Raw genomic sequence first — 144,179 nt, forward strand, 5'->3', positions numbered from 1 at the left:
ATGAAAACTTACCTAATTAAACAAATTTATATTCAACTTATGTATTTTATTAGATCACTTATACAAATTCATAAAAATTTATATAATTTTGTATATAATTACATACAATAATATACATGGTATACCGAAATTTTTTTCATATATTATATTTACATATAGTGGGTGGGGTGTGAGTAAGGAAGGGAGGTGGGCCTTATTTTTCATTGTAGACCGAAAGAATATCCTTTGAAAGGATCTTTTTTGGCATATTATTTTATGCTGACCTTTCGGTGGACCTTAGGGTACACATAAAGTACATGTGTTTTTTTTTTTTTTTTTTTAAATTGAATTTTTGAATAATAAAACGAATAAAAATTTGAAAACATCTTAAGTGATATAGTGGAAATAAAAAAAATCTTAGATGACATAGTTAATAGTTGGAAATTAAGATTAAATAAATTTAATAGTTAATAAAGTATTTAAGGACAAAGATAATTTTGACTAGTTAATATACAAATCAAATTTATATAATGTGATAAAGTTATGAGTCTATTATTTTAAAATAAAAAATCCATCAAAATATTTTAAATATTAAAATTGTATAAATCATTCTAATAAATGATCTGTATTGAGAATATCATTTTTCTCTTTGTACAGTAGCTACCTGCTATTAAAGCAGTACAAATGCCTTCATTTGAGTTTTTTAGTAAGGTTAAAGAAACTGAAATTAATATAAATGATGCGAAAATATAAAAATAAATAACGTAAAGTATATATATTTTCGTATAAAATATATGATAATATCATTTTTACATATATATAACTAACAAATTATTGATAAAAATGAGATTAAATGATATATAAATTAAAATTAGGATCTATCTAAAAAAAAATTAAAATTAGGAAAATTACAACAAATAAAAAAAAATCTCTAAGGTTTGATCTTTATAATAAAATAAATCTTCAGTTTTTAATTTTGTCAATTTAAATCATAAATTTTTGATTTGTTTTCAATCTAAATTATTTGTCTATTTTTATTAAGTAAAATCGATAGAAAAATAAGTATTTTGTCCCGGTAATGCATCTTATCATTCTATGATCTGGGTCGCAATTTTAAAAAAATGACGTCGGTGATGGTTTGATTTTTCAAAAAAAAAATCAGAAATAATTTTGAAAGAATAAAACTAATTTGATAAAAATAAGCATAAAAAAAATTAATTTAAAAAATTATTTCTGACCTCCAAAAAAATAAAATTATATAAAAATAATAATTATTTTTGATTTTTTTCACTTAATTAGCTTTTAATTTTTTTAAAAAAAAAATTATGAAAACCAAAATAAATATGACCCACATTATGCATATTTTGCGAAAAGAAACTTTTTAAATAAAAATGATGAAAAGTGTGCTGATGGGAGTCACTTTAACATAAAAGGATTTTAAGAATTAAATTTTTTTGTTGATAAAATTAAAATTGTTGTTGTAGACAATCATGAGAATCATCGTTAAAAAGCCGCCTTGAAAAGTAAAAAAAAAATATATTTAACGATAATAAATGTACTTTTAGATATAAAATAATTTTATGCAGAAAATTTTCATTTTTTTAGACAAAAAATGTAGCCTAAAAAATATACTAACTCATCATTAATTGTATAATTTTGTTACTGAAATTATAACAATTATATTTTTTGGTAATTAAAATATTTTATTCTTAAAAAGTGATTTCATCCTAAACTTAAGGGGTTTGGCTTAGTAAAAAAAGAGGCAAATAAAATACACGTAAAGTTTTATATTCAAAGTCTTAAGTCGTTGTAGTGAGTATTTTAATCATTCTTAATGCCAGTTTAGTTAGGAACACGAAAAGACACCAAATTTACATGAATCAACATTCTTTTTATGTTTAATCATAAAAATTTTGTATTCCTAAAAAAATATATTCATTTACGTGAATTTTTTTTATACTTTTAATTTATCTTTGTTCTTAGAGTTTCATGTTTAGCTGATGAGTTTTTAAATTTTAAATTTTATTTTTTGTTTTTCTTTAAAAAAACTAAAAACATTCATATTTTTATATGATTTTATCTTATTTTTGAGAGAATTTATTTATTTAAAAAAATATTATTTTCATCAAACAAATTTCTATTTAAAAAAATAAAAACAAATAACAACTTATGGGAACTTAACAAAACCATGTTGATTGCTTTTTAACTTGGAAAAATTGTAAAAAAATACTAAAATATGTACAAATGTAACAATCCCGACCCATGATTAATGTTAATCCATGCTTAATTATGCCTAATAAGTAATTAAAATGAAATTTTGCATCATATGTTGCCTTATGTGTGTTTATATCTGCTTAATGTAGAAAGATTTGTTCATGTTTTCGCTTCGGTTTGTGAATTGAAGGCCTTATCGTCATCCGATTCAGAAATTGACTTGATTTATGTGATAATTGGAATTTTTAAAATTTTATGTTAGGTTTAATTAAAATCCGATTCGGAACAAATTAACTAGATTAATTAATGCCTACTAGATTAGTTTTAATTAACTACCACTAAGTGAGCCTATATAAGACTCCCTACATGCTCCACTCATCCTTTTGTTCATATCAACACATCCTTGAGCCTATACATACAAACCAAACGTGAGAAAGAGATTGAAAAGAGAACTTTGACCTCAACTAAGGGGATTGCTTGGAGAAAGGAGAGAATTGGACTTAGAGACTCAATAAATAATCCTCTAGCTCTCATTTTGGAAAGTCTAGGTAAGAATTCAACCTTTAAGTTCTTTGATTGTGGCATTAAGAACATGAATTCAAAAGATTAAAAGTATGTGAACTTGAGATTTGAACTAGAAAGGAAGAAATTTGACTCATACCTTGCATGCATGCATAATTTCCAACATTTGAAGTTATTTTCCAAGAATTTCATCATGCATGTTGCTAATTCACTTTACCTTTGAGAATGCATCAAGTTTCAAGTCATTTTGTGGTATTAGATAATGTTTTGGAAGTTTTGAAGTCAAGACAATTCATGCATGTCATGTTTACATCACATTCTCCAATTTTTTAAGTTGAGTTTTGTACATTGGCATGCTTTTGGGCTTTGGTTTTGCGAAATGGTTTTGAGTTCTTCATGATTTCCAAGTTCACATGTGATTCCTCAAGTTTTTGGCCCAATAAACCATAATTTGCAACTTTGAGGTTGAATTTGAAGCTTGGAAGCAATTCTAAAAATTCCAAAATTCTGCTTCTATGCTCAAGCGAAGGAATCCACGCTTGAGCGACCACTCTGAGTGCGTGCACTTTCGCTCGAGCGACCAGAAGTCCGCTCGAGCGTGAAATGCATGCTCCCAGAAGTTTTTATAGTTTACAGGCCGCTCGAGTAACAAAAGTTGTGCTCGAGCGAGGGTATGTTTCTCACGCTCGAGCGAGCGTCGAGCAAGTATCAAGCGGAAAAATCAAGCAACCATCACCTTTGCAAAAGTTTACAAATCTCTCGAGCAAGCTGTGACACCCACCTCCTTAATTAAGCGATTAATTAAATTAATTATATGCTTATTGTTAATTATGTGATTATGTGCCTTATGATATATATACTTGCATTGATTGGTATGGTAATGTTATTTTGGACAGATATGTAAAGGAATGGATTAAACCTTTCTGATTCGCTAATTGTAACGAGTTGGAATTAAATAATAAGATAGGGAATTAGAGCCTGATACACCTTAGTATAATTTAATTTGGTGTAATTAAAGACCATAAAATGGTGAGATTAATTCAATTAATGTCAAATTGATTTTAATTAATTGGATTAACCTTAGGTGATATACTTAATTTATTAGTCTAATTTAATCAACTTAAGCCCAAGGTTTTTATTCATACTCACCAAGTCAATTAAATGGAATAAGTTAAGAGAAGAGGTGTAGTGGGCCTTGGTAACTCTGGTGCATACACGTAGAGAGAGGAGGGAAAGAGTTTGAAGGAGAGAGTTCAGCAAGAAACAAGAAAGAAAAGAGAAGAAAATGGGGTCAAGAAGAAGAAATTAAAGAACCCATTGTAATTTTCCTCTACTCTTCATAATTCACTCATATTAGGTAAGAATTCTCCTCTTTAACTTCATGAATTTGAAGAATCTTGCTCAAAACTTATGAACCTCAAGATTAACAAGAAAAATACAAGTTTAATTGAAAGTTAGTTAATGTGTTTAGAGTTGACTACATGCATGGCTTCTTAAGAAGGGTTAATGGATTATTTGTTTTTAATTCCATCATGCATGACATTTTCGTGAACATTTGAGTTCATTCATTTAGTTTTTTTCATAATCTCCATAAGTTTTAAAGAACTTTCTCATAATTCATACAACTTGAAGCTTTGAAGTGCTTGATTATGTATTTTTTATTTTATTATAAATTTCAAGAGCTTGGGTTTTATTTTCTTGGATTTGAGCTTCCAGTTGAGCCATAAATCTTGCTTAGAGTTTAGCATGTGCATTTTAATGGGCTCTTGTATGTTTTTGGGACTTGAGTTATTTGAAATAAGGACTGATTTTCCTTGGCAAGGTGTATCAAAATAGAGCAGATTTTCGAGCACCATTCAACCCAGACCGCTCGAGCGGATTGGGTCCCCGCACGAGTGGCCCACCTTCATTGACCCAAGAATGTACACTGTTTTCTGCCACTCGTGCAGCTAAACCCACCGCACGTGCGACCAAGCCACCGCACGTGCGGCCAACATAGCAGTTTCAGTTTTGTCTTTCGCTTCACTTTTTCCTTTTTTGGGCCTCCATTTGCATAGGTTTTAAATGTTTTTGTAATCATTTACATCTCATTGAATACAGTAGAGTGCATAAATGAAATTAGAATCAAATGAGGGAGCAATGAATAGAAATTAACGGAATAATAACCAAGCGAATAAAAATTGAAGTGTTTGAAACCGGGCTAGGTGTAATTGAACTGTTGTGCTTAATTTTGTTTGTTAGGTCAGACGCCATAGCTTAGTGCCGTATCGTTTGCATATCGAGGAGCCCACTATGAGTAACAATGTTGTAAAGATATGTTCAATCGTATTCATTTTCAGATTGATAAATTATATTGCTTTCTTGAATGATGCTTTTATCAATTGAATGACGATCCTATTTTGAACTGTATTCGTGGCATCCATAGTGTATTGTGATTATTATTGTCATTGACATTGCTATTGTTGCAGAGATCTCTGTCAGTTCCAAATCTTGGAACTATTGATATTGTATGATGGCCATCAATTGATTGTTCGGTCTTTTAAGACCTAGTGTATTGTTGCTTGGATGTACCACGTGTGACCTATATGAATATGATAGATCGAAATGATTGAATTAAATGATTGATTGACGAATGATATTGATTGAAAATGTTCTAAATGCTAATTGATTGTTTCAGAAATTGAAGGACATCATTCTTAACCTCTTTACACATCTGTTATTCACTGGGCTATAGCTCACGGTTTATTAAATATATATAGGTGGCCAAGCACCAGACCAAAGTTAGAGGCGCCGACCCAAGCTCCCGTTTTGTCAAGCCAGCCATAGTGCCTCATAACGAGGTTCCGAACCAGCATGAGTCAAGGCTTTTTGAGTGATACTATCTACCCTTTTGCTATGTATAAAGGACGTCCAAGACTTTTGACTGTACAGTTTATGATGATGGGATCATGTCCCTATCTTGTATTTGCATTTTGTTATAAGTGGTTATGAATATGGCTATGTGCATGAAAGTTTATTTCCATTCAGGTCTTCACAGCTCATTGGACGATGTAGATTATTATCGATTGGTTTCCGCCAGCCCCGCTATATTGTATTATTGTCTGTATTGTTAAACAGGCATTCGGTAATCACGAATTACTGGCCGGTTACGATGCTAAACCTATAGGGGCGGGTTTGGGTCGTGACACGACCACTCACATTTTGTATGTCTGCTCGAGCGTAGGAAGTTACGCTCGAGCGAGGACCCTGTTTTCAACAAGTTTTGTTAAGTGTTTTCAACAAGTTTTGTTAAGTGTTTTCAGCAAGTTTTGTTAAGTGTTTTCGAGTGCATTTTTATATCCTTATTCCATCCTAGGCATTCTTAGGCTACGTTTAAGACACCATAATAAGGAAAAAGGAGTAGAAACATACCAAGACAAGAAATGACTAAGTTGATGATTCCGAGGGTGTAATTCAGTATGTATTCATTCTGTATCTGTGTAGGTCGCACGCCATAAAATCTCTGAATTGCCTACTCTGTCTGTTCACTTAGAGCCATCTGTTATCTGTGAGTAATAACTTAGTAAAGTTATGTTCAACTTTATTTACTTTCTGTATGATAAAATAAGACCTGTTTTCTAAAATGCTACGTTCTGTACAATGAATGATTGTCAAATTTCTGACAATGTATTCGTGGCATTCTTAGCATTATGTGATATCTGTTAGTTGTTACTTGGTATCAGAGGTTCCCATGGAACTTATTATGTCTGCACTCTGTTACCCGTACCGGAGGCTCCATTATGATGCTCAGCATATCTGTTATCTGTTACCTAGATCCGGAGGTTCCCTTATGGTACTGGTTACTGATAACCACCATCTGTTCTGTATCTGTTTTGTTAGCGCTAATGGATGTACCACGTATGATTATGTATAAACTTTGATTTCTGTATATGACTTGAACAAGAACAAGAATATGTATATGAATCTGAAATTCTGATTTTTTGAATCTGAAGTGGATATTGTAGACGCGTCATTGGGCTTCATGCTACAGTTCGGACTCAATGTCGCGGTTTTTAATCTGATCTCACAATGTGCAATGTGAGATTGATAAATCATCAAAGAGTCCAAATCCGGCAAATCGTTTTGAAAAACTGATTTTTGTAAAGAAGTGTCAAACATGGACTGCTTTGCCAGATACAGATTTGCCACCTAAATATTTATTTTGAGAGAATTTAGGAAACCCTGACTCGTGCCTAAGGCCACGTGTCCGTCATCGCCAAAGTTGCCTGAGCTCGGGAACTTGGGTACGATTGGGGAGGGTCATGCAATGAGCACCCCCGTTCGTCCGATCAAAGATCGGCCTATACTAAGCATAATATCTTGTTTTTGAAAACACATGCGTTCTTATTCTGGTTATTAGCTAGTATTACTAAGTGATGCGCACAACACACAAGTATAGACTAGATCGCCTAATTTGGAACAAAGCATTGCATATCTGTTTGTTTGGAAATGGTTTGAAGTTTGCTACTCACAAGTAGGCTAAAACACGGATTTTAATGAATCGTTCCAATTCAAGTAATCCAACCTTCACCCATAGGCATTCAAGCAGTTACATCACATAAACAATTAGCCTCTTGGCAAGCATGCTAACATGGCAACATTAACACACATGCAGTATGCTAAAGCATAAACACTCACAGTGTACTCCGAGCCAAAACAAAAAACTGGTTAGTAATCATGTATGATCCTAGCTCGTGTTAAGATGGCTAATGCAACACATGCAAAATGCAACTAGAAATAGGCTCGGCTAATCTAAAATGGCATGTGAAATGCGACAATTGATACATGTATTCAACTTTGGAATTGAAATGCAATGTCATTAGTATGATGCGTCGAGCCCGGTGCATGCAATACAGGTGAATGATGCAAACATGCATAGCATAAGGATGCTAATTGAAATATGCCCTAAGACTAACCACCGTAAGCGGTTAAGTAAAAGGGAGAAAGAAATGGAGGTTGGAAGACATGTATCACACACACGCACGCTTATTACAACAATTGGCCCTCTCGACGGAGGGTCCGAAAGAATAATACAAATCAACAAATTAACTAACTTACAAGCCAACTAATTATTACACAACTCTTAACTAATTAAACAAATTAATTAAGCTATGAAAACAGTAAAACAGCCTCAGGAAGAAGGACGAATGCATGCTCGGTCGACTTCGCTCGGAAATCCGTTGCCATGCCTCATGTTGCCTCTGTTTGCACTATTTTGCACCTCTAAAAACTGTGAAAAGTCCTATGATGCTCTAGAACCACTTCATGGATATGTTGAGAGTCCATCGGCCAAATGGAAAGGCCATCGGCCAAGAGATGAAGGTCATGGACCAAAAATAAGGCTCTCGACCAGACATTGTTAGCCGATCGGCACTGAATGTGGTCGATCGACTATTTGTTCCTGTTGATTGCTCCTTTTGCTGCAACAGAGGACAAACAGAGCATGACAATGCATTTGTAAGAAAATGTTTGCAATCACACCCCTTATTATGTTTAAGACTCAAACGAGTGTAGTTCTCGACCCTCGGGCCACCAATCACGTATTTTAATGCATGATGGCCAAAGGAGCCAAGTGTGCAATTCAATATCAAATGAAATGCACAAAAAAACACATAAGGGGGCCCCAACCTCTATCATGTTTAATCAAGAGGCAAGGGAATACACACACAATGCAATGCAACCTAAGCATGCAAGCAAGCTAATGCAACATGAGCATGCAAGTAAGCTAATGCAACATGAGCATGCAAGCAAGCGATATGCAACCTAAGCATGCAAACATGTATGCATAAAATGTAATAGGCATGCAACAACAATACCAATAACAAACATGCAACAACATGTAATCTAACAAGTATGCAAGATAGATGAGCATGCAACAACATGTCAATTAGCAAGCATGCAACAAGCATGTAAGCATAATGTAATAGGACTAGCATGCCACAACATGCAAGGGAACTAATATGCAACAACATATAATGTACCAAGTATGCAATAAGCATGCAACAACATGCGAAGTAAACATGCAACAACATGCGACGGGATGGACTTAAACTAAAGTGGACAGCTCTTAAACATGCCCAAATCAGTGGCCGAAATGCTATGGAAATGAAGACAAAGGTACATACAAACATGCTTGCCAATTGGCCTATCACCTAAGCATAGGAGAGCAACTTTCAAGAACACTTAAAAGGAGAAAAATATAGACATGTGACATACATTGTAAGCTCTAAAATCATGTTAGGAAATGTGCCAAACCAACCAAACAAAGCAAGCAAGTCATGCAAAAAGGCTTAAAGCTTGAAACTAGCCAAGGGGCTTAAACCAAGGCTATGCAAAAGCTGAAGCAAATGACAGGTATAATCCAAAACAGTCCTAGATCATGCCAAAATGAGCCTAAAACATGCAAGGACCAAAGCCAAAATAAGCTAGAACAAAGGGCCGAAAGCATGAGGCATGCAAGGCCACAAAAGAGGTGTTACACTACACCTATCAAAACCAAACATGGCATGACTTAAGTAATGAAAAATAGAGTTATGGCATGGTAAAACAAGACCAAAAACCCACTTAGATGGCATCCCAAAGACCTAAACATGATGGCACACACAATGACTCATTCATGAGGCATAAAACATCAACTCTTTAAAGCATTAAAGGAGTGACAAATGCAAGTGTTTGAGCATGAAACATGGACTGAAATAGTATAACAAATGATGCCAAATCATTGAAATGGTCTAAGTAAAGCATGCTAGTGACTTAAACACTTAAGACTAACAAGCTAGAATGCCTTATGGCTATACAAAGCATGGCATATATGGTCAAAACAACTCAAATCAGGGCTTAAGCATGTTGCAACAAGGCTAAAAGCTTCATGGAGTAAAGCCAAAATCATGTTAGAAACATGGCTTAAAGCATGATGCATGTTAAGGCAAATGAAAGGATTGCAAGGTAAGTACATGAAGCATACATGTCCAAACCAAGTCAAAACAGTGTTATATCATGGCAAAACAAAGCCTAATACATACTGAAATGAAGCTACAACAAGCCAAGCAAACATGCTACCAATATAAGCCATTTATACTAGCATCCAAGACAATAAGGAGAGGGGATGACCCTCTCCTATTTAGGACTCCAAAACCACCTTCTTACCATTGAAAATCCTCTGGATTTCAGCGGTAGAAAGGTCATGCAAAGCCAAGAACAAGGGTCAAAAGGGATGGCCTAAAACAAGGCCTAACAAGGCCTAAGAGAGGGGAACAACCTCAAACCAAAAAGTGATCTTAAACAAAGATCTAAAGCATCAAAAATCAGAACTTATTGTAGTTTAGAGTTAAGCTTAAAATAATAAGCAAGAAGGTCTAAAAGCTTAAGCAAGAAAGGGGTATTAAAAGCAAGAATACTCACTCTTGAAGAACACTTTTAAGAACAAAGCTTCAGCAGGTTTTCCAAGCTCAAACCAACCCAAGAACTATGAAATCAACCTCAAGGGACCTCAGCTCCAAGAGGATGGTGTTCTAGTGTGTGTTTGTGTACAATAGTAAGACAATACTACACTTTTGAGTACAAAACAAGGCTAAACAAAGAAGAATAGATACAAAAGTATATCTATCCCTTAAGAATCAATTTTCTGAACCCTTGAGGAGGGAGGAGATGGTTCTCTCTTATAGAGAACCAAAAGCAAAGCTTCTTGAAGAAGCTAAGCAAAGGGGCAAATCCCTCCATACACGTGTATGGAGGGGGTGAATTATGCATGCCAGCTGTGACAGCTGGCATAAAATATCTGCATAAAGCAGATGAACAGGGTTCGGCCAGAAAACATAGCCGATCGACCAACATAAGTGCCGATCGACCAAAAAGAGTGCCGATCGGCCAACACTTTTGGCCGATGGCAAGAAAACAAGGCCGATGGCTTCATGCCTTGGCCGGTGGGTTGAGGGAATGGCCAACAAGCCACCCTCTTCACTCAGAAATAAAAACACAAGTACTTGGTCCACAACCAAGCACAAAACAGTCAAGTTGAGAGATCTTGAGGCAAGGCGTGCTGCCGAGACCTCCGAGAACTCAAAACGAACACGAGCATAGATGATCATCGAGTGTTCAAATGATGACGTCCAAGTCTTGAGGACGGTCAAAAATGGGGTATCTACAGATATCATTCATCAAATTCTTTACTCTGTTATTATTCAATGGGCTCCCGCTCACTATTTATATTATGTATGTAGGTGATCAGGCACATGACCAGGCCCAAAGTTGATGGCCTAGGATTCTGTTTTGTCAGCCAAACACCATGCCTCTCGAGAAGGTTCCTTTTGAGAAGACCATGTCAAGACTTTATCTTTTTTTTTTTTGTTTTGTTTATCTGTACTTAGGCTAAGTTTCCCTTCGATCTTATATATGTAAATGCATGACGTGAGGCCAATGTGTTTATGACGTTACATGTATATATATATAAGTTGTTTTGAAAATTTTGTCTCATATATGTCAACACAGTTCAATGGACTATGTATGTTTTATATATTGCTTCTGTAGCCCCTAATTATATGCCATTATGTTAAGAGGTCTTTGGTAATCTAATGATTACTAACCAGTTACGACGCTAAACCTAGAGGGGCAGGTTTGGGTCGTGACAGAGTGGTATCAGAGCACATGATTATACCACACACACGAGTCCATATAAGCTATAACGTGTCCTAGTAAGCATTAGGGGCATCTTATCTGCATGTGTGAGTGTGTATATTAATGTTTGTTAATGTGGAAACTGAATCTGTCTAACCATGAATACATGAAATAGAAATGAATGGACCGTGATTGAATGTTAAACATAGTGAAAAAAATTATTGACCTATGACTATTATTGCCTTGTTTACTTGTAGTAACATGGAGAATGCAAGGGAAAATGATACAAGTGAGTATTCTGAGGCTCGAATGAACATAATGGAATAGATGCTTATAGCATTGACCGAAGCAATGACATAACAACAGGGACAACAACCTTTGCCTCATCCGTCTCTGCCGGTACAAGTTGAACCCGACAATAACGACATCATCAACCTAACTCAGAAATTTATGAAGATGAAACCACCAACTTTCTTGGGTGGTATTGAACCGTTAAAAGCAGAGACATGGTTACTTGAAATGGAGAAGTTGTTTGAAGTTTTTCCCTGTACCGAGACTCAAAAGGTTTTACTAGCCACCTATACTCTCAAAGACGAAGCTCAAAAATTGTGGTTACTAATTCAGAATACTAATGGAAACATGACATGGGCTCGATTCAATGAAATCTTTTATGATAAGTACTTCCCTTAGTGTTTTTGGGACCGAAAAATGTCTGAATTCCAAGAGCTTTAGCAAGGCGGAATGTTCGTAGCTGAGTACAAAGCTAAGTGCTCAAGCAAGGCGAAATGTCCGTAGCTGAGTACAGGACTGAAAAATAATTGTAGTATATATGGTAACTTAAAACTTAATTACAAAAACATGGTTAAAATTATATTTTTGCCCTTCTTGTACCATATTTCTCCTTTATATCTTATTCTTTCTCTATTTCATACAATCTCCATCCATTAGTGACCTTTGCCTCACCATTCTTAGTTGCCAACGACCCCACTGCACTGCATTCTTATCTTTTCTTACCTTCCTCATCCCCAGCCCCTTCCTGAATCATCATCAGCCCATTTCTCTCTCTATTACTCCAAATATCATGATCATAGATAGAGAAATCACGATGATAGAGAAACAGAGAGATAAAACAAATTTAGAGCATCCGCATAAACCTCTCTACAATGGCTTTAAAGCTATTGTAGAGAGCGAAAGCTGCAAATATCAGCTTCATCAGCCTCTCTATAGCCTTCATTCATTTCGTGAAATGCTACAGTGCCTCAACTGATTTGTTGAGGCATTGTTCATACGACAATATGTTTTTTTATTATATTTTATGGAGCAAAATTGGGCAAAAAAGCCATGGGTGGTCGTCCACCCGGATGTCCCATGAATGCCCTGTAATAAAGTGCCCAAAATTGGCCTGACCAGTCGACTGCCCAATCGACCTCCTTATGTGATTGTGTTGTTGTTGTTTGCTTGTTGCTTGTTGCTCTTCTGGGATTAAGGAGGTTGAGCAGTGAGTACTCTAACCATGAAGTCATGGGAGCAGTAGTAGAAGCATATTTACATACAGACATATATATGCATAGATTTTATAGTGTTTGTTGAGAATATGGGGTTTTGAGCCTTGGATAAAAGCTTTGCATGTTTTGTTGATTTTACAGTGTTTTATAGTTATGTCTTTGCCTTTTATGTTGTTTTTTTATCTGGGTCTGCATTGCTTTAAAGGGTTTCCATTTCAGGGATGAGTTTTATTTATTTATTTTTGTGAAATTCTACCTGTGGAAAACAGTTCTCTATTGATCTCCAAGTGTTTTTATTTTTATTTTTTTGTTTTTTGTTTTTGTTTTGTTTTGTTTGGGGAGGGGGGGGGGGTTCTAAAACTCAATATGATGTTAAGAATAGTTTGTGGGTTTATGCTCAATTTGATTATTAGTAATTTATAGTTGATGGGTTTTTATTTTTATACAGGGATATTTCTATTTATTCTTTCTTTCTTTCTTTCTTCTTCTTCTTCTCCTTCTTCTTCTTTTTTAAATAGAGAATTTTCCACCTCCCGAAAACTGTTTTTTTGCCGATCCTCAACTGTTTTTGTATTCTTTATTGGTGTTTATTTTTTAGATTAAAAAAAAAACCTTAATATGTAGTTAAGGATGGTTTGTGGGTTAATTATTTTTATTTTATTTATTTATTTTTGTTTCTTTTCTCTTCTCTTGTCATAAAGGAATATCCCTACTGATTCAGCTGGCACTCTCGTTTGATTGTTCAATTATAAAGCCATGGAAGCAACATTCAGCAGTGATAAGAATAAAAATTTGTTGAAATAAGAATAAGAATAAGCATTCAGCAGTGAAAGAATAAAAAATAATATTTTAATGAAATAGAATTTTAAAATAAAGAGTTTGATGGAGTGTGTACATAAAAAAGAAGTTAGCTAAAATACAAAAGTAAATTTTAGGTTATAATTTGATTGAAAATTTGCTGAGTCTAATGCGAATACTCTTAGAATTCCAAAATGGGAAGGAGATAGTTCCAACTATGGTAATGGAGAAATGAATGAGAGGAGGAATTTAATATAGAGGGTTCTTTAGGTGTCAAGACAATAATGAGAATGAATGGAGTGTGTCAAGGGCAAGAATGTAATTTCACTATATTTTTAAAACTAATTTTTAATCTTCATATTACAATTATTTTTTATTTTCTCATACTTTTACAATTATTTACAAGCTTATATTTTTGTTCGATTTTCCCTTTCCAACTTCAAGAATATCAAAAATAATTTAAAAACCTATCTAACATTTCTCTTTTTTTTTTTTTCTTTCTTTTTTTGATAAATTACTAATAGGTCTTACTTTTAGAATTTATTACCTATTAAATTCTAGTGATAAATTTATCAGTCTCTCTTAATTTTTATGAATAAATTTACAGTGATAAATTTATCAATTAGAACTTGTAGGTAAATAAGTCTAGTTAATAGTATTGATTAGTAAATGCCTCTTTTCTTGATTGTGAAAAAATAAGAGTAAATTACAAATACACCTCTTGAGGTTTGATTAAAATATAAATTAGAGAGACTTATTTATAAGTCTTTTTTCAGACACTTATGGTAGGCTAAGTCCTGTGTAATTTCTTATAGAGTCTCAAGTTCTATTTAGATAAGAATGTATTCCACAAGATCCTACATAAACGTAACGTGACATGACGCTTACATAAACGTAACGTAACGTGACACCTACATAAACGTAACGTAACGTGTCACGTTACGTTTCGCAAACTTAATAAGTTTTTATTTTTTTAAATTGAATGTGAAAATGGTGCTGGTAACGTTACGTTTCGCAAACTTAATGAGTTTTTATTTTTTTAAATTGAATGTGTAAATGTTGCTGGTTTATGTTGATGTCACGTTATGTTTCATATAAATATGATCTATGACAACATTCAATTTAGGTGTCACGTTACGTTTACGTAGGTGTCACGTTACGTTACGTTTATGTAGATATGATAGGAAATTGAATGTTGCCATAGATCATAGGTGTCACGTTACGTTTTGTAGGTGTCATGTTACGTTACATTTATGTAGATATGATTTATGGTAACATACAATTTTCTATATAGGAAATTGCATATTACTATAGATCATAGGTGTTACGTTACGTTTATGTAGGTGTCACGTTACGTATAGGTGTCACGTTACGTATAGGTGTCACGTTACGTTACGTTTATATAGATATGATCTATGGTAACATTCAATTTTCTTTATATGGTTTTACTATTATATATGATATTAACAACTAATATTGAAGGTAAATGTGTCAACAAACTTCCCACAGGACTTATGAGAACATAATTTTTTTAGTAGGACCATATGTAGCATAAGTCTCCCTAATATGACTTATAAATAATTTTCCCTATAAATTATCTCATGTGATTTAAAAAATTACAAATCTTCTTTATCATAATTTTTTATTTAATAGAATTAATAGAAAAAAAAATCCATAACTACTCTCTTATATAATAATAAAATTACTTAAATTATTAATAGTTGAAATAAAATTTTAATATCATTAAAATTATTAATTAACTTAATTATTTATTAATAAAAAGAACTAATTGTTATGAAAATAGAAATATCAAGAGACAAGATGAAATTTACATAATCATAAGAGGTAATTTATTTTTTAAATAAATTTAAAGTTTGTTTTTATAACTTCCCAGAAAAAGAAAAAGAAACTGTTACAGAGACTATTCAATAGTATTGTGGTTGACTAGTCTTGAAAAAAACACAAGAAGATAAAAGTATATGCATTGAATGGCTGTGATTTGTTGACCACGTGACCCCAACCTAGGAGGAAGGACTTCTCTGATGATCAAAATTAACAAGTGGGACCCACACAGTGAGAGATTAATAAAGCGTTCTCATGGCGTGAAGAAGGTGGGAGTGTGAGACGTTTTTAGATTTCAAGAGAGAGAGAGAAACAAACCTTTCGTTCGGTTAAAAAAAATTTACTCTCTCCGTCCCATAATATTAGTCTCTTATTCCATTTTTCATTGTCCCAAAATATTAGTCCCTCTTCAAAAATCAAGTACAAAAATAATATAAATTTCCCATTTGGCCCTTCTTTTAAATTCATAAATAATATAAAAAGTACAATTATGACATTGATATTCTCAAAAAAGTGTATTATCAAAGGGTAATTTTGGAAAACCAACTTTTTAAAAGTACAATAATTGTACTATCAAAAAAAGTTAAATTCCCCAAAAGAGACCATTATTTTGGGACGGAGGGAGTATTTGAAATGAATTTTTAGGCCAAGTTTAGTAATTTTAAAATAATTTTTTTTATTATATTATTTTTTTAATTTTTTGTATATTTTTTTATAAAAAGATAAAAAGTATATTTATTTAGGTCATTCTAAATAATTTTTTAATTTTTTTTATTAATTTTATGAGAAAAAATAAAATAATTATAATTGAAATATAATATTTTATTTTATTATTTTTTCAATTTATTTTTTCTGAGCTAATTTAATTCAATCATTTTGCCAAACGGGGCCCAAGAAGAAAAAAAAAAAAAAAAAAAAGAAGAGAGAGAAAGAGAAAGTGAGAGAGAGAAAGAGAAGAGAGAGACTCGCACACAATTCGCAATACATATACATATATATATGTACTATCTTCAACACCACATGGAAGAAGAGGCAACCCCTGCCCCCTCCACCGTAACGCCCTCCCTCAAATAGGTCTTCTTTCTCTCTCTGTAGCCGCCCATTGTTGCTCCTTCAGCTTCTCTCTCTAGAATTTGAAGTGGGTTGTTGTGGATCTTTTAGGTGGGTGTTGGGTTTCAAATTACCTGATCTGGGTAGGGTTTGTGGAGAAGCTTGAGAGAATAGATGATGGAGGAGAGTATTTTGTGTCAGTGGAGCGTGATTCGATCCATTCTCGCCATTCTTCAATGGTGGGGCTTCAACGTTACCGTAATCATCATGAACAAATGGATCTTTCAGGTCTTCCCAGCTCCATCTCTCCCGATATTTCTTCCATTTTGTTTTTTTATCTTCGATCTTCATGTTTGCTAATTGTTTGTTGCTGATTTCGGATTTTTTTTTTTTGTTGTGTTTTTGTTTCTACGTGTAAAAAGACGAGAATTTTGATTGTGCTTGTGATGGATCACGAGTGATGTGTCAGAAAATGGTCATTTTTGTGTTTTTCCTCTTTTCCTGCTTTACTGGAATTCTAATGCCCATGTGGGTAGTGATTGAATTCAATAAATTTACATCTTTTTGAACTGTAGTGTAGTGCACATCCAATGATGGGATCTTATACGAAAGAAATGCCAATTAGTCTTTCTAGGGAAACAAACACACATATTGAGCTGGCTGGCTCATGATGTGTCTGTATCACTTTCCTTTTTCAACATAATTTCTAATTGAGAACCATAGCCCCTTTCGAATCTGCTCGTGGATGTTTTGGTGGAAAGATTGAGAGTCGTCCCATTCGCAGTTGTTTTTGTTTTAACAGATCGTAAGATTTTGTACTGGACATATGCCTGCTAACCTTTGTCGAGAGATGCTCAAGTTAAGTTCCATGAGTTATACTAAAATCAATGTGGCTGTAAGTGTCGTGACAAATAGAGAATCAGTAGCATGTGAGAGAGAGAGAGAGGGAGGGAGAGAGCAGTTCCTTGTGAAAGGTGTGATGACATGGTAAAGGACTGAGGAGGTCTAGTTTTGATGAATTGAAAGGGAGGTTAGTTGAATTCAATATGTTTTGGGGTCCAATATTTCATTTTATTTTATGTCCCTTTTGTTGTTCAACCCAAAATTTTAACAGGCTTTACCAAGACTTGCCTCGAGATTAAACTAAGGCAGAATGCATCAAAACTTTGATTTTTAGGTTATACGCCACAAAGGTTAGCGCATAAGCATACGAGGGGAATGCTCCTTAAGTGCGCCTTGTACCCTTTTTATGCGTAAATATATGAGTACGAGCCATGCGCCTTAATTTTAGTTTGTGGTAATGTACAAGAAGTAGTTTTGATTGATGCTAGATGGGGTGAAGTTACATATATTTCAAAGTTTCAAACAAATTCTTTCTGGCAACAATTTGCTGTGCCTGTTAACTATGGCAACAATTTAGCTCTGCAAGACTGTACTTGTTATTTTAATTTATAATTGTATATTTTGGAGATATGGAGCATTGGAATTGGATTCTCTTTGTAATGTATAATTGTGTGATATTTGTTACAACTTATGGTGGCTAAAACTCTCTCTCTCTCCACCTCTTTTCCACAGAAACTGGATTTCAAGTTTCCTTTGTCAGTATCATGTATACACTTCATATGTTCAGCTATTGGTGCCTACCTGGTAATCAAGGTGCTAAAGCTTAAGCCACTCATAACGGTTGAACCTGAAGATCGATGGAGGAGGATCTTTCCCATGTCTTTTGTTTTTTGTATTAACATAGTATTGGGGAATGTAAGCTTGCGTTACATTCCTGTTTCTTTTATGCAAACCATAAAGTCGTTTACCCCTGCAACAACAGGTTAAGTTCAGATAAATCACTTAAATATTTTCTTTCTTCATATGTTATTGTGTTGTAACTATGCCTGATTTGAATGCATGTGAAACAGTTATTTTGCAGTGGCTAGTTTGGAGGAAACACTTTGATTCGCGAATATGGGCTTCACTGGTGCCCATTGTAGGAGGAATTCTTCTGACTTCTATTACTGAGCTTAGCTTCAATATGTTTGGATTTTGTGCTGCCTTATTCGGTTGTCTTGCTACTTCTACGAAGACTATCCTTGCTGAGTCTCTGCTGCATGGCTACAAGTTTGACAGGTACTTTCTTCTCTCTCTCTCTCTCTCAATAAATAAGTGTTAAATGAACGCATAAAATAAATAAAGGGAAAGTGATTCTCCTGATTATTAAAGATTTTCAACTTGACATTGAAGGGCATAATATTTGTGGAAGCTTATGATCAGCTGAGCTGCTTTGTTTTCTCTACTTGTTGCAAGAAAAAAAATGACATTGATTTCTAGGTTTTTGGTCCTACGATATGCTTAAATTGGTTATTGAATGCTCTAGCCTAATACCGTGTTTGGTTGGGGGGATCTGGGAAGGGATTTGAAAAGGGAAAAGAAAAAAGTAAGTAAAATGTGAATAAAATATATTTACATTTTACTTTGTTTCACAAATCTTTTGCCTTTCCCTTTCTAAATCCCTCTCCAAATCCCCTAACTAAACATAGGCTAAGTGTCATTGGTACTCTTCTTATTATTTTTCCCCCTAAAATTGAATGGTATTTAGAAGTAGCAATCATTCATCTTATATGGGAATATTTTGCGTGACCAAGGTGCCTTTGTTTGTGATTTATTCAATCAACAAGTTGAGTGGGTGGTTTGATTATAAAAATTTGTATCTAGGCTTTTTTGACAAAGTAAAGTATGACTAGAGTGAGATTAGAGTGTTGGTCTTAGTAAAAGCTATTCCAAGAGGGTAGGATTTGTGTGAAATTTTTTATATGGGAATATCAATAGTTAGAGTGATGGAATTGGTAGATAAAATGACTTGGAGTAGTCGAAAGAAACTTTAAGTGGTCAAGAGGACATTATGGAGAAGGATAACTTGAATTTTTTCAGTAACTTTATGGATATTAGTTTGTTTGAATTGACCTAGTGAAATGAAAGAATGAAAGAGAAGTCTGAAGTGAGTTCTTTCCATTGCAAGTAATGTGCAGAATCTATTGTGGGAAAGTGCATGGTGGAGCAATATTGGAGTTACTTGACTTATAATGTGGTGAAAGAATAGAAAGATTGGGGTGGAGGGAGGAAGCACACATGCTAGTGGTCTATAATTTTAGAATTTATACATGCATATCATTTCATACTATAGTTGGTTTTTCGTGTTCCTTAGAGGGGCTTAGTCTCCTTGGGTACGATAGCCCTACAGTTCAGACTCCTGTGGTTTTGAATCTGGTTTCACAAGGACAATGTGAAACAGAAAAATAAATGAGAGTCCAAATCTAACAAATCTTTAGAAAATCCACTTATCATCAGAGATGTCAAAAATGGACTGCATTGTCAGATTTCAGAGTCGCCACCTAAATATTTTTGAAAAATTTTAAAAACCCGTGGCTCGTGCTAAAGGCCACTTGTCCGTCATAACCAAAGTGTTTTGGCTTGGGAACTTAGGTATGAGAAAGGAAGGTCATTAATTGAGTACTCCACTCACTTGATCAAAGACGGCTTCTACTACTCATGATGTGATTTTTATGTACATTATATGCTCTTGTTCTAATTGTTAATGCTAACTTTACTATGTGAGGCACACACAAATATAGACCACGTCACCCACTTTGGAATGTTTTGATTTTATGTTTGTTTGAAAAGAGTTTTGAATACGTGCTACTTAAAAAGCAAGCTCGTATGTACATTTATCAAAGTCGTACCAACTTAAACGAAATAGCCTTCATTCACAGGCATTCAAAGAGGTATTTCAAATAAGCACGTAGCCTCATGATAGTATGCTTGATATGGCAACACAAACACACATATAATAGGCTAAATCAAAAAATGCTTACCTAGTACTTAACTGAGGCAAGCTAAAGAAAAAGAAAATAGTTAGAAAAATGCATGCTCCTAATATACAAAGTGACTAATGCAACACATATGAAAATGCAACTACTAATGCGGTAACGCACGTATTCAAGTAAGTAGGGAATGACAATGGTATTCGAGAATGATGAACCGAACTTAATGCTTGCAAGAAATGGATGCAAAACATGGTAATGGTATGAAACAAAAATATGATACAATATGCAACCACGGTAAGCATATAAATAAAAGGGAGAAAGAAATGGGGGTTGGAAGATATACAAATATTACAAGTTTGCCCTCGCATAATAAGGTCCGAATGAATGTCCTACTTAACTATTTATTACAATACATTTGAATGAACTAAACTAATTAATTAACTATTACAAATTCGAATGAAAGCAAAGCAACTAATTAATTACATATATGAATATTCAAGCTCCTAATCTATTGGATTCGAACGAGAGGCGAGGAACCACATGCGCACTACCGATAACACCCTCTGGAAACCTCTCTGTTTGCTGCCAGAACCTACTCTATTCACAGTCAGAAAATTGTTCTGTTTTGACCTCAAGATCTGCTCTATTCTATTGTAAAAATGTCACTGCCTGTACAAAAATTGGTGGCCGGCCGGCCTAAGAGAGTGGTCAGCCGTACAGAATGATGGCCGGCTGGTCATTGCTTCTGAAGAACACTCAGCTAAAATAGAGCAAGACAAAGTGTTTTCTGGAAATGTTTATCCTTTCTGTCCTTCCCTATCATGAAGATGATTAAGGGAGTAGACTCGGTTCTCAAATCATCAATCATCGCAAATTTGTTGCGTGATGATCTTAGAAACGATAGGACAAGAGCTCAATAAATGAAACAAAAGATAGACAATACCCCCTCCCTATCATGGAGTTACCTTAAGGGAAGGAGTGGACTTGCATCATGAATCATTGAACATCGCTGAAGTAGTATGTGATGACTCAAGACACAATAGGTTCAGTATAATGTCTGACCGAACCTAACCAAATTTTATTATCTTTTTACCCCTTTTTACTCCAATTTTATTAGCCTTTTTACTTTACCTTTTCATTTTCTTATCTTTTCTTCTTTTTTGTCCAAAGGTGATGATTACGTCTAGTAATTCCAAAGCAATAAAGAATAGCAAGCATGACTTGATCCGAGAAATGAGCTTTTAATCCCTTTTCTACGGGGGAAGAATCAAACCCATTTATAAGTGATAATGAATTCGAAGTCAAACTCGAAATGAGTGATAATGACTCCAAATCCAAACTCGATAATGAGCTATAATGACTCTTTTTTTTATGATTTTCAAGGGTCTAATTAGAAAATTAGACCCTTAGAAATAAATGTACCGGCGATAAAGGGAGGTATCAAACAAGAGATTGTGCTTAGCATAAGCGAGATGTAATGCCCTAGTAATGAACCTCCGAAGAAATTAAACCATTTAACATGAAAGGTCTCTTTCTTATGCCTTGAGTGGCAATCTTTTGTTTGATACAACTCTTGATCAAAAGAAATAAGGAAATGAGGGAGATTGCTGAGTGCTAATGAAAATGTGAATGGTTACAATGGTGTGGATATGTACATGAAAGTTATAAAAAATGAAAGAAAAGACTATCAACTCAAATATATTGAAAGCTATGGTCTATACACCAAATCCATGAGGACTTACAACAACACAAGTATAATATTCAAAGCATAATTTAACACATTAAAAAGCATTGAAACAACACAAAAGCAGTGCTGAAAAACAAGTTTTAGAGGTGGAAAAAGTGAGCAAAAATGGAATAAAACGAAGGGGTTTCAACCAACCAACAAGCCTAAAGAAGGGTGGTTAACCCCTCTTTTTTTTTTTTGTGACTTTAAATCACATATTATAGTCCTTAAAACACTCTGAAAATAGCAAGTAAACACAAGGAAAAGAGGGAGAGAAAAGATGGTGAAAGAGCTCAAAGATTACCCCTTGAAAGATAGGAAGAGCTTCCTAGTTCAAAAACCACAAGTTGAGCACTCTTAAGGAGCTAAAATTATCTTCAAGAACCTCAACAAAAGCGTCAAGTCTAAGCTGAGAAGGTGTATGTATAGTGTATGTATGTTGCAAGAGAAGAGGGAAGTATGTTGGACAAGTTATTGATAAATTTAGAGAATACAAAGATTAGGGTATGATTAGAATATCATCCCCTATTTATATTAATGAAGATTAATAATTACAAGGAAGCCCAAAGGCATAAAATAATTACAAAATAATAACCCAAATAATCATATATTATTCTAACACTCTCCCTCAAGCTGGTGCGAAGATATCTCTCACGTCCAGCTTGCCTAAGATGTCATGAAATGGTTTACTCCTAACTCCCTTGGTAAAGATGTCAGCAAGTTGTTCACCAGACTGCACAAAGAAAGTACATATTGTGCCACTAGTGAGTTTCTCCTCAATGAAGTGGTGATCAACCTCAATATGTTCTGTCCTGTTATGTTGAACCGGATTGTGAGCGATGTTGATAGCGGCCTTATTATCACAGTATAACCGCATAGAGTCCGTCTGATCAATACCTAGATCACTCAATAATAACTTGATCCATAAGAGCTCACAAACCCCTTGTGCCAAAATTCTAAACTCAGCTTCTGCATTTGACCTGGTAATCACATTTTGTTTCTTACTCATCTAAGAAACTAGGTTGCCTCCAACAAAAGTGTAATATCCTGAAGTCGATCTCCTATTAGTCACTAATCCGGCTTAGTCAGCATCTGTATAAGCTTCCATACGAAGATGATCATACCTTGAAAGATAAAGACCCTTACCAAAAGCGGACTTCAAGTACCTCAAAATTCTCATGATAGCCTCGAAGTGAATTTGATGAGGAGCATGCATAAATTGGCTAACCACACTGACAGCAACATCAATAGCAATATCAAGACGAGAGTGGGATAGGTAAATGAGTTTACTCACTAATCGCTGATAGCTCCCCCTGTCAATAGCTGCTGCTCCTTCATCAACCCCCAGTCTCTGAGTAGGTTCTAGTGGAGTGTCTCACAAGCCTTGCAGCGAAGCATTCCAGTTTCCTTCAACAGATCAAGCACATACTTTCTTTGTGAGATAAATATCCCATCCTTGGAGCAAGCAACTTCAATTCCCAAAAAATATTTCAAGCTTCCTAAGTCTTTGATTTCAAACTAACTGGCTAAATATTTATTCAACAAAGAAATTTTCTCACTATCATCACCTGTAAGAACTATGTCATTGTCATCTACATAAACAATGAGTGTTGTAGTCTTAGCAAGTGAGGAATGTTTCATAAACAAGGTGTGATCTACCTGACTCTGTTTGTAGCCATATTTAAGCATAACCTGAGTGAATCTCTCAAATCAAGCTCTCGGAGACTGCTTGAGACTGTATAATGACTTTCGAAGTTTACATACTTTGCCTTTTATCTGATGATTCTCAAAACCAGGAGGAATGTCCATATGTACGTACCTCTTCTTCGAGGTCACCATGGAGAAAGGCATTTTTTACATCAAATTGATGAAGTAGCCAATCTAGATTAGCTGCTAAATAGAGAAACACTCTGATTGAATTCATCTTAGCCACGGGTGCAAAGGTTTCTTGATAATCAACGCTATACGTTTGAGTGAACTCTTTTGTCACAAGTCTAGCCTTGTAACGCTCAATAGAACCGTCCGCTTTGTGTTTCACAGTATACACCAATTTGCATCTCACAGGTCGTTTGTCCTTTGGTAACTCAGTCAATTCTCAAGTACCATTCTTCCTAAGTGTTTTTATTTCCTCAATCATGGCAAGTTTCCACTCAGAGGTAACAAGAGCATCCTGAAAATGGTTAGGAATGCTAACAGAGGAAATATTAGACACAAACGCTTTATATAAGGACGACAAATGAGAGTAGGACACAAAATTTGAGATAGGATGTTGAATACAAGACCTCACACCCTTTCTCTAGGCAATGGGAACATCAAGATCAATGGACTCAAGAGATTCAAAGTTACCTGCACTCTCATCATAAGCAGGAGATAACAGTGGAGGAGCAGAAGTGGTCTCTTGTATCTAGTTAACTTTTTGTCTGTTTTTGTCCCTGACATAAACTTGCCCTTCCCTATCCTTGGTGACATTGGGTTCTACAGTCTTAGTAGGAGGTGGTGGTGCAAGAACAACTGGTTCCATCATAGGAATCACTTCACACCAAGACTCTTCCTGAAGGGAGGACAGTGACACCGGAGAGGATAAGAAATAGGATTGAGACAATGTGACATCCATAGACACAAACCATTTACGAGAATGAGGATGGTAACACTTATATCCCTTTTGAGTAGGAGAATATCCAAGGAAAACACATTTAAGGGAGCGAGGGTCCAATTTACCACAAGTAGGAAAGTAATTGTGGAGAAAATAGACACAACCAAATATTTTGGGAGGAATAGAAAACAAGGACTTGGAACCTAGAAGGACTTGAAGGGGAGCTTGTTTTTGTAAGACCTGAGTAGGAAGACGATCAATAAGATGGGCAACGGTGAGAACAACATCGCCCCAGTAGGACCGAGGCATACTCGTAGAAAAACACATGCATTGAGCCATGTCAAGAAGATGATGATTCTTGCGTTCTGCCACCCCATTTTGTTGAGGGGTATTGGTGCAAGAGGTCTGATGAATAATACCATGAGCAGAAAAATATTGCCCTAACCTAGAGTCTATATATTCCTCCTCATTGTCAAAACGAAAGATTTTGACAGTGGCCCCAAATTGAGTACAAATCATCTTATGAAAAATTGCGGAACACAGAGATAACCTCACTCTTGTCTTGCATGAGATACACCTAAGTAGTACAAGAAAAATCATCAATAAAAGTAAAAAAACCATCGATGACCTTTCATAGACAGAACACAAGATGGACCCCAGACATCAGAATGTATTAATGAAAAAGGAACTAAACTTTTATTTAAACTGGGAGCAAAAGAAGCTCTATGTTGTGTTCCAAGTTAACAAGACTCACAAAGAAACTCAAGACACATTATTGGTTGCAAAACCAGATGGAAATAAATGCTTAAATAAAAAAAAAAAAAAGGATACCCAAGACGTCGATGCCATAGCCATAAATCATCTTGGGTAGTAGGACTTGTGGTGGAAGAATGAGCAAGCTTGTCTGGTTGATCTAAGAAGTAGAGACCATTTTCTACACTACCACTACCAATGCCAATCGTCCTCCTCGTAACAAGGCCCTGAAACAGGCAATGATTAGGAAAAAAACGTCACACTATAATTCAAATCCTGTGTAATACGACTCAAGAATAATAGGCTAATAGAAAAATTGGGAACATGGAGAACAGAAGATACAGGTATGGTAAGAGTGACATGGACTAAACTTTTTTCAGAAATGGAAGAATCAGTACTATCTACAATCCTGACTTTGTCTTGACCTGAAGAGGGCTTATAGGCAGAGAAAAGGTCAGAAGAGCCAGGCATATGATCTGAGGCACCTGAATCAATAATCTTCTGAATCAATAATCCAGGGCGAAGACTTATGAGACAGGAAAACGCAAGGAGAAGATGCTAAGTTACTTGAGCGGGCAAACGACGAGAAAGATGTATTGAGAGCAGTAGAAAACCGGCGGTCCAACAAGTGACGCAGAACATCCTCAAGCTCAATAGTAGTCATGCCAGAGAGACCATCAAAAGGCTAGCCAACGGAAGCGTAAGTAGATTCAAGCGTATCAACTGCACTAGATCGATGAGCCCGTAAATGAGAGCCACGTCCTCTAGACTGGCTTGACCGACCTCCTCTAGAACCAGACCAATCACCACGACCCCCAAATGGAGGCCCATGAAGCTTCCAACACGTCTCATGAGTATGCCGTAGCTTGCGACAGCAATCACAGAATATAGACTCCTTGGCGGTAGACAGAGGGATGAGAGTCAAGCTGAGGCCATCTCTAGAGGTAGACAGTAATGCGGAGCGGTCAGTAGAGACAGGGGACATCATAGCAGACCGTCGACTCTTCTCATATTGTACATAGGCGAATGCCTCCTGAAGTGAAGGAAAAGTGTCCATACCCAGAATCCAACTCCAAACCGGATCATATTCCACATTAAGACCGGCCAAAAACTTGAAGACCCTTTCCTGTGCAATAAACTTCCTGTACCCGACTGAATCAGCAGTGCAAATAGGCTTATAGTCCTGCAGGTGATCAAGGCATTTCCAGCCGTTGGTGAGGAAGGTGAAGTACTGAAGAACAATCTGCTCCCCCTGAACAGAGCTCTCAATAGAGCGGCGCGACTCAAATGCCTGTGAGAAATTCCCTTTGCAGGAATAAGTAGTAGCCACTGCCTCCCAAATTTTCTATGCAGTGTCCATAGATAGATAGTCCTCTCCAATCTCTGGGACCATAGAATGTCTCAACCAACCCATAATTAGGGAGTTGGTGATCTCCCATTGATCATAACTCTGGTCCGTGGTGCTAGGTGCCTGTATCCCGCCATCAACATATCTCATTTTCCCTCTGCTCTTCAAAAACATAGTCAAACTCTACGACCATACTAGATAGTTCTGACCATTGAATGGAGAGGTGTTGATTTTAATATTAGGGTTGGGGTTATCAGTCATAGTAGTAGGTATAATAGAACTCTCACTCTTAGGTGTCGACACACAAGTGGAATCTTCCATGGATACTATACTACCTAACTCTCAACAAAATTAGTGCTAATCACAAACCTGAAAGATAGTGGAGGAATAGTAAGCACGATGACCACTAAGAATATTAAAGAATTAAACACTAATCAACTTTACTCTTTTTTTTTTTATAAAAAAGCCAAAAAAAAAAAAAAAAAAAAATGCAAATAGAGGTCAAACAAAGGTCACTACCTCATCACACACCCAATGACAAAAGTAGGAGTCAAACAAATAGGAATACGACTTAGCCAAGAGAGACGACACTCACAAAGACCACGACAACAGTTAAAGTTCAAGGAAGCCAGAGAATGCCTCGGTCCTGTCGGCAGACTTCCAGTTGCAGTCGGCAAGGCAAAACGACCCTGCCTCACTGGTCGTCTCAGACCAAAAGGTCTGTCGGCAGGACCAACAAGTGTATGGGCACATGCGACAGTGATCAAATGGGGCAGGGCTATTCTTTGGTAGGTTCAGCAGCTAGCGTCTGGGCCAAGAAGCCTTCGGTTGTAAGCGACGGGGCTTGAAAGGTACGGTGCCTGTGTGGTGTATGGATTTAGGTTTTAGGGTTTGGCACTGATACTATGATAAATTTAGAGAATATAAAGATTAGGGTATGATTAGGATATCATCCCCCATTTATATTAATGGAGATTAATAATTACAAGGAAGCCCTAAGGTATAAAATAATTACAAAATAATAACTCAAATAATCATATATTATTCTAACAGTTATGGCTCTTGGCAAAATTTTCTAACCCCAAACCATGACGTCTTGTATTTATAGACAAAAGACTTCTCACGTCGGAAATATCTGTAAAGAGACAGCTACAGCTGTCAAAATATTTGCTCTCGGTAAACATAGCCAGCCGGCCAATTTACGGCCTGTTCATAAATTGGTAGGCCAGCCAACTATTTTGGCCCTACTGTTCACTGAGTGATCAGGCTAAAAAGGGTTTTGATCCAAATGTGGTGGAAGGCTTGGGTTTGAAGCTCGAAATCGAATTCTTTTGTTGAAGATTTGAACAATTTGTATAATGTTACTTTCATCATCAAATATTCAGATTGAAGCGCCCCAGTCTTGAGGGCGGTCAAAATGGGGTGTCTATACATATCTTCGGTATAAATGATAAACAATATAGAATTAAAAAAAATAATGCTTTTGTTAGAACTATTTGTTTGTTTTCCTTGTTATACAAAACAATTCGTTGAATATATACATGAAAAAATACAGAAGCATCCAAGTAGTTTTGACAATACCACCCACTACTCTTTAAATTGAAAGGTTCACATATAAGTGTACACATGATACATGGTACTTTTTTACCAACTAGGCCTAGACTAGTTGGCCACCATGACTCTCCTAAGGACTTAGTCCTAAGGAGGAGGTCATGGGTTCAAATCTCCCCAAGGAGAGAGTTGAATTAGGTGGCAAGCACTTAGTGCTTTGCAAGGGTGGGGAGGCTAACTCCCTTAGGTGTTAATTTAACAACTAACAATTGACTTTTGCCAATCCAAAAAAAAAAAAAATGGTACATGGTACATTTTCCCCCGCCATGCTCCAGCCCCGCATCCCCCACCCTGCCACGATGAGAAAGTGTGGGGACGGGTTTTGCTCTGCCTGCCGCGTTTTATTTATCCCTCTGCTCCGTTGCTATCGCTAGTTACCAATGTGCCTTTTGTACTGTTGGTTCAGGCAAGTTGTATAAAGAATTTTTGTAATGCCATTTGCAATAGCTGGGTTAGATTGGAAAGCTTGATGCTTGTATTGAAGTTATGTAACCAGGCCTAGTCCAATTCCACTTTGGAATGCAACCATGATTGTGTTGACATTGGAAAGCGTGATACCTGTTAACAGTTAAAGATGAAGTTTGATAATTGATATCCAGGAAGCTAGCAATTTGATAGTTGATTATTATAATTCTTCAAAAGTTAGGAATTTATTTTGGTGAGTGGTTGTATTCTGAATCTCCTTCCAGAAAGTGAATGGTGAAGCATTACTGAAGTTGATAAGAGTAAAATGTGATGAAGCAATATTCACATCAATGTGGCACTCCTTGTGTTGTTGGTAATATGAAGAGTTAGAATACTTATGCATCTTTAACTATCAAATAACATAAAAATTAAAATAAAAAAACAAGTAATTGCCAATGTGGAGTGGAGAGAGAGTTATTCGTACTGCCATATTATGCAGACATGCATTGCAGTCAATCCACTGTTTATCGTGTATGTGTATAAGATAGTCTGATACATACAAGGTTTTGAAAAGCGGTTGCGGTTGCTGTAACGGTGGCGGTGCCGCGGTTGCGGTTGCGGGGTGTAAAGGCCGTAGCGTAACGGTTGCGGTAACCGGAACCGTGAATTTTTTTATTTTTCGCACAATTTGAAAAAAACTTACCGATACGCATATTTTTTTTCCATAATCATATTTATTGGGTTTTAAAATAAATATTGATCAATTTTTATAAATTTTTAAGTATGATTCAATATATTTCATATTTTTAAATCATTATAAACTGAGTTTTTTACATTTTATTTTACTAATTAATGACTTTATATGTCATAAATCCATATTACACGTGTGGTAAAAAAAAAATTATTGGAGTTAGATGTATAAATTTATTTTTTAATTATTATACTTGTAGAAGCATATGCAAATTTTAACTTGAATAGTTTTTAAAAAATAAATTAGACATGCTAATATAATCATATAAAAATTAAAAAATAAATTATAAAGAATTTTTTTTGGGGGGGTTTGGATCAGTTGAATATTCATTCTCTTTTTAGATAACCTGTAAATAAAAATAAAATAAACTAATAAAAATTGACATGTGTAAAATATCTATTAATATATAATTATAGGTGTTATGTTTTCTAGATATTTTATAAAAAAATCAATCACTAATTATTATATATAAGATAAACCAAGACAAAAGAGAATAAATAAGAGTCTAAATATATATATATATATATTTTAATCAAGCCAAATCGATAATGATCACATTATTATTATGATTTTCAAATAATATATAGATAGATACATACAAACAAACAAAATGGTTGACTGATAGTAGCTGAATAGAATATCATAGGTCTTACAGCTTCAACAATTCAATAACATATTATTCATCTTCCCTCTTCTCTCTCTCTATCACCTTTTCCCTATTTTCAGTTTTTTTTTTTATGTTTTTTTTTAAAGAAGCAGTTCGGAACCGTTACGTAACGGTACGTAACAGGCCGTTACGGCACCGTTACGACCGCTATAGCGGCCGCTACGGCCAACACACCTGTGAATCTCAATCACACTGCAAAAGCGGCCGTAACGGGTGGCGGTAACCACCAAAACCGTTATGTAACGGCGTTACGTAACGGTTGCGGCCGCTTTTTAAAACCTTGGATACATAGCATCACAAGTTAACAAATGTCAACATTGGGTGATGGGGCATAAAAGTCCATTGAAAAAAGGCAATGAATTAATATCATAGACATTTTGCAATGGTTCTGGACTGATGCTTTATTTGATTGTCTGAATTTGTAAGGCTAATATGATAACTAAAAAACATACAGCAGTTAATCTAATTCCAGATGTCACAGGATTAAACTGTCATTTTCTTCCAGAGTCTTCTTATGTGACTACACCCGCAATAATTACTTCAATACATATCTACCTATAAGTAGACAAATATTTTGGAGGCAATCTGGATTTAATACTACATCTGATTGCTGAGTAGCCGTGGGACTAGAAAGATACGTTTGATATTTGCAACTTCTAATTCAGTCTGAGCATGGTGATTCCAAATTTCCGTTTGTTTTGGCAATCTTTCTGACGACGAGAATTTGAAAGTTTGACTTTTTAGTTTACTGCTTCAACACTCGCCAGTAAAGCACTTATTCTGTATGAACTTAGCACTTTAGGCACATCTTGAAGACAATCATTTTTTTTTTGATAAATACATCTTGAAGACAATCATGTCTTTCTTTGCTGCTGTTTGATTACATTTTTTCTTATTCAACTTAGTAAAGGGGGGTACTGAAATTTTAATTACCATAAAACATTTCATTTTTTGCTCATCCAATCCATTATTCTATGGTTAGTGCTGATCTCTTGTTTATTTTTTTATGTGCTCTTTAGCATAAACACAGTGTACTACATGGCACCTTATGCGACTATGATCTTGGCAGTGCCAGCACTATTGCTTGAAGGAGCTGGGATTATGTTATGGTTTCAAACACACACGTCTCTTCTTTCACCCCTCATTATTATTTTTGGCTCTGGAGTGTTGGCTTTCTGCCTGAATTTCTCAATCTTTTATGTGATTCATTCTACAACTGCTGTCACGTTTAATGTTGCTGGAAATCTCAAGGTGAGTTGGATCCCTTCAAATATGAATTGCTGTTTGTATCACCATCATCACCATCATTGTCTTAAAGTGATCCTATATATTCTCCTAATTTCTTGTCTTGTAAGCTAGGAAGTATGGACACCTCTCTGGAGGTTATTTACTGGTGTCCAACAGGAACACTCTCCAGACATGTGTCAGACACAATGGATGAATCAGACACATTGGGGACACGCGGTGTCCGATTTTTAAAATTCTCCTTCTCCACTGAGTAGCATACAGAACTTGATGAGAATAAAATATTTGACATAGAATAAATATATAAGATACAAAAATATGACATAATAAATTAATAAAAATATATGTTTTGCCCATGTCCCCACTATGTCATATCCTGCATTTTTTCTGAACTTTTGTGTGCCCGTGTCAGTGCTTAAAATTTTATGTTGTAAGCATATATTCAGTTGTCATCACGTGTAATCCTATCTTTCTTTAACAACTCATGATCGCCCCGAATTTTGCAATCAGTTCCTCTGGTACTGGTAATAAACGACGATTGTATGAATGCTTGAACTCAAGGTTTTAAAAGCGAACGCAACCGTTATGTAACGGTTGTGGTGGTTACCGCCACCCGTTACGGCCGCTTTTGCAATGTGATTGAGATTCACAGGTGTGTCGGCCGTAGCGGCTGCCATAGTGGTCGTAACGGTGTCCTAACGGCCTGTTACACACCGTTATATAACGGTTCCAAATTTCTTCTTTCGAAAAAACACACAAAAAAAAAGCTAAAAATGAGAGAAGAGGGAAGATGAAGAGGGATGATGGAGGAGCAAAAGATAGAGAGAGAGAAGAGGGAAGATGAAGAACATGCTATTAATTTGTTGAAGCTGTAAGACTTATGCTATTCTATTCAGTTGCTATCACTCAATCGTTTTGTTTCTGTGTCTATCTATATATTGTTTGAAAATAATAATAATAAGTGTGGTCATTATCTATTTGGCTTGATTAAAAAATATATAGATATATATATTTAAGCTCTTATTTATTCTCTTACTTTTATCATTGTTTATCTTATATATAATAGTTAGTGATTAATTTTTTGTATAATATAAAGTCATTAATTATTAAAATAAAATGTAAAAAACTCAGTTTATAATGATTTTAAAATATGAAATATATTAGATCATACTTAAAAATTTATAAAAATTGATCAATATTTATTTTAAAACCCAATAAATATGATCATGGAAAAAAATATGCGTATCGGTAAGTTTTTGTCAAATTGTGCGAAAAATAAAAAAATTCATAGTTCCGGTTACTGCAACCGTTACGTTACGACCTTTACACTACATAACCACAACCACGCTACCACCACCGTTACGGTGACCGCAACCGCTTTTCAGAACCTTGCTTGAACTTGTATGCTTCATCTTTAATATCAAACACTTCTTGTTTGCTCAAATTTGTGCACTATTTTTGGAAGTGTATAATCTGTTGAAAAACATGTGTTGTCTACATCCGTTTCATTGTCATCCCATTTAAGAACTCTTGTTTTCATGTTTCTTGCACACTACACAGGTTGCAGTTGCAGTTACATGTTCATGGTTGATATTCAGAAACCCAATCTCGGCTTTGAATGCATTTGGATGTGCAGTGACACTTTTGGGATGCACGTTTTATGGGTATGTGAGGCACAAGCTATCCCAACAGGCACCAGGAACTCCTCGTACGCCCCGGACTCCCCGGAACCTGAAGGAGCTGATTCCTCTTGTAAACGATAAGTTAGATGATAAGATTTGATTCAGTAGTCATATTTATTATACATGGGGTTCCCTTGCAATTCGAGAGATGGGTTGTAGGACAAACATATAAGAAACATTCCACCTCTTTGCTATGTGAACTTCTATTAGATCAATCAAAAAATTATAATATTCTCTCTCTCTCTCTCTCTATATATATATATATATATCTCATTTTTTAGTTATTTTTTTATATAATATTTTAAATAGGAGTCAAGTTTGATGGTTGCATAATTGTTTGCCTGCGAGATTATTGCTGGTGCACACTAGGGTTGTTGGATGCTAAGTTTATAAGTAGCCAAGACAGTGATCAATGCAGGTTGAACTTTCATTTTATTCTGAAAAAAAAAATTTGCGTAGACCTAGTTTTTTCTTGCACCAACACACACAGCATGCAACTACGGGATATTGGGTGGGGATCGCGAGTGGGTTTGGTGGGTTGGGGTGGCTAGTGAGAAGGGGGTTCTGGGGTAGGGAGGGGCTGGGGAGCAACGGTGAGGATGGAATTTAACTTTGTTTGGTGCAGGTAGAAATGTGTGGTGTAATTGTGAAGATTTTGCACTGGACAAGTTTTTGACTTGCAACCCCACCCACCCCACCCTCCCTGTCCTACTGAAAACTCCTGCCAGCATCATTCCCCGCCACCTTTGATAGGCCCCATTCTCTCTTTCTTGTGCACCACTCTCTTTCTTTCTTTCTTTCTTTCTTTTTTTTTTTTTTTTTTTTTTTTTGGTGTCAATCTTAATCTCTCTCCCTCTTTCTAATGTTCTCTCTCTCTCTCTCTCTCCCTCTCTCACTGTTGATCTCCCTTTCCCTCTTCCTCTCTTTGTTGCTCTCTCTGCTTTTCTCCCTTTATCTCTGTCTGTCTCTTGCTGTGTGTATTGAACAACTACGAGTGTAGGGGTAGGCTTTGTGAGGAGGGATGAGCAGGAGGAGGGGCTGGGGAGTGTAGGGCGGGGTTGCAATGTGAGATGAGTCTTGGGAGGGAGAAGAGAAAAAGAGGGGGGGTCGTTGGTGGTGGCAGGAAGGGTGGCTGGAGGGGTATGAACTTTCCTCTATATTTTCATCTCTCCATGTCTCCATGCCCCTCTTATAGGTCCTGATTTGAATCCGTATCAATGATTCAAATCGTCTATTTTTGTAATAAAGGTCATTCATACAAAAAATAAATTTCATCGAATAATTATAAATTCAAGAACAAAAAATATTTAATTTTATAAAATGAATGATTGAAGTTTACAATTATATTTGTCGTTCATTTAATAAAACAAAATGCGATTTCTTTTAAAATTTATGATTGCGTTTGGTAAAGTTTTAGAATTATAATTTGATAATAGAATTGTATTTTGAGTTTGTGAGTTTTGAAATTATGATTTGAGTGTGAAAATTTTGTTTGGTTAAGAGTTTTGAAAAAAGTTTTAAATTGAGTTTGAATTGAGTGATGTGTTATAGGATATTTGATTCAAAAATTTACAACTCATAACAAAACACACAATTCAAAATTCTATTCAAAACTTTTAAACAAAATTTAAAAAAATTCTCAAAATATTTTTTATTTAAAATATAAAAATAACAGGTGTCAAAAAAAAAATACTATTCTGGTCAATCGGCCGAACATTCGGGGAGAATGACAGAGTATACGTGTTTTGAAAAGTGGGTGTGGAATCAATTTTTTAAAACTATGAATAAACACCCATACTAAAACCAAATGATGGAATCACACTTTAAAAGTTTAACCAAACACAACCTATAAGGCTTTTGATAAAACTTTTATTTTTTGCGTAGATGACTTCTATTGCAAAATTTATAAAATAAATGATTTAAATTATCGGTATGGATCTAAATTGAAAAAAGATGAAGTGTAGAGAAGAGTTTATTCCCACTGCAGGCGGGAGGCTGCGAGAGGAAAGGGTTGTAGGGGTGGGGGGTTAAAAAAAAAAAAACTTTTTTTCTACATGAGTAATAATTTCAAATTCGGTTAGATGTCTTTTTCATTCGTGTATATCTTGCCTTGTATAATGTTTTGAATATGCATACATTAAATCTCTCAAGTTTTCAACCTAAAAGACCTCACTGATATTCAAAAAAATAATTATGACTCCTTTATTGTATGAATAAAAAAAACTCTGCATTAATAATTACAATTCATTAAATTCATACAATTGATAACATATGATGCGAAATTTTTTTTTAACATATGTAAATGTGATTTTTATAAATATCACAAAAATTGATAAAATTCATTCGATGGCATATTATTTTATTTTTGTGCATCTTATATCTTATGTGTACTCAAATAACAACAAATTTATCTATTGCAAAGACCTTCAAACATCTTCAGTGTCACTTTGAAGTTTATGTTGATAATTATTCAATCTTAACTTACTAATTTTGTATTTGATTCATGCAATATAAATGGGTTATTGTATAAAAAAATATTTTCATTTCTAGAACCTAAGAATTAAACCTTCGTTTAGAATGTGAGTTGACTTTTTAACTTTTTAATTTTTTGACTATTTTAACTTGGAATTAAAAAGTCTCATTTAGGATATGTTTTTTTGATTTTTTTGACTTTTATAGAAGAAAAGATGAAATGATTATGGTTTGAATGTAATATTTTATTTTATTAATTTTTTAGCCTATTTTATCTTTTTATGACTAAAATAACCTCAAAATACTATGCCAAAGCCCTGTTTGGTTATTATTTTGGGACTAAAAAAGCACAAAATGACAAAATAGACTAAACAAATTAGTAAGACAAAAATATCACATCTAACCTATAATTATTACATTTTTTTTTCGCACAAAAGTAAAAAAATTCAAACCAAACAAGGCTAAAAAAACCAATCTAAAAAAGTTTCAATACAAAAAAATTGACTATATTAACCAATGCCAGACAAAGAAGTGGGTTGACTTTTTGAATTTTTTGACTATTTTAGCCTGAGGCTAAAAAGCCTGGTTTGGGAAGGACTTTTTTACTTTTTTGACTTTTTGGTGAGGTGTCCACATGTTAAATGACTGAACTGCCCCTGGTAATACCTTTTCCACTCCTAGCTGGCTCCTTCCTCCACCTCAGTGTCATTGTACTTTTTTTTTTTTTTTGGATGAGGAGTATTAAATTGAAATTTTTTTTTAATTAATGTTTTTGTCATTTTTATTTTTGTATTTGTATACATTAATTTGTTTTTATTTTTCAAAAATATTTTTTCATGTGTTTTATTTATTTTTAAATTACGTGGCAAATGCTAATTTCTATTTTTAATTTTTTTTTTGGATGAGACGTATTTTTGTGGTTCTTTTTTTTTTAATTTACGTTTTTGTCATTTTTATTTTTATTTGTATACATTAATTTGTTTTTATTTTTTAAAAATGTTTTTCATGTGTTTTATTTATTTTTAAATTATTTTTTTTGTTGGATGAGACGTATTTTTGTGGTTCTTTTTTTTTTAATTTACGTTTTTGTCATTTTTATTTTTATTTATATACATTAATTTGTTTTTATTTTTCAAAAATGATTTTTTCATGTGTTTTATTTCTTTTTAAATTACAAGGCAGCTGCTAATTTCTGTTTTTAATTTTTTTTTCTTTTTGGGAAAAGGTTTTTTTTGGAAAAAAAGTTTTGTTTTTTTTACTTTGTGTGTGGTGAGGCGACACCCATGTGGGGGTAGTTTGGTAAATTTATCAAAGCATGGGTTGTTGCCAAGCACTGACAAGCTTTTGTCTTCATTTAGCTAATTTAGTCTTTTTTGTCCTGCAATGGCTAAAATAACCCACACTTCTCTTGCCAAACGGAGGCAGAGTTTAAGTTTGGATTCTTAAAAAAGGCCAACCTAATTTCGATTTCAAGAACAAGAGATCAACAATTCTCCCTTGCACTGACTCGAAAAAATCTGAATAATGAAGAGTTGAATTCAGATCTTTGTTATTGCGTAGAAAGATGATGTTTTTAAAATTAGTAATAAGTGATTCAAGATAAAAAAAAAAAAAAATTAGATTTAATTTTTAAGTATAGTATTATGATAATCAATTAGGAAAGAAAAACTTTAGAGAATCGAACTATTTTAAAATATTTGGGATCTCTAGCATTACTCGATAGGATATTAAAAGTAACGATCTTTTTCATATATTCTCTAATTATCAATCAATCATATAATTTACACATCATTGAATGTAAAAAATGGGTGTAGAATTGGGTGTAAAAAGTGGACTTGTATATCATTTTTCATTAAATATTATAAAACATCTATATTAGCATATTTTTATTTTAAATTTTGAAAGAAAGAAAACTTTGAATTTTAAATTAAATTAATAATTATATATCATTAGTTTTAATTTTTAATAATATGTTTATAGGGTCCGTTTGGGAAGAACTAAAGTAGGCTTTTTTGGCTATTTTAGCCACAAAAGACAAAATAGACTATTTTAGCTACAAAAAACAAAACATCACATCTAATCCATAATCACTACACTCTTCTCTCACAAAAAAAGTTAAAAAATCCAAAAAGCCAAAAAGCCCTTCCCAAACTAAGCTTTTTAGCCTAGGCTAAAATAGTCAAAAAAGTCAAAAAGCCAAAAAGCCAACTCACTTCCCAAACAGAGACTAATTTTATTTTAATCACTCTAAAAAAAAGTTATTTAAAAAAGGTAACAAATAAATTAACATTACTAATTTTTTTTAGGAGATTGGACCGTCTACAGTTTGATTGGACCATTCAGTCTGACTTAGTGGTCACATTTTTTAATTTTATTTTGATAATTTAAACCGTTCACATTTTAAGATTTGTTAAGTATATCATCGCTGTAAAAAATCAAGTTGATCGGATAATAAAAATCACGTGTTCAGAACAATTTTGAACGAACTATTTATTTTTTCACCGTCTATTTTTTTTTTTTAATACAAACTGATCTAAACACATAGTTGTCATTATTCAATCGACTTAATTTTTTATAAAAATGATATACTAAATAAATTTTAAATGTAAACAGTTTGAATTATTGAAACGAAGGTTAAAAGTAGGTCCACAAGACTCAATAACACCTCTCCAGTCTAATGGAAGATTGTAGAGAAGCATAGGCCCTGTTTGATTTAGTTTTTGAAAATTAATTTTGAAAGATAATTTTTAAAAAGAGTTTGCAAAATTTGAATCTTGTTTGCTTATATATTTTGAAAATAATTTTAAAATGATTTGCATTTTTTTTAATTGAATAAATTGTGTAAGAGAAAATTAGTTGGTTAACGTGTAGAATTTAAGAGAATGAAGAGAAGAGAGGAAAAAAATAATAATAATTGATATGTAACAAAAAAAAGAAAAAAAATTAATTTTTTTTAAACTAAACATATTTTTAGATTTTTTAATTTAAAAATTAATTTAAATAGCAAACCGAGCGCTGTCATAGTTTTTTTTTTAAGCCTTCGTTTGAGTGGTGGTTGATTTTTTAGTTTTTTAACTATATTAATTTAGGGTTAAAAAGTCTCGTTTAAGATAAGTTATTTTGTTTTTTTTAATTTTTATGAAAGAAAAAAATAAAAAAATTACAGATTAAATGTGACATCTTATTCTATTTAACTGAAATAGTTAATTTTATCTTGTATAGTTAAAGAAAAATATTCAAGACCCTCTTTCCTCCACCCTTTTGACCCCTTCTCTTTCATGATTGATTAATTTTTTTATTTTTTATTTTTTTTTTTCAATTATCACCCGCTACGTGAGGGTGGTGGGGGTTGATGATTGAGAGGTGTCAATCACAGCCCATAGTTAAATTAGGCCATGCAATCAGGCCAAACGCAGCCTTACTTAACTCCCAAATCCAGCTGAAAAAGGAAATCATTTGAAATATTTGTGTGGGTGTGGGTTACACCAAAATATGCTCAGCATCGATGTTGCAAGTTTTAAATTACCAAACTACCCCGGATTCTTCGACAAACAGATCAACAATCTGATGAAGCGTGTTTTGGTTCAAACGTCGTCGTTTAAATTAGTTTTTCCACTACATAAGTCTGAAACTGAAGAGGATAAATTAGTCAAAAAAGCAAAAGTGTGTGTCCGAGACCGAGAAATCTGACTATTGTCTGATGACACACTCACACTCTCTCACACACACACACACACACACACACACACACACACGGACACAGCTCAGCTCCTCTCTCTCTCTCTGCTCTGCACTGTCTCCTTCCCAATGGCTCCATTCCCTCTCTGTTCTCACTTTCTTTTTCCCCTGTTAGCCCAACCATCCTCCTCCTCTCTCTAAATCCCACACTCTTCCTCTCTCTCTCTCTCTCTCTCTCTCTCTGCTATGCTATGCACTGTCTCCTTTCCCAATAGCTCCATTCTCTTTCTGATCTCTCTTCTCCCCTGTTAGCTCAACCCAACCATCCTCTCTTTCTCTCTCTAAAAATGCCATCTTCCTCTCTCTAAAACCCACACTCTTCCTTTCTCTGTCTCTCTAAAAGGCCCATCTTTCTTTTAACACATTCTCTCTCCCTCTTCTGTGTGGAAGGAGCATCTAGATTACCAACATTAAACCATTGAAACCCAGTTCAATTCCAGAAATTAAAAATAAAAACAAAAACAAAAACCCATTTGATTTTTCTGTATCACCCACTCCACTTGACACTCTCTCAAACTCTCTAAAAAAACCATCTTTCTCTCTCTAAAATTCTCTCTCTCTCTCTGATACACTTCCTAGATGCCGAATCAAAGACCCATCACACTCCCCTTCTTCACCACCCTATTATTGTTCATCTCTCTTCTATCCAATGTACTCTCAAAATCAACAATCGAACCCTGTTCCAACTCCGACACCTGCAACGCCCTCCTCGGCTACACCCTCTACACCGACCTCAAAGTCTCCGAAGTCTCCTCTCTCTTCCAAATCGACCCCATTTCACTCCTCACCGCCAACTCCATCGACATCTCATACCCAGACGTCGAAAACCACATCCTCCCCTCCGACCTCTTCCTCAAAATCCCCATTTTCTGTTCCTGCGTCGACGGTATCCGAAAATCGGTCTTCACCCATTACAAGACTCGCCCTTCCGACACTCTCTCTACAATCGCCGACTCAATTTACGGCGGCCTCGTGTCGGCGGACCAGATTAAGGAAGCCAATTCGATTTCGGACCCTTCCGCGCTCGATGTTGGTCAATCTCTTCTTGTTCCTTTGCCTTGTACTTGTTTCAATGGGACTGATAATTCTTTGCCTGCAATTTACATGTCTTATGTTGTGCAACCTGTGGATACTTTGGCTGGGATTGCGGGGTTGTATTCGACTACGGTTACTGATCTTATGACTGTCAATGCTTTGGGGAGTAGTGCTATTAAGCCTGGTGATATTCTTGCTATACCATTGTCTGGTAATTTACTACTCCTGAAAATTTATTTGCTTTTAGTAGCAGAATTGTTTATAGAAGCCTTGCTTTGTGAAATTGGTGTTTGAAAGCAGAATTTGTTAAAAGCCATTGTTTTCAATTGCTTTTGTTGAAGGACTAATTTCACGTGTATGTATTCCCTAAATTATTCCCATTTTTTGTGTTTCATATAATTTGTTTGTTCTGTTAGTCTTTAGAGTTTCTGATTTCATCTCATGCGGTCCAATTGGAGTTGGTTGATGGATAAAAATGTCATTTTAGATTTTGAACAACTTTAGTGAGGGCAGCGAAATTGGGAAGAAGATAGATGCTTGGTTGTAAGGTCTAAGTTGTTTAATATAGTGTGTGTAAGAGGATGAGTTTTTAGTTCTATGATATTAGTTGTTCAAATTATAAATTTTGCCCATTAGGTTAGGCTTTCAAGGTTATAGATTGGGGCAGGCGTGTCTAATTGAATTATCTGAATTGAAATAAAAAAATTCTTGGAACTAAATAGATGAAAGTGATAGTTTAGGGGATAAAAGTGAAATTAACCCCTTTAGGAATTTCGTGTAATTTTATTTGCTTTCCTATGGTTCAAGAAAACACCCACTAGACATAATATTTGTTTTGTAGAAATTAACATTCAAATAGTAGTGTTTCTTAATTTTGGATTGTTTTGTTTTGTTGATTCATGGTATTGGTATGTTTATTGGTGAGTAATAGTGTTTCTTCTGTATTTTCCTTGCATTACAGCTTGTGCATCCAATTTTCCAAGATATTCCTGGGATTTTGGTCTGATTGTGCCAAATGAAAGTTATGCTATTACTGCGAGTCACTGTGTGCAATGCAGTTGTGCAACAGGAAGTCGCAAGTAATTAACTGTCTTCGAGTTATATTCTCTGAGATACATTTGGTTCTATGTTTATTTATTTATTTATTTTTATTTTATGATAATCGACTATTGTGGTGGTTGTACAGTTTATACTGCATGCCAGCTTCATTGGCAGTATCTTGTTCAAGCATGCAATGCAGAAACAGTAATCTCATGATTGGGAATGTTACATGGCAACAAAGTGCTGCTGGCTGCAATGTTACTTCTTGTAGTTATGGTGGCTACGTCAATGGAACCATTATCACTACGTAAGCATGCTGTTCATCTCTTCAAATTCTCTCAGAATATAATTTATGGAGTTCTAATGATTGAATTCCATTTTTTCTTTGCTTGCTTTGCAGGTTGTCAACATCTCTTCAACCTCGATGCCCTGGTCAGAATCTTGATGAAATCTTATTTATCTGTTAGGCATTTGAAAGCACATGTAAAAGTGGAAGAATTCACATTTGAAGTGCTTAGATTTTCACTGCAAATTGAAGTAGTCTATTTGCTTAAAGTTAAAGCATAGAAACTCTCAAGTTTTTCATTAAAAATTCGATATTTGACCTCCCATAGCAGTAGACTAATACACCAGTATTTGTAATACAATCAAGTGAAAAATATAACAAAGGTCAAATCTAATCAAATCAGTATGTAATCTAAAATTTTCATCTAATTTGTAAAGATCCTTTATTCAAATTAAATCCCCTTCAATCATTCTATTCAATCAATTCTTTAAATTTCCTAATATGATTATAAACTCTAAAAAAAAACCATCGAAAATGACAGAAATCCATGTGCTAGAAAGTTGGCCATGATGTCATTGTTCTTCGACAGTAAAAATTATTCAGCTATGACTTCTTTCAGCAGTAATGCGAAATACTAAATTGTCCTGTTTGCAAATCTCTTATTCCAGCCTTCTAGAACTTGATTGCATACACATCCCTGAAAACTTAACTATATGAATAGCTACTGCCGCAAGAAATAGCCATAAATAATATGGTGACTTCTTCAAGCAGCAATGCAAAATACTAACATTGTCCTGTTTGCAAATCTCTAGCTCCAATCTTCTAGAACTTGATTGCATACACATCCCTGAAAACTTAGTGCCACAAGAAATAGCCATAAACAATATGGGGTAGTGATGGGGCTGTTTTGATTGTTATGGGGTTTAAATATAACTATAAATCATTTCAATTTTTCATGAACAGGTTCATAATGCATTTATTTATTTATTGAGCATTAACTTGATATTGTATTGGATTACTAAAATGGATGCAGGTCCACAGCAATTTCCTCCACTTATAGCCCCACCTTCTTCAGTAAGCAAGGGTTTGATCTTTTCTCCAGCACCTGCACCTTCCGAGTCAGGTGGTACACCAACAACCACTCCAAAGTCTTCCACTGTGCCTTCATCTGGCTCAGTTGTGGGACTTCCTCCCACAAATGCTCCCAATGGAGGTCTCTCTAGTGCTGCTAGCTCCTCGGTGCATCCATTATCCATTTTTCCCGTTGCAATTGTTTTAGGTTTGTTTTTTGATTTTCATTGTAGTTTTGCTCCTTTACTGCATGCTTAGCTTGTGGGTTTTTGTTTATTTATGTTATTGGACTGATTTATGGATGCAGCCTGCTGGTTTTTTTTTTTTTTAAATAATCTTTTCTTTTTTCTTTTTCTTTTTCTTCAATTGGTCTAGCATTTTGTTTCATTCTGTTGCCTTACCTTGTATGGTGAACCAAGGCAGTTTGCCCTTTCTGTAATTTATTGTGATTATTATTTGAGCTTTTGAAACATTTGGCTAAAGTGACTGACTGCATTAATTTTCAACACTCTAGGACCGGCAAGTATTGAACCTATATAATCTTTCATCCCATGTCATCTTTTGTTCTGTATCTTGTGAATTGTCCCTTTTAAAGGTCCTCTTGGTCACTTAGAAATCACCTAGCATATTAATTCTTTTCTTGTTTCAATTTTAGCAAAATGGATGCGTTGTCTGACTTCTTGTATGATAGTCTTAAGTTATTGGGAAGGTATCATGAACCCTTAAATCTGTATATTTTGGAACTTGCATTTTCTTTATGAGTTTCTTTTGAATAATAGTTTGTTTGGTTTTTTTTTTTTTTTTGGTGTGTGTGTGTCATTTGGTTTAAAGCTAGAAGTTTCAGTGGACTCAAGCTTGAGCTTGAGCCCACTATAGACAAAATATTCTTTACTTGCATGAGCTCAAAGTGACAAAATAGTTGTGCACCTAGTTGGTTTGCACGCCAGCATATAGGCCATGTCTTGTTTTGCCGGACTCTTTAAATGCCATTTTTGGGTTTTCCTTGTAAAATATACTTTTCCTGGAGATGACTTTATTCTAGTTATTTAGACCCACTGCCAATTTCACTTGGTCTCATATTCTTCTCTTTTTTTTTCTTTCACCAAACAGAAACTTTATGGGTTTTAACTTTTTTGCCTGCTCTCTCTCTTATAAGAGCTGTGGTCTTGTGCATCTTGTTTGCCACTGAAATTTTCACACTTTCTGAGAATGCATCATTGGAATATGTTAAGCTTGACATATAATAAGAACATGTGAACTATGACTCCCAGATCATTTGGTGTTGAATATCTTGACATACATTGTTGGGTCTATTTCTTGACAGTTAGTAATTGGTGATCTACCTTGGTATTAAAGCTCAGGTTAGGGTAGTTCTTGGGTTGAAGTGTTTCCATTTGAATTATTTCTTCTCTCGTTTGCTTTATTTTTTTTTTCTTTTTCTTCTTTCCATGTATGAATATTTGAATCTTTACGTGCAAAATGGTATTGCAGTCAGAAAGACTGTTGAATAGCTTGATATCTCAAACATTTTTCAAACCTAGATGATGCTAGGTTCAAGTTAAGTTTCCTTTTTCTTTGGATCCCTTTCTTTCTAATTCTAGATTGGAGAGCCTTTTTATTATAATACCACACTGAAAAAGTTGAAGGGAACAACTTTTTGAGTTGGGGAATCTAATGGTGGACCTATGTAAGCCTAGGTTTTGCAGGAAGGATTTTTACTTGTGGGGTAATGGATTGTGCTTTGAATGTCGTCACTGAAAAACTTGAGGGCTCCAAGTGAGTGGGTTCTGCTTCAAGAACTAGTTTTTGTGACCTAGACATTTGTAATTGTTACTTACAGTTCCTAAGTAAATGCAAATTGTTTGGTAGATCCTATAACTTGGTGCAATCCAGGCCACACTTCAATATCAGTATTAGTCTTTTATTTTCAAAACATTGAAGGAGACAAGTCTCTTTCTCTCTCCTTCATAGATCACATACTAGTATAACATCCAACAACTTATTACAACTGGTCACATTGAGTGGGAACAAAGGACAATCTCTCCTTCTCAAGATCATAAAGAACCCACAAATTCTGCTGCTGATAATTCCCAAATATTGATATCCCAGTCTCACTTGATGCTGCCATTGCCAAGCACAACACTCCAGTACTTGGATCCGGGAACATATAATTCTCCACTGGTAGGTCCAAATCCAATCCCCCTTCAAAATGAAGCTTCAACCTTGGAATTGCGATCTCTGACACATTTGTAGTCGGTAAGTCAAAGCACAGGTCGAGCCCAATTGAGTCTGAGTTCTGGGAAACTCTAAGCTTCATTTGTGCCTTGAACTCTTTCTTTAGTGAGTGAAAAGCATCATCGGGTAGGTATGTTAGTGTGGTTCCTGAGTCGATGACCATGCCCCCACTCCCGTCTTCTTTCGGCCTAAGTGCTTGTTTTGATATTGGTACTAGGGTTTCGCCAACTGTGATCCCCTCTAAAGACACATAATAAAAAGTGGGTAGTAAAGGGTTTTGTATTAACGGGGTACTATGAGTTTCACCATGAGTACTAAAGTTCAAATATGCTAGTGATCCAAACAAAACATTACTCGTTTTGTTGTCGCCCATGGAGGTTAGACAATATGAGAATTTATGTAAACCTATTTGTGTCACAAGTGACAATGGCCCGCGCCCAAGCCCCACTAGACCAGCACCTTGTTCGAACCCTATTCCCTGGTTGTTGACTCCACACCCAAACCCTATGTTAGGTATCGGCACAGGTTTATCTCCCGAGTCAACAAAAGTCAAAGTGTCCGTTGCCATGAACCCTTGTGTGGCAGACTCATCCCCATAGGTGTACATGTACGAACAACCATTGTCACACTTGAACACATTCATGTCCGCGCATAAATCGCTTGTACATGACAAATTAGAGAACGTTGACGACTTCGCCGGATCAAAAACTGGCGTAGGTTGGTCGAAACACTTCCTGCATGGCTTGCATTGTGTCCATATCAAGTCACTGCCAGTGTCCATGACGGCTGAGTAGGGCACCGGTGGAGTTCCAATCGACATTTTCATGAGGAACTCGCCGTTGCCTACGTGGAGCGGGGCTTGAATACCAGGCGGAGAAGTTGCCATTGCATTGAACCTCTCTAGCCGGAGTTTTCCGCGGTGGATTGATCGCTGGACGAGTTGTAGTTTCGTGAAGTTATGGCCATGATCGATGTGGGTTAGGCCGATTCGAAACCCGGTTTGGATTGGGGAAAGATTGAGGGATTGGTGTGAAGTTGTGGAAGATGTAGGTATGGTGAGAAGTGATGTTAGAATAAGAAGAAATAGGAGAGAAGGTGAGGAGTGAAGTGAAGCCATGAGTCTAGAGTAGTGATATATTATGCATATATTTGTGGAATGTAATTAGAGATGTATATAAGCTAAATGTTTTGTAGCTCAAAGGTTTCATTCTCTTTGGTTATCCTGTAATAATGCCTCATTGGCAGCTTCTCAAAGGTTTCATTCTCTCCACCTCCCAAATCTCTCAACCGTTTCTCTCTCCTCCACTCCAAAAATAAAAATAAAAATAAAAATAAAAATAAAAATAAAAATAATAATCTTAATTGCTTTGGTTGTAAATTTCATAACACACACGAGATCTTTTTAATTGTACACCTTAGTGCCTTCTAGTGTATTAGATAAATACACGCAACTCACTTGGCTGAGTATGTTTGAATTTCGCTATAACTAACCAAATTTTTATTTCTATATTTTTATTTTTTCACTATATTTTTATTTTTATTTCGCTATAACTAGTGTATTATATTTTTATTTCTATATTCATTTTTTAAAATGGTCAATTACAATTGCATATACACCATGTATGCTCAACTTCTAATATACATTATGTGTGTTTAATTTATCTTTCTCTAGAGTATCATTCTATATCGTCTCCTCACCTCTCTCTCTCTCTCTCTCTCTCTCTCTCTCTCTTAAATTTAACCCACTCTTTAATCTCTCAGTCTCTCTCTATCTCTCTTCTAATCCCCCATAATGGTTTCTATTATAGCCTAGGCTTTCTAGTTATCTCAGTAACTGTTAACCAAAATTGAAGCTGCAACCAAGGATAATGAAAAACAAACTAACATCGTGAATGGGGGCTTCAATTCAATGCAAAGGTAGTGTGCTGAGAGTTTTTAGCCCATGCAAGGGACGTGAACAATTTTAATAATAATTCATAAAAAAAAAATTAAAAAAAGTTACTCCATTTGGTTTAAAAAATTTTAAAACAGTTTTTTGAATTTTCAATCCGTATTATCTTAATTTTTTAATTATTTTTTTAACATTTTTAGATTTATTTAATTTAGATATACTTAAAAAGTAAAATATTTTTTATTTTTTAAAAATAAATAAATAAATACAAAAAAAAATGAAAAATGCACTAATTTTTTGTATTCAATGAATTTTTAAAGATTTTTTTTTCTTTTACAAATTTTTACTTTTTGAGTGTAATTAGATCAAGTGGATCTTTAAAAAGTTAATTAAAATATTTTACAAAGTTCACTAGAAACAAAAAAATACAGATTAAAAATTCAATTTTTTTAATTTTTTATTTTAAAAAACTCCAAATCAAACAGAGTTGCCAAAATTCTTACACCTTACAAGGGTTTGACCATCCGCACCAAAAAAATGTTCATAAAATTGCATAACTATATATATATATATATAAAAGAATTATGGCATTACACTCCTTGTGAGATGCTTGAAAAACAAAGATAGATTCAAAGTGACGGTTGAAAAATGAAACTATATTCAAACTACAATTTTGTGCATCCCAATGATTGGTTAATATGAAGAGAAAAAAAAAATGAGAATATATTAGCTAATCAGTGAGATTTTAAAAAATAAAATAATATATACACTTGGAATTGGGGAAAAAAAAAATAACAAAGACAATCTCTCAAAATTTCTGCCCCTCTCTCTCTCTCAATTTGTCCGAAACCCTAGCCACTGCCTACTCTCTTCCTTGTATTTTTTTTCTTGATGTGGTGAGTTTAATGATATTTTAAAAAATAAACGGTGATAATACGATTTCAAAAGAATTTAGATAGTGTTATTGAAATTTACCTTTTATTTTTTTACATGTGTTTGTTTAAGATGAATTTTTTATAAGAAAATTGTAAAAAAGAAATAAAATAATAATTGACAATTTTTGCGAGAATTATATATATATATATATATATATATATATTTGGAAGAAAGTGAAAGCAACATATTATACAAAAAATTTCATTTTCTTGTATTTTTTGTGACTTTTATGTTTAACAAATATGGAGAAAAATTATTTTTTTTTTAAAAAAAATTCTTAAAACTTCACCATTTTTCAAGTTAATCACACATTTTTTCTTTAATTATTGTTATGTATCACTATGTCTTCTCAATTTTAAATTTTTATAGGCTCCTTGAGTTTGGCAACATAGCAAATAAGCAATTTATTCCTTACAAGGTGTGACATCACCTCTCTATTTTTTTTATATATCTTTTCATAAAAAAATTAAAATATTACTAAATAAGTTTAAAATTGCATCACTTTCTTCATTCTTCTAGAAAAAGTATTTCTATTTTTTTTTTAAATTTATAATTAAGGGTTCTAAGTATAGAATTATTAAAAATAGAAAAAGATAAAGTGGTCTTTATACTAAATGGGGATATTTACAAAATGAGTAATGTTAGAAATGCCAGCTTGTTTGGTTTGAGTTTTCTGAATTCACTTTTCAAAAAATTGAAACTTTTTGTTTTCCGTATTTTTTTATTTTCACTGAATTTTTTTAATTTTGATATACACCTAACATAAATACACTTTAAAAGTATAATATTTGTGAAAAAATCTGTAAAAAAATTCACTAAATACCAAAATATAAAAAAAGAAGAAAAATTCAGGGTGTGTTTGGTTTGATTTTGGGAGATAAATTTTCAAAAAAATATTTGGAGAGAGTTTAGAAATATTTTTTGTTTGTTTGGTTATATATCTAGAAATAGTTTTAGAGTATGAGAGTTTATGGTGATTTGATATTTTGTTGTAGTTGAGTAAATGTGTGTGAGAGAAAATATGATTAAAAATGAGAGAGAAGAGAGAAAAAGTGATTGATTGATGTATGGAAGAGAAAATGAAAAATTAGTCTAGGGTCCCTCTCCCACTTTTCGTAATGGAAGAGATCCACAAAATTTTTTTTTGATGTCTAAGGTCCCTAAACATATATTAGAGAAATTTGACTGGGTTTGATCCTCTTCCTCAAAACCTCATTGCCCCATTTCAATCATCAGTTTTGCCGCAATCCCACTATAATCCTCCATATTCGGCGCCAACGTGGTCCAGTGTGCAGCACACTGCTCCCTCATCAGCTGCTTCTTCTTCTCTGACTCCAAATCCTCTGGTGCAATCTCTTTTACAATCGTTACAACTAACACCTTCGATTTCTTCACCTTCTCTGACACCTTTTGTACCGAAAAGCTATTGTAATGCTCCAAAACTTCATCAAACTCTTTCAACAAACCTTTTTGCCCCTTGGACGCAATCGTCAGCTCGTAATTCAACAAATTATCCGGATCAATCACCGATCCCTTTTTTCCAATGGCTTGCCGTTACGAAATAAAGGTGAACGTTGTCTGCATAGGTTCCAATGAAGAAGGAAAATGGTCAAACAATCATGATTCCTCTCTTCCAAAGTCAAGAAAAACATTGCTGGAAATGTATTTCAACGAGTAGTACAGCTGTGATTGTTGATTACATTTATTCTCACTGCTAAATTTAGATACTAGCTTAAAAAATATTAGTTTGACAATCTAAATACTTTGAATTTATGTGTGTGTATATATATATTAATGATGGTGTCATTTAATATTTCTCTTTCTTCTTCTTATTTTTCTTGGTACTTAAGGAGAGAGAAACAATATATATATATATATATAGAGAGAGAGAGAGAGGGGTGGTGGTGAAGCAAAGGAAAGTTGAAGGTTAGAGTGGTGAGCGATGTGGATATATCCCCAGAGAAATTCTCTGGGTTTGAAGTAAAATTTCTTTGGGTCGATCCAGAGAAATTTCAAAATTTATCTGGAGAGGTAATGTTGTGAAAATGCAGAGAAATTTCTGTGGAGAGTGAGAAGTATATAGAAGGCAGAGAAATTTGAAATTTCTCCGGAGAGTGCATGAAAGGCCAGGGAGGCCAAAGAAATTTGAAATTTCTTTGGAAAGATAATTTTGTGGGAAGGCTAGTAAAATCAGAAAAATTTTCAAATTTTCTCTGGATCAACTTGAGGGACCTTAGACATTATGAAAATATTAGATGTCATTTATGCTATAAAATCTTAATACGAGGGACCTTAAAAAAAAAAAACCCAAGAGAAAAAGTGATTTTGAAATTTTTTTTTCAAAATCAATAAACCAAACAAAATTTTAAAAAAATTTCTCCAAAATTACTCTCTTAAAAGCAAACCAAACAAGGCTTCATTTTTTTTTTTTTTGTATTTATTGATTTTTTATAAATATTTTACTTTTTAAATACATCTAAGTAAGGTGTATTTAAAAAAATAAAAAAATTACTTAAAATTTAAAAAATATTCACTAAAAATATAAAAATATAAAAAATAAAATACTCAATTTTCAAAAAAATTAAATCCGAATACAATAAGACATTTAGTAGAAATCAACACATGTGAACTCCACACTCATTTGAGATATTCGATCAAATATTTAGTAGAAATGTTGAGACTTATAATATTTTTCATACTTAATAACTGTGTAGAGTGAGGGTTAGGTTTAGAAAATTAATTTTTTAAATAATTTTTTGACATTTTATAAGATGATGCCTAGATAAATAGAGAGAATAAAGTGAATTTTGATAAAAGTTTGGGATAGTTACGTGTAGCTCATAATAGGTGACTATATTATCTAGTAGGTCATATTATAATTAATGACGATTTTCATCAAATATTATTAAAAAAACGTTACTAATTATTAATTTTTAACAATAATTTGAAAAATTTGTCATAAAAAATGTCAGTAATTATAAGTTTTAGCGACAATTTAAAAAAATTATTAAAAAGAAATCACTAATTTTTAACTTTCATAAATTTGAAAAATTCGTCATAAAAAAATCACTAATTACAAGTTTTAGTGACAATTTATAAAAATCATTACAAAATAAAATCACTAATTACCAAATTTTACCAATATATGTAAAAAAAATCATAAAAAATTATTTTTGATAACGATTTATTAAAACTCATTTTCAATAAAATTTGATAAAAGTTAAATCCAGAACCTATTTAAAAAAGTTTTTGGGCTTGTTTGGTTTGTATTTGAGAAACATGTTTTGAGATAAAAAGTACGAAAATTTGTTTGGTTTGATTTTTTTTCAAAAGATGTTTTGAGAGAGAGTTTTGGAAGAAGTGATTGATTTGATGTGTATGAGAGAGATTTGTTTGGAAAACTTGTAAACCAAACAAGTTTTGGAAAAAAATTTTAAAAAAATTTGTTTGGTTTGACTACTTTTGAAAACTTATTTGTAGAGAATTTTTCTCAAAATTTTTTGAGAAACACAAACCAAACAAGGCTTTATCTTTTCAAAGGAGCTTAATTAATTAATTAATTTTTTTTTTTTTAATCCTAACCAAACTCAGCCTAAGGCTTGGTGCGAGTTCAGATCCTCTGCAGTGGTTGCGTGGAGTGCACTACCCAATCGAGGTCGAAGTTGGAGAGCGAACGGCGAACAAAGACGACGGGCGGGAACGGTTCGTTGAGAAACCAGAACTCAATCAATTATGACACCAGTTACACAGAAGCTCTACACAGGTCTCTCTCTCTCTCTCTCTCTCTCTCTCTCTCTCTCTATATATATATATATATATGTATATATTCATTATTCATATTTTTGTTATATGTATGTATGTATGTATGTATGTATGTATAATGCAATTGATTGTTCATGTTGGTCTGTCTCTGTAATTGCACAGATGATGTTAGTCTTCTCATGGTCTTACTCGACACAAACCCTTTCTTCTGGTCCACCTCCAAATCCACCTCTCTCTCTTTCTCCAATTTTCTCTCTCATGTAAAATCTCTAAAACCCTCTCTCTCTCTCTCTCTGTAAAACTAACTAACCCCCAATTTCCCCCCAATTCATCAATCTTCATTGTTCTCTACAGGTCCTCGCATTCTTAAACTCTGTTCTCCTGTTGAACCAATTCAACCATGTAGTGGTGATTGCCACTGGCTTCAACACCTGCGATTACGTCTATGATTCATCGTCCTCGCCGACCAATCAGAGGGCCGAGACTTTGTTGAGGAAATTTGAGGAATTTGTGGTTAAAGACGAGCAATTAAGCAAGGAAGACTCGGTCCATGGGATTGGGAATTCACTGCTATCTGGGTCTTTGTCAATGGCCCTTTGTTGTATCCTTAGAGTAACTCCAATGGTGAAAGCCAAAATGGCTAAAAAAAGAGAGAGGCTATTTTCTTACCTATGCCACTCCTATGGTGAGCAGCTCCAATGATTCAATAGTTAAATGAATGGTGTCAAAATGATGTAGTTTAGCGATGTTGATCCGATGTGTAAATGCTATTTCTTCTATTTTTCTGTCAAAATGCCAAACATAAATGCTATATGTGGGTCCATCATGAGATGTAGAAACAAAAGGGCTTGTTGAATTTTAGCAATAGCTAAACCTTGTGCTAAATTTGGCACAATGTTTAGCAATGCTAAAATATAGCACAAGTTTAGGTAGTCATTGGAGAGCTCAAAACTGAGGTTCTTGCTATTTTTTCAGCAACAGCAAGCCTTTTAGCAGGGATGCACCATGTTATTTTGGCACAACTGACTCCTATATCCATTTTTGACCATTGGATCTATTTCTCAAAAAGTATCTAGTGATCATGACTGTGACTCCTATATAATGGATTTGGCCCAAGGACTTGGCACACCATTGGTGAACTTTGTTTTGCTTGTTTTTATACATATTGTATAAATTATTGTTTGATTTAATTCAATGGAATAGATATACAGCGGGTGTTTCGTTCTGGGTCACTTCATCCACAACCTCGAGTGAGTGCTTTTATTTATATGCATAGTTAAACAAATATGCTGACTGAAGTTATGTATATTGATTGATCCATCAATGTCTAATTATGTTCTTTCTGGGAAATTAGGATCCAGTGAGTGTTATACTTTTATGCATAGTTGAACAAGTAACTTGACCGACGGAACTTGTTTTCATTGATCCATCATTGCCTAGTTATGTTCTTGACTTCTTGTTGGGGGATTAGGATACTTTTCAATGTGCTTTCATGTGGATTATGTGGTGATATCGTGGCATTGTGTATATAAAGCATTTTGGCTTTTGCACTCTAATAATGCCATTATCTATAAATTACTTTGTTGATTGAGTTCTCTTTGTATGGCCTTGGACTGTCAAAATTTTCCCCATCTATCATGATATGTACAGAAAAATTCACACATATTTTAATGCGACATATTATAAAAAATGCTTCATATGTGGTGCACCCACTTAATTGTATTTGTATTATGAAGCTACAATTTTCAAATTTAGTGTTAAGGTTTGAAAGTTTTGATAGGGAACTTTTTCACATATGATTTTGTCATTAGAAAGCATCTTTAGGTTGGAAGAGAAAATTTAGCTCTTGTTAAAATAACTGGAGTGGGCTCTACCAACAACAACCCGAAGGGATGATGTTAGTAAAATCCTGTCTCTTTGAATGTGTTATTTGTGTATATATTTTAAGATTCTATTCATTAGTTGTTGTCATTACCTATTCTCTGTTGCTTTGGTAGCGTGTACTCTCTAACGAGATTACTAATATGGTGGCAGATATTGTGTTTGCATGGATCCCCTGATGGACCTGGACAGTATGTTTTTATGATTTTCTTCAATATCTACAATATTTTCTCGATGATATATACTTAGACAGGTTTTCTTATTCACAGATATGTTGCAGTCATGAACGCAATATTCTCTGCTCAGCGTTTAATGGTATTGTGTACTATACAATTGAGATTTTTTTTTTTTTAATAAATAAACTTGAGATATTTTCTTCTCATTGTTTTACTTTTATCAACTTGTTTTAAGTGGAGTGGAGAACTCAAGTGTTTTTTGTGTTTTGTTTTTAATTAATATTTGTGTTAGTGCTAGTACTTAACCTTTGATTAAACCATGTAGTGCGAAATTAGGGGTTTTATCTTTCCCTAGTTTTATTGTCAAAAGCTCTTTTAGGTGAACTAGACAACCGAAAATTGTCTCTATGGTTTTCTTTTTGTTGTTCTGTTGCTGCAGCTGTGGTTCCCACAATTAATTTTGCTGGGCTAACAGATTATACTTCTATTTGTCATTAATATGTGAAGACGAGAATTTATCCACAAAAAAAAATGTGAAGACAAGATTGGGATTGCATTTTAATGCTATATAAGTTCATGGATATAATAGTATTATAAGCTATACATTATTGTTATTAATCTTTTAACATGAAACTTGAAGACTGATAACAGTAATGTATAGATCTATTGCACTAATAATTTTAACATGAACTGTGAAGATAGATCCAATGTAACGTATATCCAATATTGTTTCTCAGTTGGAAAGAAATATCCTTTTAATGAGGCATGCATTTACGCTTTATGTTAAAGGGGTCTTTGTACTTCTTAACTCAATTCACCAAAATTTGCTTTTTGTCAAAGGAATATGGGTTAGGAACTGGATAAAATTTGAAATAGCATCCACAATCCAAGTTTTAAAATATTTATTTTGGTAGAAGATTTATTAATCACAAGGAGAGAGGGTTACAAATCATGAAGCACGGATACTTCAAATAGGGTGACGTATCCGTATCGGATACCAATACTCCTTGGATATTCGCGGATATGTATCGGATACTTATTAAAAGTATTGGATGCTTCTTAATTATTTTTTCATTAATTTTGGAGTATCGGATACTTAATTTTGAAGTATCGGATACTTCAAGTCATGTTTACTTGTTTTATGAAATTAGAATTGTAACATTTCTTACATAGTAATATAATATAATATAATTGCAAGTACAAATATAAGAATATTTTTCTAATACTTTGTTAAGTTCTTCGATAAGAAGAGTATAGTAAGTTAAATAATAGAATTTATCAAACTGATGTATCCTAATTATTTCATGCATGTCCCCTATAACTACATAGAAAGTAAGAACTAACAAGAGAATATAACAATGGTAAAATTAATTATCAATAAATAAATAAGCAAGTAAACTTGAATACAATATTTTTCACTAGTGTCAAAGGAAAAAGCAAAGGGACAATTTGTGAATTGTTCTATTATTATAATATAAATATGTTAAACTTGATATTGAAATGAAATATTTGCAGGACCTATTAAAAATTTAAGAAGTAAACAAGCTACTAGCTTAAATTAATACAAAATTCTTTAAAGTTAATATTTTGCATTATAAAATTACATTGTGATTTCTCAACGTTCTTTAGCTTATGTATAACTCACTATTAATAATTTTAAAAAATATATTTTTCACAAATGTATCCTAGCTGTACCGGTATCCCATTTTTTAAGTTTTGTCGTATTGCCGTATCCGTATCGTGTCGTATCCGTATCTCGTATCCATATCTATGCTTCCTAGTGTCAAGAGTTTGAGGTCAAAATGTTAGCTAAATGAATGCATTAAATTTTGAGAATGCCCCCAAACATGCCAAATGAATGAAGCAAATCCTGAGAATACCCCCAAACATACCACCATCTTTAGTGACTCATTAGTTTCCGCTGTCACCGATGTTGCCACTGCTATATTTCTAGACTTTTGGTGACCATTATTTTCCGTCACCTCCACCATCCACCACCGCAGCAGCAGCCCACATTCGCCACTGCCCCCATCACCTCCATCAGTGCTAGCTCCTTATTGTGATTGCATTACTGCTATCCTTTTCAGCATGATTTTCACGATCACTCATTGTGCTACTACTAATTTCATTACCACTTCGATTAACCATTATAATTCCAACTTCTGGATCTAATGGACTGAGATAAATTGAGAGGAAGTGTTGAGCTTCATTTCGTCATGTATTTTCTTTCAGTCTTGCTTTGCTTCTGCATCCACAGAACTGGATTTTTTCTTTCGGTAAAAGATCTTTTAGAGATTTATTGTGAATTCTATATTCTTTACATGTTTGTATAAGGATTTCCCCCCCCCCCCCCCCCCCTTCTGTATTTCTGGTGATTGGTTAGGATTGGTCATTTTAACTTTTGATCAACCAGACTCAAGGTGAGAAATTTATCATGCATGAAGGCCTTTAGATATGCCTTTATCAAAATAAATAAATAAATGTATGTTATTTGTGAGTTACTAATAAGATTCATTTGGTTATCCCAACAAGTAAATATTATCAATTTGCTTCCAACTGCAGGTACCAATAGATTCTTGTGTGTTAGGGGTACAGCATTCTGCTTTCCTTCAGCAGGTAGCATATATTTATCATTTTATGTACATTCCTGCTGCCAAATGTTACAATATTGACACGAGCTCTTTGTTCATTTACTGAATGATACTTATTCATGTTTGTGCAACAGGCTTCTTACATAACTGGGGGTGTGTATCTCAAGCCCCAACAACTAGATGGGCTTTTTCAGTATCTCTCGGTGGGTTTTTGACTTAATTGGCAGTATGGATGCAATTCAGTCTTGTGATTTTATCATGTTATATCATATTTTATTTTGTCAAATTAGTAGCTTCCTTTCCTCCAGTTTAAGATTTACAACTGTAATAGTAGGTAAGTGTGGTAAATGGTTATCTTTCAGTTCATCTTTTACTGAGGAAACAGTTCTTGATTCTGTATGATATTCTGCCTTTATTTTTCATTCTCTGATACCAATGTGAGATTGTTGTTACACGCAGACAGTATTTGGGACTGATTTGCATTCTCGCAGATTTTTACAACTACCTAAGCCTGTAGGAGTGGATTTCCGTGCCTCGTAAGTTATCATTGGCAATTTGTTTGTTTGTAGTTTATGTCGATTTTCAACATGAATGCACTTCTTTTGTCTTTATTGCTTCATTTTAGCAGCCAAGTTTACTCTTAGAAATTGTTTCTTTTCTTTATTTATTGTCCGCACTCGCTATTCAATCTTAAATGCTAGCTAGGGTACACATATATGTACACACAACTATTGTCACTACTTTTTCTTCAGCCTCTCTCCCTCTCTAAGGATGACCCACATATCACCATTTTGTATCACCCTTTTGGGGCCTATTCCCAGCAATTGCCATCATTATGGTCAACCCACATTCCCTTTCACAACCACCATCTAATTTAACCACAACTGTAGCCTAATTTCACAACTTGCATCTTAGCTTACCAATCCATCATCCACATCATCCTAATTTCAGCAACACACCATCCAACCACGAGTTTAAAAATGTCCCCAGAACCAATGCATAAATGTTATACATCCGTTGTCTAGTTGTCTTTCCCCCAAACATCAAAGGAGGCTGGTGAAATTTGCCTCTATATGATTGCTTAACATTTAGGGTGGAGCACATCAGCAGCTTGCGCTCCTATGCCAAAAGGCCTCTTTTGTAGGGCAGCCTTTTACTTAACTAAAGTGAATGAGGCAGCCTAAATTGATTAACGTTGACTGGTGTGAAATACACTCTTCCATTCCTCTCAGTGTACCTTGGTGTATTGGTATCCATAGGATATGATGAGAGTAAGGATATCGGTTGTGTGTCCAACATTAGTACCCAAATAGAACACTATGATCCTCAATATTTGGAGGAGGAAAAGTTTGTATGTGATTCTAAATAAAAATTTGTGTCCTCTCACATGGATGGGGAATAGAAATCTCATTTCCCCCAAGTCCCATGTAATCTTAATTATATTCGTGAATAACATCATTTTATGTCAGAAAATATATAGTATACGATATATTTAAATGTGTTAACATGTTCATGTATCTGTACCCAACTTTTGGATACATATCCCAATATCACAAGATTAATGGTTTAGGGAGGTCCAATGCCTAAACACACACCTGCGTCAAATACTCATACCCAATTCCATGTATGATGTAACATAGATGTTGACTTTAGGATTTTTGGTTGAGAAAATAAGACCAATTTTTTGGAATTGAAGAATGTTAAAGTGGTTGTGCTTTGAGATTTTTCGAAAAAAGGATTAAAAAAAAAAAAATTGGTTGTACTGAGGCTATTTTTGTTAAGAAATAAAAAGGAATGGCCCGTTGGAATTTCTGCCTGAAAACGAAAACCAAAGTTTTTAGAGTTGGAATAACAGGGTAATAAGGGCCAGATCAGGGTTTTTAGGATCAAATGAAGATTTTGAGGATAAAATAGGGTCTGAGGGGCTGATTGTGCCTATTAATTATAAAAGAATAGATTTTTTTTTTTCCCTTTTTGATAATTAAAAAGAAGTAAAAAGAGAACGTAAACCAAAAATACAATGCATGGCTCTTGCAGGGCATTTACTCTCTCTTTTTCTTCTCAAATTTCATTTAAGGTTTGATTTACCTGCCTAAGATTGGGTTCACTGGAATTGCCAGGTCCACTTTCCATTCAAGAAGGCACTTTTGATGTCACTGATCTTTCTATGAAATGTTAGTTGTGCTGGTGTTTGGTATCTGAACTTATCTGTTTTCCCTAATGCTGTTTTCTCTGGTCATTTTCCATTTTAGTTAGATTAGGTGATTATTTCATGCCACTGAACATCAGTTATAATTAAGCAACAATTTTGATTTTGCTGTTCTCTCTCTCTCTCTCTCTCTCTCTCTCTCTCTCTCTCTCTCTCTCCTTTTTGTGTGTGTGCGTGTGCGTGTGCATGTGCGTGTTTTCTCTTCCCTGCATGCAGTATCTATTTCTGTTTTTACATAATTGCCACCTTGTGAAAGGATAATCCTTATCTCCCTTCAATAAGGTTCTTGTTTGTTTTTGTTTTTGTTTTATGCCCTTATTCATGCACTCATTTGCAATAGTTGTTCCTCATGTTCTATTTCTATTAGTTATTGCTACAAGTCTTACTGAAATTCTGAAACTTGCAGGTGCTTTTGTCACAAAAACACAATTGACATGGGCTACATATGCTCTGTTTGTTTGTCTATATTTTGTAAGCATCACAAGAAATGTTCAACCTGTGGGTGAGTACCTATACTTTTACATATTTAATTATTAAGACAGTGCTTTGTTGTGAATGAGTTTTGGTCCATTATTTTCCTTTATGTTCTGCAGTAATTTCAAATCTGTAGTTGAGGTAGCCTCCTACTGTCCTTGTTTAATTCTATATGTTTGTTGTACGCTTGTACTGTTGCCAAAATTTATTACCTGTAGTGGTTGAAAAGCTGAAAAATGTCCTCCAGTATTCGTTCATTACCTTCATTGTGATTCTACATGGTTTCAAAATTTCGCTGTTTATTTTTTTCCTTCTCTTTATTGAGTACCTGGAAAATTTGGCTGCTTATTTGTCATGTAGTCTTGTTATTGTTTTAACTCCCAATTTTTTAATTCCTTTGTTCTCTTTGATGAAAAATTTGGCTGCTTATTTTTAGCCTCCCATTTTTTATTTTTTTTTTCAAAATGTTGAGAAAGGAAGTGTGTGGATCCACTTTTACTTCCAAAGGGAAGAAAAAAAATTAAAAATTGAAAAGGAACCCGCGATTTGAAATTTTTTGGATTCCATTCTTTGTGGAATGAAGAGTTTGTTGCTGTGGTGATATTTAAAATTAAAGGCACCTGGTTGGGAATCATTGCAGGGGCTGTATGCATTCTTGAGTTTTTGCTTATCCATGGACTATTGCTATTGTCTGGGATGGTAGGGGGTTTCTTCATGGGATATTGTGGTTGTGTGGACTTGATCTTTAAAACCAAGGTTTTGCTCTAACATTACATACAGCTCAAGTTTTTCACCAGCCTTAAGAACCTGCACATTTTGACATCTATGGCTTTCCAACTATCTCCTACACAAAAAAAAAAAAAAAAAAAAAAAAAAAAAAAAAAAAAAGAGAGAGCAATTGGTGATTTTTTATTTTTTTTATTTATTTTAATGAGCACACTTGGTAACAGAAAACAACTATGGGCGATGATGTGTTTGAGCTTTAGCCAAAAAGTTACTCATCTAGTTATTTTATGGAAGTCAATTAACTACTGCAGCTTTCTTAATGTTGCAAAAAAGATTCTGAAAATACTTTGTATTCGTCAAAGACAAACCTTTGCCCTAAATGCTTATTCCTGTGTGATATACCTCTTCTAATTCTTGGCCTTGACAACATTGGAATGCAGGTCAGTTTTTGGTCAGACTCAAACAAATGCTCCTTCAACGTCAAATCAGAAGAGAAAGACTGCAGATACATAGTTTTACCCTCCTAAGAGTGTAAGTAGTTCATTTGCTGTGGTTGAATATATAAAAACGTTGCGTAGACACTTTATTTGAATTTTCCAATATTTATTTGGCAAGTTGGTTGGAAAAATGTATACTTTCAAACCCAAATTGGGTATTGTGGCAGATATTGTGCCAAGATGAACAGAGAGGATCGTGGTAATTATTTTTGCTGATTTAGAAAATCCAAGCCAGCTTGGATGTGGTTCCAGCCTCAACTGTCTGAATGTGATTGGTTGATTGTCGCATCTCAGGAGTTCTTTTTGCCCCACGTCATTCAATGATCGTCATCAGTGGGTGCTTGAAGATACGAGATGACACCATAATCATACTTCGTTGGAGGGCATTTTATACTTCAGTTTTTTCCAATCAATAGGAGGGTTTTTTTTTAAAGGTGAAAGAATTTATTAGATGCTACCCTCACTTGTTAGACTAGAGTTGGATTTAGCATTTTAACATTTGACAATTCCAATTTTTGTATGTTAGAGATTCTATGGATTTTTGGTTTATTTTAGTTCATATGAACATATTTGATGATATAGGCCGCATTATGAATTTTTTTTACAAATTACATCTATTTTAGCAATATTTTTTTTTTTAAATGTCTCGGGTGTGGGTCTGTCAGATTGTGATGCAAATTGATGGTAAAAGAGTAAAAATTTTCATATATGATGATGTAATTTATTTTGATTGTATCATTTCAAATCAAAACATCAACTATTTTGACTTAACATCTTAAAAATGCCAGTCTGTAAATCATTTTTCAACAGAGAACACAGAATAACACACGAGAGGCAATGTGTTTGCTTCGTAGAGATCGAAAGAGACTCAAGCAGATGAGACTATCAGATGACATTAAATGAAAATGGCTCTTTTTCTGGGTTCAAAACAAAACACCAATAGAGTAGAGTACGTGTGACTGACTTTGGTCAAGCTGTTCAAATCTTGATCGGTTTTATATAGAGGACTCACCTAGTTTATCAATTCCAATTTCCAACACCAGCAATATCATCTCTTCCATAAAACCTATCATCGAGCATGGGGATATAAAATAATGCAATTATAAATTTTGAAAGTAGGGTCAACAACAAACAATCCAAACAAATTCTGCAAATTGTGCAGATACAATGCCAACATATTTTACAATTATTTACAATTCTATGCAGACTAGACGTAAAGTTTCACGGGTCCATCACGTAGAGACATCGAGAAGTCACAAGCATTTACAGGGTTTAGCACATTCATATTGTCGAGAACAAGGAAACCATCTTCAGAGAGCCTTCATAACAACTTTGCTGGTCGTATGAACTCCCACCGTAGCAAGTTTCAGTATGGCACGGGTGTTGTACAACCTGCAAAAGCACAGATAATTTCTTGTTACACAAAACTGCTAATTTCTCTCCGTATCATGGCTAGATAATGTGCCATGTGGCTAACCAGTGTAAGCATGTAAACAAGTTGCAGTTCTGGAAATAGGCATACTGTGGACATCATCAGTTCATATTTCAATTCCCAGACCAGATTTCAAAACAATAAGACAATTGAACACCACAAATTTCATTGATTTCACAAGTTTACTTAAACACTAAAATTTGGTAGCGGCTCAAATTGATCAAAAATTGAAACCTTAAGGGGAAAAAAGAAAGTAACGGTGTTGTTTTGCTTCAACCCTCATGCAAATGGAGCTTTTCATTTTCACCATTAGTACTTCCAGTACTATTTAGCCTTTGCTACAATGTTCCCTTCTATTTTTTTTTATCTTACAACAATGTTCCCTTCTATTGTGAACTTTGATATTTTAAAATCCTTTACATAATATTACAACGTTCCCTTATATTACTATTTTCTGAAAGGCGTGCACAAGCTAAGGCCCTAATGCAGCCTATGTGGTTCAATAATTTCTTTCTTTATCATCCTACAAAGCACTCTGTCCAGAGACAGTTTAATCCAGTTAGTCAGAACAACACATTATGTTTGGTCAAGTATTGATGTACATTTTAAACTTCCAGACCAAAAATTAAATATATCTTTGTAATCAAAGATACTTGAAGTAAATTATTTCTGGAAAATGATGTTTATATCCATGGGGTCTGTATTGGACTCCATTTGGTCTTGAGGGCAAGCAGGAAAATGAAGAAAGAGAATATGTTAGATAATTACTCACCCTGCTAGAGCAAGTCCCCAGGTGGCCAAGGTACAAAACATAGTCCCAGCATGCCAAATATGTAACATCTTCTCAAACTTGTTCATGCCGCCCAATGCTTTGGTCAGAGCTGCAAGTTCAGATTCATGTTAAGAAATCACCACCAGCATCAAATAACACAGCTATGAATGCGAGAGCAAGTTCTTTTCTTTCAACAATTTCAAAATGTCCCAATAAAACTTCTCGACAAATTTTTGTTTTGTCCCAAAAATTAAAAAAAAAAATAATGGTTCCATTTCAAACCAAGATACAAATAAGAAATCACTTAGCGAGGATATTAACAATTGAACTTTTGAAAATTTTATATCTACCAATAAGATAGCTGGGAAAAAGTCACAAAAATCATAAAATCCAAATGATCAAAATAATTAATTTAAAGGGCAGCTTACTTTTCTGCAACTCCTCAGGTGACATACTCTGCAACTCCAGGGAACAAAAACAATGTTAGATGCATGCTATTTTATTTCACAAATGAAACAAGAGCAAAATATTGTGGTTGTTATATACCAGAGTTTTTGGGTTTGAGAGAATGCATCTAGCCATAAAGTTGGCAACCCCATCAACAACATGTTCCTCGCTAAGAACTAAATAACTTTCATTGTCAATTCCACTCTGTTCTTCAACATCACTAGGAACCATTTCATCAGTGACCCAAACCCACCAACTTGGTTCTCCAAGGGAAACATTAATTAGTATTTCAGCTGACTGTAAATCCGCTCCTAAGAAAAAAACCAAACCAAGTAACCAGCAATCAACAAATTGACCAAACACAAAAAAGATTTCAAAAATGGCATTAACACAATAATTAGATTGTCAGTAGAAGGGGAAGAAAAAAACAAAAGAACCTGAGGACTCCTTGAAAGGAAATTTGGGGTCAGTTCCACCGACATATTCATGATGGAGGGATTTAATCTGAGTCAAGAACTTTTCAGAATCCACAGTGTCCACGAGACGATCATATAGCTGCAGGTGAAAAACAAACAAGTAACCAAATTTCGCCCACTTTCTAGATAAAAATCACAACACATCAAAATCATAATTCCATGGATCATTTGATTGAAAAATCTCTGTAAACAAATTGTGCTAGGAGTAGTGAGAAAGAGAAAATACACTATACATTTCATGGAATTTCAAAACTATTCACCAAAAAAACAAAACTTGGACCCAAAATAGTAGAGGGGTATAATGAACTTGGCTACATATTACAAGTATTAAACATGCAAACAAACATTGTTGCTCTCTATATTTTCCTACTGTTGCGATTGTAATAGTCTTCTATCCTAGCATCAATTCCAATATCAGATCCAAACAAATCAAACTAAGCCTTGTGTCCCAGACCCCCCAATAAGGTGAGATCAATTATATGAATCTTTTTCACCATTCCACTCTATCAAGGCTATATGGTCGGTTAAATTAAATACATTCAAAACCTTTTTACTACCACAACACATGTCAATTTAGATCTTCCTGTCCCCTAACATTTCTATTTACGATAATCAAAACCTACACAGGTTTTTGTTGTACACAACTAACTGTCTCTTGACTTGCTATTCATACATACCATTTCACGAATTATTCAATAACTTGAAACTGCAAGAAATTAAAGTTCATATGAATATGCATCATTATCAACTCTTTCCTTCCAAAACTTTTATTAGTTGTTTAGACATTAGAATTGGGGTGCCTATAAAAGTCCATTTTTTACCATCCCTAACCACTCCACTAAGCAAAATTAAAACGCAGAAGACAACTCAATCATATAACAATGTTAATGATTTTCATATGCAAAAATCCAATTTCTAAACATTTCGCTAAATCCAAATTATTAAACAAAAATCTTTACTTTTTGTGGGACTTTGATCAATAAAAAGTCAACCGATTGATTATCGAGTTTATATATATCGAATTAAACAATAGATACAGAAACACATAAATTCGAAGGTTCAACTATTGGAACAAAATTACAGGTGAATTCGCTTACATCGGGAGGGCAATCTTCTAATAAACAAGGAGATTCGGAGAGATTTTGAAGGAGACTGAGGTTCTGTTTGAGCAAGTCCCTCAGGCGGCTATTCTCGGATCTTAGAGACTCCAATTCTTCCTCCGACGATGGAGGAGCAGCCGCCGCGCCCGCGTGCTTGTCGTGATGGTGGTGGGAACGTTCCACGGCGGTCCAAGCAACATCCGCCACCTCCAACACCGTCTTCGCCACCTCGATCGGGTGGTGAACCACCATCTTCATCTGTCTAAAATGTGCGTGAGATATATCTCTCTCTGTATATAAATGGATTGTGGATTTTGGAGCTAATTTGGGTGTTTTTGCAGGTCCAATTGTGGAATGGATCGAATTGGTTCGGGTTAGAGAGAGACTTAGAACCGAACAAATCCGATTATAGTCAACTTGGTTCGGGTAAATCCTAACATTATATTGCAATATAAAAAGTTTTAAAATTTTCATTTACTTTTTTAATTAATATTATTTTTTAGCAATTATTTAAACAAAAAAAATTATAAATTAATTAATATTACTTTTTAGCAATTATTTAAACAAAACAAATTATAAATTAATTAATATTATTTTTTAGCAATTATTTAAACAACAAAAATTATAAATAAAATTATTATAAAAGATGATTTGTCTAGTGGTGTTCAAAAGAATGGTAAATTGATTTTAGCCTAATTTTTATTAGTTTTTATTTCGAAATGATAGAACCGTATGTAAAAATATAAATATAAATATAAATGTTATTAGAAATATTTGAAACCTTGCTTGTATTGTAAATTTGATAAATTCCAACTAACTTAACTAAATTACTTTTTATTAATTTAGTTACTATTATAAAATGTATATTTCATATTTTTGTTACATAAAAGTTATTGATTTTTATAGTTCAGTTATAGTATAGTTACATAGGTTTAACGATTTACAATTAAATTTTTTTTTGGAATTGTATAGACTGGTTCGATTCTTAATTTACTTTAGCTGTAGATCAATTTGATCCGTTAATACTTCTAAATTTGTCAACCTAGGGTCATCCCTGGCCCACAGTGAGTAAGGCTTTGCTCGCCTTGGTTCGAGTTGAAAACGAGCTAAGTCGAACTGAGTAATATATTGTTCAAACTTAGTTTAATAATTTAATGAGTTTAAAATTATGTTAAACCTTGGCTTATTTATATAACGAGTCGATTTCGAATAAGTTTTTAATGAGCTGAACACGAGTTGAGTTTGAGTTGTTTAAATTTTTGTAATGCCCAAAAACTTATTGAGTAGTAAATTGTTAAAGTTTAACTTTGCATAAGGAGTTAATTGTTGAAGCTTAACTTTACATAAGGAGTTAATTTTGAGCAAATCTTTAACGAGTTGAGTACAAATCAAACTCAAATAAAAGATCTCGATTTTAAAATTTTGCCTTAAACCTCAAAAATTTTAGGATTAACCTTGAACCTATGTTAGTTCATAAGCGATTGCTTTCTTATTATTTCTTACTGTGATAGGAACATTACAATATGATCAATATTTCTCAATTATTATTCATAAAAATTGCTATCCAAAAATCATGTGTGTCAATTTCCAACCATACTGCCAATCAAGCACTCAGTTGGAGAACATTGACAGAATAGATTAAACCCGAACGACCTGTCAACAAAAAGAAAAGATTCTGGCGGTAGTTCGTCCACCCGGGGGCACTCCGACGATCAAGTCAGTTATCTCTCAAAGATAGCAAAAGTGTTTAACTCACTATTTAGAGCATAAAAAACATATCTTAGACCCATGAGGGTGCCTCTCTTTATAGCCAACACAAACCTAGTTCCAATAGAAGTCTAGCTTCAATGGACTTAGAATTACTGCTAATCTTGGACTCCCAGTAGGATTGGGATAAACTCTCTAAGAGTCTTATCTTTACCCAAACTGAAGTCTTCTCCAATTCTAGGACTCTTGTCCCTTATCCGTTAATGCCGGATTCTAGTATTCTCGCAGATAACGTCGGCCTAACCGAGATCATCTTGGTATCATGACCAGGACACGTGGCACCTCGGCTGGCACTTCGGTGACACCTCGGCCGGCACTTCAATGACACCTCGGCCACATATTGTCATTCAAAAATTATGTCCCCACAACTACCGTTTAGGTTCTATTACCTCGGCATCCTGAGGTGATGGAACCTATATCATTCCTTCCTTTAATCATGACTCTGGTTTAACTTCAACTTTTAAATTTTTAAAATTTCAACAAGTGTTAAACATGACCTCGGTTTAACTTCAACTTGTAAATTTTTAAAATTTCAACAAATGTTAAACATGACATCGGTTTAACTTCAACTTGTAAATTTTTAAAATTTCAACAAGTGTTAAACATGTCCTCGGTTTAACTTTAACTTATAAATTTTTAAAATTTCAACAAGTGTTAAACATGTCATCGGTTTAACTTCAACTTATAAATTTTTAAAATTTCAACAAGTGTTAAGCATGTCCTTGGTTTAACTTCAACTTGTAAATTTTTCTTAAAATTTCAACAAATATTAAACATGACATCGATTTAACTTCAACTTGTAAATTTTTAAACATGACATCGGTTTAACTTCAACTTGTAAATTTAAATTTCAACAAGTATTAAACATGACCTCGGTTTAACTTCAACTTGTAAATTTTAAATTTCAACAAGTGTTAAATATGACATCGGTTTAACTTCAACTTTTAAATTTTAAATTTCAACAAGTATTAAACAGGACCTCTGTTTAACTTCAATTTGTAAATTTTAAATTTCAACAAGTGTTAAACATGACCTCGGTTTAACTTCAACTTGTAAATTTCAATTTCAACAAGTGTTAAACACGTCATCAGTTTAACTTCAACTTATAAATTTCAATTTCAACAAGTGTTAAACACGTCATCGGTTTAACTTCAACTTATAAATTTTTCTTAAATTTCAACAAGTGTTAAATCGATCTTGGCTTGAAAATTCTAACTCCCAAGCATCATTCTCCAGCCCTCTGTATGGCTTCCACCTACTCCTTTGTGGACCTTATATAAAAAGTCTTTCACTTAAGCTGAACTTTTCTCTTCTCGGACTTAATCATCTAGGCCGAGATCTTATCTTCTGGAATCTGGGATCTGCTCACTTTAGGTTGAGCTCTTCTCTTCTTGGACCTAATCATCTAGGCCAAGATTGTGTCTTCTGGGATTCTCCATGCCCGACCTCTCTTAAAGGCCGGTGAGAATGTTCCTTGGTCCCGCCATGCTAAGGGACTGCAGGAATCATTTTCTGCCTCCCTTTCTGGGCACCTTTCTTGGCCGCTGGAATCGGCGTATCTTGTAGCAGGAACGGTGGCTGCATGACGTTGTTCTGCATCATGAAATTGACGATCGTTTGCAGGTCCGCCAATTTGTTCGCCATTTCCTTCATTTCGTCATCCCTCCTCAGGCATCTATCTTTCCATACCTGGAGGTCGTTCTCGTTATAATACCCGCTCCGATCCGATTTCTTCGGTACGCCGCCCTCCTGGCTGACGTCCTTTCCTCCGTGATTCTTATCACGAGTCTCTTCGGTGCAGTTGTCTTCTTCGACGTCAAGGTCAATATGTTTCCTACTCTCAGTAGGGGTGTCGTCTCCAACCTTCTCTTTCTGTCCGTCGTTGGCCATCTATTCTCCTTTCTTTCCCACAAACGGCGCCAAATTGTGTGTGTCAATTTTCGACCACACTACCAATCAAGCACTCAGTTGGAGAACACTGGCAGAATAGATTAAACCCGAACGACCTATCAACAAAAAGAAGAGATTCTGGCGGTAGTTCGTCCACCCGGGGGCACTCCGACGATCAAGTCAGTTATCTCTCAAAGATAACAAAAGTGCTTAACTCACTATTTAGAGCATAAAAAGCATACCTTAGACCCATGAGGGTGCATCTCTTTTATAGCCAACACAAACCTAGTCCCAATAGAAGCCTACTTCAATGGACTTAGGATTACTGCTAATCTTGGACTCTTAGTAAGATTGGGATAAACTCTCTAAGAGTCTTGTCTTTACCCAAATTGAAGTATTCTCCCATTCTAGGATTCTTGTCCCTTATTCGTTTATTCTGGATTTCGGTATTCTCGTAGATAACCTCGGCTAAGCCGAGATCATCTCGGCATCATGACCAGGACACGTGGCACCTCGGCTGGCACTTCGGTGACACCTCGGTCACGTGTTGTCATTCAAAAATTATGTCCCCACAGGTATTATTATAATTTTCTATCTTTCTATTCTTAAAAAAGTGGAATTTTTTTTTCAAATTAACGTAAAAAAATTATTTGATAAATTATTTATTGACATGGGTAAGCACATAAAGATTATACCCCACCATTTAGGGCTCAATACACAACTTAAATACAAAGGCCCAGCACTGCCGAAGCCTCACGTAGCAATAAGAACCAATGACATCAAGACACATGTCAAGAGAAGGGCAAGCCACATAAGCAGACAAAGATCTACAAAATTATTGCCACTGCACATCGCCATTAATGAAGCCCCTTACAGCATTTATTGCGACAACCCCTCTCCGTCGGGACAGAACGGCTTCACTATGAACAAGGCAAGCTAGAGCATAGACTTTCGGCCAAGATAACAGGTCGGAAGGGACAACGAAATGATTACCAGATGATATAAGTAGACGTCGAAGATAGAAAAAAGGTTAAGTTTTTCTATCTCTAATATATCTACACATTTCACTTCTCTCTCTAACTTGCTCGTCAGGGGGTTCGCTGGGGGACTCCCCGTTCCCCGTTGAACTTTTGTGCAGGTTCTCCCGTGGGCTTGATCACTCGGACATCGGTTTGGGAAGCGTGGATCAGCCCGACCCGTTCCATCTGGAACCCGTTATATCATCAGTTGGCGTTGTCTGTGGGAAAGGTTTTTGTTCCGCGCACTAGTTGTATTCATTGTCGCCGGAGACCCTCTCCCAATAACCCTCTCCTATCACCTGTGAAGGTGGATGATCACAACTAGATCCATGGCTTCTCACCCCAATGTTCCCAATCATTAAGCCGACCCTCCAAATCCAAATAACCCACCACAGTATTTCACCGAGCTCACCAACAGCATTAACCGCTTGGTCGAGCAAAACCAAGCCCTAATTAATGCTCTACTCCAAAGAAAGCTTCTTATGCCTCCTCCACCACCTCCAGATATTCCACCCAACCAAGAACAAGCCCCGAGCCATACTATCCTGCAGCCTAACCCACCCAACTTGGAAGGCTTGCGAGCTCCCTTCCCGGATATAAACCTGCCACCTTAGGCCCCTCATCCATCGGTCCCGGTACTAACCCCCGAGGAAGAGGCCAGTAGCGTCCAACCCCCGTTCCCCTCTGGTGGTGACAACGTCCCTTACTGGGATACAGAACTTCGAGCCATGAAGCTCCAGCTCCAAGGAGTCATGCAGAACATACAGCACAAACCATCTACCACAGTCAACTCACAATTTGTTACCTCCATCCGGGACAAACCTCTATCCCCCAAGTTCAAAATGCCTACCATCAACTCTTTCGACGGTACGACAGACCCAGTCGACCACTTGGAGACTTACAGAACCCTCATGATCCTCCATGCATTCCCTGATGAAATCATGTGTCGGGCTTTCCCCGTGACACTCAAAGGGTCCGCTCGACTTTGGTTTAGTCAATTGCCAGCAGACTCTGTCTCCATTTTCCAGCACCTCAGTGACTCCTTCCTCAGCCATTTCATTGGAGCTCAGCGCCAGTGACGTCCGGCAAGCCAACTCCTTAACATCCGTCAGACCGAGGGAGAGTCGCTGTGCAGTTTCGTTACCCATTTCAACACTAAAGCCTTGCCGGTAGCGGAAAACGATGACAAGGTCATCCTTACGGCTTTTATGGCCGGTCTATGGTCGTCTGACTTTCTTTTCTCCCTCTCTAAAAACTCCCCGACCTCCATGGCAACCCTACTCTCCAAAGCCCAAAAACATATGAATGCCGAAGATTCCGTAGCCGTTCGCCAAGACCCTATAGCCAAACACGCGACCCCCGGAGAGAAGAGAAAGGACTCAGAAACCAGAAACACCCCATACAATAAGCCAACACCTCAGTATACAGACCGACCCCCCCGAGCCGACCGGTCGGCACCAACCCGACCACTCAGCTGGTTTGAATGGTACACACCACTCAATTCCCCCATGGAACAAGTCCTCAATCAGATCCAACGAGACTACCCCCTAAAATAGCCCTAGCCATCACGGTCTCCTTCCAATCGGCGAGACAAGTCCAAGTACTGCCGTTTCCACCAAGACCACGGCCATAATACCGAGGAGTGTGTTAACCTCGAAGATCAGATCGAGGGCTTAATACGTTAGGGACGCCTTAGTCGATTCACGGAAACTCGCCCTCAACAGAGGTAAAGGACTGAACCCATCAGAAATAATCGCCGCGTACTCTTCCCCGGCAACCAGCCCAATCTAACTAAGGTCATGATCGCCCTTCACAACAACCTCGGGCACAAGGTAACCCCGTCCCACCTGTTGGAGAAATCAAAGTTATTTTCGGCAGGCTTGCCTGTGGAGGACCTTCCTGCTCGGCTCAGCGGGCAGAACTTAGAAAAATAAGGCAAGGCTCAAACAAAGAAGTTGCCACATTGGACCGACCCTCCGAATAGCCCAAGTAGTGGACAGAGCCTATCACCTTCACGGACGCCGACTGTATAGGCATTCGTTACCCCTATGACAACCCTCTCGTCATTTCTACCATCCTCTCCAATTACAAGGTCAGACGGGTTCTCGTCGACAACGGCAGTTCTTCAGACATCATATTCTTAAATTGCTTTCGTCAGCTCAAAATTAAGAAGGAAAGTCTATCTCCTCTCTAAACCCCTTTGGTCGGTTTTACTAGAGACCGGGTGACGTCCATCAGCTCTATTGATCTTCCCATCACAATCGACGAATACTCGCGGCAGACCACAAAGTTACTCACCTTCCTTGTTGTCGACTGCACCTATAATATCATCATTGGCCGCACCGCCCTAAATGTCTTCCAAGCTATCACATTCACTTTCCATCTTGCCATCAAGTTCCCCACCGATCTTGGAGTCGGCTCAGTGAGGGGAGAGCAGACCGTGGCCAAAGAGTGTTATGTCGCCTCACTTAAAGAAGTCAAGCTGAAGAAGGCTATGATCATTGAAGGACTCGACATCAGGGACGAGGACGAGCTGGTCAGAGGGGAACCAGTGGAAGAACTTGTTGAGGTCCTCATCGATCCTACCAACCCGGCAAAAACTGCCAAGATCAGGAGCCAACTATCCTTCCAGGCCAAGGCTGACCTCACCGCCCTCCTGATTGAGCATAACGACGTATTTTCTTGGACCCACTCCGACATGCCAGGTATTGACCCATCCTTCATCACCCATCGTCTCAACATTGAGCCCCATTTTCGACCCATCAGCCAGAAACAACGCATATTTCACCTGGAGCGTAATAATCTTATTGCTTTTGAAGTAGATAAGCTCATTAAGGAACAGTTTATCACAAATGTGGACTACCCCAGATGGCTGTCGAATGTGGTTCTGGTTTGTAAAAACAATGGTAAATGGCGACTCTGTGTCTATTACTCCGACCTCAACCGAGCTTGCCCCAAAGACAGCTACCCTCTTCCTCGCATAGATCTGCTGGTTGACGCTGCGATCGGCCATCAAATGCTCAGCTTCATGGATGCCTTCTCTGGGTACAACCAAATTCTGATGCACCCGATCAACCAGGAACACACCTCCTTTATTACCGACCGGGGCACCTACCATTACCGTGTGATGCCGTTTGGGTTGAAAAACACTGGAGCCACTTACCAACGGTTGGTTAATGCCGTCTTTCATTATCAGATAGGCTAGAACATGGAGCTATATGTTGACGACATGCTAGTCAAGAGCAAGCTCTCCATTGATCATCTGGCCGACCTGCGAGAGACCTTCGGCACCCTACGAAAGTACTAAATGAAGCTCAATCCGGAGAAATGCGCCTTCGGCGTAGGATCTGGGAAGTTCTTGGGTTTCATGATCAGTCAGCGAGGTATCGAAGCTAACCCCAAAAAGATCAAGGCCTTAATTGAAATGCAGTCACCCAGAATGGTTAAGGAGGTTCAGCGGCTTATTGGCCGAGTTGTCGCCCTCAACCGCTTCATTTCCTGCGCAACGGACAAATGCCTCCCCTTCTTCAAATTTCTTCGGCAAACTTTTGAGTGGACGGCAAAATCCGAAGAGGCCTTTTAGCATTTGAAACAGTGCATGGCTAACCCCCATTTACTTTCTCAGGCAATCACGAGCGAACCCCTCTTTTTTTATTTGGCCGTGTCAAACACCACAGTTAGTGCAGCACTCGTCAAGGAAGACAGCTCTGTCCAACGACCGGTCTACTACATCAGTCGGGCTCTCAGGGGAGCAGAACAGAACTACCCATTGCCTGAAAAAATGGCCTTAGCCTTGGTCATAACCTCAAGATGACTCCGACCTTACTTCCAGGCCCACTCCATTATCGTCCTCACCGACCAATCGTTGAAGAAAATCATGCACCAACCAGAGTTGTCCAGCCGACTTATACAATGGTCAGTCGAGCTTAGCCAGTTTGATATCTCCTACAGACCTCGAACGGCAATCAAAGGGCAGGCTGTCGCCGATTTTATCCTGGAGTTTACTAATCCCGTTCCGACCACGGTCCCACCACCTCCTCAACCCCAGACTGAGGCAGAAGACCCCCATTCTTGGACCCTCAACGTCGACGGATCATCCCGCAAAGAAGGCAGTGGGGCTGGTCTCATCTTCATCGCCCCCGGTGGCGGTTATTTCAAGTATGCTCTCCGGTTCTTGTTCGATGCAAGCAACAATGAGGCCGAATATGAGGCATTGATAGTAGGTCTCCGCCTAGCTAGAGACATTGGTGTTAGCCATATCCGGGTGTTCAGCGATTCCCAGCTTATTGTCGAACAAATTACGAGGGAATTTGATGCCAAGGAAGACACAATGCGGGCTTACAGGGATATTGCACTCCCCCTTGCTCGCCTCTTCAATACTTTCCATATCAAGCACATTCACCGGGTGAAAAACTCCAAGGCAGATGAGATGGCTCAATTAGCTTCTGTAGACTAGTCAGACCTCAGCCACGGTGTCCGCCTCGAGTACTTAACCCACCCTGCCATTTCCTCCAACCAATAGGAAGTTCACTTCCTCCAAAATGAGCCTATCCCATGGGCGTCCGACATCTTTTTATTTTTGACAACGGGGAACTGCCATATGACAAACAGCAGGCCGCCAAAGTTAGGGCCCGGTCGTCCAATTTCATTCTTGTTAGTGATCTCTTGTACAAACGTGGCTTTTCACGCCCATACCTGAGATGCCTCAACCCTGCTCAAGCGACCTACATGATGAGAGAAGTCCATCAGGGTGTATGTGGCAATCATTTGGGTGGCAGGTCCCTAGTCCACAAAATACTTCACACTGGTTATTTCTGGCCTACTCTCAATCAAGATACGACAGACTTCGTGCTCAAATGTGATAAGTGCCAGCGTTTTGCCAATATCCCTCATGCTCCACCTACAGAATTGATCACACTTTGCAGTCTTTACCCATTCGCCAAATGGGGGATCGACCTAGTTGGCCCATTGCCCACTAGTCGAGGCCAAACCAAATTCGCCATTGTCGCCATTGATTACTTCACTAAATGGGTGGAGGCAGAGCCCCTTGCCATAATTACTGAGCGGAACACAACCAGATTCATCTGGCAGTCGATCGTATGCAGATTTGGCATCCCTCAAGCCATCGTCTCCGACAACGGCAAACAATTCGACAATGCCAAGTTCAGAAAATTCTGTGCAGAACTTCAAATCCAGCCATGTTTCTCTTCCCCAGGCCATCTCCAAGCCAATGGCCAAGTTGAGGTCACCAACCGTTCTCTTCTCAAGATTATCAAAACTAAGTTGGAAACTGCTAAGGGACTCTGGGCTGAGGAATTACCGAATGTACTCTGGGCCTACCGCACTACCGCTCGAACCCCTACTGAGGAGACCCTTTTTTGCTTAACATACGGCACTGAGACGGTCATTCCAGTGGAAATCGGTCTGCCTACCCCAAGAATTCTACATCCGAATCCAGAACTAACTGAGGAGCTACGTCGGGCAGACCTAGACCTAATCGAAGAGCTCCGAGAAACCACTGCTGTCAGACGAGCCTCATACCAACAGAAGATGAGATCACATTACAGCCGCAAAGTCCGACTAAGGGAGTTCACCGTAAGGGACCTTGTTTTGCGTGAAGTAACCCTCGCCACCAAGAATTCGGCTGAGGGCAAACTGGCCGCCAAATGGGAGGGACCTTACGTTGTTAAAACCAGACCTCGTCCGGACACTTACTGACTTTAGGACATGGTGGGCCGAGATCTCCCCCACCCATGGAACGCCGAGCACTTGAAGCGCTATTTTCAATAAAAGTTTAATTTTGGTATCAATCTTTTGTTGTATTTCCTTTTTGGCAATCTACGCACCTAAATGTTCTTATTTTCTTCTCATATGATGTAAATCTCTGATCAAATGGGCTACACTTTAATGACAACAAGCTTATATCTCAGTTATCTGTGCGATATTTCAATACCACTTTGATTGCACCCTCAGCCAAACTGAGTCACTTAGAGCCTCAGCCAAACTAAGCATGAAGAACTCAGCCAGACTGAGCATGAAAAGCCTCAGCCAGACTGAGCATGAAGAACTCAGCCAGACTGAGCATGGAAAGCCTCAGCCAGACTGAGCATGAAGAATTCAGCTAGACTGAGCATGAAGAACTCAACCAGACTAAACATGAAAAGCCTTAGCCAGACTGAGCATGAAAAGCTCAGCCAGACTGAGTCACTTAAAGCCTCAGCCAGACTGAGCATGAAGAACTCAGCCAGACTGAGCATGAAAAGCCTCAGCCAGACTGAGCATGAAAAGCTCAGCTAGACTGAAGTTACTTGAAGAGTCAACCTGACCGAGTTAATCACGGCTCAACCCAAACTAAGCACGAATGAAGAGCTCGGCCGAGGCCGCTCTTGCACCTTCATGCTTGTGGTATAGTTACCATGCTTAGTCAAATTCCAGGTCCATGTTTTTACGCCTCTTAACACTCTTTATATTTTTTAAGTCTCATCTCACAACCCAACCTTTCATTTATCAACACCCTTACAACGTGATTTAAAACTTAATTTTTGGGACCCTTACAAGTCAGACTGGCTCCTTGTTGGGTCGTGATTCAGAACTTCACGTTTTTAACATTCTCACATTTTAAACTTCACTCTGCATTGAGGTTTTCTTACATTTTAAACTTCACTCTGCGTTGAGGTTTTCCTACATTTTAAACTTCACAATAACTCATACACAAGCCCTGTGTAAGTCACCACTTTCATTCTTTGCAAATACTCAAACAATACAGACAATAGCATAAAAACACAAACACAACTCATACTTTTATTTCATTCACAAACTTATACACAAGTTTATTACAGAAATTCCACAAAAAAAAAAAAAAAACAACAACAACAACAACAAAAAACAAACTAACCAAAACTATAAGTACAAATTTTGTTCACTCCAGTCATTCCTCTTCGCTTGAGACGAGGTCTTCTTCTTCAACACCTTCATCTAGGGGGGTCTGGGCCACGTCGTCTTCATCAATCTTTACACTGCTGAAGTCCAAGTTTGGGAACAGCTCTTCTGCTTTGCGTTTAAACATCTTCCAGCCACTGTCCTAGAACTCAGCTATCTCGTGTTTGTAGAAGTCCGACCGCTGGAAGTTCTGGATCACTTCTTCTTCACTTCTGCTCCCAGTGATCGCTCCTGACAGGCCAGCCCCCCCAGACCCCTCCCTTGCCAAGTTGCTGGCGATCGCGGCATCAATCACCATCTGAAAGTCAATAGACCCCTTAAACTGTTCCCCTGCTGCGACGTATAAATCAGGGTATGCTCCCATCTCAGATGCTGACTTGGTTTTTTCTTCCTCCAACTCCTTCTCCAGCCTCGCCTTCTCTACCGTTGCCATGGCGACCTCACCTGCCAAATCCCGCTCTAACTCAGCGATTTTCAGGTCTACTTCTTCATTTTCTTTGACCCACTGAGCACGCAGATCTTCATTGCTGGTCATGGCCTATTCAAATCAATCGTTGGCGACAGTGCAGGCTTTTTACGCCTCTTCCAGCATTTTCTGCTCGCCAACCAGTTGGAACTCGAGCGACACCACCTTTCGGCATTCCGCCTCCAGCTCCAACTTGGTCGCGAGCAGTTCAACATTGGCTTGATCGGCTGAGTACCCATGCACCATCGCCAACACTTGCATCTTCTTGGCTTTCTGGGCCTCTTCCAACGCTAGGGCACACACTTCGCGCGGTCTTCCTCCATCCAGCAGTTTCTCTCCTCAAACTTTCAAGTTGGGCCTTCGGCTCCTCCAACTTTACCTTCAGTGGCCCCATTTCGCCTTTGGCAGCCATCACCTTTCTCAATAGGGCTCCTACTAAGGCAGTGGCCTCCATTTGGACGGAACATAGACCGCTTAGCAGCTCAGCCTCAGTAAAACTGGCCACCGAGCTTACGGCTGCTTCTTCCACTACCCCGAAAAGGTGATCTGTAGCTGTCCTGGCTGGGCTTCCTTCTCCCTCCAGTCGCCCCGACGCTGTTGGCGTATGGTAGATGGCAGTCTTCAGCCTGACCCTCTCTTCTTAGGGCGTAGGAACCCCCTTGGGCTGCTGCTCCACCCCCTCCTCAGGGCCAGCTGACCCACTCTCCACTTACATCTTGGGGCCCACGGCACTCATGGGCTCTTCTCCCCCTTAGGCCCCTTGACGAGTCGCCTCACTCTCCATCCCCCTTGCTTCCCCCAACCCCACTTCGGGGGCCTTCTCCGCCGTTGCTTCCTTTCTCCTCTTCACGGTGGGCTCCTCCGTGCTCTCCCTCACCCTTTTTTTATTCTTCAAAGTCTCCATCTCCTTTTTGTTCCTCTCCTTCAGAGGATCCACTGGGGGCGGTCGTGGCTCAAAGCCCCCTAGATCCTTCTCCCCCAGTGGCTTCGGGCGCGATCGGATTCGCTCCCTGGCGATCAATTTTGGAGTAGGCCCAAGTTGTGCCTCATTGTACTTGTCCGCTCGGGCGAACAATCTCCTTTCCTCTTCCTCCTCTGCCTTCTTCTACGCCTCTAGCTCTTCCTTTGCTAGGTCCTCCCCGAATGGTTGCGATCCCAATTTCAGGGCAAACAACGTCGAAGGCAGGACCAGTTCATCCCACCTCAGCCCTTTTTTTTCCCTCCATTCCCTCACATTCTTCACTCGGTCTTCAGCCTCCCCGCCTAACTTAGGTTCGACTGATTTGGTAGGGACCTTCCACGTAGTGCCCGCCCCAGCCCCACCGTTCTCCATCACAAAGAACCATCTCGGTCTCCACCCCTTCACCGACGATGGAAGACCTGCCACCAGACCTCTCCCTGCCATCGCTTGCAATGTCACCCAGGTCTTCTGCTGACTGGAGGCCTTGTAGCAGGAGAAGAACTCCTCTACTGTCATCCCCGTCCCTCCGGTCACCTGCGGCCAATCACTCGCACACGCCATTACTATCTTCCAGGCGTTCGGCATCAGTTGCCCTGGCGCTACCTCTAGTTTACTTAGCACATCCACCACAACCTGAGGGAGGGGTAGCCTCAACCCTCCTCGCAATGCTTCTTCGTAGAGGCTAAATTCGCTCGGCCGCACATCTGATGCCCTTTCCGTGGTTGTAGGCAATCTTAGCCCTATCTCCGAGGGTATTTGGTACTTTTTCCTTATTCCCTCAAACTCCTTTGCTATCAGTACGGATCTATCCGGTTTGGTGTGCCAATGGTCTGGCTCCACCTGACTGATAGGCCTCGCGGTCGAGATTATTGTCCGGGGGCAAGCCCGCATCGCTTGACTCACTCCCTCCCCCCTACGCTCCGTACGATATTGTTCTGCCAAACCCACCGCATCGTCGTCGCCTAGTGGATCAACCCTTGTGTTTGTTGCTTCCTCTTGGGCCATCTCTCTTGTGTGTCTGCGAATAGCTTCGGATGCGGGCACAAGAAAATTCACAAAGTGTTGCAGGGGTGTATCGCTAGCAACAAAAGAGTTTACACTTGGAATATTTTGATTTTTTGCAAAAAGGTAGGTAAAACGAATAATACCAAAGGCCCACGGCTTGCCTGTATTCCAAGGGTCACAATTAATTTTCGCCAGTTTGAAAATTTTTAAAAATTCGCCAAAACTATCTTTTCAACACCCTATAATGACCTATCGTTTCACTTCTTGCCCAACGCCTAACCTCACCCACTACGAGATTCGGCCACGTGTACGACCACGATCCACTACCCCTTTTCCCTTTCCTGTCTATTCCACTTCACTTCAAATACGTACCACGCTGCCTCTCGAGCCCTGCGCCACATCACCCACCCTTCGCGGTCGACCCTCCTCGTGATCGGTCCCTCCACTCACCCACCTTTCGTGGTCGGCCCTCCTCATGATCGGTCCCTCCACTCGGCCACCCTTCGCGGTCGGCCCTCCTCATGATCGCTCATTCCACTCGGCCACCCTTCGCGGTCCGCCCTCCTTATGGTTGGTCACTCCTCTTGGTCGACCTTCACCCTGCCGGTCTCTCACAACCCTTATTTTCTTAATTATCCCCTTCATTGGACTAAAGCTACACTTGGAAATGGGGGACTACTGACATGAGTAAGTCCATAAAGATTATAGCCCACCATTTAGGGCTCAATACACAACTCAAATACTAAGGCGCAGCAGAACCAATGACATCAAGACACATGTCAAGAGAAGGGCAAGCCACATAAGCAAATGAAGATCTGCAAAGTTATTGCCACTGCACATCGCCATTAATGAAACCCCTTACAGCATTTATTGCGACAACTCCTCTCCGTCGAGACAGAACGGCTTCACCATGAACAAGGCAAGCTAGAGCATAGACTTTCGACCAAGGTGACAGGTCGGAAGGGATAACGAAATGATTACCAGAGGATATAAGCAAACGTCAAAGACAGGAAGAAGGTTAAGCTTTGCTATCTCTAATCTATTTACACATTCTACTTCTCTCTCTAACTTGCTCGTTGGAGGGTTCGCTGGGGGACTCCCCGTTCCCTGTTGAACTCTTGTGCAGGTTCCCCCGTGGGCTTGATCACTTGGACACCGGTTTGGGAAGTGTGGATCAGCCCGACCCGTTCAATCTGAACCCGTTGTATCATTATTTATGAAAATTGTTTTTACTTTTCTTAAAAAACAATCCATTAAAAAAAATACCTTTTAGTATTTTATAAATTTATGAAAAATATATTTGTAAAAATTGAATATAATATAAAAATGATAATAGTAATTTTTTATATTTTATTTTGAAATATTAAAATAAAAGCAAAAAATAAAAAATAAGGCCAAATGCCCGGATCCGTTTTACCAGGGCACGGACCCGTGTCCCTATTTGTCATCAGATGGACTCCTAATAAGAGAGAGCGAAAGGAGAGAGAGAGAGAGAGAGAAGAGAACACTCTGTCCTCTCTTCGGAGGTTTTAGGGTGTATTAAAGTCTCCTACTCACAGCACAGCACGGCACCGTCGCAGAGAGAGATTCGGTGGGTGGAGTTGGAATTTTTTTGGAGTACAAAAAATGGCGGAGGTGGAGGAGTCTCACGGTGGCTCCGCCGTCACAGAAGAGACCAAGGAGGTGGAGGCCAAGGAAGGCCATACGGAGTCCCAGATAAAGCTTGCCATGGTCTCTCGCGTTCGCCATTTCAAGGAGCAAGCCGAGTATTCTTCTCTCTCTCTCTCTCTCTTCAACTATTACGTAATTTCAATTCTCGATATATACATTCATATCAATGGATACATACACATGTTCAATCATATCAGTCCTTTTCTTTTTCGGTTTTCAATTTGCCCAGGGTTTTCATCTATTTTATCTCTGTCTTTATTTTTTATGTGTTTTTGTGTTAGTTTTGTTTAGGTTAAAGTTTTAATTTTTTGTACTCCGAGAACATTGAATTTTTGTGGGTTATGAGGCAGATACAGATCAAACAGAATTTTTCAATCAGTTTGGTATATTTCCGTAGATATAATTCGGAGTGTTTCTACATGTGTTCGAGAGAGAGAGAGTGATTGATTATTTGCAGCTGAGTTGTTTAAACCAAAATAGGGAAAACACCAAGCAAATCGGAAATGGTAGTTTTGGGTCAGAGATATTAGTATTAGAGTTCTGCAGCAAAGCTGTTTAAACCAATACAAATAAGTTTATTTGGATTGGGTATGGTAGAAAGAAAAAAAAAAATGTAGTTAGGATTTGGGAAATTAGTAGACAGACACTTGCTTTGTGCGAACCTTCCACATTAAAATGTGCATGCATAGGCCACAAGCCCTGGGCTTCTTTATGGTATGGCATGTTTACTGTACCCAAGCTGGTGATGACACGTAATTCAACTTTTATCAGAATTTCCTAGCACATTTCCTCAAGTATAACTATGGGTGAAGGATTACGTATTAAGTTTAAGTTCTCAAAAGTGGTGTGAAGAAGAAAACTTCTGATATTCATCAAAAAAAAAAAAAAAAAAGAAGAAGAAAACTTATGAAAAGTGATTTTGACTGTAGTGTGCCACGTGGAAGCTTCTATTTAGTGATACATGGCCCTTAAAGGGGTATACCACGTGAACTTGCATCTCAAACACTATTATTGTGTTGCAGATGATTGTCGAAAGATTGAATCTAATATGAGAGACTAAGCCCTATAGAACCCATCAAATCAATTATTTTTGAGGTTATTTTTCCAAAGAGACAAAACTTGCACCAATATATATAATCTGACATCATCTGTAGATGTGTGTTGTGTCTGTCATCTGCAGTTCCCTTTTCACATTGATGGTTGTTCCCTAATGATGTTGTACAAGCCCGAGATGTAGCCCTAGTGTTACAGACTTGCAGGTTAGCTGTGTTTTTTTTTCTTTGGACCTTGTAGCCTAGTAGTGGTTCTTTGCATCTAGGAGTACTACAAAGGTAAATAACATCATTTTAGTGGTCTTGATGATTGTTGTAGCTTATAGGAGAAATTCATGTTCCTGGGCCTAGTTGAAGCACCCACTCTCAAACTCTCTCTTTTTTTTTGGTTATCCCATTCTCACAGGGCCTAGAATTAAAATTCTCCACTTGTCCCCTACATATGTTTATGACCAACAAGGTTAAAAAGCTCAAAATGTACGCCATTTTGTCTTCATGTCTCGACCCTGAGATATTGGAGAACGGTGTGTGATATGCAATTTTGAGTGTTTTTTTTTTTTTTTTTTTTCGAGGACTACTTGTTTCCCATTGTACATTCTTCTTTCTCTTCCTTTTCTTTAATAAAATCGCACTTTCGCTTGTTGATAAAAAAATTTAATTTTTTTTGGGGATAAGTTTTGATCAAAAAAATTATTTAAGACTCATTCCTCTTCGTCTCTAGTTGAAGGTTTTCTAAATCTTTTCCTTAGTTTTGAGTGCCACAAATGAAGAACTAAGAAAAGTGTGGATAAAGTGGGTGTGTAGAATATGGAACAACTTCTTGACCCAAGTATGTCTTCTACCTTATGAGACATTGCAATCAAAGAATCCCAAGCAACTTTTTTCTCTCCTTCTAAGATGTATATTTATCCCACATCCCAAATTTTGTTACCAATTCCTTGTTATTTTTCAATTGTTTATTGGTTATAGCTTATGCTAGCATGGGTATATCCCTTGTTTGGATATTACCTTAAAACAATAAAGAATAAAATGGAAAAATATTTGCTCATGACCTCTAAGCTAAAAATCTTATGATCGCAACTATGCTTGTGAGTTTTAGGATACCACCAATTAACACTTTTTCAAATGATCTCCTCAAAACTCTCTTAACTAAATGAAAGGGGTCTTAAAAGAAGGCATCATTGCAATTATCTTGTAGTTAATCCTTACGGAAACTAATTAGTTTGGATCACTAATTTCTCCACCTTTCCTTTTCAAATTTGTTTAAATTGGAAGTTGCATCCATACTTGTCTAGAAATCACAACTCATAAAATTATTGCATTGTTTTGAAACAGTACTTTCCAACACCTATCGTTGTTGTCGGTTGAAACTTGAAACTCAAAAATATGTATTTGTCTAACCAATTTTTTTTCTTCTATACTTGTTTTAGAAAAATTTCCTTGTTAGTTGCTTCTTATTACCTACCGTAGTGCACTAGTGCTCAAAAGCTCTTTTAACATCTCTTTTCTACATAGAGTTATGTGCTTACGCACTCTTCTAGCATCATCCCACCAATCTCTTTATTTTTCTCTGTCATTGTTCAAATTTTGATTTTTCTCTGCTTTTGTATTGACCTCTAATAAATCTTTCTAGCTCCTATCAACCTCGTAAACTCACCTCTTGGTCTCACTCACCTCTCTTGAATGCTAAAAGTTTCATTGTTCCAATCTTATCCAATACTATTTGCTTATTTCCTTCCTAAAAACTTGCCAAGAACTAACTTTTTCCAAATTTAGATTCTTTGCAAAAGATTTTAACTTGGTTACCCATAACCACAAACGTATAAAAACTTTCACCGCATCCTCAAATTCCCAACAGACTTCCGTTCTTGAAGCCACATATCACAAAATGAATCCTTGAGTTCTAGCTCTCGAATGGAAAGTCCCTAGCTAAACAACCAGGAGGTTTTAAGTTTGAGTCCCTACTTAGCTTGGTATGTGAGGCTAGCAGGTGGTTGCATATAAAAGGGGTTTTACCCCTAGTCTCACTGGAGGTGGGGTTAGGGGAAAACCTGAGAAAGTCTTTTCTTTTAAAACACTCAAAAGAAAAAAGAAAAGAAAAGAAAAGAAGAAGACATATTACGTGAGTTGTTGGAGGGAGGGGGAGTGACTAGAGGGGTGGGGGAGGGTGGAGGGAATGAAAACTCTTTTTCAAACCAAGAGAAAACATTTTTTATTTTTTGTTTCCTAAAATGTTGGAAATTTTGAAAACTTTTACCATTTTTTGGAAAGTGAAAACAATTGCAAACTTGTTTTTCTTTCCAATTTTCATTGTGTTGAAAACAAAAACAGAAAACAAAATAAAAACGTTACCAAACAGTATTATGGAAAAGAAAAAAGTATCACCGTTTTGTCATTTTTATTTTCTTCTTTAACCAATTATTTTCCTTTGTAGAATAGCGTGTTCTTTTTTTTTTTTGGCTTTCTTGTTAATTGACTCTTATCATCTGTGCAAAGTCTTGGCAAACTTTATCCATTGTCTGCTAAAACGTTCAACGTTTGTCCTTAAAAAAGGATTGTATTGTGGTTTGTTGCTTGTTCAGTTATAATCTCAAGCTTTCTTGTTTCCAACTCCTCTTAGTCCTTTAAATTTGATTTATATCTTAATAAAAGATCTTTATCATCTAGATTTGCATTTTTATTTTTGGTTCTTTTTGTTGTATTAATCCTTTGCATTTGTCACTATTTTATATGTAGAAATTTAATGCATGAAGAGAAATAGAGAATTGTATTATTGATTGATGTTTGTAATTGTTGAATTATTGAATGCTACAATGATTCCTATATATAGAAGAGTAGGTGGTAGTAGGTGGTAGATGGAGTAGGTAAAGTGGAGGTGGTAGGTGGAGTAGGTGAAGTGGAGGTGGTAGTGGTGTAGTGGGTTTAGTGGAGTAGGTGAGGTGGTAGTGGTGTAGTGGGTTAGGTTTAGTGGAGTAGGTGAGGTGGTAGTGGTGTAGTGGGTTAGGTTTAGTGGGTGAAGTAGGTGATAGGTTTTAACAGCCCCCCGCAAACTCAAGGGGGATAGGAACTAACCAACTTGAGTTTGGAGAGAGTAACAAAACAAGAAAATACATAAAAAATAAAAGAGGATAGGAGACACTGTATGGTCGTGTCAGACCGTTGTAGAAGACCGATGTAGAAGACACTGGCTCGTGTCGGACCGATGTAGAAGACAGTTTATGGGGTCATGTCGGACCGTTGTAGAAGACAGTTTACGGAGTCTTGCTGGACCCTTGTAGAAACTAACCGGAATCAATGTCGGGACAGTTTACAGAGTCTTGTCGGACCCATAAAGGAGCTAACCGGAATCAATGTAGGGACAGTTTACAGAGTCTTGTCGGACCCATGAAGGAGCTAACCGGAATCAATGTCGGGACAGTTTACAGAGTCTTGTCGGACCCATGAAGGAGCTAACCGGAATCAATGTCGGGACAGTTTACAGAGTCTTGTCGGACCCCTAAAAAGTCGCACCCTCAAAAGGTGTGTCCAATCTTTCAAAAGGCGTGCCCAATCCATAAAAAAAACGTGCCATCAAAATGCGTGCCCAATCCATAAAAAGGCGTGCCATCAAAAGTTGCGCCCTCAAAAGGCGCGCCCACTTCATCAAAAGTCGTGCCCGACAGAAAGCGTCGAGCCATCAAAAGGTGAGCCGGAGATGCGGCGAGGCACGTGAGCGACAGAGCGGCGTGTCGGCCGCGTCGTCAGTGTCAATATAAACCAATGCGGAGGCGGAGGAAACCAAACCAGACTGAAACCTCTGAACTGGTCATTCTGAAACAATCTGTAAATACTCTGTATCCAACCCTTCTCGGAAACACTCAGCAACCCAAAAAAACATGGCCTCTTCTTCCCGTTCAGCTACCCAGAATATGGCCTCTTCATCCCGTGGTCTACTCACTCTCTTTCCCGACCTCAATGAGTCAACAAGAGAGAGAACTGGTGCGGTGGCCAGTGAACCTCAACCAAACACCTCTGTGTTTGCTCCGTTGAACTTTCCGATGCGGTCGGTGGAGCAAAAAATGGCGGTGCAAACTGATATTGAGGCCAATCAGTATACTCTGAAGTCATGTGTGGAAACCATGACTGCGGTCACAAACTTGTCGCACCGGCTGCAGAGCAGGACAAATGAGGTGCAACAGTTAAACTCCCAGCTGGCTCTGCTCCAACGCATGTATAAGGATGCGCGAGCAGAGATAAGTGTGCTAAAGGCAGAAAACAAGGAGCTGAAGCAGAAGGCCACCGTGATGTTCCGATTCGGAGGTCCACCATATGCTGTAGTGGAGGAGCAGGGAGGAGTGAACGTGCTCGACGGCGTGGAAAACACGGAGGCAGCACCATCAAGGGCCGCCCAGGACGGAGGCAAGAAGAAAAGACCGGCGGCATAGGTGAAGAAGTGAGGGCGGTGGGTGGCCGACTGCAGAAAAGAAAACAAATCTGTGGGTGTTGTTTGTTGTTTTTTTGTTTCTTTTTTTTTGTTTTTTTTTTTTTGTTTTTTTTTTTTTGGTGTAAAATTGTGATCGGGGTTGATCCCTGAAATGAATAAAGCAAGTGTGTTTGGCAAACTCGAATGGTAGGTGTGGTAATGCAGAAAAATCAACTGGAATGAATTTTTTTTTTTTTTTTTTTGTGAAAAATAATAATAATAATAATAATATTGGTATCATGGAGTGGGCGGTGGTACAAAAATATTGTGTAGAAAAAGAGGAAAGATGAGAGAGAGAGAGAGAGAGATTGGTGGCCATAGTTCTGATTGAAGTCAGCTAGTCCAAGATAATCATCAAACTGCCACTGTGGAATACTTCCAGCTGTGGATCCTCCAGCCAATGGCAACTTACTTGGTTGAAAATCCCCAACCCCAGCAACTTGGACAGGTGATACTTTGTTATACTGACCAGTCAACAGCATTGGGGTACCCTTTCTAGACACAGAACGAGTTTCTGTTTCTGAGATTTTCTCACTAGATTGTGCCTTCCCTGAGGAAGCAGACACACCAGGTTCAGTGGGTTCAAGCCCTACTTTCACTCCTGTAAGTAGAAATCTCCGATGACCAGGCACAAAGGTATTTGCTGTGTGTATGGCAACATCACATTTCCGACACAGTAAAGCTCTATCCTCGAGACAAAAGAAATAGCCAACTGTCTCCTGACAGATGTCACATTTGGGCATGGGAGAGGAAGAAGCAGAGAGAGAAACCCTGGTTCAGATGAGATCTATCAATAGTGGTGAGAGAGAGGTATGTGTTGGAGGTTTCAATTGGTTGAGGTCTGGCGGGCGGTTAAGGCAAAGTTGCCGCCCGCCAGAAGGCGAAGAGCACCAAGAGCTTAACCTATAGCTCTGATACCATGTAGAAATTTAATGTATAAAGAGAAATAGAGAATTGTATTATTGATTGATGTTTGTAATTGTTGAATTATTGAATGCTACAATGATTCCTATATATAGAAGAGTAGGTGGTAGTAGGTGGTAGATGGAGTAGGTAAAGTGGAGGTGGTAGGTGGAGTAGGTGAAGTGGAGGTGGTAGTGGTGTAGTGGGTTTAGTGGAGTAGGTGAGGTGGTAGTGGTGTAGTGGGTTAGGTTTAGTGGAGTAGGTGAGGTGGTAGTGGTGTAGTGGGTTAGGTTTAGTGGGTGAAGTAGGTTATAGGTTTTAACATTATATGAAGAATTGTTATTTGTACATTATATATATATATATATGTATATTTTCATGATCTTGAGTCAGCTCATGTAATTTTCTATGCTTTGACCAATCATTTGTTGATAGAGTGAAGGCTCTAAGTATGTCTGTATTTACTGAAATACTGTTTAATTATTTTGGTTTGTTTCTGGATGCAGTTCCTTGACTTTTGAGGGTGTTCGGAGGTTATTAGAGAAGGACTTGGGATTAGAGACTTATGCATTGGATGTACATAAGAGATTTATCAAGCAATGTTTGTTGGAGGTACTTCCCTGGAGTTAAGAACTTGTCTGCATTTTATGTGAATAACACGTGCATTTCATGAGTTGGATTGTGTTTGTAGTTGCTTTGTTTAAACTTGTTCACATAGTTTCTTCAAATAGCTGTATGAAAATTGCAACTTGAGTCACTTATTTGGGAGTGTAGTTCATCAGCCACTGAGGTGTCCCTTCATGGATACATTGTATGATCTATGTTCCCTCTAAATCTTTATTTGTCAATTCCAGGTCAATCATATCAGACATTTGATGTAGTGAAGTGGGGAATCCACTCAGATCAAGGGTGGACGTTGCAAAATCTGATTTTAAAATAGGGTTCTGTGGCTTAAATATCACTTGCTATGGGGCTAAGACCAGTCCTTCATATGAAGAGAAAAGAAGAGTAACAAAAAAGAAAAAAAAAAGACTATCTGAATTTTATTCACCAATTCTTTCCTAGAAATCTTCATTACATGTGTATATAAATAGTTATACTAAACTTGGTCTCCATGCAAGATATATTAAGAAACTTTCTTTAATTTCTAATTACTTCACAACTAACTAACTTCACCCTCAGTTGGGTAGTGGAGCATTTTGTTGTTTCAGGTTCCTTCCATTGCCTTTTCTCTGAGTATTAAGTGACATTTACCGAATTCCAAAGAGTTGATGAATCTTGATTACTTGCACAATTGTAAACATTTAGCATTTATGTTGATTGTTTGATTTGGCTGACTGAAAAATCAGGGCTAGTTTAGAAGCATGATATGCAAACAGTGGTAAAGAAAGCAATTGACTTTTTTATCCCCTTTATCAACCACCCATCCAAGAGCATTTGGCTTCAGAATACTGATACTTCTGCTCTTCATTAGGATATTTTACAGTGGGTAGTAAAAAGCTACCATTTCAGTTTACTCATTCCTAGCTTCTTGTGCTTAAAGTAAAATTATTATTGTTTTCATATTGTTAAGTATAAAATTATTATTGTTTTCATATTGTTAAGTATCGGTTTTGCAAGGATGTGATTGAATATATATGAAGACTGCGTTGTGACGTTTAACTTTAATGCTTGCAGCCTTGTTGATGGGGAATGTGTGCACACTAATTTTGGCATATCCTAAGTACATAGTTTATCTGATATTTCTAACCTAATTTTATCCTGTGAAATAATATGACTCCATCTCATTATACTTATCATATTCAACTTAATCCAACAATTAAAAATAACCTTAAATCTTAAATAGTTATGTCATAGTAAGATGGCAAGATGGACCCATGTAATTTTAGTATGGGATTCAAATACTATTTATATTTATTCATTTTTAAATATAGTTTAATTAGGAGTTTTATTTGTATTTGGTAACGTTTATGTTTGTAGTTTTTTTTGTTTAAATTTACAAAAATTTTGAAAATTGTAAACAAAAACTCATTTGATGTCTATTTTTGTTTTCTAAAACTTGTAAATAGTTCACAAAAATTACTAAATTCTTGTAACCACAAAAAAGTTGGCCCCTTTGGGCTCCACCCACCTCTCATTACAACCACCAGTCACCACCTGCAGCCACCCCCACCTCTGAGCACCGTCGTTGGTGACCTCATAGACAACCACATCTGGCTAGTTGTCTTTGAAATCAAGTGGCACACTCAGTAAAAACTTCCTCATTCATAAGGTTTTTTCTGCCAGAAAATGAGGTTGCAACTTGACCAAAAGGATTCCAGGAATCAATAGCAATCAAAATCTCTGAGTGACAAAGTAATACATGACTGAAGAGAACTCCTAAAATGCAAAACACCATCTGGTGATCAATCCAAGAACATACCCACTAGGGGGCACGCAGTCTTTATGTTCATATCTTGTCCTCAAGCTTGTGTACTGTTTCTTCTTGGCTATTTAAGCTCACAGTTCAGACTGCACAAATAAAATTATGGTAGTTATGTTTTTCTGCTGGCAACTGATGGTACGGTAGTTAAGTGCTTTTCAAAATGCATAATTAGTTACAAAAAATATAAAATTAAAGATAGTTAGTTACAACGTGAAAATAAGCACTTGAATAGGGCCTGAATTTTTAGCTAGAGAAACTTGACATATCACTTGCCACTGAAAATGCTTAGTAGAAGGTGATTCTGAAATTAAATTTAAGTGACAAGTTCATTGTTAAATATAATTTTACTGAACAAGCTCTAAAATTTTCAGTTTTATTAAACAATCTCAGTCTCTTACCTGTAGTTGGCATCCCCAGCAGTTTGGCATCAATTTCTAGAGGTTGATGTCAGTTTGAAGTCTGGTCAGGAAATAATCTGATTGCTTCAGAGGCTGTTTTGACTATTTATAATTTAATTTGTTTGCATGGGGGAAGAAGATGCTTCTCAATTGGTATTGTATGTGTGGGAAGATGTAGGAAACTTTTAGTCAATTGTTATCACACAGTATGGCTGTCAGAGACCTGTGGAATTTGATTATCTTTATCTTTGGAAATCATTGGGCCTTCCCTATTTTGTTATTTAATAAAATGCCCTACTTGGCTATTACTTAAAGCTGTTATAGCGTGTTCTACCCAGAAAAGGGCCAAGCCAATTTGGGCCCCTCTTTACCTTGTGTGGAGGATATGGAGGGAGAGAAATAGGTGGACCATTGAAAAGCTTGAGATGCCAACATGTAGAGGCAAGAGTGTTTTGCTCTATTCCCTTAATTTTTGGTTTAAGGGGGTTGCTCAAATTTTTTATTTTTTTGTTTTGTTCTAAATTTTGAGGTGATTTAAGTTTTGGATGGGAGCTTTGTTTTTGTGCATCTGCTGTATTGTTTCCATGATCATGGATTGTGTCCCTTTTGTGTCTCTACTCTAGATAATTGGAATTAATGTTTTTTGTTTACCATTTGAAAAAAGCATGCACTTAACCAGCCTAGTTAATGGTGGTAAACTTGACGCATATAGTTAGAGAGTATGAGGCACTATTTATGATGACATTGATTTTGACTTGGCTTAGTAACAAACCAATTCCTCTCTCAAGTTAATGGTTTTTATTGAAGATTGGAGGCTTATAATCTTTTTCTATGAGGGAAACATTCTTTTATTTTAGCACAGGCCCTTGACTCTATTGCTAATGTTGGATTGACTACCAAAACATAGCATGGGGTCATGAACCTTGTAAGCAACCATAAAGTGTGTATGCCCTGACTTCAAATAATATTCCATCCAAAGCTTTGCAATTCATTGATTTTAGAGAATAATTTAGGGCAAGTTTGGGATCTTTCAAAAAAGATAAAAAGACAAAAAGTTACAAAAAAAGTTAAAAAGTTATCACTATTCACTAAAAAAAATTATTTTTATACAAAAAAACGGTACAAACAGCACTGACGCGAGTTGCCTGGTGCAGACTTTGAGAACAAGTTACATAGGTGGAGGCAAGTTTAAGAATGGTGCTGTGCGGCCTGTGGGGGCCATCACGGGTCTCGTTCTGATAATTTGAATCGTTCAATGTGTAGAACTCGTCGAGTACTATATGCCTTTAAAAAATCACGTTGATCGGATATCACTAACTATATGATCAAATCAGTTTTGTATAAAAAGTGGGTGGTGTTATAATTAACAGTTGACAAAAAAGCTAACACGATCAAATAGCTATCAATATCCGATCAGCATGATTTTTTACGAGCATATAGTATTCGACTAGTTCTACACATTGACCGGTTCCGATTAGTAAAACGGGACCCGTGGTGGGTCCTACAGGCCGAACAACACCGTCAGATTCAAGCCTGAAAAGGAGACAATTATTTCTCATCCCCTCACCAGCACACCACACTGCCAACTGTACGGCCTACCCCTATTAACTTCTCTACACACTTATTTATACAATTTTTTAATGCACATTTTTTCGTAAAAAGTCAAAAAGTTAACCCAAACATTCATATTTTTTTCCTCAACTTTTTAGTCCAAAAAGACAAAAAATATATTTATTTAGGACACCCCAAACAACCCCTAGTCATTAATCATTTTATCATCCCGGAAAGTTTATTTGCTGGAATTTATTGATTAAGATGAATCTTCTGTGTAACTTTAGAAATTACGGTGACTCTTGATTTTGCTTATTTTTTGTCTTTAATGTTTTAGGAAGTTGAAGCCTTTGACACAATTCTTCCTTTTCTTCTAGATCCTTTATTATTTTGATGCAGCCGAATGTGAAAATTTACTACTTTGGTACTTTTTAAATATAAATGGTTCTATAATTATTTCTTCATTTTTTATGAAAATTATGAGCAATTTATTTAATGTTTATTTCTTGATCTACATTCTAGTGTTTGAATGTCGATGGTGACAATGGGTCTAAGAGTTTAGCTGAGACGGTGGAGAAAAATGATGCTTCAAGTAAAGGAGAAGTGGCAAAGTCACCTGAAAAAGAGGAAATGAAGAAAGATGTGGAGGAATCTAGCTCTGAAGACGAAGATAAAATGGAAGACTCTCCAGTAATGGGCCTTCTAACAGAACATAAAAAAAGCAAAGTTCAAACTAAGGAAACTCGAGCCGTTGAAAAGAAAGAAGTTCCAAGTGAGGGCACAATAAAAGAGGCTGTTAAAAAAAGAGCTTCTTACCTAAAAGCTAATTCTGAGTATGTTATCATTCTTTGAATTAGTTATACTATTAGTTATTTGTATTGTTATTGTTGTTGTGGTGGTGGCTATTATTTTTATTGCTGCTGCTCCTGTTGTTGCTTCAGTTTTACTTATATGTCACTATACTTCCGTATTCATCATCTTTTTCAATTATGTAAGTTTCCTATGAAATTCTTAGTTGTGTGGTTCTGGTCAATGAAACAAGTTTGTTTTTTATTTGTTTGTTTTTTGAATTCTTTTTTTCCCCAGTAAAATTACGATGGCTGGAGTTCGTCAACTTCTGGAGGAAGACCTTGAGCTTGAGAAAAATACTCTTTATCCCTTCAAGAAGTTTATAAGTGAGCAAGTAGATGAGGTGAGTGAAACTTGTTCATGACATGTTCTTTGTGGTTGAAATGGCATGTAAAATAACCTTGTGTTGATTTACTTTGTTGTCTATTAGGTATTAAAATCCCTTAAAGTTTCTGAACCTGCAAGTGATGTGAAGAAGAAAACTTCTGAGAAAAAAATTCTTAGCAAAGCATCAAAAAAGGTCAGCAGTGGAGGAAGTTCTGATTCGTTAGATGGCAAAAGTGAGGAGATAGAAGATGAAGTAAAATCAAAAAAGAAAGTTGCCCCCAAAAGAAAAATTCAGAAATCTGAAGAGCCCAGGAAGGCTAAAAGACCTGCAAAGGAGACCAAGGTGTCTAGCAAGAAGCAGATCAAGCTAGCAGAAACATCAGAGGAAAATAATGATGCAGAAGCTGGTGGAAATGCATCTGAAGATGATCAATCTCAATCCTCTGCTGAAAAACCTGTGAAGGTTATATTTTTTTTTTATTCTATTTCCCTTTTTCTGTTCTAAATATTGTGTTTGCCACAATTTGGTTGCCCGAATTTCATCTTCTTCGTGAAATGCAGAAGAAAGAAGTAGCAGCTCCTGCATATGGGAAACGTGTGGAACATCTAAAATCAATAATCAAATCTTGTGGGATGAGGTTTTTCTTTGACTAGCCATTTATTAGCTTGGGCCTTTTGACACTTTTTCAATGTTGATGTCTTAACATTATTTTTTTTAAAACTATATTTTACAGTGTTCCTCCAGTAGTTTATAAGAGAGCCAAGCAGGTATCTGAGAATAAACGCGAGGCCTTTGTAGTAAAAGAGCTAGAGGAGATACTCTCAAGAGAGGGATTGTCCAAAGATCCTTCTGAGAAAGGTGAGCATTCCAATGACATTTGTGTTGGTAATGATCTCTGGTACTTATTGCTATGAATGTTGATTAGAGAAAACCAATTCGCTAGTTAAGGAGGTTAAGATGAGTACAGAAACTTCAAATCTTTTGTTTTGGTCTGTGGTGGGATCTCTTTGCCTTCCTGACCCTGGACCTATTTGAGCAAGGCAACAAAACGAAGCGGTAGTTTTAGTGGGATATAGGATGGGGAATTCAATGTCCATCCCAACGTTTAAGTCTTGTTTTGAATTGTTTGTTCATGACCTGAAATAGAGTTAAAATACATGGAAAACCCATAGGTCAAATTCCCCTTATAGAATAAGTTCGATATGAAATGGATGCTACTTCTGATCAAGTGACTGTGGCCTAAATGATATTCAACTTGTGAATATGAGGATCGATGTGAAAAACATAGTGAACAATTTGATTATTGAGTGGACTTGGGGTGAATCCTAGGAGTCCCTTGTTTTTTTTTTTATGATAACCAAAGCTTGTTATTTGTTAGAATCCAGACCATGAATTTTTTACACGTCCATAATAGCATTGATGAGAAACTAATTCACGCGACTTGGAAGTTTTTGACATGGAAGAGATTCTTTGTTTTATGAAGATACATTATATTGAGAGGAATGAGAAATTAGGATTTATATTCCTGACCCAAAAGATTGCGCATACGATTCTATGAATAGTAAATCAAGGTCTGTTTTCAAGTTTGAGCATCAGTGTGTGAAGCAGGCCATTAACTTAGATGAGACTGATCATAAAACCATAAAAAATTGACTTGGGTAAACTAGGTAATAAGCCCGATTCCGCATTGTAGCTCACTCCTATACAACCTTCTTTTAATTAAGGACATTTTCTTTTATAGACGAAAAAGTCATTCACATGAGTATGTATGATGGACAACCTATTTTGTTTCAAATAGAATGCACAATGTTCTTCTGAAAAAGAATTGAAAACTAGAGAGGATTTGAAATTTGCAGAAGCTAAAAATTCTTTATTTTTTCCTTTTTCTTTTCATATTTCTTGTAAATAATGATAGTTATTAAATTAGAATTCCGTGATGTCTTCTCTTCTTGATTATGCACTCTTGCCTTGAACTTGAGTAATTTAGATTGGGTTATTATTTTTTATTGAGTAATAGTTTGATAGTTGACCATGTGCCACTTGAATTACTTCTCATCCTAGAATCGCTGATTCAGTTTTAGGGTCTAATCCAATCTGATTCTTTTCATGTTACATAATGAGTGATGCCGTGTGATTTTTATACTCAGAAATCAAAGAAGTCAAAAAGAGAAAGGACAGAGCAAAAGAACTTGAAGGCATTGACATGAGCAACATTGTCTCAAGTACACGCAGAAGGTCTACAACTAGTTTTGTACCTCCTCCAAAACCCAAAATACCTGTTGAAACTGAAGGCAATGATGCAGAAGATACTGATAGCAGTAGTGATGAAGATGATGCTGATGATGTTGAAGATGGTGATGACAGCCAGAGCGAAGAGTTGAACGAAGGTAAAAATACAAACCAAGTTATCTTGGACATTGGTAACCATACATTGATCTTGTTTGTTGCAGCGTATAGTTTCTTTCATTCTTTTTATTTTATTTGTTTATGTATATTTTGGAAATGTATACCAAAGTGAGTATGCTTGGTGCAGCTTATTGTAAGCTGCTAATTAGAAAACTGATGCCAAAAGCAACCCTCACTCAGCTCCCAGCTTCTAGATAATCAGTTTTTTTTCCAACTTATTTAAGCTATTTTTGCTGCTTAATAAGGTGTAAGTAGAAGTTGTACCAAATAGTCTGGTATAGACTTCCCTAATAAAAAAGCTATAAGCAGCTCATATAACCAAACAGCTCTAGTATTTGATGTATCTTCTGTTTACTTGCTTATGAGACTAAAATAACATAAATAAGTTGAAAAAAACTGATTGTCAGCTTGAGAAAGGCTACACCAAACAGGCCATCACACCATATGGACACAATAAGAGTATCCCAGTCTTTATAGGGTGCTTGGCTTCCATTGGGAATCAAATGGTTGAATTTGTTTTCCTTAGCATTTCAGTGCATGCAATTTTTTTAGGTTGAATGTATGTCCTCTCTAAGTTATTGAAAACAATAATTGGTGAAAAAGCAGTTCACATAATTTCCTATTGCATATCATTATGTACTCTTTTAGAAATCAAGGATGAAGTTATTTATTTATGTGTGATATTTACATCATCTTTCCTTATTCTCTCAGTTCACTGGTACATTTGTTTGGGTTCACTGCAATATGTTGTGTGTGCTCTTGGTTTGATTATTCCTCAGGATGCATGATTTTAGCTACTATTTCAGACCCAAAAAAAAAAAAAAAAAAACAAAAGATGACGTTTTCCCATTTATTTGCAGATGATGACGAGGACAGCGATTAAATTTGCAGAATCTGTTTTGACAGATGACTGTAAAAAGAGGCCTCCGCTAGGTACAATTATGTACTTTGTGTAATTGTGTTCTCGCGCATGCGGGCGGTTTTTTTATTATTTTTCCTTAAATGAGTGGGGATTGGTGGTATGTGATAGTATCATACTCTCAGCTTTACCTACTAGGGTTTTAATCTATTCAGTTTAGGACTCAAAAAACTAGTGTCAGTAATCAGTTGGAGTCTGTAGGCACAATTATCTCTGTTTGGTTATATTATATATGTGATGATGTGACTAAGAAATGTGGATACTCTTGAGTAGTTTTTGTTTTTGTTTGTGTTTGTGTTTGTGTTTGTGCTTTTGTTTTTGTTTTTGTTTTTAAATAAAAATTACAGTGGTATATATCAAACAGTGGGGATTGGTTATGCCTTTTAATGTGCATCAATGAAAACTTTCTTAAATGCATAATCTTCCATTGGATGGATTAGTCATTTTCCTTTTATTTTTCTTTCCCCTTATCCTCATATATGTGCATATGTATTTGTATGTATATGTATATATTCTTCCCCAGTTGGTCTCAGATCTTTGTGCCTTTGGGTTTGATTTGAGTCGTTGTAATTCAGGAGGGGACACGGCTTGAGAAACTTCTGAAGTGTCCAACTAAGTGGGTTGAGCCACCTGTCCGTAAGCTTAGTGGAACTGAGTTCTGCTGAACTGACTCCTCTCTTAAAGTTGTCTCAACTCTCACATCCCCATCCTAACCATCTTTCCAGATGGCTCCTCACCACCCATTCTCCCACAACACTAAGCGAACTTTGTTATTTTCATTTATTTTGTCTTAGACTGATGATTGACAGCAAAATCTCAAAAACAGGGAAATGATTGACCAGATTTTTGTCTTCTTCGACCTAAAAAAGAGGAGGGGGGGGGGGGGGGGTGGTGGTGGGGTGGAAATCATAACAATTATTACATGAGAGACAAAGTTCTTTTGTCTTTATACACCCGGGGGGGGGGGGGGGGACTGTACGTGTGCACAACCCAAAAAGAAAAAGAAAAAAGAAAGAAGTGGAAAAACCCATGCATACACAACCTAGACACCCTAGAAAATGTACAAGTTGGACCACTATTTGATTCTTATAACAGGGGACAATGTTTCTCTCAATCGACTAGGCCCTTTACCCAGTGGTAGTCCCAAGAATCCTGGGTAGTGTTGATCTTGATTAGTCACTTGATTTGAATTTTTAGAGTAAGGGAATTTTGGTATTTTACAATTATATTGTGTTTTAATATTATGTATTTATTGTTGAAACGTTGCCCCTCTATGTTGTTTTGTAACTCTTTTCAAATTATAATGAAATAACAATGACGATAGACTTTATGGGATGAACTGTGTAAATCTTTGTGCTCTTGTGTACTTGATTTATACTTTTGTTTTATTCCTTTGGTTTCTCACCATCCTAATTAAGTGTCAACAGCATTTTGTTGTGTGAGGACTTTAGTATACATACAAACACATAAAAAGTACACAAAAAAATGCACATATAGGGTTCGTTTGGCAAGCAAGATTGGGCTAAAATAGCCACAAAAGACAAAATAGGCTATTTTAGCCACAACAAACAAAACATCACATCCAACCCATAATCATTACACTCTTCTCTCACAAAAAAAGTCAAAAAAGCCAAAAAGTCAAAAAGTTCTTCCCAAACCAAGCTTTTTAGCTCAGGCTAAAATAGCCAAAAAAGTCAAAAAGCCAAAAAGTCAACCCACTTCCCAAACGGAGGCATAATGAAATGTGTGGCTTTCATATTTATTTTAAATGTTGACTAACACGACACTAAATTTCAATTCATAGCATACATTGCATTTTTTTTTGGTATAATTTTTTTACACATTTTTTGTGCATATCTTTTATGTGTAAGTAGGTTGGATTGGTTCAGTTTGATACCGAAAGCCAAGCTATGTCATTCATAAACCAAATTAATCCAAAAATTAACTATTATCTAAATAATATGCCAATCCACAATCGGACAAAAAGCCAATCAAACCTAAATTATTAAAGGGAAAATCATTGTTCAGTGAAGGTTGGGAAAAAAATATCACAAATATTTTGACTTGCATCCCATTATAGAATGAGTTGCACTACGCGTGTAATTCCACCATTATTAAACATTGTGCTGACAACAATCCACATAGATATCATTAAACAACAATCCACATAGATATCATTAAACATGTCGACAAAATCAAAATAATTAAAATCTTCATATATTTTTTCACATGTTTTTAAAATAGCATTTTGTCCAATTGTTAAACTAGTGGGAGAGAGCTCCTTTTTATACAAGATTTGTACAATAAGCTTTGTTCTATACTTTCCATTATCTTTTTATTTATTTTTTGAAATATAATTACCCATAATTTACAGTTTATTTATTCTCCAAACAAGCTTTTTTTATGGACAATCGAAGAAATATACAATGTATTGTATTAGACAGTCTATTTAGAATTGGAATATTTTAACTTAAATTGAAAATCTCGGGAATAAATTAACAAAATTATGACTTGAAAGACAACGCGATAAAAAACATATATTTTTATTGCACAATAGAAATGACAAGTGACAAGATTCTTTGTTTTTATATATTTCTATCCCTTTATTCCAAAACACTTACAATCGAAAGTGCGACATTCTCAAAATTTGATACGTTGGAACATATAGATTTGTAGCCAGATGCAAGCAATAATAAAAAAAAAAGTTTATTGACAAAATTCATAATAATATTGATTGAATATAAGCCACATTTGGAATCTCGAAGTACATGAAAAAGATAAGAGGTGCATTATTTAGAGAGAGAGAGAGAGATTCTCATTTGTGCAATATTCTGAATCATTCATGGCTCTTGGGATAGAGGAGTTTTTCCTGGAATCTTCAACTTATTGCCAGAAAGTTCACAATCATTTGTATCATCAACAATGGTTGATCTATTAGCATCAACTACTGGCAATGCATAGGCTTTGTCTTTCTCAGTTGTTGTTAATGTTGTTTCTGAGCTTAAAGGGTCTTTAGTTTTACCCCACACCACTGAGTATAGTCCAAAAACTATTATGACTGCTCCAATTAAACTGACATCACAACAAAACAAGCAACCAAACAACATTGTCAATTCATTGCCTTAACAATAAGTTACAGTCTTCAGCAAAACATGTTTCAATCTTTACAAATTTTTTTAGTAAGATTTTTTATTTTTTTAATAAGATTACCTAATTTCTAAATGGAAAACTATTCCTCCATAATTGGAGGGTCTAGTTGAGAGGACTGTAGGTCTACTTTAGATTTATGTTGTTTATTTGAACCATTCATCTTATAATGCTGGTCAAGTAAATCATTCATTTAAAAAATTAAGTTATTTAATGTTAGTTGTCATATAGTTTGATCATATTTGTCTTAAAAACATAAGTTTTTATTATCGAAATTATATACTTGTCATCCCTCTTCTTTTTTTTTCTTCTTTTCACTGATAAATTTGATCCATTCATGTGACTACCACTATTAGAGTTACTTAATTTGTTACTTGAATGATTTACCTCCATATTTTTCCCTTCTAAATAATGTGAGTATAGTTTGGGTTTTCATTCTTTATCCCAATCCCTTATGCGCGTTCACGTCACCATAATTTGAATCCAAAATTAATTATGCAATTATTAAAACCTAAAAGTCTCATAGCAATTTAAAGAATAAATTAAATTGAATTCAAATTATGACGACTTGACTAACACTAGAACATAAAAGATTGAGACGGAGAATCTAAAGCCAGGAAAAGGGGCATAATGTACCTGCCAAGGTGGATTTTTTCGGCCAAGACGATGGCGCCGAGAACAGCGGTGATGATCATGCAGAGAGGGCTGAATGCCGTGACGAACACCGGGCCTCGGACCTTGTTTACAACTCCTTGCAAATAATATGCAATTCCAGAGCAAACTACCCCCTGTTCATCATCAAGTTCATTTTTCACTTAAATTTTTTCTTTTAACCATTTTTTGCAACAATAAAATCTCTTTTTCATTGATACGAGAATAAAACAAATAAAAAACACCCAATTAATTGAATTTCTTTTTAAAAAAACTACAATTAATAGACCGGTTCATAATTGATTGATTGTGGCAAATTTTTACCAAGAAAATCCTTGTCAACTTGTTAAGAACTGAACACATATGAAACCGAACTCTTAGAACGAAAATGATCTCCAGATCAAACTGTACAATTATCTAGCAATTGTATTATTTGATAACTACAACATTTTTATCATAATTTTAAGCTACAATTCAACACTTACAGAATAAACTGCAGCAAGCAGCCTTGAATCAAAACCGACCACCCAGGCACTCATGTCGCGTTCCACAGCAAGTGCCACGGCTGCACCTTGTACCGTGCCCATCAAGCATATTAATGCCGCCAGAGACAGCTCTGCCGGATATTGCTTCAATGTAATCGACTGAGAACAAAAAAGGATGAAATAATTATTTGTATCCATTCATCTGTACTCTGTGTTTAATTGTACGTTTGATTTCTGTGTTCGTAACAAACTATACACAAAACATTCAAAACCTATTTTTTTTGTGTGTGTAAATAATGTCGAGGAGGGGGCTTACTTGCAAAATGAAGAAGGCAGACCAACCACAAGTGCAGCCAAGGATCATGATTGTCCCCATGACCCAATGCTGATCAGCAGAGGTACTATTGGTGGTGTTATGGTGGGGATTTCTTGATTTAGAGTGCCATAAGATATCAATAATAGGGCCTTTATACAAAGTCATCACTAATACTCCTGTTACTGTGATCACTGTTCCAATCACCTTTGCCACACTTTGTATCTTCTTTAAATTCACTTTCTCCAACCTATTCATCATCAGGTAAAAGAAATACATATATGTATATATCCATAATATCAATATAATATACAGCATTGATGAAGATAAAGATTTGGTAAATGTACAAAAACTCAAACCTTCCCTTAAGGGCTCATTTCAAAAGCTGGTAGCCAGCTTTTGGCTTTTAACTCATTTTGGGTTATATCACCTCTCACATTTTTTACCCACTAAAAAATAAAAAAGCCAAAAAAAATAAAAAAGCTAGCTTTTAACCAATTATCCAAAAACTCCAAATGTCTCTATACTCTGTATACTGTTCATGTTAAATAAACTCCAAATTTTTGTAGTTTATTTCTTGCATCAATCTGGTCATTTTAATTTTAATTGTATCAATTTTATTTTTATTGCCCATAAAAGTTCTATTCAAAGGTTCAAATTAGACATCGCATTATTTTTATTTTTTAATCTATTGTTTAGGAGTGGAGAATTTTGCATATGAGGAGACTTAAATTGTTGATTTCTAATGAAGTGCGAGGTTAGACTATCTAATTTATTATTAAGGTTACAATTTCACTTCACTGAACTAGAGTCCAATTGTGAGGCGGGTTGTAGGCCTCAGGCCCACAATTTCTCCCACATTGAACACTAACCCGATGGATTGAAGGCAGACCATTAGCACAAAGCTTGGTCATGTCTCAATTTTTTTTTTTTATATTATTTTTTTAAGGTTATTTTCTCTCAAATTAACTTTGTAATCTGATCATATCAGCAGCACCAATATGTGTAATAATGATGAAGTTGATGATGATTAGGCAGGACACACTGCTTTCCACCTTTTAATTGGTGGTGACATGTGAAAAATATAGATTGGAAAAATTACAAATCAGTTGGATAGTGAAAAAATATTTATATTTTTATGTGGTGTAAATATCCTGAATGTGCATGTAGCAAGTCTTTTTTGTATCTGGTGCAACTCCTTGGGTGTCAGAATTGTACCAGAAAAAATTTCATTATTTTTTCAGTATCCTACTGATTTATAATTTTCCTATAATAATGAAAGTTTACCTGAAAATAATTGCCATGATAAAGGTAAGGGCAGGGAGGGCATTAACAACTGCAGATCCAAATGTTGCTGATGTGTACTTCAGTCCCAAGTAGGATAAGTTCTGATCAATCACTGGTCTATTCATCCCCAAAAAAATAAAAATAAAAATTTAGCCAATCAAACTTAGAAGAATAAAAGTGTTTTTAATTTTTTTTTTATTACTGAAATATAATAGGAAATCACACCCCGTAAAAGAATATATATTTTTTTCCATGACGCAAGAGAAGTTAAAATAAAAGATTCATTGAAGGGAAAAAAAAATATGAGCATGAAGTGATAACATGCGAAAACAAAAAAAAAAAACACGTGGTGACCACTCTATAAACAAAAAAGTGTTTAGACTGCATTTATTATGAAGTGTGAATCACATCCAAAATAAACGTAGTGTTGATAACATAACATTTGAGTACTTTTTTTTTATCAGTAAAAAAAATCTTTATTGATAAAAAAACTGAACAAGAAAGGAGATTACATCAAATAAAGGAGAGGAAGAGCAACAAGCATCATAGTAAACTAACTCAATCCTAACTAAGTTGGCACCGAGAAGAGCAACAACATTTGAATACTTTACAAAATTATTTAAGAGTCTATATTATTTAAGTAATGCTATATAATTTTATTTTCTTACTCCTAAACACAAAATAATAGGGCCGACATCAATAAATGCACATGAACCTACTCACTTGTGTTTAGGATTGAAATAAAGCAAGAAATATAATTATATGTAATATTTTTCATATTATTTTCCTAAATTTTATACACATGAAAGTCCATACATTCTAACATCCTCATATGTAAAGGTGTTTAGAGCATTACTCTAGTAAACCAAGTGCCATTATTTTAAGGAAGACAGAGAGAGTCATCTTAGGCCTTATTTTCCTGCAAACAAGAACACAAAGCATGTGTTTCAGTTAAGACATCAATAACGAACTATATATATATATATATATGAATAAATTTACGAATACATAAATAGGTCACAAAATCGGATTTACAATAATAAACCTTGTAAAATTTTTGTCTATTTGTATTCTGAATTCGATTCTATGATAAGTTTCTGCGTTATTAGCAGAAGAGATAATAATTAAAAGATGACCTTTCAAGAACAAGTGCGAATGGAGCAATAACGAGAGTGGCAACAGCATGACGATACACGACGAGTACAAAATTGCTCATTCCACGCTTCAAAGAAACCAAGGTGATGATGAACATGCCTGCATATCCAAACTGCAGGCTGATCATAGCCAAGTAAGGTTTTAGCTTTGTGAATATGAGGCTCAACATCCTTGGCTTTTGGCCTCCCATTTTCCTCTCCTTTTCTTCCTCTCCAAACACAAAGTAGAGTTGTGAATTGGGTACATTTAAAATAAGAAATAGGTGGCCCCTTTATATACACAAAAAAAAGGAAAGCAAAATAGTATAACTTAGCTTTGCACAATACCTATACATGGGTACTGTACTTAGAACACCCATTATGAAAAACTATTCCCACAAACTACAATGCCCCCAACACTGTTGGCAATAATATGTTGGGAAAATTATATATTAATGTATTTAAAAAAAAATAATTACAGATCAATGCTAAACTTTACAAACATTAATAATTAAAATCATAATTTTGGTAATAAATTTGTTATTATTTTTTAAAAATATACTAAATTATAAATTTTTCTAGTATATTTGTGTGGGTCCTAGAACCCTGTTAGTAGGACCCATACATACTTGTATAGGAGGAGCAATTACTATGTATTAGTGTCAACATTCTAGATGGCTTTATTTATGTAAATCTTAATATGCATATTATTATCTTTACAACAATCGCATTATACTATTTTATTTTTTAATTATAACGGAATAGGTATAAGCTGGGATATGTAGATAATTATGCTAAATTACGTACATCTCTTTGTTTCCTGTTTTTGATTATAAGTACCATTAAATAATCGCTCCACCCATTCCCCTTTATATCCACTTCTCCATTAGCATTTAAAAAATAAAAATAAAAAAAAAATTGGCCCATTTTTTGAGCAACAAGAATCCTTCATTTGATGATTGTGTCCAACGGAAGACACAAGTTTTGCGTGGTTATATTATTTGTCGATAGTGTTACATGTATTAATTAATGTATATATTAGTGTATCAATTAATATTATGTCATTATTACTGATCTCACTTATTATATAAATTATTAATACACAAAATTTCTAAAATTATACCATGTCATTTATTAGTACACTAATTAATACATTAATTAATGTATATAACATTATTCATTCTTTGTAAGAAAATAATGTCATTTTATTTTATTTTATTTTATTTTATTGGCGTGATTTGAGGTTTTTTGTTATTTGACCACCAAAATGATAATGATCGAAGGGCTAAGTGCTTTGGCATGACGCTAGCCAGTAGTAGGAGCATGTGGTGCTTGTGAAGAAGAGTTGAGTAAGAAGAGTGGACACTGGACACCAACATCTTTAAGCAATGGTTGATGATCTCACTACTTGTGTCTTTCACACCTATTATTACTAGCTTTATATAAATTTTAAATAAATCATCTAGTGCCAATTAGGTGTGGGCAAAATATCTAGTAAACTAAATAATCGAATTAATCAGATCTCTTTAGGTGGTTTGGTTTGGCTTAATTTTTGAATATATTGATTTGATTTTGAATTCTCAAATCATCAATTCAATAAGATTAGATTGGTTCTTGATTTAAGTCTTACTTAAACTGAATTAATTCAAAAATCAAACTTATATATATTATGTAAAATTATATTTATATTGACATATCCTCACCGAATTTGTCTTTTATAGTGAACTAGATTGCATTTAATAATTTCTCATATTAAAGAAATTTTATTAGATTTAATTTGTATTGGTTGGGTTTAAGCTTGAGTTAGACTTTATTATTCACAGTTGTTAACATGTATTAAACAATATATATATATATATATATACATATTATTTCTGTTATGCTTAAATGTTAAAAACTTATTTATTTTAATTATTTATTATTAATTGATTCACTTATTTTCTGTGTAATGAAACCATGGTTCAAATCCGAATTACATTGGCTTGGATTGGACTGATCTAGGGCATAATTAGTTTGGTCCGGGTTCAAAATTTTGAAACTAATCATGATTTATTTCAACCCGAACCAAACGACCCATTGCCACCCTCGGTGCCAATGACATATTTTGAATAAAATACTAGGTTAAACATTCTACATATTTCGAATGATGTCTTTTCACGCACATAGTTTATCATTTTCAAAGTTTAAATTTCAAAAAAAATTATAAATAAATAATTTATTTTTCTGTCTAATTTTTGTACCACTAAATGAAAAAAGCACAAGTCTCATATCCACTATTTTTGTGTCTAATAATAAAAAAAATTTGTTAAGAAATTCATTTATATGTATATTACTTTTTAATTTGTAAGTTTCTATTCTATATGATAGTTATATGCACTGGCGGAGTCAAGAACTTGAGTTAGAGGGGGCATTATTAATTATAATTTTTTATTTAAAAAAAAATTATGATGAACATTATGATAACAATAATTTTATGAGCTAAATTTAAGCATAGAAAATTACATATTCATTATTAATAAGAACAAATTAAAATTCTATAATAGTGTAAAATAGCTCGGTACGAGATGATGATATAAGTTTATAATTTTAGTATAAAAAATTATGGATCAAAATTCTTCATTTCAGAAAATAGAAACACATCGTTTATAGCACAAATTATTATAAAATCTATTTAATTTTTATTTGATAGAAAAATATTAAAGAGATGACATTACTTATAAATGATGTGTTTTGAATGAAAATTATTAAACAGTCTTAGAATACCATATAACATTGCCTACGTGATGCTCAAAGCATGAGAAATCACAAATTACACTAAGCAGTCTGTCAACTGCTTGAAAATAATGAATTCATTATATCCAATATATAAGATTTTTCGTTGTACTGTTGGTTTAAACTATTACATAAATAATACCACATAGTACTCTTAAAGTATCAAATAACTACTTGTTGTGAACAATACAATAAATTCTTAACCAAAAAACATATTAAGAAAAAAAAATACATTTTGTGTATGACAACAAGCGACATAAAAAAAAAAAAAAATCTCAAAACTTAGGGGGACACGTGACCCCCTCATCATTCTTTCCCTCCGCCATTGATTATACGTTTCCTTATAATTATATAATATCTTCACACATATATATTTAGTAATTGATTGTCCATATTAAGTTATATGTATTTCGAGTAATCCATACTAAAAAAATATCTTCATTTTGATACCTTTTCAACCAAGAAGAAGCAGAGAGCACGTAGATGCTACATTTCAAAAATTTGAAATGTCAAATTTTTTTTTGTTTCTACAAACCAATCAATGTTGACCAACACTTTACCAAGCATATTGTTAGATGAGTTTTGATACATTTTTCATTTTATTATTCTCAATTACAGCTTTAATAAAATAGCAAATAATTTTAAAAGAAAAGAGAAGGATTTTAAAAAAATTGATTGATTCGTTGATAATATTTTACTAAAAATGTAATTGAAAGTGATAAAATAAGAGAATGACCTAAAAAACATGCCATGCACATGCAATATGGTATTGTTTTGGTATCAAATTGATCCACAAGATGGTATGTTTTTTTGCCTAAAATGTTGAAGTATCGTTTGTGTTGGGATGGTTGGTCTATAGTTCGAGTGTCATTTCAAAACTTTGGAAGAATTGAAACCTAACTTCAAAACGAAGCCCTAAACCCGAGGACCTGCCAACAATTCATACTCCGACAATTTTTGGGCAGGCCCGCATTATGTTGACCCACGTCTGCGGCAACATGTCAAGTGATTTGTACAATATCATTTATTTATTTATTTATAGATTTGCTTAATTTATTTTTGGGAGAATTACACAGTAATTCATTTTTGAAATAATTACAAATTCATGATAAAATTTAATATTTTAATTATTAATGTTCATAAATTTTATCATTCATCTGGATTTTTTTTAAATTTTTTTTTTAAAATTTACATTAAAATATTATTTTCCCATTATTTTTGTCTTATAAATTATAATTCACTCAAGCAATAGTATTTATTATCTTGGAATTTGGAAGAAGCTTTGTGCTGTGAGTCAAATCCCATCTTTTTATTTATTCATTAAAATATATTTCTCCCATAATTTATGATTTATTTATTCTCTGAACAAGTGTTTTACGGGGGATTCAAGCAATACACTATTTTATTATTGAGGAAAATTTCAGTGTATATTTTTTAAAAAATTATAAATAAATGATCAAATTTATATACATTAACAATTATAATTATAATTTATTTATTTATTTATGAATCTGTAGTTATTTTTTGATAGGACAACTGAAGAGTAATTTTTTCTTATTATTAATGATTAGACAGTCTATTTAAAATTGAATAATTTTAACTTAAATTGAAAATAGAATTGTCAAAATTATGATATGAAGGATCAAGATGATATAAAATGAGATTGGATGCTCTAAAGTTGGTCATTTAATTTGAGAGAGTATTTGAACTTAGTCAGCCTAATTTGGGATCAATCTCGGTGATCCAAACTGTTGGTTGAGTAGAATATTAATGCAAAAAATTAAAATAATCAGATATAAGTAGTTATATGTTTCAAACACATTTTTTTTTTAAAAAAAGATGAAAATTATAATTTCAAAAGTAGCCATTCATTTTTTGTAATACAAATATGATTGCACATATAGTTATCGTTATTCAATTATCTTAACTTTTGTATAGATATTCTACTCAACAAGTACAAAAAATGAATTACTAAAATTACCAATGCTTGCTCCAATATATGCCCACTAAGCCCAAACATTCTCCTAAGTTAAGACGATCAATTTGAGATAATTCAATCCCTACTTTTATTGCACATAAAGGAAAAATGGCTAAGGATCTTCCATCTTTAAATTTTTTTATTCTCTTATCCCAAAACACTTACAATCATTAAGCCATTAAAATTTAAAAGTAAGAAAAACTTAAAATTTGAGCCTATAAATCTAAATGTTTTGAGATATAGGAAAAGAAAGATATGTGAATAAATAGGGATGGATCTATGATTTGAGATTTGGGAGGACAAAAATACATGAAATTTTTCAATGGAAAAAATTATTATAAAATTTTAAATTTTAATTTATACTAGCTCAAAAAATAAATAATATTATTATTAATCGGATATTCTTTGTCGATATAATTAAGAACATAAATATAATTGGACATATTTTTTTTATCTACATGAACTTATCAAAAATATTAACTATTATTATGTCTTTGTCTACTAAAATTAATTATTTAAAAATATTGTAATCACTACTTTTTATAATATATATATATATATTTATTTATATATATAAACATCTATGATAGGCTTGATATCAAAACCTTCAGTAATATTTTTCTTAATAAATATAATCAAATAACTTGTTATAAAATTATCTTCAATCTTATTACTCAGTTTAAGTTTTGAAAAATTTTACAATTGAAAATGTATGTTTTTATAAGTTTAATAATAATCCATTTTAATAAGCGATATTAAATTTTATGAACTTATTTTTAAGAATGTCACGTTGAAGTAGGCAATATTCTTATTTCCAGATAATTAACAAACAATAATAAATGCAAAATAAGATGTATAAGCAAATTAAAGTGTGATTTATAAAAGAAAAAAAAAACACATAAATGACATATAAATAAAAAAGGGTAAATTACACTGACATCCCCCTTGAGATTTTCATTTAATACAGATCCTTCTTCACATTTAAAAAATTACACTTAGCCCCCTGTTAGATTAAAAATGATATATTTGTCCATTAACCTTTATACATATAAAATAATATAAATATTTTGTTCATGTCATTTCAAGGGAAATAACAATCATCTTCTTTGGTTTAATTCATACAAAAATTAAATTTTTTCATTTTTCGTATTTTGTTAATATTTTAAGCAATTTTTATTTTTATTTTTTAGATACACCTAATCTAGATATACTTAAGAAGTATAATATTATATATATATATTTTTAAATTCACCAAATATAAAAATATAAAAATTCAATACATTATCTTATTTTGTTATATTCAATGGATTTTTTTAAAATTTTTTGTACAAATTTTATACTTTTTAAATATATCTAGATTAAATTGATCTAATCTAATAGTGATATTATTGTAAATATAAATCATATTTATAAATGTTTTGCTTTAAAGAAAAAGGTCACTAGTAAGCTATATCATTGTATTTGAAAATTCTACATACAAATTATCTTTGTATATTATCACTCAATAAGAATATGTTCATGTAGAATTTAATGATGAAAAATTATAGAATATAGTCATGATGATAGGAAGAAGAAATGTTAGGAAAAAGGGCAAGACGATCATTTAGAAAATTTTAAGACATGACATCAGCTATCTAGGGAACAATTTGTAATGAGATTATAAACCTCAGGGAGAGAATGTAATTTTTCAAATGTGAGAGGAAAATCTGTATTAAATAGAAATATCAAGGGGTGTCAGTATAATTTATCCAATAAAAAACAAGAATAGTAACAAATAAAAGAATATAAGTAACTCTAAATAATATAGAAAAAATCAAACCAAACCAAACCAAGTTTTCAGTTTCATCAAAAGGGGTCGGTTATATGAATTCTTCTTCTTCACTCGATTCTATCCAAGACCATTTCGTTAGTTAAATTAAGGAGATTCATATCTCTATTTACTACCATAGTCCACATTAATCTAGGTCTACCCCTTCCCCTAATACTACCATCTACTATCATTGTATCGCATCTTTTCACTACTGCCTCTATTGGTCTCCGTTGTATATGACCAAACTATCTCAATCTATTATCTTTTAACTTATCTTCTATCGGTACTACTTCTACTCATTCTCGAATATACTCATTCCTAATTCTGTCTTTTTTAATCTTGCCGCATATCCATCTTAGCATTCCCATCTTAGCAACACTCATCTTCTCTATATGTTGTTTCTTAATTGCCTAACATTCCGTACCATACAACATCGTTGGTCTAATAGTCGTTCTATAGAACTTTCCTTTTAGTCTAATGGGTACTCGTTTATTGTATAGTACTTCAAATGCACTCCTCCACTTAAGTCACGATGCCTTGATTCTGTAGACCACATCCGCTCCAATCTCCCAAGTAATTGATCCTAAATAATGAAAATATTCACTATTAGGTATTTTTTGGCTCTCAATCTTTACTTTTCCTTTGCTTCCATTGTAACTGTTACTAAAATCACACTCCACAGACTCTATCTTAAATCCTTTAGATTCAAGTGTTTTTCTCTAAATCTCCAGCTTAGTGTTAACTCATTCTCTAGTCTCATCCATTAATACGATATTATCTGCAAAAAGTATATATCATGGCACATCATCCTGAATATCGCGTGTCAACTCATCCATAACTGAAGCAAAAAGATAAGGATTTATGGTTGATCCTTGGTGTAACCTATCGAAATTGAAAATTCACTCGTCTCTCCAACAGACGATCTAATAGTGGTTACCACACTTTTATACATATCTCTAATCATATCAATATAACCTTTTGTCACTCATTTCTTCTCTAACACCCACCAGATTATATTTCGAGACACTCTATTATATGCTTTCTCAAGATCGATAAAACCATATGAATATCTCTTTTCTTTTCTCTATATTTTTTTATTACTTTCCTTAAAAGATAGATCGCTTCTATTGTTGACTTACCAGGAGGCATAAACCTAAATTGATTATCTAATATCTCTGTTATATCTCACAATCAACGTTCAATCATTCTCTCCCATACTCTTATTGTATAATACATTAACTTGATTCCTCTATAATTGTTACAATTCTGAATATCTTATTTCTTCCTGTATATTGACACTTTCCTTTACTCCTCTCACATTTTCCTAGCTAACAAAATCTTGTTAAATAACTAGTTAATCAAACAACTTCCTTCTTACCTAAACATTTTCACGCTTCAATAGATATATCATCGACTCGTAAAATCTTATTCAAATAATATATATAACAAATAAAATAGATCAATATTTGATAAAATTTAATTTATATATTATTTTAAAAATTTTGTAATATAATTAATTTAGAAAGTGAGAATTACTAAAATTTTGAGAGTGCGTAACATTCTAATTTAAAATTATTTTATTAATTATCATTATAATATATATAATTTTTTTAAAAATTGGTTAAATTATAAATACACCCCTGAGGTTTGCTTAAAATACGAATTATTCCTTGTGGTTTGAAAAATTACAAATATCTCTCTGTCAGAATTTTTTATTTAACAAAATTAATTGAAAAAGTGAAATTTCTAACTATTCACCTATATAATAAAATTATCTGAATTATTAATTGAAATAAAATTTTAACATTATTAAAAACTGTTAATTAACTTAATGATTTAAAATGACCTATTTATTATGAAATTAAAAACTTTAAGAGATATAATATAATTTTTAAAATTATATAAAATAATTTATATTTTAAATAAATTTCAAGAAATGTGTTTATAATTTACCGTTAAAAATTTTGGGAGTGCGATGCACCCGTCTGCAGCAGCCTAAATCCATCCTTGTGAACAAAATGATACATGCAGCCGAAGAAGAAGAGTCGTAATGAGAATGATTTAACTTAAGCCACATTGGAATCTCAAATTACGAAATAAGGCTCTATTTCGCAAGAGCTAAACGGGACTTTTTTGGTTATTTTAGCTATAAAAGACAAAATAGGCTATTTTAGTCACAAAAAATAAAATATCACATCCAACCCATAATCATTACATTCTTCTCTTATAAAAAAAGCTAAAAAAGCCAAAAAGCCATTTCCAAACCAAACATTTTAGCCCAGGCTAAAATAACAAAAAAAAACTAAAAAGCCAACCCACTTCCCAAACGGAGGCTAAGAGTTACATCATTTAGATACAATACAGAGAGAGAGAGAGAGAGAGATTTGATTCTCATTTGTGCAATATTCTGAATCATGGCTCTTGGGGTAGAGAATTTTTTCCTGGAATCTTCAACTTATTATTGGCAGAAAATCCACAATCATTTGTATCATCAACAATGGTTGATCTATTAGCATCAACTACTGGCAATGCATTGGCTTTGTCTTTCTCAGTTGCTGTCAACGTTGATTCTGAGATTAAAGGGTCTTTACTTTTTCCCCACACCACTGAGTATAGTCCAAACACTATTATGATTGCTCCAATTAAACTGAGATCACAACCAATCAAATCAACAACCAAACAACATTGTCAATTAATTGAATTAATAATCAGTTACAATCTTTAGCAAAACATGTTCAATCTGTACAATTATTTATTTATTTAATTTTTTTGGGATAAGATTCAAATAATGTAAATCATGTCAATTTCCTAATTTCTAAATGGAAGAGGGGCTTCCCTAGATAATTGGATTCGAGAGACTAGTTGAGGGGGTTGTGAGCCCCCTCAAATGTATTATAGTTATTTAAATTGTCTATTTTTTAGTACTCGTTAAATAAATTATTCATATAAAAATAAGGTTGATAAGATATTAAAAATTATGCGATTTGGTCACAATTGTCATACAAAATAGGTAGTCTATTTTTGAAATAATACTTGTCTAATTTATTTTTATTTTTATTTATTTATTTATTTATTTTTTTTATGACAAATTTTCTTACATGATTGATCTACTCGTGGGATGTTGAAAGATGAACATTTGGATTACTAAAAATGAGCCCAAAATTTGCCCACAATCCTGCAACTGGACCGTTTAGTTAATTGGGCTGCAGGTAAGCTTATCCCTTTATAAACAGGGATCCTTTAGGTGATTTTTTACAGGCATATAATACTCGACGAGTTCCACATATTAAACGGTTCGGATTATCAAAACGGAACCCGTGGTGAACCCCACAGACCCAACAGAACGATCCAGTCCGATCTTGGACTGGACCAAAGTCACTAATAACATGACATGAGTTTGTGAGTTGATTTTGAGGGAGAAATACAGTTTGGGATCCTCTGGCTTCCATTCTTAATCCCAACCCTTTATTTGCTTTCACGTCGCCGTAATTCAAATCCAAATTTATTATGTCATTGTTAAAATCTAAAAATTTATTAATAATTTTAAAAATAAATTATATTAAATTCAAATTGTGACGATATGACAAATAGAAGGATAGAACATAAATTTAGAATAGAGAACACGAACAGAGGATCCAAAGACGGGAATCTGTGGCAAATTATATACCTGCCAAGATGGATTTTTTCGGCCAAGACGATGGCACCGAGAATGGCGGTGATGATCATGCAGAGAGGGCTGAATGCTGTGACGAACACCGGACCTCGAACCTTGTTTACTACACCTTGCACATAATATGCTATTCCAGAGCAGATTACCCCCTGTTCATCATCATCAAGTTCATTTTTTAGTTCCCCCCCCCAAAAAAGAAGCATTTTTTCTATCAATGAAATCTCTTTTGTGCTATAAATAAAACATCCAATTGATTGATTGGTTGTCAAATTTGTTAAAAGCTTAACACATATGAGACTAAACCCTCAGGAAGAAAACTCTATATTACTCTATATTATATATTGATATCAGCAATATGATCATATGGTCACATATCAGTCGATATCAGACAGTATGATACTTACAGAATAAACTGCAGCAAGAAGTCTCAAGTCAAAACCGACCACCCAGGCACTCATGTGGCGTTCCATAGCAAGTGCCACGGCTGCACCTTCCACCATGCCCATCAAGCATATTAACGCCGTCAAAGACAGCTCTGCCGGATATTGCTTCAATGTAATCGACTGAAAAAATAGAAGGATCAAATAGTTATTTGTATCCATTCATATGTACTCTATGTTTTGATTTCTGTACTCCTAACAAACTATACATAAAACATTTAAAACTTTTTTTTTTTTTTTTTTGTGTGTGTAAATAATCTCAAGGAGTGGGGCTTACTTGCAAAATGAAGAAACCAGACCAACCACAAGTGCCAGCAAGGATCATGATTGTCCCCATGACCCAATGCTGATCAGTAGAGGTACTATTGGTGGTGCTATGATGGTGATTTCCTGATTTGGAGTACCATAAGATATCAACAATAGGGCCTTTATACAAAGTCATCACCATTGCTCCCGTTACTGTGATCACTGTTCCAACCACCTTTGCTACACCTTGTATCTTCTTCAAATTCACTTTCTCCAACCTATTCATCACCACATGAACAAATATATATATATATATATATATATCATATAATATTGATGAAGATGAAGCAGAGATTGATAAAAAGTTTGTTCACTCACGTAATTGAGAGGTTGATATTTAATTTGAAATGCTCTATAATTTCAATTTCTTGACATATATTAAGAAATTGGATAAAAAAAGATTAATACAATTGAAATTATAGAGATTAAATTGATACAAAAGACAAATTACAACAAGGATCACAAGTATCACAAGTACAATTTGTCCATAAAATTTCTATTCGAAAGTTCAAATTAAATTTCACATATTGAGACATGTGAAGACAAAGGAGTAAAATTTAAATATGTAGGACCTATTTGTATACCCTATTTATTTATTCTGTACAACTTTTACATAAACCAAAATTTATTCTGTTGCCAATTATTTTGTATTTTATGCTTATAGGCCGCTACATATAACTTCATCCTTATTATTAAGAAGTAGTACATAATATATATACAATAATGAAAGTTTTACCTGAAAATTATTGCCATGATAAAGGTAAGGGCAGGGAGGACATTCATAACTGCAGATGCAAATGTTGCTGATGTGTTCTTCAACCCCAAGTAGTATAAGTTCTGATCAATTACTGGCCTATTAATCCAAGAAAAAAAAAACATTAGCCAATTTTATTAAATTCCAAACTTGAAGCACCTCCAATAGCAATAAAAGTGTTTTTTTTTTCCTCCTCTAAAATATAATAAGAGCCCACACCCCTATAAAAAAAGAGAAAAGAAGCCCACAAAAATGATTCTAGAATTTTAAAAAGGAGAAATTACAGATTAGTGGTAATTTCATAAAATTATTACAAATTCATGAAAAATTTTATGTTTTTAGTTATTAATATTTATAAAATTTGTTACTTATTTGTAATTATTTTTCAAAATTACCTCTGAAGCGAAATTTTGCCTCATAAAAATATTATTATCATATTATTATGTATGAACTTTATGTATAAAAATCCTTATTGTTTAACATTTTCTAAAAAAATGTCAGCAAAAGGTGATAACATGCAGAAACACATGTTCTTAGCAACTAGTAGTAATATTACGGATTCATAAAAAATTGACGAAAAAAGTATCAAAATTGCATTTATCGTGGTAGAATATGTAGGCCTATCCAGAAAAAATACAATGCTATTAGCATAGCATTTTAGAAACTTTCTTGATTTTATTTATTTTAATTATTTTTCTTTCTTTCCTTTTTTAAAAGCTTTGTATGATTTTGTTACCACCATGCATCTATAAAAACATATTTAAGAGTTTTCACATAAAAGAATTTATAGTACCAGATCACAAAATAATTTTCCTAATGGTTGTGCTTCTATGAAAAATTCTAAATGTACATAATTAGATCATATAACCAAACGCAACCCACTTTCATATGAGATTGGGTCTACAAATGCATGAACCCTGCTCTACATGAAAAAATTTTGTCTGTTTTTTTGATTGAATTTTGTTTACGTAAATGTCTAAATTAAGAGCTGGGATTAAAAAATAAATAAATAAAAAAATTAACCAAAGTCCCAACTGACCTTTGTTCATGAGTTTTGAACAAGGAAAAAGTGAAAAAATTAAATTTTACACACATGAAAGTCTACATTTTAACATCATCCTTATATGGAAAGGGTGGGTGCTTGGAACATTACTCTAGTAAACCGAGTGCCATTATTTTTAGGAACACTGAGAGTGTCATCTTTGGCCTTATTTTCCTGTAAACAAAGAACACAAATGATGTGAATCAGTTATGTTAGTAGGACGTCAATGACAAACTATTATTAACTCTACAAACATAGAAACTGGTTATAGAATTAGACACAAAATGTATATGAAAACAAGATTTCGTAGAAGTGGTCCACACTAAGAAACTCCATAAAATTTTGTCCATTTGGATTGTGTGTCTGATTCTGTGATTAATTTTTGTGTTATTAGCAGAAGAGAGAGTAATTAAAAGATGACCTTTCAAGAACAAGTGCGAATGGAGCAATAACGAGAGTGGCAACAGCATGACGGTAGACGACGAGTATAAAATTGCTCATTCCACGCTTCAAAGAAACCATGGTGACGATGTGCATGCCTGCATATCCAAACTGCAGGGAGACCATCGCCAAGTAAGGTTTTACTTTAATGAAGATGAGGCTCAACATTCCACAACTAATTTGCTTTTGGTCTCCCATTTTCCCTCTCCTTTTCTTCCTCTCTCCAAACGCCAAGTAGAGTTGTGAATTGGGTACACTTAAAATGAGAAATAGGTTCCCCCTTTATATTCACCAAAGAAAACAAAAGAGAAACTTATGCATAGGTACCGTGCTTAGAACTCCCATTCTCAAAACAATAATGTGGGTGTTTGGCAGAACTTAATTTCAACTTAAATCAATTTTTGGCTTAAATTAAGTTGTTATGGTGTGTTTGGTACAACTTATGGACGTAGATTATGGCTTAATTTAAGCCAAATTTGGCTTAAAAGTTGAAGTTGCTCGCGAGGTGCTTAGAAAAACGACTTATGCGAGCAGCTGTTTGGGGAGGGACAAAATGACTTAAATGCCCCTTCAAAAGTTAAGTAACAACGAAAATGCCACTATATAAACCATTTCTCACTCATTCTTCCTCTCTCACACAAACGAGAGAGGCAATTTTCGACGAGCTAGGCGATTTCTGGCGAGCATGTATTTCCGGCGACCGAGCTCTCTCTCTCTCTCTCTCCCCCCCTCTTTGTCTCTCCTTCTTCGCGAACCCGTCTCCCACTTCGCGATCGCGATCTGCACCATTGCGATCTGCCATCTGCGCCGGTTGATCTGCACCATGTGCCCTAGCGCCGGTTGATCTGCACCGTCTCTCCCCCTTTGCGAACCCGTCTCCCTCTTCGTGATCACGATCTGCCATCGCGATCTGCACCATCGCGATCTGCCATCTGCGTCGGTTGATCTGCACCATCTGCCCTAGCGCTGGTTGATCTGCACCATCTGCCATCGCGATCTGAATGAAACCCTAGCGCCGGTTCATCCCGCCGGAGCTAGGGTTTTTATTATTTTTTTTGAGGTTTTTCAGTGTTTTTTTAATAAAAAAAAACAAAATAATTAATGAATAAAAAATAATAATTGATGCTAATTAATTGAGACTAATTAATTTAAAATGAAAAAATGAAAAAATTTTATATTAATTGATGCTATTAATAAGAATATTGATGAATATATGTAATTGATGGAAAAATTAATAATAATTGATAATATTAATATATGTAATTTATGTAATAATTGATAAAAAAATTAATATTGATGAATATATGTAATTTATATTAATTGATAATATTAATTGATGGAAAAATTGATAAGTTAATATAAATTGATGAATATATGTAAATTGATAAATTAATATAAATTGATACATTAATAGAAAGAATAATAATGATACATTAATAATGATACATTACTGTAAAGAAAAAACGAGATATTACTAAAAATAATTAAAATGAATAATAATAATAATAATAATAATAATAATAATAATAATAATAATAATAATAATAATAATAATAATAAATTGGACAAAATTGATACATTAATATAAATTGATAAATTGATGATAAATAACAATTGTTATATTATTAATTGTAATAAAAAAACTTAATAAAAACAGAATAAAAAATGTCAAAAAAATTTAATATTGCATATTTTTGTAATGAATTAATTATTAATTGATACTAATTAATAACAATTGTTGATTATTAATATTATTTGATACTAATAAAAATTAATTATTAATATTAATTGATACTAATTAATAATTTTAGTATTAATTCAGACTTAATTAATAATTTTAGTATTAATTGATACTGATTAAGTAATTAATTGATACTAATTAATTTATAATGGAAAAAAATTATTACAATATTACTACTATTACATTTTTATCAAGTGTATCAATTTTTTTTTATATTAGTTGATATTAATTAATACTAATTATATTAACTTTTATTAATGAAATAATTTTTTAAAATTAAAATTGAAAAAAAATGACAAAATTATCATTTTTATATCATATAAGGGCAAAAAAGTCAATTACACAGAAAAAGCTATTTTACATCTTATTTACTAAACACTATTCTGCAACTTAAAATCCCACCGCTATACCAAACAGGTTACCGACTTATACTCACAGCTGTAAGTTATAATCTGTTAAGCTATAATTAATCACTTTTCCACAGTTCTATCAAACGGGGCCAATATTATAATTCAAACCTAACCAATAAAAAATTATTAATAATTTTCCTTTTCTGATTTAAATTTATTTTACATATAAACCTCACACTACATAAATTCTATTCCAACCACATTCTCATTCGGAGTAAGGCCAAGTTTGGCAAACCTCAAATAATTCATTTTTTATCTTTTTTTCATCACATCATCTCTTTATTTTTCTGCACATCTTTTCATAAAAAGATAAAAAATATACTTATTTAGGCTATTTCAAACAACCCCTAAATTTAGGATAGATAAATCTGAGTTTATAGGCTTATTCTTCTTGAAAATAACTGCCACAAATGACACTGCCCTCAACACTATTTGTAATAATTTATTTGTGTGGATTCCATAACCCTGTTAGTAGGACCCATACATATTTGTAAAGGAGGAGGATTAATTAATTATTCATTGTCTGTTACTGTTAGTGCTGACAATACCTCCAACGCTGGAAAGTGAGTGTTCGGTAATTTGCATCGAGAGTATTTTGATAATTTGTTTATGTAAACTGTGTATGTATATTATTATCTTTACAGTAGTAGTCGCTCGCATTATATTATATTATTTTTTTACTATAATCAAACATTTATAAGCTATGTGCGTAGATAATTATGTGAAACTACGTAAATTTGTTTGGCTCTTGTTTATGATTGATTGATTCTTTTTACTATTATTTATGTGTGATTTATTATGAAACAATTGCTCCTCCCATTCCCCTTTATATTCCCTTATCCATCAGCAATTTTTTATTCTTTTTATAAATAATAATAATCTTGCCCCTTTTTTAAGCAAGAAGAATCCTTTGTTTGATGATTGTATCCAACGAAAGATAAAGTTTCGTGTGGTTCTGTTCTTTGTACGGAAATAATGTTTATTATTTTAATTTATTTTATTATATTAGATAGTGGTGATTTGAGGTTTCATTTTTGACCACCAAATGATACTAGGGCTAAGTGCTTTGGGATGATGCTAGCAGGGGGCCATGGGGGCCTTGTCAAGAAGAGTTGGGTGGTAAGAAGAGTGGACACCAACATCTTTTAAGCAATGATCTCCCTATCTTTTAAACATTGTATATTAACATAAGTCATTCTATGATAGTCATCTCTCCCTCTTCATGAATTATAAATGGAAAAATTACATATCAGTGAGAGGTTTATAAAATATTTATAAATAAAAAATTATAAATTTAATTATTGATATTTATAGACTTTACCATTAATTTGATTTTTTTTAAGAGACAATACACTTTGTTGTAATTCTCTCATTCTAAATCTATGCCATGCCTCAATACATATAATTAGAATTTTTTTATTCTAACTTTTGTACCAATAAATACAAATGTATGAATCTTATATGTAAAGGTGCCGATTCCACTATTTTTGTGTGTAATTATAAAATTTTTGATAAACATATTATTATTTATTCTATATATTATAGCAAAAAGACTTTCGTGAGTAGTCTTGTGGAAGTTCCAAAACTTCCAACCAATATTTTGAATTTTTGAATTAAAAAATAATTTTAAAAAACTATTATGAACTAACACATTAATGTAATAATTAAAAAATACTAATTATTCCATGATTTATGTTTTACAAAAGGAAAATTTTGAAAATATGGAAATATTTTCAAAATTGTATTTTAAATTCTAAAAATATTCATATGGAAAGATTTAGGTGTAGAGTTTAATACAAAAAGAATTACTTTCGAATAATATTGCATTGCGATTACGATAACATAATTTAAGAAAAACAATATGGAAAAATTATTATGGAAAAATTTTAAAATTGTATTTTAAATTCTTACACAGAAAGTACATATGTGTAAAAAATTATTAATGATTAATTAATTATTTTTTTAAAAAATACACTTATCTTATCGGATTTGTTTGGTTTAATTTTTTAAAATTGTACTTACCCAAAAAAAATTTTTTTTAAAATTGTTTTTGAATTTATTTTTTGTTTTTTTAATCTTCAATAAACTCTTTTTATTTTTTCATATTTCAGTCAAATACATCAAACTAAGATATTTATGAAAAAAAAATTACTAAAAAAAAAACACTATGAAAAATGTATCATTTTTTTTTGTTTTTAATTTTGACGTTTTCATTTTTAAGGATTTTTTTCCCCCAGTTTTCTTCACACATTTTATTTAGTAGGTGCATTTATGATTAGGGTTATTTACACAAAAACTCCCTAAACTATTGAGAAGTATCATTTTGACTCCTAAACTATTGAAAAGTATCATCCCCTAAATTATAAAATCATTTATGACTTTGCCACTTTTTTTCTTCTTCTTTCTATAGCCAAATTAAATTATATTTGTTAATGAACTTATAGTTTCTTTATAAAATACATAAATAAATAAATAAGTAAATCACATCTATGAATTTAGCAAATACATGTCTAATGGGATTACTGATTATCTTAACATTAATTCTTTTAAGTGCAAATGTTACAAAATTATTATTTTGGTTCATTTTAGATATCTCTAATCAAATTTTTTTTTTTTAAATTTTGTACTTTTTAACAAAACAGTATTTGTTAAATAATTTATTTTTTAACATTCTCACTATTTACATCTTTTTGAAAACATTTATAAAAAAAAAATGAACAATAAAAATGTGTATAGTGTGTGTGTGCGTGTTTAGAGGTTAATCTCACACATTTCTTAAAAAGCCAAAAATCATTTTCACATTGAATTTTAATAATGGTCCAAATTTAAATTATTATTACAAATGACAAATTCATTTAAAAGCATTTCAAGACACCAACAATAATAATAATAATAATAATAATAGTAATAATAATAATAATAATAATCATAATAGTCCATGTATAATGAGGAAAAAAAGTTACTAGGCCAAAGTTTAAAATTTAAGGAGAATATGAGAAAAAAAAAAGCTTAAAGTTTAAGAACAATATGAGAAAAAAAGAATGTTCAAAATAAAATTTTAATAATTTATGCTGATCATATTTGATATTGTACTTTACATGACACTATTCATATATATTATGCGGAGCCTATCAAATGGTGTAATTAGTATTGTGTGTGCTGATTTCTGACCACACTACCAAATACGTACCCCGTTGGAGAGCACCGACAGAATAGATCTCGCCCAAACAACCTGTCACAGAAAGATAAGACTCCAGCAGTAGTTCGTCCACTCGGGGACACTCCGATGATCAAATCAATACTCAGTTATCTCTCAAAGATAGCAATTAGTGCTTAACTCACTAGCCAGAATACAAAAAGTGTACCATAGACCCACGAGGGTGCCTTACTTTTATAGCCAACACTAACTTGATCCCTGTAGAAGCCTAGCTTCTCTTGGACTCAGGCTCAATGCTCATCCTAGACTCTCAAATAGATAAAGATAAACTCCTTAAGAGCTTTATCTTTATCCAAACTGAGGTCCTCCCCCATTCTAGGACTCTTGTCCCTTATCCATTCGTCTCAGATTCCGGTATCACCGCAGATAACCTCGGCCTAGCCGAGATCATCTCGGCACCATGATCAGGACACGTGGCACCTCGGCTGGCACTTCGGTGCCACCTTGGCTACGTGTTGTCATTCACAAAAACATACCTCCACAACTGCCCCCTAGGTTCTATTACCTCGGCATCCTGAGGTGATGGAATCTACATCGTTCGTCCATATAGCACATTGGCTAGGACTCACTCCATCCTTCATGATCGAAATCATTATACGTCGGCTCTCATGACCAAGACTCTGCAGTTCTACTTTATTAATGACCAAGAACCAAGAAGCAAGTTCTTTAAGTTCCTTAACCGAGGTCATCCTTGTAGCCGAGGTTCTCGCTCCATTAAATCAAGAATTCTAAGAGTTCTATCCGCGCATGAGCTATCACGCACGGCTTCTCAACCGTTTTCGCCACATGTCTTTTCCTCATTAATCCGTACCTGATGTGCACCAATAGGTTGCATCGCTTCTGCACGCACCGTTTGACAGGCACGTCATCCAAGGCACATTCATTGTGATTTTGTCACCTTTTCGTGTTTTAACAAAAACACTTTCTCTTTCTGTCTTTTCACTTTTGCACTCCTTGTTTTCCCTCTGAGTTTAAGCTTTCTCTCTCTCTAAACAAGAAACCACCATTTTCGTTCTCTCAAAGCTTTCTACAACTATTTCCGCTCTTCCCTTCCAGCGAAGCACTCACCATTCTACACCACTTACTGTCATCGTTGGACTCCGGCGATTATTGCTTCGATTTCAATTGGTAAGTCTCAAATTTATTCGAGTTTTAATCTTTGCCATATGAACCGTTGTACTCAATTTCTCTTCTATTTTCATGTTTTGGTCACCATGAATACTTTCTTGTTTCTTGAATCTGTGCTATGTTTCGAAGTTCGTCACTAAAAGAAAAAAATCGATCACTCAAGTTTGTAATTCTTGCACATTGCCTTACACACACACACTTGTTCAATGTTTTTGCGACTTTTATAACTTTCTATGTTCTTGAATTGCTGTTGCTTTCTAGGTTCTGAATTACATTCATTTTCTGTTTTCTTTGTCTTATTTTCCATATTCTTGCTCCTAATTCCTGTTTTTAGCTCTAGGTTTGGGATTTGATTTAGAACTTTGTTCTTTAGGAAAACCGAATCAAAAAATCCCTTAGATCCTTGAAAACCTTTACTCCAGTGTTTTCTAGGGTTTAGCCGAGGTCCTTTAAACCCGTACAAACCACTCTTTTTTGAAATCTTGCACCTTCCCTCTTTAGCCGACGTCATGGGTATGTTTAGGTGAAGGGTGGACACCCCAGAAAAGCTTGAGCACTTTAGGAGAGAGTTCTCCATCCTTGCCGATGTCCATCTTAGGTTGGCAAGGGAGGAGGACTCCATTATGCTTGATGAGGACTCTATGCCTTTCCCCGTAGTGGCCTTCATAGAGTGTGGACTTAGGTTCCCTTTCAATATCGTTTTCTGACAAGCCCTTCATTATTACAAACTTAACCCAATGCAGCTGGCTATTAACTCTTATAGAGTCATTAACGGTATAATTGCCCTAGCTAGCCGAGAAAACACTAGCCGACATCCAGTACTGTTATACTATATATGGCCTGAAATCCGAAAAATACTACATCTATTACCTCAAGCCGAGATCCACTATGTATAAACTCATAGCCGACCTTCCAGACTCCAACAAAGGTGGTGGAGATGATTATTTCATCGTCTCGGACAATTGGGAGTTCCCACCTGATGATGACCTCCATCTCTACCCTTTGAGCCGAACAGTCTTTAAAGAGGGTAATGGTAAGAACCAAGTGTCATTTTACCTGTTTCAAGTCTTTATTACTTTGTTCCTTTCATATGTCCTAATGTCTATTTTTTGCACCTGCAGCTCTTCCTTAGCCACTAAAAGACTTCTGCAAAGCCTTTTACTCCAGTAAGGATTTCAAGAAGCTACTGGGCTTGCTAGTTAATCAGCCCAAGGCCACTCTGCTGCTCAACTACATCCCAACCTACAAATCCGCCCTGCCCAACGTCACCAAGAAAAGCAAGTCTCTACCTTCAGTAACAACTCTTTCTACCACTTCATCACCACGGCCTGACCAAGCCTTTACTTCTGATCCAGCAGAGTAGCCATCAACATCTGCTTCCCAATTGATTCCTCTAGCCCAGCGTCAATGCTGACGTTGAGCTCCACTTTTCGCTCCTGCAGGCAGAACTCGTAGCCGAAAATGCCAAAGTACTGAGGTGTCGGCTTACGATCTAGCTAACCCATCCACTGCACTTCCAGCGATCCATTTCGACACTAAAGTCACTATCGCCGCTACCGTCGACGAGATGGGACGCAACAAGGTCGTCGTTGAAGACCTTTGGCCGACATCCCTAGCATTGTGACAGTCCAATCCTCCCCATCGCAATCCCAACCAAAGGCTAAGCCAAAGAGGGTCAAGAAGGCCAAAGCCAAGGCAACAGTGACTCAGATTGATTCTGAAGACACTTTGCCGATTTCCAAGTTGGCCGACGCTGAGAGGAGTACTCCTTCAGCCGACAAGAGGCCAGCCGAGGCTGAGGCGTCTAACCTACCACAATCAAAAAGGCCGAGGACGAGTGGCTCCTTTGACCCTTCCAGTTTCCGTGCCGATGCTCCCTGGAATCCATCAATTATGGTTGGAGACCGACCATTTCTTGCTGGGGATAGCGCACTTGACGACTTGGAAGTTGGTGTTGCTATCTCTACCGCCGTTCTGCTCCCAGTCGACATCAACCGTATGGTCGAGCTATCGGAGTATGAAAATTACGCGATGATGATGCAACATTGCTTCTTGGTAAGTTCCAACACCAGTAACTTTTTATCTAACTTTAACTCTAGTTTCCATAATTAATTTCCTTTGCACTCCTGCAGGCTATCTAATAGGGTCACTCCCAGGCAGTCAAGACCGATGCGTTCAAAAAAAAGTTTACCCAGAAGACCAAGGAGGCAACCAAGCTCCTCACCTCTCTTAACAAAGCCGAGGATCGCATCCGAGGTCTTCTTGATAAAGATAAAGCTACTAAGCTGGCCTTGAAAGTGGCTGAGAACTGTGCTGAGGCTGCGGAGAATGTTGCCGAGGTTGCACAGGCCGAGGCAAAAGAGGCGAAAGAGAAAGAGGCCCAGGCCCAGACCGAGCTCTAGACGACACTGTCTACAAAGGCTGCCAAAATCAAAGAGGCGGATAAGAAAGCCTACGCCGAGAGGGCAGTCGACGTCTGTGAGGAGTACAAAAAGCAAGTTAGATAGGCATGCAACAAGGGTTACACCCTTAGTTGAGGACTCAGAGATGAAAACCGATTTGTGGTGCCATTCTCTCCTGCTTCAAGCCAATCTGAGGCTAAGGCTGAGGGGAAAGAAGGAGAAGAAGAAGATGAAGTAGAAGAAGAAGACGAAGAGGTCGAGGTGGCAGCCGATGCTGAGGGTTCTACTGGGGCTAAGTCCCCAACTCTGAATGAGCAAGTCCTAGACTTGACTTAGGATGAGGAGGACGAGGTCTCAAAAAGTACCTCCCCCAAGAAGACTATGTCCGAGGTGCCTATCGCCAAGAAGAGCCTGAATCAAACTCTACAAGAAATTGACATCGAGCTCGAGGCTGAGAAGGCTGCGGAGAAATTTCCCAGTTGTCTTCTGAGGCCGAGACACAGCCTGCCACCGGCGCCGAGTAGTCTAACTAGAAGTTTTTATTTCTATACTTAGTACTTTTTTCATTTTGAACAATGTTAGCTTTTGTTTGGCCGATGTGCCCTTTTTGTATTCCGAACAAGTTGTCTTTTGAATGCAAGCCTCTTCCTATCTTTTATGTGTTTGAATGCCTTCTTTTCTCTTATGTATGTTTTCCACTTTCATACTTAGAATAATTTTTGTATGTCTTCAAAGTGTACATTTATCTGTATAACCTCTTCAGAGTATAATACCTCGGACATAACTTCTTAATTGTTTATCTCGGCCTTGGCTTAATACTTAAAAACATTGTAAAAATATTTTCACAAGTGTCGGTTTAAACTTGCCACTTCACTTTTTCTTATCAAGACTTCTGTCTTCTATACTTCCCAGGTTTGGCAACCTGGTCGTCTCGGCAAGCACGCATGTACTTCTTTGCAATATTACCTCGGCTTAACTTGAACTTGTAAATTTTTCTAAAAATTTCAACTAGTGTTAAGCCAACTCTAGCTTTGTAATATTTTCTATAAAATTCCAACTCTTAAGCACTTTAACTTTTATTCATCATTCTCCAGCTCCCTACCTCTTAATGTGAACTTAAGTGTCACTTATGTTCACATTAAGCATGTGCTTATGATCTTGTTGCTGAAGTTACATGTAAACAAAGACTAGCCGAGGTTCTTAATCTTGGTTTCTTTATTAATCTCACTGAAATGCCCTTAGCTCCATTCTGAGTTTGATTCTGCCGACATGGCAAGTCTAGGTTAATCCAACTTAGTTCAACTCTATTATATGCAAATATAATTTCAACTCTGCTATATAATGAGTCTAAATTATTCGTCATGTTTCACTTAGAAACATCGCCAACTTAGTTCAACTCTACTATATGCAAGTATAATTCAACTCTGCCATATAATAAGTCTAAGTTATTTGTTATGTTTCACTTAGAAACATCGTCAACTTAGTTCAACTCTATTATATGCAAGTATAATTTAACTCTGCCATATAATAAGTCTAAGTTATTCGTCATGTTTTACTAAGAAACATCGTCAAAGGACTGGTTAGTCGTTTTACACAAGTTTGAAATTAAAAATCAAGTTAAAATTATATTATTACTTTGGCTAATAACATAAACTTTAAAAAAAAAAATCTAATGATAGAAAAACTTCAAGTTGCAAGTGTTCCAAGGTCTTGGTAACTCTTTGCCATCACTGTCCTCAAGCCGATATGCATCATTACCAGCAACCGAGATAATTTTATAAGGTCCCTCCAAATTTTGGCAAAGCTTGCTCTCTTTGGGATCCTTCTTGTTGCCGACCACTTTCCTTAGCACAAGGTCCCCAACTTTAAATTCTCTTGGGTTAACCTTCTTGTTGTAAGCCCTAACAAGTTGTTACTGGTATGCCCCCAGCCGAATTGCTACTCTCTCACTTCTTTCTTTCAATAGGTCTAGATCTCAAGCCAGGAATGCCTCATTAGTCCTATTCTCTACTCCCTAGGTTTTGATCCCTGGGATGCCGACTTCCAATGGGATAACTGCCTCTGTGCCATAAGCCATGGCAAATGGAGATTCCCCAGTTGATCTTCTCGGTGTAGTCCGATATGCCCAGAGTACATTGGGAAACTCTTCCACCCACTTTCCCTTTGCTGCTTCCAGCCTCTTCTTGATCCCATCCAAGATAGTTTTGTTGAACGCTTCTGCTTGACCATTGCTTTGAGGGAAGCTTGGAGTGGAGTAGTAATTCTTGATTTTGTACTTGGTACAGAAGCTCTTGATTAGCTTACTATCAAACTGTGTGCCATTGTCTACTATATTGCCCTTGGGATCCCAAATCGGGTGATGATGTTCTTCCATATGAAGTTCTTTACATCAATGTCCTGAATCTTTGCGAGGGGTTCTGCTTCTACCCACTTTGTGAAATAGTCAGTTGCTACCAGCAGGAACTTCCTTTGTCCAGTCGCTTGAGGTAGTTGTTCAACAAGATTCATGCCCCACTCGGCAAATGGCCAAGGGCTGGACACTGGGTTTAAATCTGCTGCTAGTTGATGTATCAAAGGTGCAAACCTCTGACACTTCTCACACTTTCTGACATAAGCATAAGCAGTTTTCTACATATAGGGCCACCAGTACCCCTGAGTAATGGCTCTAAGAGCAAGTGACCTACCCCCAACGTGGTTTCTACATACTCCTTTGTGTATTTCATACGAGAAGTCTTCAACTTGTGACGGATGCACACATTTCAAAAGGGGACCAGTAAAAGACCTTCTGTAGAGATGTCCTTCTGCTGTCAGACTGAACCTCGCCGACTTCAGTCTGGTCTTGTGTGCTTCTTTGTGATCATCTGGCAGTTTCCCATCTCTAAGGAATACTACTATTGCATCCATCCACTTGGTCCCATCTCCACACACATTGCTTCATACTCTGTGTTCAGTGGTTCCACACTTGTGCCTGACAAATAGTTAACCATTATTGTCCTTGTCTTTCTTGATTTCATTGCACTAGCTAGGTTAGCCAAGGCATCGGTATGGCTGTTGTCATCTTGGCTAACTTGCTGTAGTTGGCAATCCTGAAATAAGGCTACCAATCTGACAACCTCTTTTACATAGGCTATCATTATTTCATCTTAGGCTGCGTATTCGCCTGTTGCCTGGTTAACAATAAACTGGGAGTCACAGAAGACTACCACCTCGTCGTCTTCCATTGCTGTTGCCAACTTCAATCCTGCGATCAGTGCTTCATATTCTGCTTCATTGTTTGAGGCCTTAAACCCCAAACGAATAGATTGTTCTAACATCCGTCCATCTGGCGATACTAGCACTACTTCTGCCCCCGTTCCTTGACGGTTTGAACTCGCAGCAACAAACAGGCGGAAGGAGTTGCCGATGTAAATATCGTAGGGCTTGGGTTTTTCTTCTTTCTTTTGCTTTGATGTAGGGATTTTCATCCCCAGTTGGGTTTTTTCTTTTTCACCTAGACAGCCTAAACCACGGCTCTTCGGAGCCCGATGTGGTATGGCACCATGTGTGAACTCAGCCATGAAGTCGGTCAGAACCTGGCCTTTGATTACTGTTCAGGGTTTGAACTACAAATCGTATTGGCCCAATACCACTGCCCATCTGGCCACCCTACCTGTCAGATTTTCTTGCTATAGTAGAGACTTCAAGGGGTGTTCAGTTAATACCACAAACTTGTGGGCTTGGAAATAGTGGTTCAACTTCTTGGACGCCATTACCAAGGCCGGTGTCAATTTCTCTAGGGGTAAATACTTGGTCTTTGCACCTGCTAGGGTTTTACTCATATAGTAAACTGCTCTCTGTTCTCCATTCTCTTCTCTGATTACCACTGCACTCACTACATGCTCCAAAACCGCCAAGTGTAAGAACAACTCCTTTTCAGGTACTGGATTTGAGAGAACTGGAGCTGTGGTCAAGTATTTTTTTAGGTTAGCTAAGGCAACTTCGCACTCCTCTATCCACAAAAAATCTGTGGCCTTTTTCACTAAACTAAAAAATGGTTTGCATTTGTCAGAACTTCTGCTTATGAACCTATTCAGGGCTGTGGCCCTTCTAGTCAACATCTACACTTGTTTTGCCGATGTTGGGCCCTTCAAGTCCAGGATGGCCTTGATTTGATCTGGGCTTGCCTCAATACCCTTTCTGGTAACCAAGTATCCTAAGAACTTACCAGACCCAACTCCAAATGCGCATTTCGAAGCATTGAGTCGAGGCTAATATGTTCTAAGGATGTCGAAAATTACCTTCAAGTCGGCCAGATGATCCTCAGGTTCTTTGGTCTTTACGACCATGTCGTCAATGTATACTTCCATTGTTTTGCCAATTAGATGTCTGAACATCTTGGTCACCAACCTCTAGTAGGTTGCTCCTGCATTTTTTAACCCGAAAGACATCACTCTATAGCAATACAGCCCTTTTGAGGTAATGAATGCAGTCTTTTCTTCATCAGGGGGGTACGTTGCTATCTGATGGTATCCCCTATAAGCGTCCAAGAAGCTCATCCTTCCATGTCCTGAAGTGGCATCCACCAATTGATCGATTTTGGGGAGTGGGAAACTGTCTTTGGGACAAGCTTTATTTAGACTAGTGAAGTCCACACAGACCCTCCACTTTTCATTTTTCTTTTTCACAACAACTGTGTTTGACAACCAAGTTAGGTAGTTTACTTCTCAAATGGCTTTGGCCTCCAGTAGTTTATCCACATCCTCTTCTACTGCCTCAACATGTATCAAGGTCGGCCTTCTTGCTTGTTGGATGATAGGTTTAGCCGACCTGTCTACATTCAGACTATGACAACTGATCTCAGGGTCAATGTCAGACATCTCGTATGGCGTCCAGGCAAACACCTTAATGTTTGCTCATAAGAATGCTTCTTACTCCCTTTCCTCATTCTCGGCCAAACCTAAGCTGGGAAGGAAGAAGTGTTCTTCATCCTCTTGTTAGACCAGGGTCTTTTTTAAAGCTTTCTCGTTTTTGTCGGCCGGTTCTTTGCCGACGTCATCCAGGACCTCCATGTCTTCATCCTCAATCTTGACTGTGTCTGTTTCTCGTACGTGGTAGATGGATTTCATTGCTGCCACAGAGCAATTCTTTGCCTGCACCTGATCCCTTCTGACCTCCTCAATTCCATGCTCTGTTGGAAGCCGCAATAGTTGGTGCAGTGTTGAGGGAACAACCCTCATTACATGCAGCCATGACCTTCTCAAGATAACATTGTAAGGGGAGGGGGTGTCAATTATTGTGAACTCTGTGCTTACGTTCTTGGTGCCTACCTGCACCTCCAAACTTATTGCTCTCAAGGGCCACGTTAACGTTTCATTGAACCCGACTATTGGACTGTTGGATTGCTCCAGATCATCTTGGTGAAGGCCGAGCTCCTTGTAACATCTGACATACATGATGTCACAAGAGCTGCCTTGGTCAACCAGAATGCGATTTACCTGGCACTCTCCAACCTTAAGGGATATTACCAGAGCATCGTTGTGTGGATGCTGCACCATGTCTAGGTCGGCTTCAGTAAAGGACACTATTGGTCCCTGGCACTCATCTGCCCTAGGCCTTTTTTGCTGGACCTAATACACATGCTATAAGTGTTTCACCTTCTGAGTCTCCCTATGTACTTCATTCTCATTAACCTTTGAGTGAATCACATTGATCACTTGAGGTCCGTCTGCTTGCGGTTGTGGTGCTTCTGGAGGTGGTGCTACTAATGCCTAGGGCAGCCTTGCTTGCTCTTCCTTTGTCCTGGCCTCATCTACTAGGTCCCTTAAATGACCTTTTCTTTCCAGATCTTCCAGATGTGCCTTTAGGGCCCTACACTCTTGAGTCAGATGCCCATCCTCATTGTGGTAGGCATAACGCTTCCCCAGACTTCTTCCCATAAATTTGTCAGGAATTTTCTCTGGTGCTCCATAGTAAGGTTGATTCCTGATTCTTTCTAGGACTTTGTAAACCAGGATTCGGAACACTATGGTGATTGCCTATGTAGCCGTCAGCCCCGTTTCTTATCTGCTAAAGTTTGTATTGCCTCGGCTTCGCTTCGGTGAGCCGTTCCTCTTCTCTTACTTTGACGCCTTTGTCCCCAGTGTGTCTTCCTTTGCTTTAGCATATTTTTCGATTCTGGCCATTAGTTCCTCCATATTTTTTGGCAGTGTTTTTGCCAATGATTTTCGAAGCAGACAGTCATCGTTTAGGCTGTTCTTCAAAGACACAACTGCCACCTCTTGGTTGCACCCTGGTATTTGGTTAAACACCTTATAATACCTCTTGGCATAAGCCCTGAGGCTTTCATCCTCGCCAATTCTCAAAGCCATAAGGGAGTCTACCCTCTACGGCTACAGCCACAAACATCTTGGCCAGGCCTTCCTAGCTTTTCACAGTTCCTTTTAGCAACTTGTGAAACCAATTTGATGCAATTTCCCCAAAGGATGAGTGAAACACCTTGCAGAGCAACAACTCGTTCTTGGTGTACAGTGCTATTGAGTTTAAATATAAGCCGACATGGACATTGAGATCAGACTTATCGTCGTATATCTGGAATCTCGGCATGTAGAACCTTTTCGGGACTTCAAACTTGTCCAATTCTACCGAAAACGGTATTCTCAGCTTGATCGGATTTATTACCTCGGTATCTTGTCGCTTCCTCTGGAGATAATCTGTAATAACCCTCACCATTGTTTACCGCATAACCACTGATTACCGTTAAACTGAACTGATTATGACTGATAAGCGAACTGATTGAAATACTGAACTGACTGACTGAAATCTAGAACTGAATTGACTGAGTGTATCTGTTTAAATGCATAATCCATCTGTTTGACTGTTTGACTATCTGTTCATGTTTTAGTGATTAAACTGCTAATTGAAGGCCTTATCGGCAGCCGAATCCGAAATTGATTAGTGTGTCTTGATCATTGTAATTTATGTGATTTTATGATATATTTATCTAAAATGTGATCTAGTATGACTAAATTAGATTAAATATTGATCAATTGCTTAAGTTGGCCTTATTTACCAAACTAGCCTTAGTGGCCACTACTTGATTCATTGTGAGCTTCATTACACTTGATCACATAACACATTTGCTCAGAAATTCTCCTTGCCTTAGTCGATAGAGAGAGAGAGAGACTTGAGGAGTTGATTTCATCTCAATATTGCTTAGAATTTGAAGGAAATTGAAGTGTGGTTGCTAATCTAGTTCCCTTGCCTTTAATTGAAGACATAGGTAAGAGAAATCAACCTTTATTGATGTGTTTGAACTTGATTCTTGCATGGTTTATGTCAAAGTTGAGAATTGAGCCATGGATTAGTTCTAGCATGTTGAAATAAAGCATAATTCACGCATGCATGTTAGTATTGTTGGATTTTGAGTTGAGTTCTTGGCAAATCATCACATGCATGTCCATGTTTTGAGTGTAGGCCATGTTTTCATCATGTTTGTGAATCAATTGGCTCATTAGAGCATGTTTTGAAGCTTGAAAGTTATTTGAAGATCATGTATGTCATGTTTGAGGATTGTTCTTGAAAAATTGGTTTGAAATTGGGTTTGATTAAACACCCTTGGGCTTTGATTTCTCAAATTGAGTTTTGAATCATGTTTAACTATGAGTTTATAAGAGTTTTCCAGAAAATGGGCCCAAGAGGATCGGTTTTGATGCATTTGAGCTTGAGTTTGAGCTTGGAGGTGCAATCTGAAATTTCCAGATTTTGCACTCCCGCTCGAGCGTAGAATCCGAGCATCCAGTATCTCTGCACTGTTTTACATCGGCTCGAGCGGAGGACTGGGTGCTCGAGCGGAGTCTTGTGTCTCAAGCTTGAGCAGGCGTCGAGCGTCCGTCGAGCGGAGATTTCACCCATCCAGTACTTTTACAGTACGCTCGAGCGGGGATTTACCGCTCGAGCGGGTACTTTTGTTTGCATGTCCGCTCGAGCGGAGTGACCTACGCTCGAGCGTGACCTCTGTTTTCTGAAAAATCTGAAAATGCTTTTAAAAGTACATCTTTGCATCCTCATCCCATTCTAGGCATTCTTAGGCCTAGTTTAAAACATCTTATTGAGGATATAGATGTAGAACACACCAAGGCAATTAGGGATTAAGTTATTATCTTTCCCAGCTGTGTAGCTTAGTGTGTTCAATTTGTTAACTGTGTAGGGTTGGCGACTGGGGAGGCACGCTCTAGCATACTGTAGCCCAAACTCTGTGAGTAGCAACTGTGTAAAGATATGTTCGAAATGATTATCTTCTGAACAACTGAACTGTACTGCTTTCTGAACTGATACTGTTAATTGAATGAATGTATGTCTTATATTCTGAACTGTATTGTGGCATCCTTAGCAACTACTGTTACTGTTACTGTTACAGAGATCTCTGTCAGTTCCCTTGTTGGAACCACTACTGTTTACTGACTGATGGCCATCATTTACTGCTCGGTCTTTTAAGACCTACTATTTACTGTACTGTTATGCTAATGGATGTACCACATATGACTGTACTGACTGAACGACTGAAATACTGATTTGATGAACTGTTTTCATACTGTAAGGACATTCATTCTTAACCTCTTTATGCATTATGTTATTCACTGGGCTTTAGCTCACTGCTCATATATATATGTAGGTATTCAGGCACCAGACCGCGGCTAGGAGCGTCAGGGTTACTCCAGTTTTGTCAAGCCAACTACCGTGCCTCACTACGAGGTTCCAAGCCTATTATGCTAAGGCTTAGGGGTGTTTTAGGACTCCCTCTTCTGTACTGTCTTGCTGTTTTGTAATAACCTATGGATTGTATAGACTGAATGTTTACTGTACCGTTACATAGGGATTGGGTCCCTATTCTGAATGATTGTATGTATTGTGTATACCTTTTCACTGAATGTAAATACGTTTGGAGTCCTTTTGCATACAGACTGTCACAGCTCATTGGGTATTGTTTATTTACTGTATTGGCTTCCGCCAGGCCCTATACTCTGTTTTACTGTACTACTGTTAAGCAGGCCTTCGGTAATCTCGGATTACTGGCCGGTTACGGTGCTAAACCCATAGGGCCGGGTTTGGGTCGTGACATAATCCCTTAAATCCTCCTTGGTCCATCTAGGAGCTCGGCTGTCAACAGATTTCAGCTTTTTTGGTGCGCTACTCCCGGTGTCGTTATGAGTCCTTTTAGACCTTCCTCTATTAGTTATGTCGAAACAAAACTCATTCCCTTGAACATGCCGACGTTCTTTGGTGTAGGCTTCTTTGGCACAATGTGTCTTCTAGGACTCTCCTCTCATCGATTCTCATCGCCTGACCTCCCATGAAGGCCGATGTGAATGCTCCCTTCCCCTATCATGCTGAGGGACTGCGGGGATTGCTTTCTGCCCCCCTTTCTAGGCATCGTTCTTGGCCACTGGAATCGGCGTGTCCTCCAATGGGAATGGTGGCTGCATGACGTTGTTCTACATCATGAAATTGACGACCGATTGTAGGTCTACCAATTTGTTTGCCATTCCCTTCATTTCGCCGTCCCTCCTCAGGTATCTATCTTTCCATACCTGGAGGTCACTTTCGTTGTAATATCCATCCTGATATGCTTTTTCCGGTACGGCTCCCTCTTGGCCGACGTCTTTCTCTCCGGGATTCTTATCCTGAGGTTCTTCATTACAGTTGTCCTCCTTTATGTTAGGTTTGGTGTTTTTACCACTCGCACTAGGGATGTCGCCCCTAATCCTTTCTTTCTGCTCGTCGTTGGCCATTTATTCTTCTTACGATTCCTATAGACGGCGCCAAATTGTGTGTGCTGATTTTTTACCACACTGCCAAACAGGTACCCAGCTGGAGAGCACCGGCAGAATAGATCTCGCCCGAGCAACCTGTCACAGAAAGATAAGACTCCGGCAGTGGTTCGTCCACCTGGAGGCACTCCGATGATCAAATCAATACTCAGTTATCTCTCAAAGATAGCAACTAGTACTTAACTCACTAGCCAGAATACAAAAAGCGTACTTTAGACCCACGAGAGTGCCTTATTTTTATAGCCAACATTAACCTGATCCTTGTAGAAGCCTAGTTTCTCTTGGACTCAGGCTCAATTCTCATCCTGGACTCTCAAATAGATAAAGATAAACTCCCTAAGAGCTTTATCTTTATCCAGACTGAGGTCCTCCCCCATTCTAGGACTCTTGTCCCTTATCCGTTCATCTCGAATGCCGGTATCTCCGCAGATTACCTCGGCCTAGCAGAGATCACCTCGGCGCCATGACCAGGACACGAGACACCTCGGCTGGCACTTCGGTGCCACCTGGGTCACGTGTTGTCATTCACAAAAATATGCCCCCACAAGTATCATGTAAGTTGTCACATCATATAATATCCAAATATGATAATTCTAACATTACTTAATTTATATATATATATATATATATAAAATGTAGACTTGCCAAATTCAATATTTTATATAAAAATATAAATGAGTTTAGAGATTTAGCAAAATAGTGGTGATAGACAAGAGCAATTGAGAAAGAAGGAAAGTTAAGACGTCTAGCAGTAGAAATGTTGGAAGATTGGACTTGGGGATGTAAAATCAAACCAAACTGGCTATAATTGGCTTCTTTTTTTTAACAAGAATCGGTCTACGCAATTTTTAAATTTGATTTTTTTCGATTTTCGGTTCGGTATTGGTTTAAGCACCTTGTACACCGTACTGAATTGAAACCGATCGGTTCAATGTATATTGTATTTATTATATATATAATCTAATAATATAATGATATTAATAAGTATGATAAATTAAACCCTATCACCTTTATCTTTATAACCAAAGTTTGTATTATATATAATCTTAACTCTAATTCACCATTCTTGAAATCTTAGTATTTTTTAACTCTTTTTTTTTGTGTGCGTTTGTTTTTGCTTTTGTTTTTATTAATCTAGGAATTGAAAAGTATTTATTAAATGGATGGATTGAATATGTTTGACATGGTGGATAAATAACTAATTTAATATTTTTATATAGATTAGTGATTATATTTAAAAGTGGCTCAAGTTTGAAATGTTCTAAACCGATTAAATTGCATTGAATCGAACCGTTCCGAACTGTTTCAATCCGTTCGGTTCAGTGCGATTTGCTTGGAGAAGCAGTTTGTATTGGTATTTAAAATAATAAAACCAACGTTATAGGTTTTGCACAATGTAGCGACCCTAATTTTCTTAAGTCATTATTTATTATTATTATTATCTTATTTTATTTTTTTACTTTATTAATTGTGTGCTAACATGAGAATTTAATGTGATATTTAATTAATTTAATGTGTTATTTAATTAATTTATATATTTATATATTTATATTTGGGGAGCTTTTTTGATAAATCCACTTTCTAAGAGTTTTATTCTATCCAACCCATATTCTTTTTGACTATTCCATTAGGTCCTATTTGAGATAAGAAGACCAAAATACCATTTTCATCTACTTATATTCCATTTAGTTCACATTATTTTCTTATATTTCAATAAGTCCTATAGGTGACATAATTACCAAAATACCCCTAATGTGAATGTTCACACCATCAATGTGAATGTTCATATCGTCAATGTGTAGAGGCTTGGCCCATGTCGATCCTCGTGGGTGCCCGAAAAAATTCGAGTCGAGCCGGGCCTGGCCCGGCCCGTTGACAATGTGAATATTCACATTGACATGTTAACATCACATTAATAGGAGTGTAAAATTGACCCGCGTCTCGTGGCGGCGTGAAATCCGCTCGCGGCCCATGGGCGGCCCGGGGCGTGCCCGGTCCGGCCCGTTGACAATGTGAATATTCACATTGACATGTTAACATTCACATTGATAAGAGTATAAAATTGGCCCATGACCCATAGGCGGCCAAAAGGCTGCCCGCGGCTCGGGGTGGGCTCGGCCCGGCCCGTTGACAATGTGAATATTCACATTGACATGTTAACATTCACATTGATAGGAGTGCAAAATTAGCCCTCGCCCGGGCCCGGCCCGGCCTGTTGACAATGTGAATATTCACATTGACATGTTAACATTCACATTGACAAGAGTATAAAATTGGCCAGCGGCCCATGGCAGGCCCGACCCGGACCGTTGACAATGTGAATATTCACATTGACATGTTAACATTCACATTGATAAGAGTGTAAAATTGGCCCGCAGCCCGTGGGCGGCCCGAAGTCCGACCGCAGCCCGAGGCGGGCTCAGCCCGACCCGTGACAATGTGAATATTTACATTGACATGTTAACATTAACATTGATAGGAATATAAAATTTCTCGCTGCCCGAAGCTTGACCGCAGCCCAGGGTAGGCCCGGCCCGGCCCGTTGACAATGTGAATATTCACATTGACATGTTAACATGCACATTGATAGGAATGTAGAATTGGCCCGCGGCCCGTGGGTTGCTCGAAGCCCGCCCACGGCCCGGGGCAGGCTCGTTTAGGTCCGGACCCGAGCATGTCTGAGGCCCTAGGTTAGGGCCTAGGCCATCACTTTGAAGCCCGGCCCAGCCCATCAGCCCGCTTAAGGCCCATTCAAGGCTCGGTCCGAGGCCCAGCCCGCCCGAAGCGCAATGTCTTTTTTGTGAAAAATAATAAAATTTTGGTAGAAAAAATTAAAAAAAATTAAAAAAAAATGGCCAGGCCCGCCCAAGCCCGACCTAAGCTCGAGGCTAGGCCCAGGCCCACCGGCCCGACCTGAGGCTCAATCCATCGGCCCGTCCAAAGCCCGAATACCCTTGTGCCAAGGCTAAGGCCTGGGCCTACCCGGCCTGGATTTTTTCGGACATCCACGAGGCTCGATATGGGCCGGCCCGAACCTCTACGCATTGATGATATGAACATTCACATCGACGATGTGAACATTCACATTATGGGTATTTTGGTAATTATGTCTCCTATAAGACTTATTGAAACATAAGAAAATAATGTGGACTAAATAGAATATAAGTAAATGAAAGTGATATTTTGATCTTCTTACCTCAAATAGGACTTAATGGAATAGTCAAAAAGAACGTAGGCTGCCCGAAGCCTGCCCGCAGCCCGGGAAAGGCTCGTTTGGGCCCAGGCTCGAGCCTAATCCGAGACCCTAGGCTAGGGCCTGGGCCATCACTTTGAAGCCCGGCCCAGCCCATCGGCCCGGTTAAGGTCCATTCAAGGCTCGGTCTGAGGCCCGGCCCGTGCGCGAGGCCTAGTGTCTTTTTTTGTGGAAAATAATAAAATTTTGGTAGAAAAAATTAAAAAGAATTAAAAAAAAATAGCCAGGCCCACCCAAGCCCAACCTAAGCCTGAGGCTAGGCCCAGGCTCGACCTGAGGCTCGACCCACCGGCTCGGGCCCGGACCCGAACGAGCCTGCCCCGGGCCGTAGGTAGGCTTCGGACAGCCCGCGGGCTGCGGGCCAATTCTACATTCCTATCAATGTGCATGTTAACATGTCAATGTGAATATTCACATTGTCAACGGGCCGGGCAGGGCCGGGCCTACCCCGGGCCGCGGACAAGCTTCGAGCAGCGGGAAAATTTTACACTCCTATCAATTTTAATGTTAACATGTCAATGTGAATATTCACAATGTTACGGGTCGGGCCAAGCCCGCCTCGGGCTGCGGTCGGGCTTCGGGCCGCCCACGATCTGTGGGCCAATTTTACACTCTTATCAATATGAATGTTAACATGTCAATGTAAATATTCACATTGTCAACGGGCCGGGTCGGGTCCGCCCTAAGCCGTTAGCCAATTTTATACTCTTATGTAAATATTCACATTGTCAATGTGAATATTTACATTGCTAACAAGCTGGGCCGGGCCCGCCCCGGGCCGCCCACAGGCTGTGGACGGGTTTCGGGCAGTCATGGGGCGCGGACTAATTTTATACTCCTATCAATGTGAATGTTAACATGTCAATGTGAATATTCACATTGTCAACGGGCCGGGCCGGACCCGCCTTGGGCCGCGGGCGGGCTTTTGGCCGCCCATGGGCTGGCGGGCCAATTTTATACTCTTATCAATGTGAATGTTAACATGTCAATGTGAATATTCACATTGTCAACAGGCCGAACCGGACTCGCCCCGGGCCGCCCATGGGCCGCCGGTGGGTTTCTGTAACAGCGCCCGCGGTGGGGGACCTCGCTACTACAGTTCGGACTCTCGATTTGTGTCACGGTTCTTAATCTGAACCAAAGAGTCCAAATCTGGCAAATCGTTTTGAGAAACAGATTTTTGAAAAAGTAGTGCCAAACATGGACTGCTTTGCCAGATACAGAGTCGCCACCTAAATATTTTTAAAATGGGGAAATTTAGGAAACCCTGACTCGGTGCCGAAGGCCACGTGTCCGTCATCACCGGAGTTGTCTCGGCTCGGGAGCTTGGGTACGATCGGGGAAGGTCAGCTATGAGCACCCCCTTTCGCCCGGTCCGAAGACCGGCCTCTACTAACCGTGATATTCAATTTTGAAAACGCCATGTGTTCTTAAACCAATTATTAGCCTAGAATTACTATATTATGCGCGCAGCAAACAAGTATAGACTAGATTGCCTAATTTGGAAAGAAACATTGCATATCCGTTTGTTTTGAAAATGCTTTGAATTTTGCTACTCGCAAGTAGGCTAAAACACGGATTTCAATGAATTCTTCCAACTCAAACAATCCAACCTTCACCCACAGGCATTCAAAACAGTTTAACACATAAGCATTTAGCCGCATGGCAAGCATACTGACATGGCAACATTCACACTCATGCGATATGCTAAAGCGAGAATACTTACATCGTACTCCGTGCCAAAACAAAGAACTTGTTAGCAAACATGCATGATCCAAGTCCATGTTAAGTGCCTAATGCATCGCATACAAAGTGTTGCTAGAATAGGCTCGGCTATCCTAAACATGTCATGTGAAAATGCACAATTATCACGTATTCAGTTTGGGAATTGAAGTATTGATGCAGTTAGCGTGATGTACCGAGCCTAATGCTTGCAATACAAATGCATGGATGCACACATGCATAGCATAGGGTATGCTAAATTAAACGTGCCCTAATACTAACCATTAAAGCGGGTAAGTAAAAGGGAAGAAAGACGTGAGGTTGGAAGACATACACACACTCACGCACACTTATTACAGATTTGCCCTCGCTCGGAGGGACCGAATAAATATTACAAATTAATTAACTACGCAAGCTAATTAATATTACAAATTAATTAATTTAATTAACAAATTAAATAAATTAATTAAAACAGGAAAATCGTCTCGGGAAATGTGCCGCCATGCGCAAGCTGCCTCTGTTTTCCTTCTTTCACTCCTCTGGAGGCTGTCAAAACCTCAGGACTGCTCCCTTAGGCACTGGGGAGTACCACCGGCTGAGTGGAATCCCCACCGGCACTGATATATGTCCATCGGCACAAAATTGAATCTGTCGGCAGAGAAAAGATTGCCGGCCGGCACCTTACACTGCCGGTCGGCAAAGAAAGCCTGCAGAACCTGCAACTCACAGCAACAGAGGGCAAAACAAGGCATGGCAGCACAATTCAAGGCATGTATGCACCAACCATGTCTCTTATCATTATAATGACTCAAAGGGACATGTGCCTCGGTTCCCGGACCACCAATCACGCATTTCCATGCATGATGGCCCAAAGAACCAAGTATGCAACTTTGATTTCAAATGTATGCAAACCAATCAAACAAAAACTCCCAATCCCTATCACCCAAGTCAAGGGATAAGGAATGCATGCAAGATGCAATGCAACCTAGGCATACAAGCTAAGAATGCAGCATGGCATGGCAATGAACTTATGCAATCATGCAAGCATACATATTGCAATGCAAATAGATGGGAAGATGGTCTTATACATGAATTAGGCAGCTCTAATAAGGCCTAAAACAGTGGCCAAAGTGCTAAAAAGTGAGGGCTAAATGGCATACACACACACATGCACATAAGGACCAACACTTAAGCACAAATCAAGCAACATTCAAGCACACTTGAAAGGGACAAACATGAACAATTAGCATGCATTATAAGCTTTGAAATCATGCCAATACCTGGTGCCAAACCAAGCAACAAATCAAGCCAAGCATGCACCAAACATGGTCTAAATACTTGAGGCAAATCATGAAGCTTTGAAGCATGTTTTATCACAACAAACATGGCATGCATTAAGCAACCTAAAACAGGTTTTTAGCACATAACATAAGGCCCAAAAGACCACTTAGATGGCATCTAGATGGTTCAAAAACAAAGGCATGCAGAGGCACCAAAACATGGAGCAATGCTACACAAGTTTCCAAAGCATTAAAGAGGCATACAAGGCAATCAAACAAGCATGGAAATGGGACTGAAATGGCATATAGAATGATCCCAAATCACCAAAACAATGCAAAGATGCCATGCTACACATGCACATACTCAAGGCTAACAAGCCCAAATACAAAGGAGCTATATCAAGCATGCAAAGATCAACCCAAACGACTATGGACAGAGCTAAAACATGGCAAGATAAGCACATAATCTTCACAAGACTAAGCCTAAAACATGCTCCAACAAAGGCTAACAACCTAAGGCACATTAAGGCGTAAACATGGCATTACAAGGCAACTATGCTAAGCATGCATGGGGTACCAAAACCAACCTAAGATCATGTTATATTATGGATATATAAGCATGAAAAACAAACCAAACATGCTCAACACACACTCAAGCATAGGCTTCCTTAAGAGGCCAAAATGTGTCCTTTTCAAGGACAACAAGGAGAGGGGGTGGCCCTCTCCTTCTTGGGACTTCAAGGCATCATCTTCACCACTGAAATCCCTCAAGATTTCAGTGGTGAAGAGACCTCAACACCAAAATCCCGGAGCTAGCACAAAATGGCTCAAAATGAGGCCTTTTGAGGCCTAAGGGTGGTCAACAACCCTCAAACAACAAAACACTCTTAATAAACAATAAAGATGGCCTAAAAATAGAACTTTTTTATGTTATACAATAATCACAAAAACAGCTCTAAGATAGGTATAAAATCAATGCAAAAATGGGGAAAAAAAGGACTAGAATCTCACCCTTGAAGACCCCTTCACAAATGGTGCTCCAATGGCCTCCTTGAGCTTGAATCCAACACCAAAACTTCAAAACAAACTCTTTAGAACCTCAACTCCAAGAGGAAGGTGAAACACTAGGTGTTTGTGTGCAATAGTAAGACACAAAGCACCTAGTGAACAAAAGAGAGGGAAAGAGAGATAGAGTGTGTATCTAACTCTAACCCTAGAACTCAAACCCTAACAATGGATGTTCTTGCTCTCAAAAAAAATCCTAAGTCTCTAACCAAGCCTCTCTTTTTTTTTGCCTTAGAGAGAGCTTCTCTCTATATTGTCTTGTAAAGCTTACCAGACAAGCCTTTCAAGAGGGAGATCCCTCCATACACGTGTATGGAGGGGAGCAAAAACAAGACAGCTGTCTAAAAATATCTGCAAAAGCAGATGAACAGCAATCGGCCGGCCAAAAATGCTATCTTGGCCAAAAAGAGTGCCGACCGGCACAAAAAAGTGCTGACCGGCAACAAATAGTGCCGGCCGGCAAACTACATTGCCGGTGGCAGCAAAAACCAGCCGGTGGCATCTAGCCACTGCCGGTGATGGGTGGGGATGGTCTACAAGCCCCACCTTGCCTCTCAAAGGCAAGATGCAAGTGTTTGGTGCAAAACCAGACACTAAACGGTCGAGTTCGGGGATCCTGAGGCAAGGCGCGCGAGCCGAGGCCTCCGGGAACTCCAAACGAACACAAACATGGAAGATCACCGTGTGTTCAAACAGTGACGTCCAAGTCTTGAGGACGGTCAAAAATGGGGTGTCTACAGTTTCGCCCCGCCACGGGACGCGGGCCAATTTTACACTTTTATTAATGTGAATGTTAACATATCAATGTGAATATTCACATTGTCAACGGGCCGGGCCCGCCCCGGCTCGCGGGTAGGTTTTGGGCCGCCCACAGGCCAATTTTACATTCCTACTAATGTGAATTTTAAAATATGAATGTTCACATCATAAAATTGCTAACCTTTCAAAAAATATTTATAAGGGTATCAAAATTAAATATAAGGGCATAAGTGTCCAAGAAAATAGTGTAAATCAAGAAAAATGACTTTATGGAATAAAACTATACATACATGAGACTAAATGGGTTAAAAAATTCCTTCATAGACTTCTTGGGTTAAAACACTTCTAAATGGAATTTATTAATAAAAATTCCTTGTATTTGTTATATAAAAAAAAGTGTTACATATATATATATATAATCTTATATTTATATATATTATAATCATGTGTATTATATAATATAATATATTATAATAATTTATTTGGGTTAGAATAGGATTAGGTTATATAATGCTATAATAAGTGATTAGGTTTTCAACAAAAGAAAAGAATAGTAAATTTGTAAGAGGGCAGCAGCCGTTTGAGAGGCGAGAGAGAGAGAGAGAGAGAGAGAGAGAGAGATTAATCAAGAATCAAGAAAGAGGGCTTTATGCTTTGGGAAATTCTGAGAGCAAAGATAGAGCAACGGGGAGAGATAGAGGAGAGGAAAAAATAAAAGGATTAGGGTTTTGTTTTGGTAGCTCTTTTAGTTTTTCAAATATTTTTTTGATCTTCAAAATAATATTGTGAGTACAAAACCCACTTCTCTTGATTTATGTTTAATTCGTTATTTTTATTTATTTATTTATTTTTATTTGTTTGATGTTAGTTTGATTTTATTTTTACATAAAGATGATAGATTAATTTTAATTATTTTGATTAGTTGTAGATGTAAGATTTAGGGTTTATAAATGATTGATTTGTTTTAATTATTTTGTTTAGTTGTGTATGTAAGGTTTAGGGTTTTTAGTTGATTGATTGATTTTGATTATTTTGATTAGTTGGGTATGTCAAATTTAGGATTTTTATATGAATTTATTTTATTGTTCTAATCACACTCATGGTTGTATGAAATTTAAAATTAATTAGGAACCTATAGATAAATTCCTTATACTCCACCATGACTCCATAGATTGTTGTTTTATTTGAGTGATGGTGAGAAAGAGTGTATAAAAAAAAAAGGTGAGAATTATGAGATTTATTTAAATGCTTTAGGCTTGGCATTGTTATGTTTGTTCTCACGTGTGAGATGTTGTGTATATATATATTGTTGCCTCGTTCTCATGAGTAGACGAGTGCTTTGATTTATGCGCGTACGTATATGCTAACCATTCGGGGAGTGTGAGTCAAACTCGGGACGATATCCCCGTGCAAGTTTGGCTTCGGAGTGGTGTTAGGTATACGGGAGGCACATGGGATATATGTGTAGGCCGGAAGGGGAGAGCCGAAGTGGTGGAGTTAAGGTACAAAGAATTTAATTATGAATTTATTAGTATAGTGTGAATGGTACTGATATGTACATGATAAAAAAAATAGTAAACGATCTTGATAAATTATGAAATTTGAGCAGAAGCATGTATACGTGATTCTAGACAACTTTTGTGTTTTAGCTTTTTATTAAAAAGATCGATTAGAACTTATAATCGGATGATCTTGATTATTGTCAGTTTGATTCATTTTAGCCAGGCAGATTTTAGAGGCTGTTTTAACC

General features: G+C 36.1%; 8 protein-coding genes and 1 long non-coding RNA gene across 12 annotated transcripts; 5 read left to right on the forward strand and 4 right to left on the reverse strand.

The window, feature by feature from the left end:
• The first annotated feature begins 16,390 nt into the window (after positions 1 to 16,390).
• LOC114289600 (UDP-galactose transporter 1) lies at positions 16,391 to 33,398 on the forward strand. The gene is made up of 5 exons (XM_028233344.2): positions 16,391 to 16,850; positions 18,138 to 18,387; positions 18,476 to 18,683; positions 31,251 to 31,482; positions 33,037 to 33,398. The coding sequence occupies exons 1-5, from the start codon at positions 16,737 to 16,739 to the stop codon at positions 33,256 to 33,258; spliced, it is 1,026 nt and encodes a 341-aa protein (XP_028089145.1). The 5' UTR covers positions 16,391 to 16,736; the 3' UTR covers positions 33,259 to 33,398.
• Positions 33,399 to 39,277: 5,879 nt separating this feature from the next.
• On the forward strand, positions 39,278 to 43,283 carry LOC114289599 (lysM domain-containing GPI-anchored protein 1). The gene is made up of 5 exons (XM_028233343.2): positions 39,278 to 40,614; positions 41,365 to 41,482; positions 41,590 to 41,751; positions 41,845 to 41,876; positions 42,764 to 43,283. The coding sequence occupies exons 1-5, from the start codon at positions 39,948 to 39,950 to the stop codon at positions 43,057 to 43,059; spliced, it is 1,275 nt and encodes a 424-aa protein (XP_028089144.1). The 5' UTR covers positions 39,278 to 39,947; the 3' UTR covers positions 43,060 to 43,283.
• A 1,520-nt stretch (positions 43,284 to 44,803) lies between these two features.
• Positions 44,804 to 46,153, reverse strand: LOC114281678 (aspartic proteinase nepenthesin-1). Its single transcript, XM_028224231.2, has one exon. The coding sequence runs from the start codon at positions 46,151 to 46,153 to the stop codon at positions 44,804 to 44,806; it is 1,350 nt and encodes a 449-aa protein (XP_028080032.2).
• Positions 46,154 to 51,387: 5,234 nt separating this feature from the next.
• LOC114263649 (basal transcription factor complex subunit-like protein) lies at positions 51,388 to 60,758 on the forward strand. 3 transcript variants are annotated; one of them, XM_028204227.2, is made up of 12 exons: positions 51,388 to 51,626; positions 51,788 to 51,885; positions 51,980 to 52,226; positions 52,829 to 52,875; positions 53,660 to 53,697; positions 53,776 to 53,821; positions 56,245 to 56,298; positions 56,408 to 56,476; positions 56,733 to 56,809; positions 58,889 to 58,984; positions 60,123 to 60,213; positions 60,347 to 60,758. In XM_028204227.2, exons 1-11 carry the CDS (start codon positions 51,596 to 51,598, stop codon positions 60,193 to 60,195), a joined length of 876 nt encoding a protein of 291 aa, XP_028060028.2. In that variant the 5' UTR covers positions 51,388 to 51,595; the 3' UTR covers positions 60,196 to 60,213; positions 60,347 to 60,758. The 3 variants fall into 3 exon arrangements, with proteins under 3 accessions (XP_028060028.2, XP_028060029.2, XP_028060030.2); XM_028204228.2 differs by having other exon boundaries at positions 60,474 to 60,758; XM_028204229.2 differs by lacking the exons at positions 53,660 to 53,697; positions 53,776 to 53,821 and having other exon boundaries at positions 51,424 to 51,626.
• A 508-nt stretch (positions 60,759 to 61,266) lies between these two features.
• On the reverse strand, positions 61,267 to 64,835 carry LOC114263650 (uncharacterized). The gene is made up of 6 exons (XM_028204231.2): positions 64,404 to 64,835; positions 63,268 to 63,385; positions 62,930 to 63,141; positions 62,812 to 62,839; positions 62,384 to 62,492; positions 61,267 to 61,571 (listed from the first exon to the last, which is right to left on the reverse strand). Exons 1-6 carry the CDS (start codon positions 64,662 to 64,664, stop codon positions 61,490 to 61,492), a joined length of 810 nt encoding a protein of 269 aa, XP_028060032.2. The 5' UTR covers positions 64,665 to 64,835; the 3' UTR covers positions 61,267 to 61,489.
• A 13,052-nt stretch (positions 64,836 to 77,887) lies between these two features.
• Positions 77,888 to 95,671, forward strand: LOC114263651 (DNA ligase). Of its 2 annotated transcripts, none has more exons than XM_028204232.2 (9): positions 77,888 to 80,219; positions 87,048 to 87,153; positions 91,438 to 91,748; positions 92,002 to 92,107; positions 92,195 to 92,554; positions 92,653 to 92,729; positions 92,826 to 92,950; positions 94,240 to 94,479; positions 95,359 to 95,671. In XM_028204232.2, exons 1-9 carry the CDS (start codon positions 80,080 to 80,082, stop codon positions 95,379 to 95,381), a joined length of 1,488 nt encoding a protein of 495 aa, XP_028060033.2. In that variant the 5' UTR covers positions 77,888 to 80,079; the 3' UTR covers positions 95,382 to 95,671. The 2 variants fall into 2 exon arrangements, with proteins under 2 accessions (XP_028060033.2, XP_028060035.2); XM_028204234.2 differs by having other exon boundaries at positions 79,859 to 80,219; positions 91,471 to 91,748.
• LOC145792129 (uncharacterized) lies at positions 83,954 to 86,626 on the forward strand. The gene is made up of 2 exons (XR_014331276.1): positions 83,954 to 84,096; positions 84,139 to 86,626. It is a non-coding gene; the product is annotated as an uncharacterized LOC145792129 (long non-coding RNA).
• Positions 95,672 to 98,122: 2,451 nt separating the features above from the next.
• LOC114263652 (WAT1-related protein At1g44800) lies at positions 98,123 to 102,832 on the reverse strand. Its single transcript, XM_028204235.2, has 7 exons — positions 102,437 to 102,832; positions 102,157 to 102,219; positions 101,301 to 101,417; positions 100,017 to 100,263; positions 99,701 to 99,859; positions 99,201 to 99,352; positions 98,123 to 98,489 (listed from the first exon to the last, which is right to left on the reverse strand). Exons 1-7 carry the CDS (start codon positions 102,643 to 102,645, stop codon positions 98,258 to 98,260), a joined length of 1,179 nt encoding a protein of 392 aa, XP_028060036.2. The 5' UTR covers positions 102,646 to 102,832; the 3' UTR covers positions 98,123 to 98,257.
• Positions 102,833 to 111,140: 8,308 nt separating this feature from the next.
• LOC145788669 (WAT1-related protein At1g44800-like) lies at positions 111,141 to 115,925 on the reverse strand. Its single transcript, XM_028262695.2, has 7 exons — positions 115,627 to 115,925; positions 115,317 to 115,379; positions 114,146 to 114,262; positions 113,381 to 113,627; positions 113,068 to 113,226; positions 112,661 to 112,812; positions 111,141 to 111,640 (listed from the first exon to the last, which is right to left on the reverse strand). Exons 1-7 carry the CDS (start codon positions 115,842 to 115,844, stop codon positions 111,406 to 111,408), a joined length of 1,191 nt encoding a protein of 396 aa, XP_028118496.1. The 5' UTR covers positions 115,845 to 115,925; the 3' UTR covers positions 111,141 to 111,405.
• Between the last annotated feature and the right edge of the window lie 28,254 nt (positions 115,926 to 144,179).

This window comes from Camellia sinensis, chromosome 6, assembly GCF_055761805.1.
Source record: "Camellia sinensis isolate YWXY chromosome 6, ASM5576180v1, whole genome shotgun sequence".
Classification (NCBI taxonomy): domain Eukaryota; kingdom Viridiplantae; phylum Streptophyta; class Magnoliopsida; order Ericales; family Theaceae; genus Camellia; species Camellia sinensis.

Excerpts from the sequence above, each read along its gene's own strand:
- LOC145788669 (XM_028262695.2), bottom strand. The coding sequence starts at position 115,844 with ATGGGAGACCAAAAGCAAATTAGTTGTGGAATGTTGAGCCTCATCTTC. Across the intron at positions 114,263-115,316 it reads ATGGCACTCGGTTTACTAGA|GCCAGTAATTGATCAGAACT; the intron begins GTAATGTTCCAA and ends TTGGATTAATAG. Across the intron at positions 111,641-112,660 it reads GAAAAAATCCATCTTGGCAG|TTTAATTGGAGCAATCATAA; the intron begins GTATATAATTTG and ends TTGTGATCTCAG.
- LOC114263651 (XM_028204232.2), top strand. The coding sequence starts at position 80,080 with ATGGCGGAGGTGGAGGAGTCTCACGGTGGCTCCGCCGTCACAGAAGAG. Across the intron at positions 91,749-92,001 it reads TACCTAAAAGCTAATTCTGA|TAAAATTACGATGGCTGGAG; the intron begins GTATGTTATCAT and ends TTTTTTCCCCAG. Across the intron at positions 94,480-95,358 it reads GAGCGAAGAGTTGAACGAAG|ATGATGACGAGGACAGCGAT; the intron begins GTAAAAATACAA and ends ATTTATTTGCAG.
- LOC114289600 (XM_028233344.2), top strand. The coding sequence starts at position 16,737 with ATGATGGAGGAGAGTATTTTGTGTCAGTGGAGCGTGATTCGATCCATT. Across the intron at positions 16,851-18,137 it reads TGAACAAATGGATCTTTCAG|AAACTGGATTTCAAGTTTCC; the intron begins GTCTTCCCAGCT and ends TCTTTTCCACAG. Across the intron at positions 18,388-18,475 it reads GTTTACCCCTGCAACAACAG|TTATTTTGCAGTGGCTAGTT; the intron begins GTTAAGTTCAGA and ends CATGTGAAACAG.
- LOC114263650 (XM_028204231.2), bottom strand. The coding sequence starts at position 64,664 with ATGAAGATGGTGGTTCACCACCCGATCGAGGTGGCGAAGACGGTGTTG. Across the intron at positions 62,840-62,929 it reads TCTCAAACCCAAAAACTCTG|AGTATGTCACCTGAGGAGTT; the intron begins GTATATAACAAC and ends CTGGAGTTGCAG. Across the intron at positions 61,572-62,383 it reads TGGGGACTTGCTCTAGCAGG|GTTGTACAACACCCGTGCCA; the intron begins GTGAGTAATTAT and ends GTGCTTTTGCAG.
- LOC114263649 (XM_028204227.2), top strand. The coding sequence starts at position 51,596 with ATGACACCAGTTACACAGAAGCTCTACACAG. Across the intron at positions 52,876-53,659 it reads CACTTCATCCACAACCTCGA|ATATTGTGTTTGCATGGATC; the intron begins GTGAGTGCTTTT and ends ATATGGTGGCAG. Across the intron at positions 53,822-56,244 it reads TCTCTGCTCAGCGTTTAATG|GTACCAATAGATTCTTGTGT; the intron begins GTATTGTGTACT and ends TTCCAACTGCAG.
- LOC114281678 (XM_028224231.2), bottom strand. The coding sequence starts at position 46,153 with ATGGCTTCACTTCACTCCTCACCTTCTCTCCTATTTCTTCTTATTCTA.
- LOC114263652 (XM_028204235.2), bottom strand. The coding sequence starts at position 102,645 with ATGGGAGGCCAAAAGCCAAGGATGTTGAGCCTCATATTCACAAAGCTA. Across the intron at positions 100,264-101,300 it reads ATCATGGCAATTATTTTCAG|GTTGGAGAAAGTGAATTTAA; the intron begins GTAAACTTTCAT and ends GATGATGAATAG. Across the intron at positions 99,353-99,700 it reads TGCTTGCTGCAGTTTATTCT|GGGGTAGTTTGCTCTGGAAT; the intron begins GTAAGTGTTGAA and ends GATGATGAACAG.
- LOC114289599 (XM_028233343.2), top strand. The coding sequence starts at position 39,948 with ATGCCGAATCAAAGACCCATCACACTCCCCTTCTTCACCACCCTATTA. Across the intron at positions 41,483-41,589 it reads TGTGCAACAGGAAGTCGCAA|TTTATACTGCATGCCAGCTT; the intron begins GTAATTAACTGT and ends GTGGTTGTACAG. Across the intron at positions 41,752-41,844 it reads AATGGAACCATTATCACTAC|GTTGTCAACATCTCTTCAAC; the intron begins GTAAGCATGCTG and ends CTTGCTTTGCAG.